Source organism: Melospiza melodia, chromosome 2, assembly GCF_035770615.1.
Source record: "Melospiza melodia melodia isolate bMelMel2 chromosome 2, bMelMel2.pri, whole genome shotgun sequence".
Taxonomy (NCBI): Eukaryota; Metazoa; Chordata; class Aves; order Passeriformes; family Passerellidae; genus Melospiza; species Melospiza melodia.
This window is the reverse complement of record NC_086195.1, coordinates 65214961-65319507: the sequence shown is the minus strand read 5'-3', so window position 1 is coordinate 65319507 and position 104547 is coordinate 65214961. Positions and strand designations below refer to the sequence as shown.

Genomic DNA, 104547 nt, shown 5'->3' with positions numbered 1-104547 from the left:
TGACTTGTTGTTACCTTTTCTTCCCCATGGGCTCTGTCTTTGCATTAGTGGAATAAATAGTCCCTGCTTTGCCTCCTTCTCAACCCAGCCTGAAAAACAGGATAGGGAGCAAAAGAAACACAGCGGGGCTCCACGTTGGTGATCCGACTGTGTCCTCTCACTTCATGGAATGGCTCTCCATCTTCCTTGTGAGTTCTTCCTGCACAGGAGGACTGGGCTGAGACTTTCTTCCAGAAACATGCAGGAGATGAGCCCTCATGGAGCCAGCTCTGGCCTGGCCTACCAGGCTGTCATTTCAAGAATGGGTAGTGGTGACAGCACATCCTCGTGGCCCTGCAGGTGAGGGCCTCTCCCTGTGCAGCCTAGAAACCATGCCCTGCCGTGCACAGCTTCTCCCAACACCTTCCTGGGCTGCTGGGCTTGGGTCTGCCCACAGGGGATCTCCTTATCCAGGTCTTGAGCACCATTCCCACACGTTTCTGGCTTTTGCTGTGCAGGATCCCCTTTAGGCCTCCCCTCTGCCATAACTCTTAGCACACAAGCAGGACAAGGAGCACATTTCCTGCCTGCCCTCCTGCACACAAGAGCCAGCCCTGCACAGGATTCTTAGGCCTGCTGTGGTGCAGCCAGTGAGGGTGCACAGTCCCTGAAGGACAGAGCTGACCAGCAGGTTCCTCTGCTGGCTGTCCACTCCTGGGCTCAGCCTGTGGTGAGCAGCAGCCCCTGCTGGATCTGGACACGGCCCCCTCCCCTTGGCTGTAGGAAGAAGGCAGGATTCCATTCATCATGGACTGGTGCCCATGGGAACAGGGCAGGAAGAGAACAAGGGTGATTGATCTGAGGAATTTGGGATGATTCAGAATCTGGAAGAGTCTGTCTCCATGTCCCTCTGAGACATATCCCTGAGCCCCCAGGTCCTGGAGCTCATCCTTCCCTGCAAGACGTGACAAGGCCATGGTGCAGGGTGACACCTCTCCACTTGTGGAGCCGTGGGGAGCTGACTAATGTGAAAGGTGCAGCTGTGTTGTAATCCTCCAGAAGGCAGCAGGACAGCAGGGCTGGAACAATCTCCCACAGCAATGAGAGCCATTGTCTCCTTTCCTGGTTTGAAAAGGAAGTGAGTTTTTTGGGATGCTTTGGTCAAACCAATAGGTGCTCAGCTTTGAATATTGGCACCTGGTGTGGCCTCTGAGGACATGGATACGCCTCTGAGAATACAGGGGGTTAAAAGCAGGGCACTCCCAGCGGTGAAGCTCTCTTGGGTTCTGGTGTGAAGGAGGTCAGAGCTTCCCTGCCCCGCTGCTGTGGGCTGGGCAAGGGAGGGGAAGCCATGTGGCCGGGTGAGGTGAGGTGGGGCCTTGGACAGAGAAGGGAGGTGAAGAGGCCCCTGAGGATAGGAGTGTGAAAAACGCCAATCACTTGTTTTTAAAATTTTTAAAAGTTTACTAGTAATAAAATAGTTAAAAAGAATAGTAACACAATTAGAGTAATAACAATACGGACAAATTGAATTAGGACAATATGAGACAATAAAAACAAAGAGTTACGGACGTCCGGGTACCTTTTTCTGTGCATCACGAGCCCGAAAAAGGACACCCGTTAACAAAGGATTAACCCTTAAGAACAATAGCCCATTGCATATTCATACACTTCATACATGATGCATAAATTCCATTCAAACACAGGATTCTGTCTGGTCAGTGTCAACTTCTTCCTTCTAATCCTAACAGCGCCTCCAAGGCAGGAAGAAGTTCGTTTCTTCTGATACGAAGGCAATAAATGCCCTTTCTCTGAAAGATTTAGGTGTCCTGTGGCTGCTATCTCGCTGCAAGCCCTCTCTGTTAAACAAAGCATCTTACATAGCATAGTTTCTATTTTAACAATTTTTATAACCTAAAACTATATTTAACACAGTATTTAAGAAAATTAATACAGCATTATTTTCTAACACAACACATATAATATTCATTTTAATATTTGCGAAAAGCCAATCATAAAATACATGCATTTTTCACAGAAGGGTGGAGGAACACTGAGAGGCATCAGGCAGCCACCCCCCAGAGAGAGAGTGAGCTGGTGCCTGGGCTTGTGCCACCTTGAAATTTGATAGCACGGCTAGCTGAGAAGGAGAAGGAGGGGTTGCGGCGAGAAGGTGCCCGGCAGGGCAACCGTGGGAGTTCTGAGGAGGCAGAGCCTGAGATTTTTAATCCTTTTCTTGGATGATGGAAACCTTACAAATGCTGATCCTCCTGGAGGTGAATGAGAAGAGAGATAGAGATAAGAGGAAATGGGCCACGAGAGAAGTTGAGAAGAATCTGAGGTGGGAGTAGGTGATGGAGTGGCCTTTGGCTGGACTTTTCTTCTATAGCTATGGACAGAACCATTTTTCCTGTGACACAGAGACTGCATTTAGGGGGAGGCAATGGCTTGGAGCCACGATAGTGCAGTGATGTTATGTGAAGGAGTGCATGAAAAGAGACAGCGGGTGAGGAGGGTGGTTGGTGCCCTCTGTCTTCAGTGAAGGAGAAGATCTCTGTTCTCGAGACCCCTCGGCCCCAGGGGGTGCATCTGGGGGGGACCTGGTGTCCTGAAAGTGAGACACTGTGGTTTTTTTTGGAACTGGGCAAAGCATCCTTAAAAGGGGAGCCCTAGAAGCAGCTCTGGTCCATGCACAGTGGTGAGAGCACTGGGCATGGAAGGAAGATGTCAGGATGGCAAATGATCTCCGGGTGGGGCCACGTGTGACATGGAAACACAAGAGGTCTCAGCTGTGTTTCCAGGAGAAGCCTGTGGTACAAGAGGGACTCCTCACTCATTGATGAACTGAGAATAGATTATCTTAAGGGTAGTGATGGACTGAGAGTTGGTGATATGATGGGTGGTAACTGAATTGAGAATCCAGGTTTTGTACTACTGTGATGTATTGGAAATTTGGTGGGGGGAGGAGAAATGTTTTTTAGAAGGTTTTCATTCTGAGTTCTGTGTGTGTTTCTTTTTATATATAGTTGTAGGTTAATAAAGGTTTTCTTCTTTATTCCTAAATTTGAGCCTCCTTTGCTGTATTCCTGATCACATCTCACATCAGACAGCAGGGAGCATATATTTCCATGGGGGCGCTGGCATTGTGCCAGCATCAAACCGTGACATCTCCCAATATCTGAAGCTGAAGCATAAAATGCCTGATGGAGGAAACCTCATCCTGAGGACAATGGGAGGCCAGCAGTTACACACAGAGGGTCTTTGAGGTGGGTGTAAATGCTGCAGCCTGCATCCTCACTTTGCTGAGATGGAATATTGTGTGGGAGACTGATGGTCAGGCAGTGGGTAGCATCCCTCCCTTCTCTGCTCTGAACACTTCTCACTCAGCCTCTCCTCATGTGCAGGAGGTCCATCCCAAAGATGCTCCATTTGCCTTGTCAGGGCCTAGGAAGCTGCTGTCAGTTACTCCTGCCTGGCAAAGACTGGCTTTGCAAGGAGATTGGCAATTTGCTGTCAGTCACTAGGACACATGGGCAGTGCTGTGCTCAGCTGCCTGAGGAGCAGCCTGCAGAGAACAATCCAGCCTTGTCCCCATGCCTCTGGGGACTCTCCAGATAAAAGAACACATTCCCTCTCTGTCTTGGGCACGTTCACTGTGTGTCCTGCTATTGCTACCCAGGTGAGACTGGAGGTGCTGCACAATGGGCTGGAGAGGCTCTCTTAAGTTGGTGCTTGCACATATTGGCTGAACAGATGTCTTGGAAAGCAAGGACACAGGCTCCCACAGGGTGGGGATCAATGCAAAAGCACATCATCAGAGTGGGAGTCTTCCGAGGGAGTCTTGCAAACAAATGCTCAAACTAGCCACTGTTTGCCCTCCTGAAGCCCCTGGTTGTCATCCAGCCCATCAGTCTTCCACACAATATTCCCTCTCAGCCAAGTGGGGATGCAGGCTGCAGCATTCATACCCACCTCAAAGACCCTCTGTGTGTAACTGCTGGCCTCACATTATCCTCAGGATGAGGTTTCCCCCATCAGGTATTTTATGCTTCAGCTTCAGATATTTGCAGACAATGGCTCTCACTGCTGTGGGAGATTGTTCCAGCCCTGCTGTCCTGCTGCCTTCTGGAGGATTACAACACAGGCTGCACCTTTCACATTAGTCAGCTCCCCACGGCTCCACAAGTGTAGAGGTGTCACCCTGCACCATGGCCTTGTCACGTCTTGCAGGGAAGGATGAGCTCCAGGACCTGGGCTCTCAGGGCTCAAAGTGACATGGAGACAGACTCTTCCAGATTCTGAATCATCCCAAATTCCCCAGATCAATCACCCTTGTTCTCTTCCTGCCCTGTTCCCATGGGCACCAGTCCATGATGATTGGAATCCTGCCTTCTTCCTACAGCCAAGGGGAGGGGGCCGTGTCCAGACCCAGCAGGGGCTGCTGCTCACCACAGGCTGAGCCCAGGAGTAGACAGCCAGCAGAGGAGCCTGCTGGTCAGCTCTGTCCTTCAGGGACTGTGCACCCTCACTGGCTGCGCCACAGCAGGCCTAAGCCTCCTGTGCAGGGCTGGCTCTTGTGTGCAGGAGGGCAGGCAGGAAATGTGCTCCTTGTCCTGCTTGTGTGCCAAGAGTTATGGCAGAGGGGAGGCCTAAAGGGGATCCTGCACGGCAAAAGCCAGAAACGTGTGGGAATGGTGCTCAAGACCTGGATAAGGAGATCCCCTCTGGGCAGACCCAAGCCCAGCAGCCCAGGCAGGTGTTGGGAGAAGCTGTGCACAGCAGGGCATGGTTTCTAGGCTGCACAGGGAGAGGCCCTCACCTGCAGGGCCACGAGGATGTGCTGTCACCACTACCCATTCTTGAAATGACAGCCTGGTAGGCCAGGCCAGAGCTGGCTCCATGAGGGCTCATCTCCTGCATGTTTCTGGAAGAAAGTCTCAGCCCAGTCCTCCTGTGCAGGAAGAGCTCACAAGGAAGATGGAGAGCCATTCCATGAAGTGAGAGGACACAGTCGGATCACCAACGTGGAGCCCCGCTGTGTTTCTTTTGCTCCCTATCCTGTTTTTCAGGCTGGGTTGAGAAGGAGGCAAAGCAGGGACTATTTCATTCCACTGATGCAAAGACAGAGCCCATGGGGAAGAAAAGGTAACAACAAGTCAAAGAGCAGAAATTTTTGTGAACACATGAGAAGGGACAAGCCAGGAGACAAGCTGGGAGGACAAGTGATGTGGGAAGTAGAGAAATGAACTCAAACCAGAGAAGAACACATGCCTGCAAGGCAGATGCATGCAAATACACAGTGGAGAAGAAAGTCAACATGCAAATAAACTCTGAGGCAAATGGATAAAATGCTGCTTTGAAGGGATGAGCTGGACCCCCATAAGAGTCCCAAAACCAGAAGGGCTGTCTGGCAGTGGGTCCCCAGGAGAGGCACACTGACTCTGGGTCTAGACGTGTGACCTAGGGGGGCTGAAGGGAGTTGTATTGTGCTCTCAGCCAGAGACCTGGGCTTAGGCAGAGCCAGCAGGGAATGAGAGTAGGCTGAGGCAAAGAGAGAGAAATGGCGTCAAGAAATAGCTTAAGTAGGAGTTGTGAGGAAAGGAAAGGCTTGGAACTGGGAAGAAAGCAATGGGAGCAGGGGAGAAGCATCTCAGGCCCAAAGAGGCCCTGAAGACATTGCTGATCATGTTCCTACCACAGGACACCAAGGGACATCAACTCAAGTGGCATCAGAGAAGGAGTTAGTTCTGCATAAAACACACATCTGCACTGGGAACCTGGAGAGGACACTGGGAAAGGGAAGGGAGGATATTTGCAGCACGGCGCTTCTCCAGTTCTCTGGTACCACCACAAGTTTCTGCTGACAACTGCTTTCTCACAGCTGCCTGTGACACTTCTCCACATTTGCTTGTGTTATTGACTGTATCCTGTGGAATGAAGTCCAATCCCTGCCAGTGTCCATACTACAGCAGTGGAAAAGGCCTTGCAGAGAGGGAATTTGTACACAAGAACATTGTTATAGGACAAAGGGGAATGGCTTTAAACTGACAGAGGGAAGGTTTGACTAAATATTAGGGAGGAGTAGTGGTTCCTTCGTAATATTTATGAAAGTGAGGTGGTGAGACAAGGGAACCAGTTTCCCATAGGAGATGTATCCCAACCGTAATATGTTCAAGGCCAGGCTGGATGGGGATATGAGCAATCTGGTCTAGAGGAAGGCGTCCCTGGCCATGATCCAGAGGACTTGTCTCTTCCACCTCAAACCATTCCATGGTTTGTGGATTATTTCCCCACAGTCTAGAGATGGAAAAGGAGAGACAGATATGCACACAGAGCACAGGGCCTTTCTTCATTGTTCTGATACTGTATTTTCTCTTGTCTAAGATTTCACAATTTGTTCAGCAAAACCAGTACAGTTACAGGACATTTTGTGTGTGACTCAACAAAAAGCAAACAGCTCTGCTCAAGGAGACAGAGGACATTGAATCTCGGGATGTCTGCCTTCCATTCCAGTGCCTTCCTCCTGGAGAAGTCCATCTCTTATCAGCCAGAGGCTGCTGGAACCACATAGAGAGAAGAGGACTCAAGAACACAGGAGCTGCTGCAAAGAGCCTGAGCCTCCCTGTGTTCCCTGAGCCACCACATGCACTGGGCATGCTGGACAAAGCTCATTTCATTTCCACACACATGGTCCCACTCCACACAGTGAAGATGTGTCAGAGCTCCCCACCCTTCCCAGCACAGCCAGAGCTGTTCCCAGCTCCCTGCTGAGCTCCCAGCTTTACTCAGGACAGGGGCATTTCCATCACACAGTTACTGCTGCAGCTTCACAAATTCGATGATAGTTCAAACATCTGACACTATTCCAGTTGTTGGGTAGTTCAGTATCCCTGTAGATTATAACGCAATTCTCATCATAGCCTTCACTTGGTTCTCCTTTTGGCCAGAACCTGGGACACAGACAGGCTTGTTACTCCCCAGTGCCCACTGTAAAGCCCTGCTGGAAAAGGCCCCAGTGGGACGCAAGACTTGAAGGCAAGAGACACAAATTCCCAATGGACTGAAGCAGTGCCCTTCCTCCCACTCCATATCCCACTGGCACCAGTGGCGCATGGATACCTGCCTCCTTCCTACTGCCTTCCAGCACAACAGAGCCCCCCTGCTCCATCCTGCTGGGGCCAACTGCTCACCACCACTCACCCCATGCACCTCACACACAATACAGTCCCGTGCTGGACTCCAGCGCAAGTTTGTGACATCTTCTGTTTCGCCCACAGGCACCTTCATGTCTACTCTACTTTCTTTCCCTACCAGGAGTCACACCAAACACTCTTCATGCAGAAATACTCACGCTGCTGTCACATTGTAGGGAGTCTTGTCCACCCACTGCCACTGGCCCCCCTGCATTGCAAACAGTCCAATGTATGAATTGTCTCGTTTAGGTTCTTTAGATTGCCTTATCTGCTCAGAGAGGAATTCCTGGCAATTAGAGAGAGAGAGACCAATGTCCATGTGTTGCAGGATTGACCACAGAGGGGCATCAGGAATCCCCATCATGTGGGGCTGGTGGCAGAGGGGGCTGGTGCTGCAGAGGTGCAGACAGGACCTTCCCCCTCCCCTGCAGGACAAGGAGGGGCTCTGAGTCCCCTCCAGGGCCCAGCACTGTGGCTCTGCCTGCTGGGTCCCTCTCTCTGGGGCCCTGTGCACTTACCTGCTCTGCCTTGCTGGTGATCACCACCAGCTGGGAGCCCATCCCAGTGCAGTTCTGTGCACTCTCATCCCATGACATCATGTCAGTGGACAGGAAATAGCAGCTTCCTTGAAACCTTCTCCAGCCCTTTGGGCAGCACATCCAGCCTCGGTCTGTGCAGGGAGAGGACAGACAGATGCAGGCTACTAACAAGAGATGGTGATTGCAGACATCCAGGTTTTCCAGGGACAGTGCTCATGTCCTCCTCAGTGACTTTTCCTGACAGAAAGTGCTTGAAGAAACAGGGATAGTACAGACATTCCTTGCCATTGCTTTGGGGTATGACCAGTGAGCCTTGTGTACCCAAAGCCAGGGTAATCCTTGTAAGGGGCATCTCATGGCTCTGCAAAGTTCCTTTGGGGATGTGCTTTGACCTGCCCTGGCACAGCCCCTTGAGGCCCTTGGCCCCAAGGAAGAGGGGACATTGGGCTACTGACCTGTGCCTTGTGGCACCGCTGAGCCGCACTCCCACTCCGAGAACTGCTGCTGCAGGGCTGAGGGCTGGTCACTGCTGTGGCAGAAGGGAACCACTGCAAAGGGACAGGAAAGGCAGCAGGATTAGCCCTTGCTCCCAGCTCCTCACACAGCATCTCTGGCCCCTGCACTCTCCTTCCACCATTTCCCCAGCAAGCACGCTCCCAGCTGTCACCTCTCCAGGCCCACCCCAGGGGCACAGCTCCTGCCCAGCCAGAAAGAGCCCTGTGCCTTCCAAGTGAGACAGCAGAGAGACCCCTGGGAGCACATCCCACTGGGGACATGCCACACACAGGGCAGGAGGGAGCCCTCCCAGCCACAGCCACTGTGCCATGCACACACCCACAGCCCAGCTGCCAGTCTACAAAGCAGCCTCTCCTTGTCACCCTCTGTCTCTTCCTCAGCTACACAGCAACAGGCCCCTGGGGGAGCCACCCTCAGCTGGGCCTGTTCCATCAGCAACAGCCAGTGCAGGTGAAGGGAATCACTTACAGCTGCAGCTCCTGAAACCAGGGTGCAGCACCATAAACCCCTAGGACTTACTGGCTCCACTCTGTGGGGAATAATGCACTCTTGGTGACAGGCCACGGCCACAATCCCAAGGACTTCCTAGGAACCCAGACACTCATCAGGAGTATGGAATAGGAGCTGATCAGTGTGTGCTCAACAATCCAGATGCCTATTTTCATTGATCTTTCAATTTAGAACTATTGTCACTGATGAGCAGAAGAATCCCAGTGGCTCCAGTGCCTGATGAGTGAATGGCTGTAATGGAGGAAGGCTCAGAGGAGATGGGCAATGCCTGGCTGAGCACCCCCATTGCCAATAAAGGTGACCTTGTCCCTACCCAAAGATAAAGGATGAGAAGAGAGATGACTTGTGGTTTAGTTCAGCTGAGGGATCTGACCTGCTGTGGAGCTGTTCAATCCTGTAGGGATCAAAAATGGTCATGTCTGCAGAGCTGTTTTCTACCTTATGCCACAGGCACTTTACCTGCTGGCAGAGGCACTCGGATGTGGGTTTCCCACCTGACCAAGGGCAGCCACCTGAGCCCTTCGTCCCAAGGGAATTAAGACACCCTGGAACTCACCAAGACAGAGGCACAAAGTCCCAATGGCAGCTTTGATTGCAAGGGCAAAAATAAGGAAGACCCAGATGTTCAGCCAGGAGCAGCCTCTCTCTTCTGCTGGGGCTGGAAAACACAAAGCAAGAGTGAGCATGTCCCAGCCCAGAGTTAGGAGCAGGATAACCCAGGGGGCTCTGTTCCCCAGCACCCTGCTGCTCCCTTCTTCCAAGCACTGGGAGCCCCTCAGGTGCTGGAAGCAGGTCCTGCTGCCTGTCCCTAGCAGGGGCTCAGAGCCACAGAGTACAGGAGCACAGGGGCTGCCCTGAGGCTGCTTTTCTATTTCCCTGTTTATCACAAGACCTGCCTGGATTCTGCCCAACCCTCACTCCCCCTTTGTCCTGTCAGACCTCCTTTCTCCTCAACACATCTTCCATCTTGCCTTCCATTACCCTGTCTGTCCCTGAATGCTCTTTGTGGAGCTCCCTCCTCTTCCTCTCTCTTTGGAGCTTCTTTCCCTCACTCCCTGCATTTTGCCTCTGTCCCATCAGCCCCTTTCTGCAGTGGCACAATCCCCCAAAGCAGTGAGTGCCCAGCTCAGGGTGTGCACAGCCAGACCCACAGAGGGATTGTTTGCACAGGGGGAAAAGGCACTTGGGAGCTCTTGGGGAGCCCTGGCTGGGGTGTCCTTGGAGACAGCAGAGATGGGAGCAGGCACTTGTGCTCAGAGTGATGCAGAGAGCTTTAGCAGGGCAATGACAGAAGGACAGCCCCCTTCAGCCCCATTGTTTACAGACACAGCACTGAGGGAATAGCAGGGCACGCTCTGCCTGCACTTCCATTCCCCCTGGCTCTAGGAAAAGCTCATTCTGCCAGCCTGGCCACTGCCCACTGCCCTCATCTCTTGCTTTGCTCTTGCCCTGAGCCCCATCTCCTGCTGCCCACTGCACCATGCCCAGGATCCATCCCAGCCCTGCCTTTCCCCCAACCCCTGTGGCAGGAGGAGAGAAAGGAAGGAAGGTTTGGGGGTTACCTGCACTTCCAGGACTGACCCTCCCTTGGCCATTCTTCATCTCTGCAGAAGGATCACTCTTCTCCAAGGGTCCCTGTTACCAGTGTGGGCACAAACAGCCTTCCTCCTGCACAGGGCACCTCCCACTCTCGTGAGGAGCTGGCAAAGGCCTTCATTTGGCGGCCTAAAAAAGCCATATCCTGGGTGTACCCACAGCACAGGAGATTGAGGAACTACCATCATTTCCCTGCCAGGGCATTTCACACAAGAATCATTGCAACACACAATCTCATGAAGGCAAGGGAAAGCAGATGAAGGGGTGCATCACTGCAGCTCACACAGTCTCCCTTTGCCCAGCCTCAGGCACTTGCACAGGTCATCCATGGCCTTCCCTCTCTGCTGCCTGCTCTCCCCTGCTGAGGCTCCATGTCTGTGACAATACACACACGGGCAGGTGTGTTTGGCATTGGCTAGCAAAGGGTTAAACCCACTGAGCACAGCCTCCAAAAGGGAACCAAAAATGAGAGGAAAGCAGATCTGTGACTGAGTCTGGGCTGTGCCCAGGTGCATCCTGAGAACAGAAGAGAATTTGCCAATACAGTTTTTAACTAATTCCTTTAGAAATATGGATGGAGCTTTGGCCAGTGGTGTTCAATATGCCATCTTTGTGGGGCTGGAGGACAGAATGGATGATTGGATGGTGCTGCCGTCCCTTTGCATGCCAGATCAGGAATTTTGCCTTGGTTATGACTACAAAAGCTGAAGCCCTACATGGTGTTTCTAGCAGTTCTCAAGGAGATTTGGATTCAAGTCCAGCAGCCTCATATTCCTAAGGATATCACTAAGGATAAAGGATCCCTACTGGATCCCAATTTCCTCTGAATGGACTGAGATGGAAACACAGCTTTTGCTCTTGTTCCATCAGCTGGTTTCTCCCTGTGGAGAGGAATGCATGGGGCAGAGACACAGGAATAGGAGAGCTCATAGCTTAACATCCCTCCTAAATTGAGGGGCCCAGAACTGGACACAATACTCAAGGTGTGGCCTCACCAGTGCCCATAGCTGCAACTATGCAACTTGGCCACCTCTGTGTGCAAGAAGCTCCGTGGCAGCTGAGTGCTGTGGGTGACCTCACTGATGGCACTGAGGGAGCAGCAGGCACACACCCACAGTTCTGCAGTGTGACAGTGTGACCCTGTGCTTTCACCTGTGCTTCACAGGCTGCTGGGAGAGCTGTGGATACTCAGGAACCCCACATCTCCAGCAGGAAGTGTGTGGGACCAGGGGAAGCCCTGCTCCCACAAAGGGGATGTGTGCTTGCAGCTGCCCTTCCTGCATGGCTGGTGGGAGGCTGGAGGTTGCACAAGTCTTGGGAATGTGTTTTGTTGTGGGGTGAGAGCTTGTGAACACTGCTTACATAGAGATGTTTAGAAATGTAGGCTCTGACCCTGCCTGCAGCCTGTTGTGCACAAAATAACAGAATCAGGGGATGTCTTCTACAGAGAGCTCAGGCTTGTCCTCCCTTGTAAGCAGTTCTGTACCCTGATCTTGTGATGCCTCAGCTGAAATGCCTGTGCTGCTGCTGTGAGCTCTCCTATTCCTGTGTCTCTGCCCCCATGCATTCCTCTCCACAGGGAGAAACCAGCTGATGGAACATCTCAGCCTGTTCCACGTATGTCTGCAGCATTTGCAGTCACAACCAAGTGAGACTTCATGATCTGTCATGCACATGGACTCTGGCAGTGCCAAGTGATCCTTCTGCCCCACAGTGCCAGGTCATGCTGAACCCCTTTGCTCAAAGCCCAGCTCCCTTCCAATGCAATGAGACCAAAACAGTGTCACAAGTTCTCTGTTGTGCTCAGGTTTTCTGGGTTCAGGATGCCAATGGTCACTGCCCAGACTCAGTCACAGATCTGCTTTCCTCTCATTTTTGGTTCCCTTTGGCAGGCTGTGCTCAACGGGTTTAACCCTTTGCTAGCCAATGCCAAACACACCTGCCCGTGTGTGTATTGTCACAGACATGGAGCCTCAGCAGGAGAGAGCAGGCAGCAGAGAGGGAAGGACATGGATCACCTGTGCAAGTGACTGAGGCTGGGCAAAGGGAGACTGTGTGAGCTGCAGTGATGCTCCCCTTCATCTGCTTTCCTTTGTCTTGGTGACTTGGTGTTTTGCAATGACCATCTTGTGAAATGTCCTGGCAGGGAAATTATGAAAATTTCCCAATGTCCATGTGCTGTGGGGTACACCAGAGTGGGAGGTGTCCTGTGCAGGGGAAGGGTGTTTGTGCCCACACTGGTAACAGGGACCCTTGGAGAAGAGTGATCCTCCTACAGAGATGATGAATGGCCAAGGGAGAGTCAGTCCTGGAAGTGCAGGTAAGCCCCAAACCTTCCTTCCTTTCTCTCCTCCTGCCACAGGGGTTGGGGAAAGGCAGGGCTGGGATGGATCCTGGGCATGGTGCAGTGGGCAGCAGGAGATGGGGCTCAGGGCAAGAGCAAAGCAAGAGATGAGGGCAGTGGGCAGTGGGCAGGCTGGCAGAATGAGCTTTTCCTAGAGCCTCAGGGCAGCCCCTGTGCTCCTGTACTCTGTGGCTCTGAGCCCCTGCTAGGGACAGGCAGCAGGACCTGCTTCCAGCACCTGAGGGGCTCCCAGTGCTTGGAAGAAGGGAGCAGCAGGGTGCTGGGGAACAGAGCCCCCTGGGTTATCCTGCTCCTAACTCTGGGCTGGGACATGCTCACTCTTGCTTTGTGTTTTCCAGCCCCAGCAGAAGAGAGAGGCTGCTCCTGGCTGAACATCTGGGTCTTCCTTATTTTTGCCCTTGCAATCAAAGCTGCCATTGTGACCATCTGTCTTGGTGAGTTCCAGGGTGTCTTAATTTCCTCAACATTAAGGGCTCAAGTGACTGCTTTTTTTCAGGTGAAAGCCCATATCCTAGTCCCTCTTCCAGGCAGGCAAACGCCTTTCACCGAAACAGGCCTGTCTAGTCTTATTGGCTTATCCCATGACTTCTGTGTCCCTTTCCTCATCCCTTCCTTAGAAGATTTCTAATCTGGGTTTGTCATCTGGGCTAGTGTGTCTCTCAGACAACCGAGATGAGTGAAGCTCTTCTGAGAGAAGTAATGACTGGTAGTGGGAGAAGTGGCCTGCTGTTCTCACCTTGTTGCTCAATCCAGATTTCATAGCTTGTTACTAAACAGTCTGTGTTGGGGCTCCAAAACAGAAGTTAGAGGATAGCACAGGTTGCTCATGCACAAGGTGAAAAGGATGACAATAGCACTTTGCTTTGCTTTCCTCTCTTCTCAGTGGCGTTACTTGATGGAAGCTCTGGCCATTACAAGATTCTCCTCCAGAACTCTACTGAGTGGTTCTGTGCCCCCAGCAGTTCTGCAGAGAAAGGTGAGTGATGCTGAGAGCCTCACAAGTAACAAAAGGACTTCACCAACATTTTGTTTGGTTTCCCCTCAACCTTCGATGTGGGGAATATTACTGCCAGTCACAAGTGGATTGTTTGAAGGAAGGAATCTGTGGAATTGAGGTAAGACACTGTTTTGTACATTTTTAGTAAGAATGCTATGAAAGCATGCTCCGGGTCAGTGAAAGAGGGTGGGTCATTCCATACCTGCCTTTGACCAACCTTCCTACTCTTCCCCTCACACAAACCCTCTATTGCAAGTCAAGTCGACTGATCTAGAGGCAAGTGCTTTTATACTGGCTGCTTCAATCCAGCTCCACTTCCTTTGCTGGCTCACTGCCTGTTCACACAAGCATGATGGTCAGTGTGGGGGACAGAGGAGGGAGGATGATTTTTAGCTCAGAATAGCTGGGGAGCTGAGCTGCAGTCCCACATGAAGTGATGGTAATACGGAGCGCTGGAATGCTGGTAGTGCAAGTTCTCAAACTCAGGTCAGAGATCCCTTCTCATGCAGCCATGCCCTTTGTGGGAACATATCTGTAGCTTTTAATCCACCATTTGAATCTCGGGGCATAAGGCAGGTCTCTTGGATAAGCTGGCTGTGTAAGGAACCGCCTGTGGTGGCAGCAAGGCTGTTGGAGCAGAATCTGAATCTGCATGAGCTGAGAGCTTGGACAGCTCTTCTCTGATGGAATTGTTTCTAGAAAAGCACAAACCAGCTACTTCTCATCTTGCTTCCTCAGGAAGGGTAAGGCAGAAACCATGTCTCTCACCAAAGAGAGGTTGCATGGACATGGCAGGACAGAGAGAGAAAAGGAAGAGACCCCTTCAGGCAGGGGTCTTGTGACAGGCTGCTGACAGCTTTACTTGTGGAGAGCAGAAAAGAGCATTTATCTCTGTCCAGGCTTTGGGATCAAACCACATTCCTAACACCTGGGACCCTACATTGAACTCACAGCCATGAAGGACAGCACTTCTTGTTCAAAAGCAGGAATTTTTTTCCCCATAGTGGATGGCTGGATGTGCTGCCCAAAGGGCTGGAGAAGGTTTCAAGGAAGCTGCTATTTCCTGTCCCCTGACATGATGTCATGGGATGAGAGTGCACGGAACTGCACTGGGATGGGCTCCCAGCTGGTGGTGATCACCAGCAAGGCAGAGCAGGTGAGTGCACAGGGCCCCAGAGAGAGGGACCCAGCAGGCAGAGCCGCAGTGCTGGGCCCTGGAGGGGACTCAGAGCCCCTCCTTGTCCTGCAGGGGAGGGGGAAGGTCCTGTCTGCACCTCTGCAGCACCAGCCCCCTCTGCCACCAGCCCCACATCATGGGGATTCCTGATGTCTCTCTCTGCTCCATCCTGCCACTCATGGACATTGTGCTTTTTTTTCCAGGAATTTCTCTTCAACTTGACAAAAGAAAAAGCTACTAGCCTCTATGAAACAAAATACTACATAGGCTTAGCTGCTTACAAAAATGGGAAGTGGCAGTGGGTGGATCAGACTCCATATGAGAGTACAGTGACGTGAGTATCCTGGTGGAGTGAGGAGAGCTCTAATATTGATGCCCTCAGTCCAAGCGACCAATATATTGTGTAAGGCAGGTATTTGTCAGAGTGGGATTTCTGTCTTCAGCTGCTCTGCAAGTCAGAAAACTTGCATAAATTTCTATTCAAACTATGGATCCTGATTTCTGTCACAGTGACTTTCCTTTCTCTTCCACAAGTGTTTGAGGTGACTCCACATCCACTGTCATGCTAGTGCATTTCCAATAAAGGAACTTTCTTTTACAGGTTCTGGAAGCCTGGGGAGCCCAATTTACTCTTTGCAGAAAAATGTGCTGCAATTCATGTCAAGGGAAAGACAGACCCCAACACTTACAGTAACTGGAATAATGTCCTTTGCATCACAAGTTGCTATCGAATTTGTGAACAGGCAGTCAAACTTCTCTGAGAAAGGACATAAAATCCAATCTTCAAAGTACCTCAGTTCCCAGCCTGTGCCCCTTCATCCCTCTACAAGCTGGAGATCAGTTCTGGATGAAATAGCTCAGGCTGATGTCAAGGACCTACTGTGAACCTTTCTACTCTCCTCCTTCAGAAACAAGGGTCCTAATTCTCTATCACTTTCCTTGACTCCTGGTCCAGACAATATCTCAATGATGTGGAAAAGGCCATCACTGTTTCATGGCAGGATACTTGTCCTTCAAATCACTGGAGCAGAATTTGAAAGAAGAGCATTCAGTGGAGTATCCTTGTTCCTCCTCTGATGGGGAAAATTTTTCATGGCTGTAGTGTTTCCTTCTCCTTCAGCACACTGTGTGTTGATTAGTTTAAAAAAAATTAATAAATGTTAATTTATTAAATGTTAATTCTGCTCTTTGCATGAGGATGTGTGACATGATTCCCACAGTCCAGCCTCCCAACACAGAGGTTTTAACTTTTCAGTGTGTACAGCACCTGTAGATGAGAATATTGCTGAGTGTGCTGGACCAGCTGGGAGCAGGAACAATGTAATGTTCATCTGTAGAGGGTGTGAGGAAGGTCCTGAGCACTTTGGAGAATCATTTGTGAAGACAGAAACAGAGCAGGCTGTGTATTATTCAGTGCCAGGCAGTTTGCCCAGGATGTAGCAGAAAAAACAAAGGATGTTGGAGATTCTGCCGAGATGTGGCAGGACGAGGCATAGCAATGAAGGGGAGGGAAAGCAATTAAATGTTACAAGAAGGAAAAAAGCCAGAGTCCCCTAAGGAGAAATTTCTAATCAGAGAGAAGGGTGGAAGACCTCTATCAGAGGCATCACTGCAAATCAGATACATAGAAGTCTTGAGCAATGTTCTGCTTCCCTAAAATTTCCCAAACTCCAGTCTGTATGTTCCTCCCTTTCATCAATGATATCTATATTCTTTGAGGAGCTGGGAGTTTCTAGTTTGGGATTAAAAATACAACCTGAAAAATCAGTTCTGGGTGATTTTTTTCCCCCATCAGAAATGTGAGTACAAATTTTTGTCATTTCTGCCTGAAGAAGTATATTTTCCAGGTTTCTGGTTTAGCCACTGGACCAAAAGCTTGGCTGTTGCAAAGTGTTTGCCTCCTAGTTTCTAAAGTTGCTGGATACTTTCACAATGGAGAAAACTTATTTTTTTGTCCAACATGACCACAAACCCAAACACTGCAATGGACTTCTCGATTTCCCCCAGCTCAGTTCTGCAACTTATGCAGCAACAGGGTTTTGAGGAAGAAAAAGAGGCAGATGAGACACGCAGAGCGTGACCAATGTTCTACAAGCGGTTTTAGGGGCACTGCAGTTCTGGTTCCTGGGAGGTTCATGGGGCAGAGCAAAACCCACACCAGGAGATCGGTTTGCAAGAAAATGCACGTACCTTGCTAGAAACAGTCTCTCTGCCCCAAATTTGGAAAACAAAGTTTTTCTTGAGATGTCATGACAAAAAAGGGATCTTGGGAGATGATGCTGGGTTTGCTTACAGAATTGTTGAAGGGATCTTCCTGATCCCCTCTTCAATATGTATTTGGCTGATGGAGGTGCCTATCTCCAACAGATAAAAATCAGTCTTTACCCCTCAAGTCTGTCTTGATTCAGGAGGCAGCAGATGGCAGAGGAAGAGGTAGAGATGACAACAGACAGTTAGGTACAGGACTTTCAGAAAGCTTCAGAAGGACATTCCTGCATACTGAACCCAGGGCTTGGGTGGGAAAGACAAAAAGTTTATCAGGATAGCATTCTTCATGATGACACCTGCAGTCCTTGCTTTCAGGTGGACATCTTGGCCACATCCCATCTGCCTCTCAGAACAAGACCTGGATGCTTACCACTCCCTGGCGCATTAACTTTTACTTTGGAAAGGAGCTTGGGTCTGAGGAAAGGAGCCACAGTGACATTCACTTCTGAGAATACACACACCATCGAGTGCAGGTACTCTGACTGCTGCAGCAAAATTCTCTCGTGATTCAAACCTGAGCTAGCTTCTGGTTTTCCTCCAGAAAGCTCATGATGCCCAGTCTTTGAGATGCAGTCTTCAGCTGGAAAAACATAATTAGAGCCATGTTAGAAGGACATCCAGTGTTGATTCTTATGGTCAGACTTATTAATTACATCTGTACACTGAGCATGCTTTATGTCTAGCTCTGACAGCTAAGGATAGGATACACCCGACTTTCTCTAATAAATCATTATCCTTGCCAAGCCAAGTGATGAAATAAAGGGAAATGTATGTGTTTTTCTTGGCAGACACTATCTTTTATAATGATTTAAATTTTCCTCCAAGGGTATCTGTTCTTTTTTTAGACAAAGCAGAGAATTACACCTCTACTCCTTCTCTTTTTCTGTTTTATCCCACCTCAGATTCTTTCATGTTCCTTTACAACATTTATTTCTCCACTTCTTTATTTTCTTTGCACTCCTGCTGTCTCTCATTTTCCCCCCTTTATTCCTTTTTTTTCCCCCTTTAAATATTGTTTATTGTTTCCTTTTACCTTTTCTTGCTAAGACTGCAGATGAAGAGCATACATTGTTGTTTGGGAGAAATAAAAGAGAGAAATGGCATTTAAAGAAGCTCTGGTACTGGACACATGTCTGTTCTGTCCTTTAAAATTTACTGTTTCTGAAATTATTTCCCAAGCAGTCTTGTGTAAGGTATTAGTGCTAATTCAGGTACTGCTGGCCTTGCAGAGTTCATGTTATCCAAGAGATCCACAACCCCCAGTTCTTCACTTGTCCAGTTCATGGTGGTTATCCTTTGTTTATCTCAAGTTGTCTAAGACAAATCCTATTATTTTAGCCTTTATGTCTCTACCTGATCACAAGGGAATAAAAACACTTTTTTATTTTATATGGAATCAGTTTATATACCTGAGCAAGCTTTTTCACATCCTGCTGCTTAATTATAAATCCTTTATCTTGAGAGGTTTTTGGACAATCTGCTGGTTTCCTGGAAATGCCTGAGCTGATCATGAGGTCCAGCACTCCAGCACCATCTCCTGCTCACAGCAAATCACCTGCACTCTCTCAGTGTCACTGTGATCTACCTTCATAAGATCAGGAGGAGACGCACAGTGCCTCTGACTCTGTCACTGCAGCCTCTTGTGGTGCATCAATGCCTCCACAGTAAGGTAAGAATTCTGTAACGTTCACTAGAAAGAGAAAACATAGCTGTAAGACAAGGAATTGCTTCACTCAGGATCTCAAAATGCACCAATAATTTGGCTTGTGCTATAGTCTATGTTTTAACATAGGGGAAATTCAATGTAGCATTTAAGAACTGGACATAGATCTGGATCTGGTTGTTTAGATTGGAGATCAAAACAGAACACTGTAAACACACTGCAGTGCTGTGTTCCTCCCATGACATTCAATCCTGCTAGGTGAGGCACCTGCTGTCTCAGATTCTTATGCAGACTGAGTTGCCACAATTTTACATGCATCAGATGTCTGCAAATTTACTCTAGCTAAGGATCAAGGAGCTAAGGATCACTGCCTGAACACTCTTTTGCTTCTGACATGAGCTAAAGCAGCTGTTTCTCACTACATAGTAGACAACTCTGAAAGCAGAGCATGAAGGCAACCTCCTTCAGAACAATTAAATACACATCAGGGCCTCTCCTGCGCGGTCCATCAAGGTTTTCCTCAAAAAGATCATCCTCATTTATCATCCTCATTTCTCATGGCTATAGCCATAATTTCACCTGAGTTCTTCCATTTATTTCCAGCTTTGTTATCTCCTAATGTGCCTCTGCTTTTAAAGTGACATTTTCCCCCATTCCAACTCTTCTTGTAATGATTATAATTAAGAAACTTTGCATACCTGAAATCAGAATAAGTCTGGAACAGAGAACATTTTGGGAATAAGGAAACAGAGAAAGTAAAAAGCAGAAAGGGGTTGATTGGTTTCATTGGTAATAAGAGAGCCAATGCTTCCCCTTCTGTGGTTAAAATTACTTCTGTTGGGGAAGGAAGTAGTGGGACCCACACAGAAAAAGGCAGATTTGGGAGGAAGCCAAGAACAAACTCTTCTATCACATATACAATGCAGAGACACTTCTCAGATTCATTAGAGCACCACCCCATTCAGACACCAGCTAAAACTACTGCACAGCACTGGCTTTAGGACAGAGAGTCACATTTTCATGAGTCAAAACCTGCTTAGGAGATATATTGCTTCATGGGATCATCTGACCAGATGGGGAAAGAAACAGCCAGCTGCTGGGAAGGGCTCACCCAGACTGGATATCCCCAGGCCTTAAAGAAACGAGTCAAAGTCCTCCTGACCAGACATGAAAAGGTTTCTGCCTGCAGATTCATTTTTGAGTCATCACCATCTGGGAGCTCAGTCATATTTTGGTGTTCAGAAAATATCTTGGTGAAGGCTTCCCATCCAAAGGCCTCTTGCAACTCTGAATCACAAGTGACACAGTACTAAATACATGCATGGAAGTTTAGAATTATTCTTCCTGCATTCTTAACAAAATCTTGTATTACATTCAGTTATTGGTCTTTTCACAGGGCATTTAAAATTTTAAAATGCCTACTGAAGAACCAAAGAAGCCCTTACACAACATGAGATTATTCAACAAACTCATCTGCCTACTATTCACACAAAACCAAAAATCAAGTACTTATTTAAGTGCTCTTCATCCTGAAGGGCAGGACTGTGCTCACAGGCTTGATCCCTACTTTGTTTTTCCCAACTGTTACAAGTGCTCAAAACAAGACTGATAAACAATATCAACCCACCTCTCCATGCTTATAAGTATGCATATTTTAAATGCCTCTTCATACTTACAATACATAAGACTCTTCTCAGAGCACAAAATGCAGTCTCCCTGCCTAGAGACTGCATAGTTGATGTTTGTAGCATCAATTAATCTTAGTTGCTACTGAGTATTGCATCACAACACTGAAAGACCAGCTCAGATGTAGTATTAGGGGAAAAAGGAAAAAGAGAAAGAAAAATAACAATTTCCAGCGATCAGAAGTCATCTTTGCTACTGCCCAAAGGCTGTGGTTCTCTATTATATCTCAAACCAATGCATTCCACAGACCAATGAGCCTTGCACTGTGCTGTCGTCACAAATGACTCAAAACAAGCACATTTTCTGAGGACTGATTCAAAAACTTTTCCCTGAAGCTCTGGTTCTCCTGCTGGAGTTTGCTACTCGCAGACAGATCGGGACTGACTCGTGTTGATTTGTGGAATCCTGTGAGCCGGCACAGGTACCCAGTGCTGGAGACTAAGAGTCAACAGACAAGATCATCTGGGGTAGGGATCAAATGCTTGCAGGAAGTGAGGAAAGGAAAGAAGCTTCCTTGGATTAAAAGAATAAATTTGTAAATGTGTCACAAGCTTATTTTACCTGCAGATCCATGGTCTGACTTCCTCACTTGATTTCAGACATGCCTCATCACAATGGGCCCGCCTGGCAACCACTGGAATATGTCTGACCTCGGTCACCATCACTGGACCCAAACTGACCTGAGGACTGATTTCCATTCTTGACCTCAGACCTTCCTCATCCCTGGACACTTGCCTAGCCATCTAGACCGTGGATACTGTGCCAGGTGTGCCCTGCTTGCCTCACTCAGGTGTTGTGGCTGGTCCCCAGCTGTCCTGCTGGCTGTGTTACTGCAGCTGGATCCTGGCCACTGACCCTTAGGGAGCTGCCACCTCCACTGTGCCCTCACAGTGTCTGTTGTACCACAAAGCAAATTGGGAACTGGGATTCAGTTTATTTTGTCGTTTTTTTTTTTTTTTGTGGGGGGAAGGCAGATTGTTGTCAGTTTGTTTTAGTAAAGTAGCTCTTTACTATTGAATATTATGGAAATATGGAATACTAATCCACAGCTCACTTGAGCTTTGGGTAGAATTTGCTGCTGATGGCCACCATTACTTCTTCACTGTATTTGTCATCACTTTGGTTCCAATTTTGCTGGTTTTCATGCTATTTGTAAAAAGCCTCTATTTTTCAGAAAAGACAAACTTACTGTACTCCTTAACATCTTCCATGAACTCCTCAGTATTGCTGACAACCACAACCAGCTTTAAAAGTCATGTTCCAGTAGCTCTCCATAGGATTTCGATATCTTTGGTTCTTTATCCTTCAAGGAAAATTCAGCAGGCTGAACTGGTCCTCACAGCTCCAAAGTAGTGCAGGAGGGATACAGAGCCATTCACATCTTTAAAGTGGTGCTCCACTCCCCTTGTTTTAGCAGGTCTGAGAGAAGCAGGAAGAGTTTTATATGTTGGGTTCCACCAGAGGCCAAGTAGTGCTGCCTGGATCTATGCACAGGATCTGCAGTGTCTGTGCAAATCTTTTTATTTTATGAGATTATAGGTTATCTTATAGGTTATAGGTTATATAGGTTATCTTATGAGAAGGAGCCACATAAATCAATCCAGAGGCATCTGATATGTAATCTCAACACAATTGTTGCAGAGCCACTGGCAGATTACAACTTTACTGTTGGATTCAGAGCCATATGAGGCCAGATGTAATGATTAATAAAATCCTTCTGACAGGAAGACATGCTTGGAGAAGTAAATGCAGTATGGAAACACAGCACCCACTTTTCATGGAATGGTTTGGGTTGAAAGGGACCTTCAGTGTCATCTAGTCCAACCCCCTGCACTAAGCAGGAACATCTTCTTCAGATCAGGTTGCTCAGAGTCCCATCCAAGCTGATCTTGAATGTTGCCAGGGATGGGGCATCAACCAGCTCTGGCTGGTGTGCCAGTGTTTACACTTGGGCCAGCCTCTCCTGAATCAGTTCTAATTGGCTGACAGCCGATATACCACATGAGTCAAGCTGCTGTGAATTATTGAGTAGTGGCCTGGGCAGCTGACGAATTTTTCAATTCAAGTGGCAGAAAACACCTCTAGTGCTGCATTCAAGTAGAGCTGAAAGAACCTGCCAATCCTACTGAGAAAAGTGCAGTACTTGAACAAAGATTAATTGAAAATAATGCTGAGATTTGGCCTTTAGGAGCCTCCTCATCACTCATAACAAACTTCAGTTTCACTGGCCTTGTGAATTGTCTTTAAACAGCAGATTTCCTCAATAACAGGCAGCAAAACACTGCTTACAACCAACTTTTCCCCCTTACTACTGCCCTCACTTCCCCACTAATGGAAGCAATCCTATCCCTGCTAACACCAGGGTCTCATTACACAGTAGGCTGCCTATGTGTAAAATCTCCTTTGTCCTGCCTAAACCAGCTACCTGTGCTTCCCTTCTTTCTGCTGCAATTAGCATAAATTCACTCCCACAGCAACAAGATCAATGTGACACAGTACACGTCATTTGGTGGCCAGCCTCCCTTCACTGGGTTTTACATGTCAAATTCAGCAGCAGAATATGCTACTTTTGCATACAAGCTCTAGACATTCACAGAAGATTGTTGCTCTCTCCAGTAATCTCTTCTTGGATGTGGTGGAATTGATCTGCTGATTTGAGGATCTGCATGGCCTCGTGATAGCGTTGCTGCCTTGCGTATTTCCCTTACAAATATCCATCACAGATACAGACAAAATGTCCTAGTTATTATACTTGCCATGAGATATCTGGACATCTGCCACCATCCTTTCTGGCCTTGGAAAAGTTGCTGGGATGGCTGCTGGCCTGGCAATTGCATCCTTCATCTTGATGCAGATGGGAAGCAGCCTCCCTGGGCTGCCCATGTGGTGTACACCAGCAGCTGGTACTGTCAGGATGACGTTCTAGTGGCCAGCTCAGCCCTGGGGTTCTGCTACTGACAGATGGCTCACAACCAGGCAGAGATGTCAGCTCCCCCTAATCCAGCATTCAGGTGAAAAAAGGCAGCCAATTTGAAAAGAACTTTTAAATGTGAAGAAGGAGGACAATCACCACAGGTAAACAAACCTCTTTGCATGGCCTCAGAAACAATAAATTAATCTGGATGTAACTGTGTTTCACTGAATCACAGGGAGACCCTGGGATGCTGGCAAGGGCTTCAGTCATCTTTGCTGATCCCAGGTCTGCTGCTGCTGCAAGCTGAAATTCAGTTTTTAATATCAAGCCACTTTAGAGGTGTCTCAGACATGCTTATACTGGGAACATGGAAAGAGATTAATCCCTAATTGGAGGTCTTATCAATATACTTTCTGGGCTAAGAAATTGGAAGCTTAACACAAAGACTTTGCTAGGACATTACATAATTTTGACATTTTCTACACACATGACCACAAAAAGAAAACCCCCAGAAAATCAAGAAAATATGGGTAAGCCATAAATGTAGAAATGCCTCTTTACTCCCCTGCTACAGTTAGGTTTTGGGACCACTTACCAAGCCTGAAGAAAGGAGGCTGCACAGTCTCTTTAATTGTGATTGGTATTTGACCTAATGTGCCCTCCTTTGGCACTATGATATATATGCGGCCACACCACAGAATAGAGACTTCCATGGTGGTTTTTTTCAACTTTGAACAACTTTACCACCAAGGCCACTTCTGTTTAGGTCATTTCTATTTAGGCCTTTTTTTTGCTGGGCATGGAGACATGAAAATAGGATCACATACCAAATGTGCATGTGTACGGTGATATTTTTTATTTTTTACTGATACATAAGGAATAGGCTGGGACTAGCAAGCTTTTAGGCTAAGCATTAACATGCTTGCCAAAACCCATAATAGCTGAGCAATTATGAAAGAGCTGGGAGTAACATGAACTTTTGTTGCACCTTGAAAAGGCTGGTCCTCTGTCTTGATGAACTGTTGTCTTCCTTCTCCCTGCTCCCTCAGGCTGTCAGGTCAGTGCCTGGATTTTAACCTTGGATAAGTCCACGAGCTAAACCTTTACTGACTACAATCAAGTCACCTCCCTGCTTCCACTCTCTCCTCTTCATTGGCATGTATCTTGCTGTCAGGCTATGGTTGAAGGACAGCTAAAACTTATAATTGACTTGTTCACATAAAGATGAATGCTGGGTCACACAGTCATAGAATGTAGGAAGGAATCTACAGCATTTCAGTATCAATTATGCATTATATAGCCTGTATATATGCATTATAAGGCCACTTTCACAACAGGTGCTGTTAACTTCTGCATAACAAGAGGAATTTAACATTAGGGATTTTAGGGTAACAAAAATAATTGTGAAAATCTCATGTTACTGAGATTATATTAAGAATACAATGTTGTGGAGGCTAATATTTGCTTTAAAGATATCTATTCCCATGGTCCAGGGACTGCTCCACCCAGAAAACTTCCACTTCATCTGAGAAAGTGAAGGAACTAAATCAACTCAGAATTACATTCTTCTTGAGGTGAAGCACCTGGAACAAAGCTCACTGATTATTTAACCCTTCAGAAGATATCTTAGGTGGTTGCTGATCTGCTGATCCTTGTTGAATTTCTGTTGGGGCTGGCCTCCACTGGCAGCAAGAAGCTGAAGAATCCAGCATAAATCCAAGCACATAGTGAGCTATCATGTAGATACACATGGAGATAAAGATAGGCCATAGCTAGTACAAGAACCAAGATTTAGGTAGTTTTCCTTTATGGTCTATAGGATCTCATTGGATCCTGTTCCCAGCTGGGTAGAGAGGACAGTTCCACAGACAGTTCTTTCTTGATAGGCCATCCCCAGGCTGTAAAGAATGGAGCCAAATTCTTATTCACCTGCTGAGAAAACTTCTGTGCCCACAGGTTCATCTTAGAAGTGTTGTCTTTTGGGATCTTGGAGATTTTCTGGTAGTCAGAGAAGAGGTGGGTGAAGGGGTCCCAACCAAACCCTTCCTGCAGCTGATGAAAAACAATACAGTGCACAAACAGTTAAGTTATCATTTCACTGGCATTATTCCTGTGTTACACACAGTAGAAAATTCCACGGGGTTTCTGCAGTGTCTTTTAAAATGAATGCAAATTTAGATGAAAGCATCTAGGCTTTTCAGGCTTCAGAGCATAACTAACAGCACTAAAGTACAGAAAAATACCTCCCCATTACACTGATCTCCCAAAACAAACAGAGATCAAAGATAGACGGGGAGTAGCCAGAAGTGTCAGTAATTTATTATATAAGCTGCTGCTTTGTGAGAACAGTATCAGAGGGGACACTGACAGAATAGCTGGAAAGAAGGGGCACAGGAGAACAAGGAGTATTGAGAAAAGGGGAGGGAGAGATTATGAACAGGGCATGCTTTGCCTAAGAATAAGAACAAAAGGAGTTCATACAGAAAAACTGCTGCTGCAGAATTAGAACTGTTCTTCCATGCACATTTATTCCAGCAGTCCTGTTAGTAATCAGGCAGGAGATGAGACATCACAGCCAACAAGTGTGGGTGAGGCAGCAAGGCAGTGGCCAAACTGGTAAGGTATTGTGGGAAAATTTCTCCCCTTAAAACTGTTCCCCACTGTATAAATATTTTGTTATTGTTTGCACCAAAAATCCTCAGAGGATGACTCTTCAGCTTGACCATGCAGATGCCTATTTGGGATGTGAAGAAGTCAGGATCAATACCCCTCCAGTAAATGTACTTCTCCTCATATGAAGTGTGAGAGCTCTCAGACAAGGGAGCTGAGGAACACTCATCTCACAACAGTCAGTAGCTTAAGCATCATAATGGACATCTGCTTTGCAGTTCCCAGTTAAAATCAGCTGAGTGCTCTCTCCATTAGGCTAATAGTTTCTAGGAGGATTAAGGGAAAGGGGGAATCTCTCTTGCATGCTTCCCAAGAGAATGCACTTTAATCTAGGATAGGGTTCGTGTTTTAGAGTCTCGACCACAGTGAGGGATCCAGTTCTGTGTGCAGGAGGATAGGCTGAGCCCAGCCTCTTGCCACTTGCTGGACTACACTGGCTCCACTCAGTGCACTGGATGATATGAACACCCTCCTCTCTGTAAGTTTTTTAAAAGGCCATGTAACTCACCAGGAGACTATTCAAAGCCTGGCTCTTCTAGATACTTTACAGTGCCAAGGTTTTTTGACAACTAGCCCACCATCCCACAGGAAATCTGCTGCAGATTAAAGAGCTGGGCCCAAGTTTGATCCTCCTTTTCCCATGTTGTATAACAAGCAGCAGTTCCTGTTTCTCTTCCAGGGAGAAAGATTAGTACATTGCACTGAGCTATCTCCCTGAGTGGCTAAGCCCAGATCTGACAAAGGAAGGTTTCCAGGAGACCTCAACTTTAGGCACTCTGCCTCTTTACCTCTCAGGTACGTTCTGGGCCCAAGATAAACCCTCTGACAGTAATCAAACACCTCAAGGCTCCACAGCTACAGTCAGCAGGCTGCAGACATCCCTCTAACAGAGGCCTCAGTGACTGCACTAAGAACACACACACATTTTCCCTGTTACCTGCAGGTATGTCTCCAGAGCAGTCCACACGTTCCAGTCCTTTAGCTGAGCACCTTTCTTCAGATAGTCTTTTATCCTTTCCTTGCGGCACTGTGGCCTGAGTGCCTGATGGGCCTCATGCCTAGGAATGCCCAGCACCTCCTCATGAACATAGACAGACCAGAGGTTGCATGTGGCCTCCGTGGTGTGAGGGGGGAACTCCCATGCCTGCTGCTGTTGATTGTGTCCCAGCTCATGGATGGGACCCCAAAGACCAGTAGTTTGCATGTGCTCCACGTCTAACATCTCCTTCACTGAATCCAGGTGGCCCATGATGGGGTAGCCAGCATGCATCCAGCCTGCAGGACAGACAGGGAGCAACACGTCATTATGTGCTCACCTCAGTGCTTCTCAGATGTAAATGATTATTGTATTTTTTTTCATTTCTCTAGAGCCTTTCCTCCATCTTACAAATAACACTTTTTTATTACCATGAATGACTAACTTTTCCCAGTGTGACATAAGGAAATACATGATGTTTCACCCTTACAGATAGTGACCCTTAAACAGTCTAACAAGCAAAGGCAGGACTGAACCATCAGTTAAGTGCAGTTCTGCCTGCTTTTCCTTTTTATATATAAATGTACACTCATGGTTGGACTCATGAGGTTGAGGGTGAGGAGAAAAGCCTGACTATTGCCCAGAACACCCCTGAACTCCCACAGGCTGAGCACAGTCAACACCAATGCAACCATGCAATGATGTGACTGAGCACCATGGCACTCCTTGAGCGCTCCTATGTAGACCTGCACTCCAGTGGTCACTGGTGAGGATGAGACACATGGAAAACACATGTGAGTCTGTCATGCTTAAGGACTACACAGCCTGTCATACTTAAGGCTGTTCTTAGCCCTGCAGGATAGCTATTCCATAAACAACCTCCCAGCAGGTTCCTAGGCAAGAAACATGCACTGCAAGGGATTTTACTTCTGCCTCTTTGGTGTCTTCTTCCCTAATTGGCCCTCCTGGAAGATTCCCAAAACTTCATGCAAGAGCAATGCCCCCACATTCAAATACCTGTTGTAGCAGGGTGTAAGCAGCCCTTTACACAGAGGGAGCCTGGTGAATGAACAGGAATGGCAATCCCCCTCCTGCAGGAACTAGGGATCATAGAATGTGAATGGTCTGGAACTAGTTTCTGCAGGAACTAGTGAAGATCTTGAGCTTTCTCTTTTTTAATAAGAGGGATATATGCAATTAGCCATCACCAGCACCCAAAACGTTCAGATCCAGAAATGTGAGTGAAACCATTTCGTCCACCCAAGCCAAAAGAAATTTTATGTCTGTAGACTATGATATTTTTAACTGGCATTTGCTCAGCACAGCAAAACCTAACACTCCCAAGATGTGCCACAAATTCTTTCCATTGTAGCTTAGCAAAAGTTTAGGGCATCAGGGTTCATGCCCAGCTGTGGTCTCATTGTGGGATGATGAATTTAACCAGGATGAATTTAAGCTTTTTTTTTAAAAAAAACAACGGAGCAAAATTTTTATTGCAAAGTTCCATGTTTACTATATAATTTGATTCTTGATTGAAGGCACACAGTTCATAACTGGAAAAGCTGGAGTGGGGTAACATCAGCTGCAAAAATACACACTCCTGGGCTTTGACAGCAACACTGGATCTGCTTCCAGATGTGTGCCATCATCTCAGGCACACATCTTTTCAGGCTAAGCTTTGCCCACAATAACCTTTGTGGAGCCCACCTCCAGCAAGTAGGCACACAGAGGTTTAAAATTGTCACTGAACACATGAGAACACTCCTGTGGCTGAGCCAGAGAGAAAATAGAAATCAGGTCACTGCTTCCCAGCTGTACTGGCTCTGCAGTGCATTCAGGAGGGAGAATGGATAGCTGCATGTGAGCTAAAGCCACTGCAGCCAGCAGCTCTGCATCGTAACACACCCCAACAGGAGAACAGCTGAGAAGACACCACCAGTTTTGAGAGCAGGAAGGCATCTGCAAAGGTCAGTATGTTTTTCAAGCCCTGCCTTACCACATTTCCACCCTGATGGAGCAGCTCACAATTATGCAAGGGTCACAGTCATTTAACACCTCACATATGTTCCCAGTCTGGTTTTAGCAAAATAACCTTGAAGGAACAGACACTGCTGCTAGAGGCCACTTGCCTCTTAGCCCTGGAGAAGGCCATATGGCATTGTACCCACCACATGAGATCTGGACATCTGTTACAATCCTCTCTGGCCTTGGGAACTTTGCTGGCACGGCTGCCAATGTGCTTATGGCCACCATGATCTTGTCCCACAGGGTCAGCAGCGGCCGTGGGCTCTCCATGTGGCGGACGCTGTCGGAAGGCACCGTCAGGATGAGATTCTCAACAGCCAGCTCTGCCCAGGGAGCAGGGTAGTGCCGGATACAGGCCTCCCACTGCCTTTCACAGGTCTCCCCTACAGAAACAACACAGAAAATCAGTTGAGCACAAGTCTGACTTTTGAGCATGCTCACAGAGGTCAAGCTCAGAGAAAGAGAGCAGGTCGTGAAAATTTCTTGGAAAACAGTATGTGGTAGTTGCATGACTGCGGGTGGTGGCTGTTACATAGCCAGTCCTCAATCTGTTCTCGGGAAGCCTCCTCAGGCTCTTTAATAGGTAGGGAACAGAAAAGGACTGGCATATAACAGAGTAGCATAGCAAGAACAGATCCCTGTTTTGTATCAGAAAACAAGAGGCATCAGGTTTCTCCAGTGTCTCACTTCTTTTTGTCCAGCAGAGTTGCTGTTTCACATAACAATGCTGGCTCTGTTCAGTTTGATGAAGAGAAGAGAAGAGAAGAGAAGAGAAGAGAAGAGAAGAGAAGAGAAGAGAAGAGAAGAGAAGAGAAGAGAAGAGAAGAGAAGAGAAGAGAAGAGAAGAGAAGAGAAGAGAAGAGAAGAGAAGAGAAGAGAAGAGAAGAGAAGAGAAGAGAAGAGAAGAGAAGAGAGAAGAGATGTGAAATTCACCAGAGATATCTTGCAGGATCTAGAGATGGCCATATGAGGACACAGTAAAGCAAGCAGAGCACAAAGCATGCTTTGCCGTGCTGCCTCTCCCCAGCACAACGGTTTCCATCAGAAATAACAACTCAGCTCCAAGAAATGTGGGTGTGGACAAACCCTGTCCATTTTGTGAAAGCTCTTTCACCTACTCCCAGCCACTTAGCAGGCTCAGAGTGACTAACCCAGAAGCAGAGATTCATAAATTGTAGAATAGTTTGGATGGAAGGGACCTTAAACGTCATCTGTTTCAACCCTCTTGCTATGACCAGGGGGGACATCTTCAACTAGATCAGGTTGCTCAGAGCCTTGCCCAATTTGACATTGAATGTTTCAAGGAAAGCATCTATCATCACTTCTTCGAACAAGTAGTTTCAGTATTCCACCATCCTCATAGTAAAAAATTTCTTCCTTATACATAATCTGAATCGAGCTTCTTTTAGTTAAAAACCATTGCACCATGGCCTACTGCAACAGATCCTGCTAAAGGGTCTGTCCCCATCTCTCTTGGTGAAACTGTGCTGGCTGTTCCAAATCAGTTCCCTGTCCTCCATGTGCCTTAGCATAGCATCTAGGAGGGTTTGTTCCATGAACTTTCCAGGCACAGAGCTGAGGCTGACAGGTTGGTGGTTCCTATCAGGGAAGGTGGAAGAGACCTCCCTTCCACCATTCTCAAAAATTAGTAGAAAAATAGGAATCCCAGAGGACAACACAGTAAGGAAAATAAATCTGGGTTTTCCTAAATCCAAGCATTTCTAAGACCTTCCTAAACACAGGACCACTTCTCCTTTCAGTCACTGGGACAACGACATCTGTGAGCAGCCCTCAGGCAAAAAGCACCAAGGTAAACAAGCCTACCCAGCTTGAAGAAAGGAGCTCTGACTGCCCCTTCCACCGTGATGGGCACGCTCCCCAGTGCACTCTTTGCTGGGACTATGATGTAAATGAGGCCACCCCAGAGGCAGGAAACGGATTGTTTCTGGCAGGAAACATCACAGGTGCGGATTACCACTGGGGCCCGTTTCAGCTCCTTGGCTCCAGAGAGGTCATCCGTGTGACACCCAACCTGCACCTGGCAAGAAGAAGAGTAGGAACAGCTGGTCAGAGGTGTGCCAGTGTGAGCTGGCAGACTGACCTCAGCACCCACTGAGCACTGTCCCTGCAGAGCACGCACACAGAAGCAGCCTTCTGACTCCAGCCTAGTCCCTAGCTCAGTCTTACAGCTCTTCTCCCAGTATTCCTGGCCCAACTGCATCCTTCACCAGCAGGTCAGAGTCCTGCAGTGACTTCTTCCACTGCACTGCACTTGCATTAATGATTCCTCCGCCCTTCCCCAGCGTCAGAGGCACTTCCTATAACATCATTTGGAGAGATGTGGTCATGACTGGCTTCCTTTACTGCGCCTCCTCCTTAGAGCTCTTATAATAAAATAGACAGCACGTGGCTGCAGGATCAGACAGAAGGACCTGAGTTAACTTTGCATTTCAGCTGCTTCAGGGAGGTCACTGCAAAGAATATCCAAGAAGGTAAGCTTTTGCTTCTGTTGTATTTTGCAGAGAACAGGATCCCAAGTAACAGTGCCTGTCTCATCTGGATACATCTACATGAGCAGCAGTGACAGCACTGTCAAAGGAATTTATGAGATCTGGAGAGATGGAATAAAGTTTGGTTCATAGAAGGGCCCAAGTACTTATCCTGGACCTGGAAATAATCTTGATCAGGTTTTTTTGCACCATAACAGAACAAAAACCAACAGCCCTCAAGCAGCAGCCACACTCAATTATCCCGCCAGCACACAGAGAGGGAGGAATGCAAAAGAAAAGAGAAAGGACACAAAGTGAAGAAATTATGACAAAGCATTTTAAGTGCCACAGGGTGGCAGCAGTAGGAAAGGGCGGGAAAGGTTAGAAAATGCCATTAAGGAGAAAACCCCTCCCCGTGCTATTTTTGAGTTCTAACCCGACAATTACACAGGTGTAAACAAACGCCAAGCAGAGAGAGTTCACCTTCAGGCCCGCACCGACCACCAGGCAAGGGCACGTTATCACTGCTGTGTGCCCTTCGGGGAGGTAGAGTCCTGTGCTCCTCCAGGCTGTCTTTCCTAAAAGATAACAGAACACAGTCCTGAACAGTCAAGCCTTCTTTGTCTGGACCATTACAGATCCTGGAGATTTCAAGTTGCAACAGGAGAGTAATCTTCCATCCTTTCCTTTTCCCTTGCTCTACTCTCACAGAACCATCTTGCATTTACCACTCTCATCAGAAATACAGTTTCAAAGAAATGAACAAAATCATCACACCATTAGCAAGCAAGCCCATCCGGATTTACACTTCTGGAAATGCCAAGTTTAAATGTGCTTAGTAGTATCTTCTAAAAATGAGAAGGGAAAAAAAGAAGAGAAAGTAAGCCAAAACCCCAACACTTCCTACACCCAGACCCTCTTATCCTCAAGACCTCGTAAGAGGTGCCAGCTATGGTGGGATTACACAATTGAAGTTGTAATGATCATAAAACATTTCCCAAATAACAGACTGACGGTAGCATCGCATTTTTCCTTAGTGACTGGTCCAGCACAAACTGGAGCCACAGGAATTGTCATTTCTAGCTGACTGAAGTGATGAGAAAGCCTCAAGAGATCATTCTGTGCTAGGTGTACCTGTAAGAAGGGTACCACTACAATTCAGCATGTTTCTAGACAGCCTTCCCATGGAAATGCAAGTCTCCTCAGCATAAATCTCTTTAAACACTTGCAATTTACAGAATTTACAGTGCAAAACTGATCCATCTCTACTGTACTGATCAGGCAGGTTCCACTCCCTAGTTCTGACATAAAGTTTACTTAGGTATATTTCAATCCAAATACCAGAAGTCCTAAAACCAGCTGAACTGTCATTGCCCAACTTACAACCTTTCCCATCATCCATGAAAGCAGAACCAGTTTTGTCAAGCAAAACCTAATCCAATGAAAAATGCAAATTAGACTATATCACAGTGTGTTACCAGTTTGTCTCGGTTTTGCTGAATTTGTACGAAAGGCAGTTTTGAAATGGTGCTCAGGGTTTCCTAGCTTTTCTTTCTTTTTCATTTATGTGAAATGACACAAATTCTGAGTATTTTCTGCTTCTGTCCTGACTCATTATTAAAACCAGTGAGAAGTTATTCTACAACTTTTCTCTCTGCACAGCCACTGCACTCACACATTGCCGTTCCAGAACAGCCTCTTTTATCTCATTGTAATGATTTGGAAACTCCTCTAAATCATATTCTAATTTAAAAAAGTCTGTCTAGGGGACAAAAGTTACTAGTGGAATTTAACCCAGAGTTTCAACATATCAGTTGTAAGCAGGAATCTCAGCAAGCTGGTACAGATACAAGGCCTAAGCTTAGACAAGTCATTTATGGTGTATTTACTCAACACTTTGGCTTCAATGTGGTGTCAGCCCAAGAAGTTCGTACCATATTTCCAGCCTGTTTCACCCCCAAAACCAGATCTTTTCTCCATTGTGCTGATACACCAAGCTGTGGGACTGTGCTATAACTCAGGCTGAAATTAACTAGATAACAAATAAACTTTTTGTTTCTAACTCCCACCTCTGCGTAGGATGGATCCATAGATGGCTATGTCAGCACGACTATGGGAACAGCAACCTGCAGTGTGGAGTCCAGGGCTTCTCAGGGCTTTCTTGCCAAAACCATTGTGCCATGCAAGTGCCCTGCAGTACCACTTGTTGGGAGTTCTTCTCCTGTCAGTGCCTGTGCACCAACAGGGAGGAAGCAGGACTTCCATGGGTTGCTTCAGGTGCTAAAATCAGGGCTGGCCACAAAAGGAGCCTGTCTGCCACTGCACTGAGCTCAGTCTCCTCTGAAGGCCAAGGTGAAATTGCACATCTGTGCCCATGTTCAGGCATACACAGACACAGGCACACTGAGGGCAGGCGCCCCAGTGATCCCAGCAACAGGATGCCTTGAGAGGAAGAGAGGTAACTCCTCACCTGGGTTTGTGCCATCGATTTCCACAGTGACAGGGCAGGCACAGACCCCAGCAGCAGATTTCTGCACCAGGGCAGCGCTGTCTGTCATGGTGAGGGACAGCTCAGTCGCCATGCACAGAAGCACTGCCTCTTTGGAGTTGCTCTTGACGGGGCAGTGCCTGCCGACCTGCGGGATCCCAGTCCTCTTGAGCACTTTGGTCAGGATGCGGTGCAACGAGGCGTACGCCGGGCAGTCGCGGGCTGGGATGTGCAGGAAGGCAGCGCAGTCCTTTGCCAGGGGGTGCAGCCAGCCCTTCAGGGGCTCCGTGAGCTCCTGATGTCCCTGCAGCTGCGTGCTGAAGAGCAGGAGCGCCCTGCGGAAGTGGTAGTGCTCCCCCGGCCCCAGGGCTGGGTACTTGGCTGCCCGGCCGCACTGCCCCAGGATGCTCAGCCCAAAGCGGTTCAGGATCCTGTTGCCAGGATATTTTGCCACAGCAGCTTTGCCAGAGTTCTGGGAAGCCCAGTACCAGGCCTGGCCCCCCACCAGCAGGCCACCTCCCTCTGCCACGAAAGCGTGGATCCTCTCGGCTTCTTTGTCACCGTAAGAAGTGCAGCAGTACACGCTGATGTCACCTGCCAGCTGTGACACCTGCGACTTCACCTCTGCCTGAGACAGCAGGCCACACAGCTTCTCCAGCCTGGGATCCACCCCCACCAGCCCCTTCCTGCCGGCATCCAGCCAGGAGACAGCATTGAGCAGGAATCTGGCCAGCTTTGGGGAGAACAGTTGGCCCTCATGGGTGGCCACCACCACGCGGCCGCGGCCGTAGCGTGCGGCAGCCAAGAGGCAGCGCTGGGAGCTGTCCAGGCACAGCGGGAAGGACAGGGCTCCGTGCACCAGCAAGGTGGAGGGGATGCCCCCCGTCACCAAATCCAGCTCTGGCACACCGCGCAGGAGAAACTCAGCGTCACAGCTCAGGTTGGCCTGGTGCCTGCAGAACCAAGAGAGCTCCAGGTTAGCCCCCAGCCCAGAACCCTTGGCACAAAATGACTGGAGGCATAGCTGAAAATTAAGGAGTTCTCTTCTTGATTTCACAGTGGCCTAGGTTGACTATATGATGCTTTTATCCCCAGTAGTCTTGTTCTGTTTATGCTGAATAATAAGTTCTGCACCTTTAGGGCTTGTTGCAGAGAGTGAAGGGGGCAGAGAAGAAGCAGCAGTTTGTTTTCAGACACTGCACTCACTCCTCCACATTCCTGCTCCTGGGCTGTGTTGTCTGTGGATGGACAGACAGTGGGACAGAGCTCTCCTTTGTTTTAGCTAGTTTAGCTAGCTGAGGCAAAGAAGTTCCCTGGCCTGTGGGGTTTTTTCCCTTTCTCTGGACCTGTTCAAAGCTGCTCTGGCCTGAACACCAGCAGGGCACCGGCAGCTCACACCTGGGGCCCACCGGGCCGGGCCTGGGCCGCGGCATTTCCAGTGCCTGAGGAGATGATCAGAGACTGAATGAGCTGAGCTGCAACCCGGGGAGGGGACTTTCTCAGTTTGTCATCTCTTTTGGAGCGGCAAGGGGTTTTATTGTTTAACATTGTTTAGGCTTTATTGTTTAATGAACAGGTGTTTTTCCACTTTTCTCCAAGGCCGTATTTCCTCCCAAACCAGTTGGAGAGAGGGACCAATTGAATCTGCTGTCCTAGAGGAGCCCCTCTGGGGGTTCTCTCCCATATTTGTCCTGAACCAAGACACAGAGAATATTCTGAGTTGGAAAGATCATTGAGTCCAACTCTTAAGTGAGTGGTCCATATAGGGATCAAACCCCCCTCCTTGACACTATTAGTAGCACCATGTTCTAACCAACTGAGCTATTCTCAGTGGCCATCCTTGCCTCTCCTTTCTCCTTCATCCCAGGACAACAATCTGTCAGTTCTTCCGTTAAAAAAAAAAAAAAATCCATCAATGCCTCATTTTTTGCCTTTTAAAGCCTCAGTTGTTACAGCCAAGCAAATTTGTAGGAATCTCAGCCCTCATTTAAAAATTGGAATAAATAGGTCAAAAGGAAGCTTCTAGACCTCTGCCTTTGAAGAGGCACTTGAAAATCTAAATACATTGCAGAAATTAAAAAATCAGACCCCTCATAGTTTTTTAAACTGCACATTTAAACTGCACATAATGTGGGAATCAGTATATCTCCTCTAAGAGAAACTTCCTCTATTTGCCCCACCCTAGGCTTAATGAACTAGGCGAGCCCAAAAAATTTCTGTACTTTTCCCAAGCTCTGCCGCCGCTGAGAACTGAAGAAAGGGGTGCCGGGACAGATGGGCTACACAGACAGGCAGACATACAGCTAGACAAATCATGAATGACTGGAAATTGAATTAGAGCCTTAACATATACACCTCACATTACACCTCCCATTGTCAGTGTCCACAATAAAAAGAGATTAGGCTGTGCAAGGCTCTCTTATCTCTGCTATTTTCATATAACTCCTATGTGTCACTGTGGAGAAAGACACGCTGAATTACTCTCATTTGCTTTGTGTACACTTTCCCCTGGTTCTGCCAAAGAGTTTTCCCCCAACACCTGTGAAGGATCTGTTGCTACATGGCCATTGCTGCCAACTCAGTGAGAATAAATGATGCTGCCCTTCCTCATGCCCGTAGGACAGGAATTAAATCTGCAGCTCTTCTTTGGTTATTACTTTACTGAGACCCTTTGTCACACAGAGCATGTGTCCAGACATATGGCACAGCTCTTGTCTCAGACTGAAGCCTGATTCTCTGCACACAAATCTGGCAAGACCCAGATGTACAGAGCTGTTGCGTTACACAGAAATTGGAGATCAAAATTTCTCTGTGGCTCTAAATTCAAACAAAACCCCCACAAAAACAACCTCAACAAGGTGTAATTCACCCTTAGTTATCATTTGAAGTCTTGTTAATTGTGATGTAATTTTTCTCCTGAAATCTCCACCCCTTTCCCTCTTCCATGCCTTGTGCATGAAGCAGTGGGAATGTGCTTTTGCAGTGCAGGTGGTAACATGAAGCAAGCAGCAAATTTTAATTAAGAAACCTGATTTGTTAGCTGCGCCCTAAGCATTTCACGGAATTAAACAGCAGAGCTCTCTACTACCTTTACCAGAAAACAACAGAAAGTATCAGATCCCATTAATTGTTTGAAAATATTAGACATTTAGCATTCTACATCCACAAGGAAAAGGCTGTGAAGGAAAGGCTTGCAGGGAGTTTTACTGTAATTGCTGCGGCTGTCACTACAGTGAAATGAAGCTGCCACACAGAGGAAGTGCAGGAGCACTAATGCTCCTTGGAGAACCTGCTGTGCCTTATGTAACTTAGCAGAAAGTGGAACGAGAAAGAGCCTGGCACAGCCACTGGCAAGGGGAGGAAGAGAGCAGGGCAACATCCAGGTCTCCAATGCCTGGTCAGTTGTGCAATATGAGCCCTGAGTTTTACACCTGATAATCCAGAACCCAAAGAGCCAAACTGAGATTTCTTGCCCACAGCCTGTTTCAGAAGCTGAGAAGGGAGGCGGCACCCAGCCTCAGCTCTGGCCAGCTCCAGGGGCTTACCTGCAGAAGCAAATTCCTGCAAGGAACAGGCTAAACAGGTTTGGCAGATGTCAGCCAGAGCCTGGCCCAGAGAGCTGTCCTGCTGCTTCATCTCCAGCATAGTTTACAGCTGTGGGAAAGTTGCCCTGAATGTAGGGATGTGTGGGGAGAGGGAGAAGAGTTCCTTCTCCTGTCCCTGTTTTGCTGCATTTTACTCAGGTACACTTGATCAAGCAGGCTGTTCTAAAAGATGCCTCCTCTCATTTCCTTCTCTGAGCATGGATTCTCTGGGCCTGGTCCTGCTGCCCTGGAAGCAGTTGAAGCCAGCATTCTTTCCAATTGCAAAGAATGGTCCTCTTTAAATCGGAAGGCAACAATTCCATGCTGGTTATTAAAGAACCAGCATTTACCATTACCCTCACCTCTCACCTCCCAAATCTTCTACAAACTCACCCACATAACCTAACTGCTGCTTTAAAGAGAGGGCAACTCAGATACTCACGGGACAACTAATGGGATCTTGGGAATCTTCTTGGCCACTTTGAAGACGCCTTTTTCCACGGTGTTTCCTGTGAAGTACACGCCAGCCACGCTGGTCACCTTGTTCCCAGGGAATTCGAACAGCACCTTCTCCTTGCCGTGTTGACTCGCCCAGTACCAGGCTTGGCCTCCAACAAGCAGCCCTCCACCCCCTTTGACAAAGTCCACGATGCCTCTGGCCTGGGAGCTGTCATAGGCATCCATACAGAACACCCCCATGGACGGGCCGGGCTTTGCCTCCACCTGCACTCGGGTGCCAGCCTCGAGCAGCACCTGGGACAGGGAATCCAGCTGAGGATGAACCCCAACCACGGCCTCCGGGCAAGGCTTGAGCCACCCCATGGCATTCCTGAGGAACTGGGAGAACTTGGGGCTCTTCAGGATTCCTTCATGGGAAACAACCACCATCCGGCCCTTGCCATACTGTGAGACCGCAATCAGGACCTGCTTCTTGGCGCTCAGGAGCACAGGGAAGGCGTCCTCTCCAACAAGGAGCAGCTCACAGGGAACAAAACCTCCAGTGAAGTCCCACGGCCCGACACCATCCACTAACTGCTCGTAGGTGGCACAGGGTTTCATCTCCAGGACACTCCTGTCTGGTGGAGAGAAGAACAACCTCCATTACAGTGAAGTTCAGAAATAAGGAACAGCTGTAACAACCCCCGGAGCGATTTTTTTGTCAGCTAGTAGGAACTTCAAACAAAGAGGAGTCAGATTTGTGAATACAACTTTTTGGGGGATTTAGTTTGTTTGTCATTTTGTTTGGTTTTTTGCTTGTTTTAGCTTTGTTATCACACTATTTACATATTTAAATAGAAGTGACAAGTATACCATGATTAGGGAGACAAAATGTCTGTTTCAACAAATTCTGCTATGCACCAGGGAGGAAAACAGGGAAATAAAGGTATTCACTGTCCCATTAACAATTTATTTGAAGAGAGAGAGTGCCAGAAGCTCCAGGAAGTCTACTAGGAACTTGTATGGTAGAGGTGGTTTACACAGGAACAGCCAGAAAATGAAAAAGCTGTATCAACACAATGCACAATATAATTCAAACATGCCATTCACATTTTAGCTCCTAACTGGATAGGTACAGAGCTACATGCTGCTGCTGCAACATGTTGTACTTTTCTACCTCCATTTTAGCACTATAAGCCTGTGCTTAGTGTTAGGAGGTGCTGTGACGGAGAGGAAAGTCAGCAAAAATGCTGGAGATGACCAGCTTCACTGCAATAACTGTCAGTTTAAAGCACATAGTACCCATGAGAGCATGTCTGGGCACAGGAGATTAATGACCTAGTTCCCTGATCCAAACTGTTTTAAATCTCAGTAAAATAACTTCTCTTTCCCATAGCTTTGTTTCATCTGTTTTCCCACCTGTGAAGTAAGGAGAGTGTACTGACCTCAATTGCCAAGCCCTTTGAGGTCTGTGAGTGACACTGCTCTGTTAAGGCTCCCCCAGTTTCAAAGTTTGGCTCAGCTTTGTCCTGAAGTTGTCTTCTGCTGATCTGGGGCAGCTGTGGCTGTGCAAACAGGAAGGCTTTGAGGTATGAGACTCTGACCCAGTCCCACCCAGCTTGTGTCATTCAGGATTCAGAAGAGTGACTGAGCACAACACCTACAGCAAGGGAAGGAGCTGCTCTGAAGGGGCGTGGACCTTTCCCTGGCAGCATCCCTTGCCAACACCAGGCTTCACACACACTTCACATTTGGCTACCCTGAAAGCAAACCCTTGTCATCCAAACACAGGAAAATGGCAAGTCCTGGAGAAGCTGCATCCTTGATCTGGATTTGTCAGAAGCCCCAGGGTGCTTAGAAACAGCAACCTGATCTAGAATGACAGTATCACTTATCCTCTGTGGTCATGCCTGGAAGTGCTGTTTTTCACCAAAATTATCATAGGACTCCTCTATTGTCTTGCATATGATTCATGAGTCAAAGCTGATTCATGAGTCAATTTACATGGGATTAACATGGGGATAAAAACCACAATGCCCAGTAACAAAGTGCTTGATTGCTGCCTTAGTCTGAATCTCAGCTTTTTGTTGCTGGGTTTGAAGAAGCCCTACATGTAAAGGCAAATACAAGGTCTAAGTGCTTTAGGGTATTTTACTACAAAGCATGCAGCAAAGCAGTAACGCAGCCTTGCAAAATACTGAGGGGTGTTTTGGTGATTTCTGTGGATTTGATACTAAAGTACCTATACTGACACACTGACCATGGTGCAAGGGAGAGGAAAAGTGGTTGGATAGTTTCAGCAACTCATATGAAGCTATAGAATCACAACTACTGAATGGTTTGGGTTGGAAAAGTACTTAAAAGAACATCTAGTTTCAAACCTTTTGCCATGGGCAGGGACACCTTTCACTAGACCAGATGCTCAAAGCCCCATTCAATCTGGCATTGAACTTCCAGGCATGGGGCATCCACAGCTTCTCTGGGCAACCTGTGCCAGTGTCCTACCATCCTCGGTAGAGAATTTCTTCCTAATGTCCAATCTAAACCTGCCCTTTTTCAAGGCCTTCCCCCTTGTCCTGTCACTGCATGCCCTTGTAAAAAGTCCCTCTCTAGCTCTCTTGTAGCCCCTTTTAGGTGCCGGAAGGGGCTCTAAGATGCTCCTGGAGCCTTCTCCAGTCTGAACAACTCCAACTCTCTCAGCCTGTCCCCACAGGAGAGGTGCTCCAGCCCTCTGATCATCTTGGTGGCCTCCTCTGGACTTGTTCCAAGAGGTCTGTGTTTTCCTTCTACTAGGAACCCCAGAGCTGGATGCATCACCCCAGGTAGGATCTCTCAAGAGCAGAGGGGCAGAATTCCCTCCCTTGCCCTGCTGTTCATGCTGCTCTGGATGCAGCCCAGGGCACGGTTGGTTTTCTAGGCTGTGAATGTACATTGCTAGGTCATGGACTCCTGGTCAAACCAACACCCTCAAGTCCTCCTTGGCAGGGCTGCTCTCAATTAATTCTCCATCCAGGCTGCACTTGTGCTTGGGATTGTCCCTCAGTTATTCTACATGGGGACAAACCACAGGACTAGGTTTGATATAAGATCAGCAAACTTCTTAGTCCCCACCTTTCTTATCACAGGATCTGAAAGCTAACATCCTACGCTCTCAACCTAGGAACACTCCTGGTCCCTGGCATTTACCCAGAACAAGGAGTGGTTTTGGAAAGGATGTTAATTCTCTTGACTGAAAGCAATTGAGACCATATAACAGAATTCCCAATTCCTATGTAATCACAATTTTTCCATTTAAATTGTGTGAAGCATTTCAGAGTGGAGGGAAGAAGTGCACATATTAGACCCCGAGCAGACACAACTACAGATGATCACCTCTATCTAGAGAGAGGAGGGAGAAAACTCAGCAGGAACAGAGAACATACATGTCTAACAAGAATTGAAGGAAGCTGCAGAAGACTGAGCTGGCTGTCTCTCACATCAATTAGGAGGAAACAACCATGAGACCTGGGCTCATACCGAAGGAAGATCTTGGCTCCTAGCTGTGTCCCCTCCTAATGTGGAAGCAAAAATTCTCCATGACAGTGTCTCAAAACAGATTCTGAATTCCTTGTCTTCCCTCCTGCACCTTCCACCTCTCACCTCAAGAGAGATCCTCCTCCCTGCAGAGCTGAGAATACTGTGAGAGTAGGTATTGAAGCAAACATTTATAAACCCTGCCAGAGGACTAAATCTATCCCAGTCTTTTTTCTGTCTCTGGAAAAGGGACAAAAATGTGATGGGAAGTTAATGGGATTTCATTAAATGCAAACTTAGGATTCCATCATCTGCTGTCCAAAAGCCACCACACACAGGCAAAAGAGATATGATTCAAAGGAAGGAATACCCCTTGGTCCACTCAGGAAGAGTATCTGTGAGACAGAGGACCTAGGCAAGTTCTGAGGGTGAATATGGGAATATATTTTGTGTGTTAAGTGGTCAGTCACTTTTGCGCAAGTCTTCAAGGTCCCCACAAAATACGGGAGGACTTCCATGAGTAAAAATTATGGGACTGTGCACTATCTGTGAAGTATAGGACAAAAGAGGCAAGACAGGCACTGAGATGTCTCTCCTGTTAACAACACAGGTAAGCCTAAGCGAGTGGGACACTCCATTTCTAGGGATTTGGCTGTTCTTCCTCATTAGGGTGAGCCCATGTGTTTTCCAGTCTTTCCTCTCTTTCAGATTTGCAATCTAGCTGTCTGCACAGTAACTAAGAATCAGCAATACTGAAAAGTCTGTAAGCAGTAAGGAATTGGTGGACTCTTGCTTCTTCTCATCTTTATCAACAAATTGTTCAAGGAGAGGAATTATGATGTTCAGCATTTGCTGAAGACACAAAAATACTTATTTTCATTATCTGTTCATCAGCAACAAGGTGTTAAACTGAAAGAGGGTAGATTTGGATTTCCCAGATTTGGCTGTAAGGAAGAAATTTTTTATGGTAACAGTAATGAGACACTGTAACAGTCCAAACATCCAATCTGACCTTCTTCTGACACAGCCAGAGAAAAGGGATGGAGAAGTGGGAGGAAGCCAAGCAAGAAAACTTGCATGGGAAACACAAAATTAGGAAAAAATACATTAAGAAAACCTTTCTAGAGTTACATAATAAAAGTAGAAAAAACAAAGTTAAATACGTCTAAAGGAAGGAGAGACAAAGAAAAAGTAGATTAGGTTGCAAATTAAGGAGAACTCTAAAATTAGATCAAGATAGCAATCACCAAAGGAAGCTACTGCAGGTATTTATTTTTAACAATGACAGGCCTAAGAATTATTAGGAAACATACTGAAAATTGATGAAGTCTAAAAAAAAAATATTTTTTTAGTAAAAATGCTGCAGAATCAATTAGGCAATTACCATGTGTTATTGGTATTATTTTCATGTGGGCACTTCAGAGCAATAGATTATAAAACATTACAATTTCCAAGCCTAGTACAATGTTGCAGTGGTTTGAGGAAAAAAACAACATGAATTACCCATCCTTTCTGGTGGTGTTACTATGCACACCAGTGTTAGGGTACACTCACTGGCTAATGAGATGCAAAGAAATAGAAAATCTGAATGTCTAAACATACATTTGTCCAGTAATCTTAAGTACTTTCAAGGCAAGGAAAGAACAAAAGGAAACCAACTGATTAAACATGATCAGTGCATTTGGAAAGGTATATAACATCTTAATTATAATTCATTCTACTAAATTTCTGTGAGTTGGAAGTTAGCTAATGAGCTATAATTGGTGAAGACAGGAATACACTGAATCAGAAGAAATGCCTATAGAAACAAGTGCTGTTTATTCTTTTTGAAAATATTTACCTGGGATCTAAAAAGGACAGCATATATCACATACATGAAATCACCAAATAATAGAAATCAAGGTACAGAAGCACAGAAGAAATAACCTTACTAGAGAACAATTTTTTAAAAATGAGACCTTGCCTAGTTGTAAGTCCTACAGTCTGTAATTTTAGAAAAGCATTGACATCTGTTTGTGAACAGGGAGCCGAGCAGTGCAGAAATCCCTGGGAAATGCAGACACAGAGCCCTTTCCAGCCTGGCGCTGGAAGGGTTGAGTCTCATTTGCATGCCTACTGTGTAACAGCTCAGATCCCTCCCCTGTAAATGTAGCTCGGTTGTAAAGCAGAGGATGAGTGAACACCACCCCTTTCAGTTGAGAAGGAGCAGAAAGGAGAGAGGTCTGATGGTCTTTGTGTGCGGGCCGTGTCAATCCACTGCAGTCTGCAGTGACGCGGTCATGAACATGGAAAAACAACAACTTTAGCCCTCCCAAACCAAAAGGATGGCACGGAACTTGATGTGCTATATCCTGTTGGAGAGCAAGGGAAAGCAGGGATACCGGGACAGCTCAGTGAAGCTGAGACTGAGGAACAGGCAGGGCATAACTCAGGTGATAGGCAGCTTAATAATCTATCACTGACATGTCACACAAAATTCAAGTGTAGGGTCAGACTGATGAAGATTTGTGCTCTATTGTGGACTTCAATGGCAGCACTGCTTATTGCAACAAAAAAATGTGCAATTCCATAAACTGAGCATTGCTTCCTCCTTATCACCACTATTTTTTATAATGCAGCAAGCAGAAATAATTAAAGCTGACCCTGATCTATTAAGTCACATTCTTTTCCAGCTCAGTATAAGTGTGACACACCAACTGATGAGCATCTGGGGTTTCCTTGGATTTCGACAGCAACCAAACAATTCCTCTGAAGAAATGTATGCCAATAAAAAAAAAAAAAAAAGAACAAGTTTACTTAATCCTTTGTAACAATCAATCAATGTTTTAAAGCCTTCCTTCAAATAACATGGGTGCACAAATTATTGCTTTTGCCCATGGTGTATGAGCTATCATATCCATACTAGCTTCCCCAGGAAGGTCTTCACCACACTCAAGCCATGCTGGGCTGGATTTTGTGTTCCCTGGCAGGTGGCATCAGGGTGTCCCTGCTGATGTCTGGCTGTCTGTCCACCTGCCAGCTGGTGGCCAGTGCCAGTCAACACAGAGTGTGTGGCTTCTGCCTTTATTCCTTTCTTACACCCTGTGCTCAGCCCCTTCAAGCCGATCAAGCATGAACCCAGCGCTCTTCATGGGTGTGGTTTCAGTTCCTGTTCCAATCACAAAGTAATAGGGTCATTCCTTTTTTGGTTACTGTGTTTGCCATTATCTCGAAATGTCATCTTGGAGCTTGAACAGACACGCATTCCTCACTTCTTTTCCCGGTTCCAGGAGTCTGCCATGCCAGCATCATCAACAGAGCTGGGCAAGTGAACTTGCAGGCCACAGCGTGTCATGGTGGGGCTTTGATCAACCCACACAGCGCAGTGACTCCAGCCATGGCACGCCTGGGAAGCCAACCCCGTGACAGGTCCTCCCTTCCCGATGGGCTTTAGGCCACCTTGAGGCCCACCCTTGCCTGTGCAGGACCTGTTGATAAAGCTATGTCTGAGCTGTGGTGCAAGCCTTGTTACCTTCAGCAAGTCTTTACATAAACCTATTCCTAAATCTAGCATGTTGCTGACCAGCTTTAGGTTGGCTTCATGTCCTGGGAGGTTGTTCCAGACTCTTGCTGGAATTTGTTGTTTTTTCAGGACACATTACTGCTTGGAATGTTCTCGGATGCCTTAGGCAATCACCTCACTTGTCTTCCGCTCTGCCTGAAAGCTATAGCCAAAATTTTCACTTTCCCTTCCCCTAAGCGTACCCATCAAGTTCTGAAATCTTTCCTTTGTGTCTTCTGAGAGCAGGCCTGACATGAGGTGCCTTTACAATGCTGTGGTACTATAAGCAAGCAATTAGAAGAAGCTTGACAAGAGACTGATCTGACGTGCCTTCCCTCCATGTACACCCTACTGGAAGCATTATGGCATTGACATCATCCCACTGTTGTTTTGCTGCTGTCTCTGTCCCCTTTTCCATAAAGCCCTCCACACACAGCCTGTCAGGGAGGCCCTCAAACAGTATCTAAACAGTCTTTGGAAAGTTACTAAGGAACATAACTTGCAGTACTTGGTTTAAATTACTTATGTAAGGGCTTGCACTGCTATGTTGAAAACTAGGGGATGGCTGGAAATATGAGCTGTATAACATCTGTAAATGATCTCCACTAAAAGATCTCCTTTCCTTTCTACTACTTATCACTTTATCAAACTTGGTTCTAGCATGTTTGGCAGTTGTAGATAATTTGGCACCAATTACACATACTGCAATTTCCAAATGCTGGATTATGAAGTAGAAAACATGCAGCTGAAAAAGTACCAGTACCAAACAGAAACTTCATTGCCAGGCGTAAGACAGAATGACCTGCAAAGATTTATTTTAAACCAACACATAGCTGGTTTATTATTAGAAGTAGATGAAAAAAAGATGTCAGATGGATTGAGAGCGTAGGAGAACTTGTGTGCTAATGCTGACTGGAGATTGTAAATTTAGCACCCTACAGACTCATTAGAGGAAGAATTATCTCCTGTGTTTTTGCTGTGCCTCCTGCAACAAGACCTGCTAGACCTGCTGGACTAGAACCAACTTAGATGCTTCTCTCCGTGTTCCTCAGTGTATCAAGGTCCAGAGTCTATGCACAGAACCAGCTTTGTACCTCCTACAGATCTAATCTGCAATCACTCATCCATGTTAAATTGCAAATTGTGAGCAGCTAGAAATTTCTAGACCAAATGCACGCAGAAACCACAATCCTCTCCTCCTCTGCCTTCTCCCTTCTTACTCAGATTGAAAGCCAACTAAAGTGTAGGTTTGTGAGGGGTTGAAAAGCATGTTCTTTCTCAGGGGAAACCTGTAGATTTTGCAGTTTACACCCAGCTGCCAGAGTAACTACAGGTTCTTTTAGTCTCTTGTGCTACTCCTTTTCTTTGGAACCAGCAGAGCCCACCTCAGGGTGCTGGAGCTGCCGTGTACCAGGCACAGACGCAGCTTTACGTTGGCCCAGAGCAGCCCCCCTCAGGTCAGACGCAGCCTGTACCCTCCTCACAGAGCAAGCTCCCACTCCAGGGATTTGCACTGCAAGCGCCTGGGGACGGCACTGCGGCTTGGAAAGGCAGCTCGGGGACACTGCGCGCCCGCCTCCGAGCCTCCTTTCCCCTTCAGTCGCCGCTTTAACAAAAGCTCAAGGAAGCTCAAGCATCACAGCGAGCATGCACAGGCTCAAGGAGGCTCAAGCATCACACTGCACAGCGAGCACCGAGCGCGGCGGGCGCAGCAGAGGCGGCGGCTCCGCACGGCTCCCGCTGCCCGGGAGCGGCCTCGGGAGAGGCCCCGGCGCTGCCCGGGAGCGGCGGGCGGAGCTGCACTGAGCTGAGCTGAGCCGAGCCGCGCCGGCCCCCCGCCCAGCACCCACCGGGAAAGCCGAGGGAGCGGGCGGGAAGGAAAGTTCAAGAACAGCCGGGAAAGGTGCCGCCCTATGCGAGGAGTGGGCAATGCTGCAGCTGCGCGGCCAGGGGGCGGGTGTTCAAGGCTTGCAGTGGAAGGCTGAGCCCATTTAACACTTTTGCTTTCCTTATTTATGGCGAAGGTGATGGATACGATTCTAGTTCGATTTTGAAAACTGGATTTTGCAAATAATTTGGCCGAATGTATCATACCATCCGGGAGGGATGTACAGATGCTGAGTAACCCAGAATTAGACTGGTCTGCTAATTCCTGTATATTTGTACTAATGTTCTTCATATTAAGAGGGGGCACCTATTTCTATTTATGCATCCCTAAATACTCCAACAGCAGGCTGACGCGCAAATCGGTGCTATTTTATCTGGATAGATACAGACAGGCAAGCCACAGAGCTTACACTCTGTGTCCTAAGCATGTCCTTACCTTTCCTGGTCCTGGGTAACAAATGGCTTTCAAACACACGGCTCCTAATGGGACTCCAATCAAGGGATGCCCGAGCTCCCCGGGATGCACGCTCGCTGTCGGCTCGGTGTTTCTGTGCCCAAAGATACTACCTTTCCGGGGACCACCTAGTACTGCGTGGTGGGCAAAAAGAGTATAAGCCATGCATCTGCACAGGGTTGCCAAAACTGAGGGGTCAGACGGGTTACTTTTATTGTAAGTGCAGCTTACAGTAAAGCTTCCCCAGGGCAGGACGCAGCAGCTCCTCCTCGCTGCCGGGCGGGCTCCCCTGCATCACCAGCGAGAGGCGGGCGCACCTGCCCTGCAAGCCCGGCGCTGTAAAAACGCGCCCTCCCTCCTCTCATCAATAAGCTGCTCTTCTTCGTCCTCCTCCTCCTCTTCTTCTCCTTCGCCCCCGCCACCCCGGAGTATAACGCGGCCAGGCGCCTGCCTTACCCCCGCCGTCCTCTCCGCCCCCGGGGGCGACGCACACTTTTACCCCGGCCCCTGGCACGGCCGGGCGCTTTGCGGCAGCAGCTCTAGAAACTTCTCGGTCCCTCCCTCTCCCCTCCCCTTCCTCCTCCTCGCCGGGCAGGGGCCGGCGCTGCGGCGAGAGCAGCAGGGAAGGAGGCGTGCGGCGCCCGCCCCCACCCGCGCTGCCCGGAGCCGGAGGCGCAGCCAGGCGCTATCGCAGCCTCATCCCGGCGCTCAGCGCAGCACCGAGCCCGCCAGGTGGCCCTTCCCTGCGCAGAGGTGGCAGCGGCAGGCGGCATGACGGCGGAGGAGATGAAAGCGGACGGGGCTCCCCTGGAAGGGGTGGACATCACTCCCAAGCAGGATGAGGGCGTCCTCAAGGTACAGGGCGGCTGTTCCCCATCCCCACCCTCCGCACGAGCTCGGAGGGGACCCTGTGCCGGCGGGGAGCGGGGGCATTCCTCGTAGCCTGCGAGCGGGTGCTCCCCGGACGCCCTGGCCCTAGCGGGCCCATTGTGTGGCCCGCGGGGAAGGGGCCGAGGCGGTCCCCGGGTATCCAGGCAGGGCTGGCGCAGCGCGGGCGATTAAACAACAGCGGCGGAGGGCGGGAGCGCGCCCCGGCTGCGCAAGCGCTGCCCGGCTGGCTGCGGGGGTTCCCCGCTCCTCCCGGCGGCTCCCCGCTCCTCCCGGGGCCAGCCAGGGCCCGGGCTGCCCGCCGGGAGAGCTCGGGGTCACGGGGGGGCTGTGCAGCGAAAAGGCGCTTCCCTTGCCTTTGGGCTTTCCATCGCCGTTTAGGGGGAGATGCGGGAGGGGCGGCGGGCCGGGCTCTATGTCCGGCTCGCAGCGTGGCTTGTGGGGGCCCGGGTCCATCCCCGCCCCCCCAGCACGTGTCCGGGGCCGGGAAATAAAGATGGAGCCCCGGCAGGGCACGTGCGCTCGGTGCCCGTCCCCGCCATGCCCGGCCCGGCTCCCCTCAGGCCGCGGGCTCCGGGCCCCCCCCAGGCCCGCGGTGCGCGGTCCGGCGCTCGGAGCGGCCTGGCCGCCCCTCGGTGCCGCCGGGCCGGCGGCCGGGCAGGGCTCCGGGTGGCCGGGCAGGTCCCCAGCAGGTCCCCGGCGCGGCCGAGGCGGAGCGGCTGCTCTCCTTTGTACTGGGAAGGCAGGCGATAAGGGCAGCGGGATTTATACCGTGAGGGGGAGTTGTGCGAACTTCCTCTGTCAGACGTTGCCTATTTCCATATCTCTAGAAACTTCCTTAGGCTCTGCTAAAAACTTCAGCGATTATTTAGAAGCGTTATTCAGCCGCAGTAAAATTTCGAAGTTACGCTGTTCAGGAGAAAGGGGCGCCACAGCAAAGGCAAAATTCTGGGTTTAACCTTTAGAGCCTTCTGAATTCTGGGTTCATTACGGAGGCGCTGTCTCCCGTTCAGGAGAGTATTAAGGGAACAGATTGAAGATGTTGGCTGCTATATTTCTGCTTTTCCGTGTTTCCTGCTAGCATGTTTAGGTGAGAATTTTTGGGTTTTGCACGTAGTACAGTATTAGGTCAGGGTTCTCATCTGCATGGCTGCCCAGGTCTCCCGCAGCCCAGATACCTTGAGCGTGGCAGAAGGGCAGTGGGGTCTGCCCGATTGATGCAGTACCTGCTTTTTAATGATGGAGAAGCAGCAGGTGTTTTTTGGGTTGGTTTTTCTGTCGTTTTTTGTTTGTTTGTTTGTTTGTTTGTTTTGAGGAGGGGAGTAGAAAACACTAGCAAACGAAGTGAGGTTGTGAAAATCACAAAAATTGAGATTGTGACATGGTAAGTAAAATACTGTAGAGGTCACAAAGTCCAGCCTTCATAGATTTTATTTTTACGTAATTGCTGGAGTGCAAAATGCATGTGCTGAAATCAGGCATCTAGCTCTGAACTAACCTACACCAATTTTGTACTGGTATTGTTGCAGGGATTCCAGGAGTGTGTTTATTTGCTCATTAGCTGTATATCAGAATAGAATCCACAGTTTTTTACCTGATATTGCTGAATATACTTGGACAATTCCTAGAATAAGTAATTAAGTTTGGAAATAAACCATTTGAAATGCCATATGAGCTGAAAAATCCTGTTTCTTCATCTGAAAAGGAAATGCAAACCTTACAGAAAATAGTATTTCCATATTCACAAGTGAAACTTCAGTCTTTTCAAAATGGAACAAATGCAAAAGAATAAATTGTATCAGTAATGAAAATGAGATATTTGTTACTGTAGAGTACCTTGATATGGCACTACAAGAATATAGCATTTGATGAAGTTTAGTAAATTTCCATTAAACACGTTTTTTCAAAATTACATCAGACTGGCTGCTTTCAAGTGCTAGTTTGCATCTACTTTATGCAGATTTGCAAATTGCATCTGCTAAGCATGATGTAGGTCAGGTTGCTTACCTGATTCATGTGCTTTTCTTATACTTCTCTGTTTCCTTATTTCTGTGAGAGTGGTTGCTTGAACTTTTGCCTTCCTTGGGGAGACATCACAGATTGGTTTTGTAATACTAATAAAGGCCGTGGTGCTGGTGCAGGGTTAAAGGGATGGTGTTCTGTATGAGGTCAGGCATCCCTTTTCAGGTTGAGCATCCTTTCCTTAAAAAACAAGCAGCCAGGATTTTTTCTAGGTTATGTTTGTTTGTGGGGGTATTTTTTGTTTTAGGCTTTCAGTGAGGTGCTCTCAGTCGAACAGAAGCTGTCGGTGGTGAAGCTTTGGTTTTGGATGGAGGGCCCTGGCATTTCAGCTGGATAGTCAGTCACAGGGATGGTGGGAGGCTAGGTGGGAGATTGACTGTGGTGGGTTGCAGGAAACTGAAATTTGTGAAGGAGACTCCCAAAGGTCTGCCTCATTCAGTGAAAAACATGATGGATATAGAAGCATGACATTTAAAGGAGGGATGCCCTGTAACTGCCCTTGGATAGATATTTATCTTCTATAACAGAATGTTTTCCAGGTCTCCATGATACAAGCAAATATGGTCCTCCATTGGTCCCCTTTTGCCTGGCTAAGATAATGCAGAATTTTGGCTTAGGGCTAGCTGGTTTCAATCTATATTGGGAAAAATTCAAAATTCTAATCTGAACTTCGGGAATCCTGTTATGGGCAAGGCCTCATATCCTTGCATGTGAGATATGTCACTATTATTCTCTGATTTTTTATATGCTTCAAATGAACACCAGAGAGATTGTCCCCACTTTCTGGATAGTATAGATTCTTTTAATACTTGTCTTGCTGGGCAGGCTGGGGATTTTCTTCTCCCTAAGAAGAAAAGCAAACCCTTGTAGCTGTATGTGAGACGAGGGTGCTGATGATCCGTGTCAGAATTGTGGGGAGACAAAATTCTTGCAATAAATAATTTTTAAGTGTTACTCTGTAGGCTGATGGAACTAACCTGCATGAGGTGAGACACTGCTAACTGTTAAACTGCCTGGTTGAACTCGAATAATTTCAGATTACATGTTGGAAAAGACTTTGCAAGGAAAGAACCACCTTGTTCTCTTGTTTAAGTGCTTTGCCTAGAACACTGAACTGGGGCGTGATGATACAGAGGTGATGAGGCAAATGCTTGAGTAAAGAAGAAAAAGCCCTGCCTAATGCAGAGATCTGTAAGCTGATCACAACTGTTGCCTGTTAAATTCTTGTATCACAGCACAGCCATCTTGAGGTTCTGCATTTGCAGCGCCGCTAATCTGCAGAAAGAACAGCCAGTCCATTTCCAGGTGACTGAAAAAAACCTGCAAATCCTTTGTCTGCCAAGGATGATAACACACACATCTAGGTATTTGTGATTCGTGTCCAGTGGGCAGGCAGGCTTGATTTCTGTGATGTTAATGCTGGTTGCTGTTTTCCCCAGGTTGTCAAGAGAGAAGGCAGTGGGACAGAGTCTCCGATGATAGGTGATAAGGTGACCGTCCATTACACGGGGTGGCTTCTCGATGGCACAAAATTTGACTCCAGTCTGGACAGAAAAGACAAATTCTCATTTGACTTGGGGAAAGGTAATATTTTGTGTTTGGTACTGATCAGTTTTGGTAATAATCGAGACGGGATTTCCTTGTGTGGCTCCTTTGCTTTTCAAAACTGCCACTTAAACTTGTTTTCTCTTAAACTTGTATTCTCTTAGAATGACCCCATCAGAATGTGAGATTTTTGTGAATGAGAGAACTGTGTAGCCCCTTAAAAGAAGAATTCACAGGCCTCAGACAAAGTACTCCAGGAGAACAAATCTGACCTGAAATGTAGATATAAGGGGCAGTTAAATAGCCAGAATATGCATTTTTTTGGTTGGGTTTTTTGGGGGGCAGACCTCAGTTCAGGAGTGCTTAATTGTGACAGGGTACACAGAGGCAGCTGTCTTATGATGAAACACACTCTCTTCTCCACAAAATTCTCAAGTTAACCCAAATATGAGTCTTTGAGCAGTGCATCTCTTCATTATCAAAATATTTCATTTTTTGAAAATCTGAGCATCGTTATTTCTGCAAATCTTATTACTCAATCTTGTATTCTTCCCTGGAAGTTTCTTACCTTCTTCTTTTTAAAAAAATAGATAATACCTCCTTTTTAAAAAGAGGTAAGTTAATTGTACTTCAATTTGAGATGATATTAAGTGTACCTATTAACACAAGACTAATAGAAAGTCTGCTTGATGAGTCAAGAGGAGCAGCAATTAGGACAGCTTGAGTAAGAGAGGGGAGTTTGTTACAGCTTTTCTTCCTTTCAAAGGAATGCTACTATTTTCTTCCCCCTTTCTGTTACAAATGTGTGCAACTTTTAGTTACCACTGGTGCTGTTCTTTGCCAGCTGATAAAAGTATGAACAGAAAAGGCTGTTGGTTTGGATTGTTTTCAAAACAGGAGCAGGCAATCTCTCACCCTAAGGCCTTCCTCTCGGAAGAGTTTATTGTTACTTCCTCACACTTGGGACTGTGCCAAGCACTTCAGCTGGTGTCTCTGTTCTGTTATTCTGTGAAAAGAGTTGTTACACCTGGAATGAAAAAATGTTTAGGCTAAATTTGGGTCCCTGGGAAACTTTAGAACTTTATTAGGCTTAAAACTGATGTACATAAATGAGAGTGAGCACAAATTCTTCAGTATTTCTGCTGCCTTAGCTTTTGTATACTAAAACTGATAATGCTCAGTTTCACCTGATCATGCCTTTCATGTGTGATTGGCATTTGACTTGTACAGGTGAGGTGATCAAAGCATGGGACATTGCTGTGGCCACTATGAAGATTGGTGAAATCTGTCGGATTACGTGTAAACCAGAATATGCCTATGGCTCAGCTGGGAGCCCTCCAAAGATACCTCCCAATGCTACGCTGATTTTTGAGGTAAGTGAGAGATGGTCACTAGAACTGTATGCTTGAAAATATGTGTGAGGCAGTATCCTTTCAAAACAGGATTGTTACATTTTCTAGGGAAAGTAACATTGTCCATTTTGGGTAGCATGGACAAAATTTTAGTCTGGCTGCCACTGCTCTGTAATGGCTCAGGTTTCCCTTCTCTTTTTATAACACTTGAATGATCTTCAGTGGTGAGTTGTAATTTTGCAGTTACTGGGTGATTTGCAGCAGTAAAGTGCAGGCTGGGAGGGCAGACTATTTCAGTGATAGACTGAATGGTTAAAATCTTTAATAACTTCATAACACTCAGAGTAATGATATATTAAATGTTTTCAACTACCAGAAGAGCAATTAATGCCCTCAATAATATATTTTTATACTAACTTGTGTTTTCTTTACATTAACATTACCTCTTATGAGCTATTTCAGGGAGAAAAGAGGTAATTGCCCCATGTAAACTGCTGGAATACAATATTTGAACAGCCCTGCAATTATGAACTCTTTCTGTAGAACTGAGCATTTCAGTCTGCCTTAAAGCACCATAAAACCAGTTTGTATTTAGGTTGCTGGTTCATTGCCAAAGTCTCTCTGTGCATCCATGCTACACTGATCAGTCTTGCCCCCATAGATGAAATCCTGTGCACTCACTCAGTGCCTGTGACAGACTTGGCAGTCTTGAGTTTGGCAGCTGGGTAACCCAGTTTGACAACTCACATGGCCAGCTGCTCTCCTGGAGCAGAGCTGCATGTCTTGGTGAGCATGGAGCCACTTATCCTTGGTGTCTCTCAGCCTCACCAGGAGAGGAGAGATTTTATTTCCTACTGACCTTAAAAACAATTTTCCCCCACATCTTCCTCCTCCTTCCCCAAAGGGGGGTGGAAACAGCAGCTGTCTCTTGTGTGTTATTTCAGAAGTGAGAATGGTTGCTCAGAATGCTGAGACTTGTATTTGATTTTTCCATGTAGGATGACATTAAAGCTGTTCTGAAGCATACCCTGACAGTCTCAACAGGGTTTAAAGAGGATGGATTTTTCTTACTGTTGAAACAGATCAATTTGCCAACAATTGTTTCAAAATAAATTCTGCCTGAGAGAAGGCAGACTCTTAAGTGTAATTTTTAAAGTTACTTTGCTCTAAAGCACTTAATGAATGGAATAGAATCCTACAATTGGGGGCATAAGGAAAGCTTTAAAATTGATGATTGCTCTGAGATTGAATGTTTTATCTACTATCTGAGAAAGGTGAAAATAGCTCACGGAGTTATTCAAAGACTGAAAGTCCGTTTAGATTTTATTGGAAGCAATGAGCATCTGTTAAGAAGGGTAAATTATACATAGAGTCATTTAGGGTGGAAAATACCTTCAAGACCATTGAGTCCAGTCATAAATCTGACACTGCCAAGTCCATCACTAAACCATTAACCCAACCTCTACACCTAAATACCTCCGGGGAGGGTGACTCACCCACTTCCCTGGGCAGCCTGTTCTAATGCTAATATCCATTCTAAACCTCCCCTGGTGCACCTTGAGGCCATTTCTTCTTGTTCTGTGACTTGTTACTAGGAAGAAGGGACTGACCCCATCTGGCAACAGCCTCCGTTCAGGGAGTTGTAGAAAGTGAGAAGGCTCCCCCCAAGACCCCTCTTTCTCTCCAGGCTAAACACCCCCAGCTCTCTCAAGCAGCTCCTCGTGGGACTTGGGCTCCAGACCCTTCACCAACTCTGTTGCCCTCTGGACACACTCCAGCACCTCAGTGTTCTTCCTGAACTGAAAGGCCCAAAACTGAACACAGGATTTGAGGTGTGGCCTCACCAGTGCCTAGTACAGGGTGACAATCACTGCCCTGGTCCTGCTGGCCACACCATTGCTGATACAGGCCAGGTACCATTGGCCTTCATATAATTGGATATTGAGTTTGCTTTGCATTTGGGTAGTGTATTTGCATTTCTTTTTTTTTTTTTTTTTTTTTTTTCATGGACCTGTGAGTAATAGGATTAAAGATATATTCTGTGTGAAGGATTAAAAAAATATTGCTAGCAGGTAGTGTCCACTAAGGGATGACATTTACTCACTTTGAGTGCATCAAAATTGAGACCATTATTTCTGAAAAGTAGTGTCATGTAGAGCTGTTCATAAAGAGCATTTTCTTACCTAGAAATCTGGTGTTATTCATGGCTTAGTTGTATTGGATCAAACTACCCATGGTGGAGTGCTGTGTGCTTCTATGCAAGTGATACCAGCTGTAATCAGGGCTGAGCTGATGATTGAAATGCAAGCTAAAAGCTCAAGGCCTTCTACCTAGGCAGCACAGTGGGGCATTCTTAAGGGCTTAGCACTACTACGCAGGATGCACGTGGACAGCAGAAAGCAGAGAAATTTGTATTGTCCTTCAACAAGAGGTAATACCTGACATTGGGGTAAATAAAAGTATTTTATTTATCTGCAAGATGGGATTTGGTCCATCAGGCTGCTCCTGAGTCCATCCCCCACAGTCACCCAGGTTATTCACTTCCCACTGGGTTTTTCTTGGTGCTGCCAGTCTGGTCCTCCATTTTCTGGGTGTGCTTTTAGGTAAAAGTAGTGTTTCACTCATGAGTCTTGATATCCCCTCATGCCTGCCTGGGCAGTTAGGTTGAAGGGAATAGGGGAGGAAGGAAAGGACCAAAGCTGCCTGTGATAGTTTTGTGCTTTCCTAACAAAATAGCCTGAGGCTCACTGGCTGCAACAAGTAAGTGGTGCTGGGTGTGTCCTGACTGGGGGTGTGGGTTGGAAATTAGATCCAGGAAATTTTCCCAAGTTCTACTAGGTTGCAATAGTTTCTGGCTAGTATGACTCTCAAGCAGCTAAAGTCTCTAAGTTTCCACTCTTTTATTTTTACCTAGGTTTACTTTTTATTACTTCACACAGTATCAGCAGGGTTCTTTTGCAAGTGCCTATCCCCATACCAAATTTTTGCACAAGTTGCATTACAAAAGACCCTCTAGAACTTACATCTCTTAAATCTTAAAGAGATTTTTGTACCTGTGTCGTCACACCAGCATTTTATATGATAAGAAGTAATGCATGTCCTCTGATTTGGAAGTTCTTTTCTTTTTTGATCTGGTAGTGGTTTTGTTTTTTCTTTCTCATGATTACTGTTGCTGAGCAATATTATTAGATTGCTAGATTATTCCATAGAATAGTATTGTTCAGGCTGGGAAAAAAAAAGGGGGGGAGGTACACACACCTGTATGGTCATCAGTAGGATGTTCAGGAATTACTTTTTTAAGACTGACTGAAGAGAAAGACCAGAATATTATTTGTTACTAGGTATCAATTAAAATAAAAAGTGGAAGTACTGGTGGATATTCAGTGCCTTTTGCATTCCACTTATCTCAAGTCCAGTGTCAGAAACCTTCACAGCATTAGCTCTGAACTTTTTTTTTTAATGAGGTAGTCTAAACAATGCTGATTATAATGACTTGCTTTTTTGTGCTTGGGAGTAGTTTTCACTATTGTTTTACTCAAAAATAGGATATGATTTTTTTTTCCTTCACTTCATAGCAGCCAGGAAAGTACCTTTTGTAACTTTTTCTGTGTTGTTGTGTTACTCCCACTTGAAACTATGGTTTACATTTACTTGGGAGGACATGTGAAGATTCAGACTGGATACTTGTCTCCTACTTGAGCACTAGTTCTTAAAAATCTAAAACAATTTGTTGCAGCAGAGGGTTATAAGTTTCAAAGATCTCTGGAGAATAAATCCTGTGAGTTACTAAATTGGTCTAATAAGAATAAATGCAAGGCTATTCTTCCCTCAACAGATAGAACTTTTTGAGTTCAAGGGGGAGGACCTCACTGATGAAGAAGATGGTGGCATCATCCGAAGAATCCGTAAAAAAGGAGAGGGCTACTCCAGGCCCAATGAGGATGCACTTGTAGAGAGTAAGTGTGTTGTTACAAAAATAGTGAATGGATTTGCAGTGAGGGATGACAGAACCTTTTCACAGCCTACAACTGCATGTCCTGAGGGACAGGAATACATGGCTTCTCTTTTCTGTACCAAGTAACTTAACAACCTAGAGTAAGCTTTCCTTCTCCTGTTTCTAGCAAGGTTTACATTTTCCAGCAGCAACTGTGTTTTCTGGTGATACTGAATCTGTTGAAGTGCTTATCTGATGACAGAAGGTGATTGAGTCTCATAAAGTATTTCCATGTGCTAAGGAACAAAAGGGGAAGTCATTCTGGCACTTTTTGTCAGAGTGGAAAAAACAAACACTTAAATGAACAACAAAAAAAGAGGGGTTGTTAAATTGAACAGCAGAAGTTCTGTTTGCTGCCAGTAGCTGCCACGCCATAGGTAGCTGCTAAAAGAGAAAAGACTGTTCAGGAGGAGGCTTTGGCACTTGTGTGTGTGCTGCCTGCCTGTGTGGAACTCCCTGTGCACTCCGGGGTACTGCCCACTGCCATACACTGCATTCTGATTTCTCTCTGCTGTTCTGGTTTTTGTTACCAGTCCAGTTTGAAGGCCGACACGGAGATCGTGTTTTTGACAAGCGGGAATTGCGGTTTGAGATTGGAGAAGGTGAAAACTTTGATATTCCTCATGGGCTGGAGAAAGCAATTCAAAAAATGGAGAAATCAGAGGAATCTGTGTTCTATCTCAAGCCCAGGTATGCTGTTTCTGGTGTTTGATACAAGAAAGGGCTTATACTAATCATCTGGCAAGAAGGAACTATTTCATTATAATACCTTTAAGTATTTTTTCAGCGCTGTGGTAAAAACCTGGATCAGCCCCAAAATTTGATGTATGAGAAGTATCATGCTTTGCCACTTCATAGTGAAGCAGTAGCAGTCCAGACGAAATTAACTAAAGTCTCTGTAACATTGACCTCTAAATATTTTTGAAAAACATTGCTCTCAAACTTGGATTTTTGTGATCCCTCTTCATGACTGATTACTGTAAAACAGTCCATATGTAGACTTGGATATAGGCAGAATTTTCTCTTTTCAATGAGAACACATCTGAAAGAAGTGGAGTTGCACAGATTGTTTTCATTAACCTTTAATTTATTTCAGTTTTTATTTAATTTTTTTTAAACTGTAACTAAGCCTGATGGGAGCAGAAAAGGAAAGCAATCTGATCTAGAGGGTTTTCCTGCTAATATGCAGCTCTTTCTAGAATTGCATAGCAGTACCTTTCTGGAAGCATTTCCTGTTTACCAGCTGGTTAGCAGTGTCTTAAGTGTACAGCTGCTCACCCAATCTTGGTCTTTATTCTCTTTGCTTTTCTAAGAATAGAACTAAAATACAGGTGCTCTGAATGCAACATTCAGTTTCAGACCATAAATATTAAATATGGTAGTTGCAATTTGAAAGTTGGTTGTTTTGATTTGGCTTTTTTTTTTTATGAAGGGATTACTTGCTTTTCCTTAAAGTTAACTAAAAAACTAATAAAATAATACGAGTTGCTAAAAGATTAATGAAGTGAATACTAGCTTTCTCTTACTTTCTTCTACCTTGTCCCCTTGTCCTTGCTAAGTTTAGAATTGTATCTAGAATTCTTCAAGCCTTTGTCTTGTAATAATAATTTATGTGCATCCCAAATTTGCATGGGGTTTTTGTCTCCCTCTTCCTATGTAGCAAATGTAGCTCGATGGATAGTTTTGAACTCTTCTCTTATTTATAACTTTTGCTTCTCCCTCCCCACCCCCATTTTACAGCTATGGTTTTGGAAGTGCTGGGAATGAGAAATTTAAGATCCCTCCAGATGCAGAGCTGCAGTATGAAGTGAAACTCAAAAGCTTTGAAAAGGTGAGAGCAAGAGATGAAATCCCAAAGAGATCCGGGGCTGGGGGAAGAAGTGGGAGTGCGGCTTAAACGATGACAATGGAATCCCTGAATGGTGATGTGAAACAAGGAGGCCACTGTTGCCAGAGATGATGCTGACATGCTGGGAGCTCTTGGCTGAAATGGTCCTTATTCTTTCTGTATCCCTGTCTGTTGCCATCTCTCGTGCTCTGGGCTGGTTTCCATGAGCAGTGCAAAGCTCTGCTTTGCCAGGCTTATCTCAACTGTACTGTTAGTGGGAAGCACAATAGCTACTTGATTTCCCTAGAAGTTGTGTTGAAGTTGACTGGAAGTGTTCCTATTTGGGTAGGCTAAGGAGTCCTGGGAAATGAACACAGATGAGAAGTTGGAACAGAGCTCTATCGTGAAGGAGAGAGGCACTCAGTACTTCAAGGTAAGTTACAGTACCCAAGTAATAATAGCATTTCTTGGTCTGTGTCATGATAATAAACATATTTGATAATAATAAACATCATTGGTAATGATGTTTACAGCTTCTGTAATTTCTGAGTGGTGTTCATTGTATTCTGTGAGATTCTACAGGGAGAGCTGAAGGGGAATGTGTCTTAAAAAAAAGAAACTCGGTTGGATTATTCAAAGAACTAACTGCAGGGAGCTGTCTGTTAGAGCTGTTTGCTCTGTCTACAGATAACACTGTAGGGTGTGCAGTATTTCAGTTCCTGCTGTGGGCCAGTGCTATGAGTGAACAACATTCATTTGGGTAGAGATGTGTGGAGAAGCTGTTGAAAACAATTTCAGTAGCTAAAGGAAGAGTTTCCTATTATCTTGGTATTGCATGTTGAGAATTCCCCATCTTCCCTTATTTTTGCATCATAAGTTGAATATAAAGGTAGGAGTTCAGTGAAGTATCAATGCTGGCATATATCCCTAGCTCTAGTGGGGAACCTGTTAAGTATTCCTAAAGATTTTCTGATCCTGTGCAGGAATGGCTCCCAGAAGTAGTGTATTTTGGATGATAGATGTTACTTTTTGATGAAATGGGGTTTTTTAGATGTATTGCTCAAGGCAGGCAAAAGGGTCAAGAGGGAGATAAAAGTTCCTATGATGAGCTTTGTGATAATTGAGCTGCCTTGTTTACAGGAGGGGAAATACAAGCGGGCAGCATTACAGTATAAGAAGATTGTGTCGTGGCTGGAGCACGAGTCGGGACTCTCCGAGGAGGAGGAATCAAAAGCCAAAAGCCTGAGGCTTGCTGCCCACCTTAACTTAGCTATGTGCCATCTCAAGCTAAAGGAATACTCCCAGGCTTTGGAGAACTGCAACAAGGTAGTAGGAGTTGATTTATTCTTAAACTGCACAAGCAGTCTGACAGTTTGTCTTGCTTTAAACATTTTAGGGACAACAGGCCAATGTGGTGTTTTCGTCTTTCTTACCAGCTGTCATTTGGGTAGTACGGAATTTTTAGTGCACTCAAAATATCCAGCTGATTATTTTCATAATTAGTGCCCTTTCAACATCTTTTACTAACTTGCTGCTACATTGAGAATATTCAAGTATTTAGGAATAAGGAACACTTGAAATGTGGTGAAGGTTAATAGTGTTGGCAGAGGTCTGTCAAAGAGCAGGATTACTCCCTGACTAAATCTTAGACTTGCTGGTTCTCTTGTCAAATAGCCTATATTAATTCTCTTTGTATTTCTACTGTACTCCACTGACTTTATTAGTAAGCCCTGACAAGACTCATAAGCCTACATCAGAAGGTACAGTTCCTAGCAGTCACTGATGTTCTGACTGCATATAATTTTTATAAAAGAATAAAAATTACTGAACATGACTTTGGTTTTTGTGAATGCAGGCACTAGAACTGGATAGCAACAATGAAAAAGGCCTTTTCCGGCGAGGAGAAGCTCACTTGGCTGTCAATGACTTTGAGTTGGCCCGAGCAGATTTCCAGAAGGTGATACAACTTTATCCAAGTAACAAAGCTGCCAAAGTGCAGCTGGTGACTTGTCAGCAGAAAATCCGGGAGCAGCATGAGAAGGAGAAGAAGATGTACGCCAACATGTTCCAAAGGCTCGCAGACAAAGACATAAAGGTAAGCAACACTACTCTGAACATGACAGGAGGTGGTGTCATGTGTTAGACAAGGAACAGTGGTTTAAGTACTCACCTTGCTTCTTATTACAGATAATTATAGCAGGAGAACACTCAAGTAGAGCACTGCTTTGGGGAGCAGGGATGGAACTCAGAGTGCCAACAGTCAAAATTATTAGGCCATCTTGTTTGAACAGGAAAACCAGGAGTACCAACCATTGCACAGAAAGCTCTTATCTATTTCAACTGGATTTGCCACAGACCAGTGTTAATCAGAAGGCAGTTGAACTGATGAGGTGCAAACAAGACAATGTTCTAGAAGTGGAAAAAGCACCTGTTCCTCTAGAATCTGTTGCAAAGAATGGACTTTTCTGGTGCCTGGGGTGCCCATCTAGTGAGAGCTTGTGTCTGTCCTACAGAGGGTGCTGAGCACCATCTTGCTTCTCACAGACACATTAGGATGTGGTTGATGGTCTCCATTACAAATGTCACAGATTATGGATTGTCAGAAGATTGATTATTCTGCTGTATGGATGGTTTTCTTCATAAGCTTTCACTAGAATTTTAGTAAATGCTAGTTCAGTTAATAATGGCAGGATGTGAGTACAGGTTCTAACAAGATTGTATTAGGTACCAAGAAACATTTCAGGTTACTGGTGAGAATCACATATCCTAAGACAACCTTCTGGGTTTTTTTTACTTAAATCTGATGATCTGGAAGGACAAGATGAACCTGTAACTTCTCTGACAAATCTGAGGTTTATGTCAGACTCAAATTTCGTCAGTAACAGTGGGGAGTAGAGAAGTTTGTATTTTATGAGGTTATTTTCACCTTTCCAGAATATGCATGGAGAACATACAAAATTGCCTGATACTGGTACATTAATTTCCTTTGGTTAACTGTGTCATTGAGTCTTTCCAGAAGCATGATATCCTCAGATGAGTGTATCCTGACAGTTCAGCCATTTCAGACTGTCAGCTGACAATTTCCTACATGAAACGCTTCACTTTCTTCTCTTTTTGGCTAAAGCAGCCTGATGTCAACAATCTTTGTGTATTGAAGCATAAAAGAAGGTATTCTGTCTGTCCTTCTAGACAGTGATGTAAAGTCACAGAGTGTCTTAATTTTTAATAAAAAAATCTCAGAAATATTTTTCTAAAAAGTAGAATTATTTCACTGTTGGACATCTTCATTTCTGAAATTGCAGGATTTAATTGCCAGCTGCCAGGTTCTGTTGTGAAGGGTCCTTTAGGTTAGCACAGCTGCTGGGAATTTAGCTTCCTCCACTAGGTGTGGGATACAGCAGGATCTGTTGAAATAGGAAGAGTGGATTGCTGAAACAAGCTATACCCACTAAAACTTCAAAAGCCTTAAGCTTTCTTCAACTCCTAAGACAAATAGTTGGAGTAATAGAGTAACATTCTTGGCAAAAGGCAGACTTATAATCTTTGCACTATAGACTGTTTGGGATATTGGAAAAACATTGCACTTAGTTCCAATTTCCCTATCTGCTTTGGATAACATCAGTTTGAAGTTGTAGAATGCTTTAGGTTGGACTCCAACCAAATTTAAATGGAACATTATTGTTTGGCATCTAACACTGGACACAGGATTTGAGGTGTGGCCTCACCATTGCTAAGTACAGGAGGACAATCCCTGTCCTGATCCTGCTGGACACAGTATTGCTGATACAGGCCTGGATGCCACTGGCCTGGTGAATTCTTCCCAACCAGTTAGATGATCTTGGGAATGTGCAACGTGCTGGTTTTGGGGTTTTTTTCCTCTGAGCCATCTGGCTTGCTTTAAACGGATATGGTTTTATATAAAATGGGAGTGATGGAACTATAAACTGTAAAGGATCTTACTCCCTGTGCCAGTCTTGAGGTGGTTTCCTTGCAAGAAAAGCTTGTTTTCCTGTTACTGCATTTATAGTGTTGCTTTTCTCCAGCTCCAACAGTGTCAGTTTAGTGGTGGTGTAGTAGAAGTTCAAAGTTCTGGAGAAGAGAGTTTGTTTACTAAAAGTCTTCTGATTTGTAAGAAGATCGCTTGGACTGCAGTTCTGATGCTCCTGACACAGTCTGTTAAATTCAACAGCCACTCTTGCATCAGTAGTTCCTTTCATTAATTTGAAAAGTTCACATATGTAAAGTGTGAATTTTTGAAGGTCAGGGTGTTTATCACCTTATCTTAAGCCTAGGATTGGTAGCTAACAGATTTTCTGTGGAGAGAAGACTTAACTCTTGTGTGCTTTGTGGAATGCTTCTAAGGATGAAAAACTGACCTTTGATGCATGAATGTTCTTTTAAATGTGGTTTTGTGTTGTAGCCAAATTGATGTAAGATTTTAAGGATTCTGCCCATTTCCCCTTTTCCCCATTCTGCTCTCCCAGCATTGTATGCTTAAGATTTTGCTTGTTTTTGTTTGGTTCTCATCTAAGATTATCATAAAACAGATGGCTCAAGATGCTGGGCTGACAGGTGGAATAGCAATTCCATTGCACTAGATTTTGAGATGAGCTAGCCAAGACATTTTTACGTCCCCTTACTGTGCTTGAAAATTACTGTAAGGTCAGGATGTGCTGGTTATGTCCTATTGTAAAAGCTGGCCTTGGAGCTCTGACCTCATGGCTCTGCCTTCCACACCTTTTTATGCGGAAGATGCACAAGGAGAGGGCTTTAGAGCAGCCACACTGTCAGATCATATCTTCTTCCAGTTTAGCTCTTGCACAGGACATCCAAATCACTGTTGTTGAGTTTGAAGTGTCTCTTCACAAAACCTAGTTGTCCAACAAAGATGATTCTTACGCTGAGTGCTAGTGTGCCTCATACAAGTTGGGTCAGGGTAGGCCATGGCAATGGCTGAAAATTAATGACATTAATATTGAAGCAGGGCAAAAGCAGTTCCTGCAGAAGCTTCATAAGTGAATTTCATTTAAAGGACTTCTAAGAAAGTGTTGTGTGGCAAGTGGGTGCAGGCTACATTAAGAATCATAACCACCTAACACCAGAACACCTGAACATTTTTGGTTTCTTCTGGCTGAAGATAATATCTTAATTCAGTCTGGCAGGGTAGATGAGCTTTCCAAGGAATAAGAATAAAACAATGTTTTTGCTACATATTTTTGTGTAATAATAATTTTTGTAAATTTTGTATAATGTATTAATATTTTTCTTTGTCTCTCTATTTAGTCATCTGCTACTCTTCAGACAAGCCACACTGAAGATGCAGAAATGAAAGATGCGCAGAATGGAGTTGAAGATAAATCAGAAGTTGAAGCAGAAGCATAAGAAAACCCCTATTCCATTAGTTTTGTAAATGAAATAATTTCCAGTGAATTAGACCTTTATTTTTCTACCTGGTTGGATAGTGGCTTCAAGGGAGCAGAGGCTGAAGCCACCATGCCACAGTCAGTTGCAGCTTTATGTGGCTGTTCAAGAAGCTGAGTGGCAGCATAAATCTGGCTTAATCCTAGTGACTTTATTTATTCATTCAGCCTCTGTTACTGTTTGGGTTCTGTCTGGATTTACTCTGCTTGGTTTATTTGCATTTTCATAGAATCATAGAATGGCTTGAGTTGGAAGGGACCTCAAAGATCTAGTTCTAACTCCCCCTGCCATGGACAGGGACACCCTTCACTAGACCAGGTTGTTCAGAGCTCCATCCAGCCTGGTCTTAGACACTTCCAGGGATGGAGCATCTACAGCTTCTCTGGGCAGCCTGTTCCAGTGCCTCACCACCCTCAGAGTAAAGAATTTCATCCTAATACCTAATCTTAACATGCCCTCTTTCAGTTTGAAGCCATTGCCCTTTGTGCTGTCACTACTTGCCCTTGTAAATAGTCTCTCTCCATGTTTCTTGTAGGCTCCCTTTAAGGTACTGGAACGCCACAGTTTGGTCACCCCAAAGCCTTCTTTTTTCCAGGCTGAACAATTCCAGTTCTCTCAGCCTTGTCTCTTAAGGAGAGGTGCTTCATCCCTCTGATCATCTTGGTGGGCCTCCTCTGGACTTGCTCCAAAAGGTCCATGTCCTTCCTGTGCTGGGGACCCCAGGGCTGGATGCAGTGTTCCAGCTGGGGTCCCACCAGAGTACAGGGTGAAAATCCGCTCCCTCCCCTGCTGCCCACGCTGCTTTGGTTGCAGCCCAGGTTACAATTGGCTTCTGGGCTGTGAGTGCACATTGCCAGTTCATGTCCAGCCTCTCATCCAACAGCACCCCCAGATCTTCCTTGGCAGAGCTGCTCTGGATCTGTTCATCCCCCAGCCATTATTGATACCAGGGGTTACCCCAGCCCAGGTGCAGCACCTTACACTTGGCCTTCTTGAAGCCTCATGAGTATCACATGGGCCCACTTCTCAGGCTTGTCCAGGTCGCTCTGGGTGGCATCCTGTCCTCCAGGTGCGTCAAGGGGACTGCTCAGCTGGGTGTCACCTGCACATTTGCTGAGGGTGCACTCTACTCCTTCATCCATGTCATTAGCGAAGGTAATAGTAACACTGGTCCCAGTATGGGCCCCTGAGGGACACCACTTGTCACTGGTGTCCATTGGGGCACGGAGCCCTTGACCACTAGCCTGTAGATGTGACCATGCAAGCAGTTTCTTACCCATCAAACAGTCCCCCCACTGCATCCACCTCTGTCCAATTTAGAGAGAAGGAAAATTACAGAAATGAAGGTAAATGACACCTGTAGCCCTTCCCTTGCCCACTCGTGGAGTCACTACATCATTGAAGGCCACTAGGCTGCTCAGATGGTCCTTGCCCATGGTGAAGCTGTGCTGGCTGTCCCTGGTCACCTCCCTGTCCTCCATGTGCCTTAGCATAGCATCCAGGAGGATCTGTTCCCTGATCTTCCCAGGCACAGAGCTGAGGCTGACAGGTCGGTAGTCCCCGATTTGTCATCGGTGTTTTTCTTTCTGGTTCCAGCTTACTTTAATCCCAGGTTCTGCTTTCTAAATTTATTTCCTTGATTTGCTTCAAGTAATCAGCTTTTTTCAGGAGTCCTCATGCGAGACTTAAGAACAAATTGGCTCTCCCAATTCTTCTGCCTTGGGATCGCCCTCTTTCCCCTTGTTCAGTAGGGAGTCCCTTCCATTAAGTTTTGTAGCCTTTCTTGTATGCCTCCTCTTTGCAAATTGCTGAAGGTGAAGACTGTGAAGTCACAGCTTAAGTAATAAAGCTCCAATTAAACTCAAGAAAACAGAACTTTTCGTGGGTTTTTATTGGAATTTGCACAGAATTGAGAGAATATACTGTTCTTTGGTTCTGTTTTCTTGTCTGCATAGCCAGTGTCCTGATTATTTTTCTCTGTTGTTTGTTCATTACCATAAAATAGTCCCATGATATTTGATACAGTATTTACCCATATATTTGCAAAAAGGAAAAATTATGTTGCTGGAAACTCTGCATAAAGCAAGTCTGTAACCTGTGCATAGAGATTGTTCTATGTTCATATTGCTACCTTCCTCTTCACCCCACTGCATTGTAAAACTGGACCAGAGGGGGAAAAAAAAAACAACAAACCAATACATCTAAAAGTGACTGGCTTTGAAGTGAAAGTAAAGGGATAATGGCTTACATATTACAAATACTTTTAATGAACTACAAACTCCTGAGTGATTCTAATGTCTGCTTACCCAGATCTCACAAGAAAGCTATTACTCAGTATTCTGCTTCTTTCTGCAGTTTGTGTGTCTTGTTTGGGGGTGGGTGTGCTTTTGAATTTTGTGGGGGCTTCTGGTTGGGGTGGGCTTTTTTTGTCTGAAGGCATGGAACATAGTACTCAGCTGTTGTTTATCCTATCATGTGGTGTTAAATTCAGCATCTCCAGTGTCCTGTTAAGAGACAGGGGCAGAAGGGGCATTTTTTTTTTGCCTGCTCTGCAGAAGAAAGGTAGAAAATCTGTTTCTCTCAGATTAAAATAAATCGACTTTTTAATGGTGAGAAAGATGTCTTTGCATGGCATGCCATGGGCTGGAATTTGTGTGTATATTGCAGAGAGTATCCCTGTTCTAACATGTAATAGAATGTGAATTCCTGGTCTCCTTTGCTGAAAGAGAAGTACTGTGTAAGCACTTGAACTCGTGGGGCCTGGGGGAGTTCCACTATCTGTCCTGCAGCAGTGCGAGCCCAGCTTGGGCCCTGGAACTGTCACCAAGCAAGGGCTGCTTGGAGTGCTGCCCTGCCCCAGACACCAAATTCAGCACCTGCTGCTGGGTTGGAGCGTGGTTAGAGAGCTGGGAGCTGCAGTGCTCTGGGTCTCATGGGGTGGGTGGGAGAGGACAGAGGCAAGAGAGATGCTTGGGAGGTCACTTCACTTAAGGAAATGCTGATTTCATTTGCCTGATAAAGCCTTGGGGTTGCCAGGTAATGGGGGTGATTTTCATGAGCTCTGACTGTAGTAACAGCCACTTGTATGTATACAAATTTATACCAAAGCACTACCCCCTCTTGTGGGAAACAACACTGTGAATGTCAGCTGGGGTTAGAAGAAGGGATTTATAGACCTAGAAAAACAGTTAAAGGGGACAGGAATGCCAAGCCAGAGTACTTATTAATCACATAAATACCTTGATTTGTTGCTAATTATTCCTGGAAATACAAGCCTCTGTGGCTTAAACTGGTTTTGCTGCTAAAGCATAGAGCCAAGTCCTAATGAGAACTTTATAATTGTTGAACAGCAGTTTTCAAAAATCTACAGGCATGATAGTTGTACATGTTTCTGAAAGCAAAAAGTGATTTCTGTGGCACATTATAAAAAAATCTAGTCAATGGTGCATCTGTTGTTAAGTGTGAGCAGTCTTGAAAGTACCACTGTGCCCTTGTTGTTACTACATAAACTATGAAGTGTTTGAGAATGTAAATCTGTTAAGGACACTAAACATGCCCTGTTCAGGCAGCTGAACGGATGTTCTGTGCTGTCTTTAAAAGTGGGTCTGGTTGCCGGCAGAAGGTGGCAATACTGGTATTTGTGAGTGAGGTCATGCATGTAAACTTCAACTATAAACTTCGTTATGTATGTCCTTATAGAGGAAAAAAAAAAAAAAAAAGAAAACAATGCTTGAAATAAACAGTTACAGTCCTGACTTTGTAACCCACACCCGTGTGTGTCTGCGTGTGTAAATCCTTTCCGGAGCGCGGTGCTGTGGGCGGCGGGCGGGCCCTGCGGCCGCCCCGCCCCGCGCTCCCGCCGTGCCCGGGCCCGCGCAGCCTCGGCCCGGCCCGCCCGCCATGCGCTCCGTCAGCTACGTGCAGTGCGTGGCGCTGGACTTCGCCGGCAGCCTCTTCCCGCACGCCATCTGCCTGGGGGACGCCGACAACGACACGGTCCGAGCCCGGAGACCGGGGTGGGGCCGGCTGGGGGTGCCCGCGGGGCCGCCTCGGTGGTGGGGACAGCCCGGGGCTGTGGGAAGCGCCGAGCGGCCTGTGCGGCCCCGGGGCGGGTGCCGGGAGGAGCTTCCAGCCCCGGGGACGCACACGGGCCTTGGCGGGTGCCCGGTCAGAGCCCCCAGGAGTGCCTCTGCAAAGGGAGTATTTGCTGGGCTGCAGCGGGTCAGGGCTTCCCTCGCCATTACCCGTGCCCTGGGCGGTGCACAGCCTGAGGGGAGCTTCGCTTCTGTGTCATAGACACTCCCCTGTCGCGGCGGTGGGGATGCCGTGGTGCTCTGCTGGGCACAGCCGGTCACAAACAGGGCAGAGCCAAGTCTCGGTGTCTCTTGACCCGTGTGATGGATTGGGAATGTTGTTGCCAGTCCCTGAAATGATTGGTGTGCATTTAGAGCGTGCATTGGGAGTGTTTGGTGTGCACCCGTGTTCATTGGGAGGGTTGCTGTCAGCCCCTGAAATGGTTTTGATTTGTCTGCAGCCAGGAAGAGGTTAGCTTAGCCAGCTACATGTCTGCTGTTTCTCCTCAACAGTCAAGGTGTTTTACAGCCTTATCCTGGAAAATGTCATGGCTAGCAATGCAGTGGATGATTAAAGAGATTTCCCCATAAAAAGTTGTTCTGTAGGGTTCTGTAGGTGTGCAGGGGATTATGAAATGCACACAATTTAAATACAAAGAAGCATGATGCAGGAAATGGGATAATGGGAGTAGGCTCATCAGTATGGATGGTTGGTGATTTTAGAAATCTTTAAAGAAATAATCACCATTCTGAAATCCCTTTACCCCTTCAGCAGTGAGATTGAACATCCTGTGTAGGTCTGTTGTGTTCTTGCACTCTTTTCCTGGATGGTTGTGTTTTTGTCATTGCCATCATCTTCCTTAGGTGATGATTCCTTAGATTCAAGTCAATCTAAATTGAAGGATGGAAGATGGAGTAATGATGATTGTTTTAACATCCAAGCATAATGTTAAAACAGTCAGTGACACAGCTGTGAAACAATGAGTGGAGAAGCAGTGGGTAATAGGATGATGCTCTTAGGAGCCATTCTCCATCTCTTTTATCTGCAAGAATAAAATTAGGGCTTTTATATTTTCCCAGACCTTCCATTTTGATTCAAGATTGTCTCTTTAACTCATTTAGTTTTGCTGCTTCTTCCTACAGAATGATTTTTAGATATGAATTCTGAAAATTTTACTGTTAATGTAATTGTGGATTTCTCCCTACTAACCCAATTTTCTTGTACAGCTGAATGAACTCGTGGTGGGAGACACCAATGGAAAGCTCTATGTTTACAAGAATGACGACAGCAAGCCCTGGGCTGTGCGATCTTGCCAAGGAATGGTCAGTTCTTGACAAATTTTCTAAATGGTTGGGCCTTTTGGTGTATGTGCAGCCAGCTATAATTGTCCTTTGCCTAGGAATAAGTAGGCTGGAGAGAAATGGTAGCCAGAACTGATTCTGATGTCTTCCATGTAATTATTCAAGACTCCACTTTTGCCTACAGCCCCTTGGACTGGAAGTGATGAGCAAATTAATGGACAAACATACAAACTGGGCTTCTGTCCCAGCTTTGCCCTGCTCTGTGCACTGTGGGGTTTGCCCCAGGCTCTGGCCAGTTGTGTTTCTGTCCCTTGACTCTGCTGTCCCTGTCCTTCAGAAGGCTGTTAGGAGTTCAGGAGATTCTTTCTGGGAGAGGAGGGGGTAGGGCAGAGATGTATCCCAGGGTGCTGGGTTGGGTTGCCTTTTCTCATGGATGGCCTTGTTTTCTTTTGCAGCTCACATGTGTCCGTGTGGGAGATGTGTGCAATAAAGGAAAGGTGAGAGGAGCCAAACTCTTGCCAGCTGTGTCTGTAGGGCATGTGGGAGGTGTTCAGGAGATTAGGGTCATGTCATGTGCTGAGTGTGACAGAGGAGGACAGATTGCAGGTGCTGTCTCTCCAGGGTCTGCCTTTGCTCACAAAGTTTTAGCACCGCTGTTTTTAAACTGTTCCTCTGTTTATATGTAACTGGTATTTTTCTGTGAGTCTTGTGTGGCTTTTAGAGAGCAAGGAAATCCATCCTCAGAGAGCACTTTTGATTTCTGTGTGCCCTTGTGAGAGCACCACAAGGCTTTGGTGGTTTGAGGGTTGCTCCTTTTGCTCAGTGGCTTTTGCCTTTCTTGGGCTGATGTCTGCTGTGGGCCATGGTCCTTCTGCCACTTGGCTGTGTGCATTTAAGGTCGTCTAAACAAGACTGAGACATGGAATAGTCTGGACTCCCAGGCAAATTCCACTGGGTCTATAATGACTCCTTTTGTTGGATTGCTGTTTCTGGGGGTTAAGCCAGGACCAGTGAGTCCAAAGGTCTCAGTTCAGGCACCCTGCCCGAAATACTGTAGCTGTGTTTCCTCTAGTGGGGAGCAGAGCTGACGTGGGCACTGAGAGAGCCACACATTGTTTGAGGATTGCACACATATCCACTTGATACTGTAGTCTGACAAAGATGAGCAGGAAGTTTGGACCCTGCCAGTAGCAGAGAAGTTCATGTGCTGGCCAAAAACCTCCTGTTCTGTAGCGGTCATTGATCTTGATCGATCTGTTCTTGTGTCTTCCTTTGCCCTGCTGTGGGACAGCTTCTGCAGCTTCTAAAAGAGGAAGAATTAAAAGGTTTTTCTTTTCCCTCACAGAATTTCGTGGTGGCAGTGAGTGCAGAAGGCTGGTTTCATCTTTTTGACCTGACTTCTCTGAATTCAAAACACCCAGATGCTTCAGGCCACCATGAGCTGGCAGGGGCAGAAGAGCAGAAGCCAGTGTTCAAGCAGCACATTCCTGCCAACACCAAAGTCATGCTCATCAACGACATTGGTGAGCCACAGAGCTGGGGTGGGAATGCAGGGTGAAGGGGTTTGTGTGTGAGGCAGTGGGGAGAGAAGGTGGAGGGGACTTGCAGAAGGAAAACTGACACTCCAACAAACCACAGCCAAGTCATGGAAGGGAGAAACAAGAACTTCAGAATTTTTCTGAGGTGCAAGCTTTCATGACATGGTTGGGGTCCTCAGGGATGCTGACTATAGAAACCAGCAGAGTGGTTTCTGCATTTTTGGGCTCTTAGGGCTTGAGAGAGTCCAGCTGTCTTTTGCTTTTCCCTGCAGATGGAGATGGGAAGTGTGAGTTGGTTGTGGGTTACACTGACAGGGTGGTCCGTGCCTTCCGCTGGGAGGACTCGTCAGAGAACCCAGACCATGTCTCTGGGCAGCTGATCCTGTTGAAGAAATGGCTTCTAGAAGGTCAGGTAAGGAAAAAGGATGTTCAGAGCAGTACTTGTCATACAGTCTTCAAGAGGTGGTACTTTCAAGAGAAGAAGCACAGAATCTCAGTCCTATGAACAAAACAATTGTCATGTTAGTGGCTTGAGAGGAGATTTGCCCAGTGATTTTTTTGTACAGCTGGGAGTTGGTCTGAGAAGCAGTTGCTTTTGCCTGATGGGAGAGCAGGAGTGGGAAGTACTTGTGTTGTTTTAAAGTGGCTTTAGGTAGGGAACCAACCTTTTACTGAACTTGGATGTTTTGCTTCCAGCTGAATCTGTTCAGCTGCCGCTCAGCTCTATCAGAAGATTTGCCACATTCCAATTTAGTTGCAAGGAGCACTGTAAACCTTTTGGAGTTCTTGACTCTATCCGTGTTTTCCCTCTGCTGCTGTAGGTGGACAGCCTGTCAGTGAACCCAGGCCCTGGTGGCTCACCAGAGCTGATGGTGTCCCAGCCAGGCTGTGGCTATGCCATCCTGCTGTGCACCTGGGACACGGAGCAGCGGGACGCAGCCGCGGGAAGGGACGGGTCTGCCCCGAGCAGGTGAGGGTGTTCCTGCAGGGGTGCATGGGCACATGCCACTGGGGATGCCTGTTACAAGGGGTGCCACCACATCACTGTTGCAAAGCAGGGGCTGCTGTCACTGTCCTTGCTTCAGTGGCCTGCTGTGCTCCTGGCACCTCATCACTTAAACCCGTCTACACCCAAGCTTCCATGAACACTCTTCATGTCTCTCTCACAAAGATGAATACTGCTGCTTTCCTTGTATCCCACTCTCTTCTTGAATTGGGCAAGGAGAGTGGCAAAACCAGCTCCCTGAGGATTCCTCACTACTGGGAGCTAAGGAAGGGAAGTGAGTGACCTAGATTTCCAGAGAAGGTCACCAGATTACAGGATAACAGTTGAGACACTGGGCCAAACCAAATACACCTGAAGCCCAGGATAAAACTGGGCTCATTCACTTGTTTTCTGCAGATGAGGCAATTGGAAGTTTTCCTAATGAGACCCCTGGCAGCCAGTGCTGTAAATCACAACCACAGCAACCAGGATGAGCAGTGAGGTGCTTGTTACTGTCTTGGTGCTGGAAGGACCCTGGTGGGGAATTGGGTGCTTCTGTGCTGTTCTGTGAGACTTCAAGGCAGACACAAAAAACTGCAGCAGGAGGGGACCTAGGCAATTCTCCTTGATGTCTTAGAGAACTCAGTGAAATGTTCTGTTAGCCAGAAGCCAGGCCTAGATGTAGTCTGTCACCAAACTGTTCAGTCTGGGCAGAGAGAAAAGCAGACAGGCTTTGTGAGAGAAAAGCAGACAGGCTTTTCTAAGAGTAATGACAAAAACTGTCCTTTTCTTCCTTCATTGGAATACAGGGCTTACTGATTTTCTTTTTCCTTTTTTGAGCTTTTTTTTTTTTTTTTTTTTTTTTTTTTAATGCTTGAAATCATTCTGAGTTTGTGTTTATAAAAATTGGTATATTTCTTTAATACCTGGGGTGGTATGCATTTTCTTCTTTTACCATTAAAGGGCTCAACCATTTCACAAACTATGGCACTGTCTGTATTTGTAGAACTGCTCCTGAAATTGTTCTGAGACAGTCTCAGGTGTGGTTCTGTAACTCTTCCCTGTTGTCTTTCTCTTTTCCCCAGTGAGGCCCCTGTTCGAGATGTGATTCTACACCAAACATCTGGGCGGATTCACAACAAGAATGTCTCCACTCATCTCATTGGCAGCATTGCCCGAGGTGAGAGATCAGCAGCTTGGGGTCTCCAGCCCAGCAGTTGCCCCTGATGGTTTTTCAGTACAGAATGAAATAAATTTTGTGTGGTAGGGAAACAAACTGTGAGAGGGTGCTGCAAGAACACAGGGATCTCAGCCTCTTTTAGCCAACTCCCAAAGAAAGACAGTTGGATATTTGCATGTGAGCTTTTTATAGCCTTTGTCCTTCCCTAGGTAGCCCTTATCCTTCACTCAGCACAAGAGTTTTTTGCAGCCTCTGCTGACCTGCATTTAGTCAGTTTGAATGGCTGCCATGTCATGCTCCTACAGATGTCCTTGATCCTTGCTTCTGCATGGCTGCAGCTTATGACTCCTTATTCCCTGGATGCATCTCTTCCTTCCCACAGCCTCATCTTCATTCTTGCTTTTCAGCATTTGAATCTCAATTCCTATGGCTCTTTGCTGCTCCTCCTTCTCCTGTGCAGCTCCAACCTCTCCATAGCTGCTTTCATATTTCATCTATATCATTGTCCTCTGGTTTTTTCCACTGTGTTGTGTTCAGGTCTTGTATCTAAGATCTGCACAGCTGCCAGCTTCTCTCAGCCCTGACACACTGCTCTTGTGTCCAGACTTTTCTTGCGTGCTGGCTCTGCTTCCCTCCTGTAACTCCTGAACCCTCCGTTGGTACCTATGGAGAACAAGCTTTCACTCCCCCTTGGGCATAATAGAAGGCAGAAAACTCCCAGCAGAGATCACTTGCTCTTGTGTTGCTCTGCCCAAGTATTGCCTGCTGCAGTGCTGTCTGAGAATGATTCAGCCTGTCCAGTGTAATTAGAGGTTGTGGACAAGAGCAATGCACTGGACCCGCCTTCTTGGTGTTCCTCAGAGGACCTTTCCTGCCCAGTTCCTAAGCCTGTCATGTTTTCAGCATCTCTGATGCTGCTGTGAGCAACATGGTCAACAGAGCATGAAATCAATTATTTCACTGCATATGAAGCCTTGCATCTATTGAGAGATGTCTGTGAAAAACGAAGGCACACAGAATAAGGGATGAAGAGCCGGCTGTGAAAAAGCCCACTGATGCTGGACCATCAATAAAGGAACAGCTGAAGAGTGCCATGCTGACCAGTTTCCAAGGGGGACACAGCACATCTCTTGGATCAGAGCCTGTCTGGGTGCTTATCACTAGGGGCAGCTAAGCACCCAACCAGCTGCTTTTGCTTTAGGCTGATCTGCAGAAAGGGGGTGGTTTGCAGCCTGGGACTGTGCGGGGGGCTGTAGTTTGGAGCTGTCTGTGGGCACTGGAGGTAGGCTCGTGTTGTTAACCTACTCTGAGGAAACTGCCTGCTTGCTTTCAGCTCTGCTGGCTTGCCCCTGACTGCCAGCTTTCCTGGGTTCCTCCTCAGGGAGCCAGTGCCTCTCCTGCATTGTCACTGAAAGGGTTAAATGCAGCTTCCATTGAGTACTGCTCCATTCCTCTCTCTGAGCATGTCATATTTTTAAAACTTGACCTTGTATGTCTTTTCTTTTTTTAGTAGCTAGGTAGAGAGTTTACTGAAGGGCTGAAACAGCCCAATGGTCAGAGAACTCTCCTCTTCAGATTTAATTAGTGACATTTGTCACTGCTGTCCTGCACACAACTGGGCAAGGAAGGGAGGCAGCATGCATCAGCTTGGTTTGGATCTTTTTTGTTGTTTTCAGGAGAGGGAGGGGCACGATGTTTACAAAATGGCATCAATGGCAGTAATTTTCTTTTGCACTTACAGGCTCCAGTGAGAATAGTGGCTCAGGTCTCTTTGCCCTCTGTACTCTGGATGGTAAGTCCTGCCAGTGTCCTGGAAGAAGACCTGGGGGGCAGCTAAGGCCTGTCACTAATTGAAAGCAGGGATCCAGGGGCTCAGTGCTTTTGATTTTTAAAAGAATGAGAAGCTGGGCTTCAGAAACCCTTCAAGGGTCAGGCAAGAGAATTTGATTCCAAGACCCCTTCTGCTGACATATTTTATATGAAGGCACAGAGGGCACTGTGAGGATAGATGCTTGTATAAGTTCCACTCTGTCATGGCCAGTGCCCCCTGCCCAGTACTGCTGCAGTATATCTGCATGATGGGAGCCTGGTAGGTGGGGTCAAGTGTCCCCTGTGGATTCAGCAGCCAAGTCCATCCTTGTGCTATTAGCAGCTAACTCTCTGCAGCCCTGAGTGTTGAAAGAGTAGGGCCTAGCATTAGCAAGCATCTTGCTCTCTTTTATTGTTTTCAAGACAGTTGTTTTTTTTCTTTCTTCAGGAACGCTGAAACTGATGGAGGGAGCAGACAAGCTGCTCTGGTCTGTTCAGGTTGATCACCAGCTCTTTGCTCTGGAGAAGCTGGATGTTACAGTGAGTATCTGAGTAAGGCTGGGAGAGATGCAGACAAAAAACTCAGCATGGCTTTGTGCATATGAACTTAGAAAGGGCAGGAGGAGTATGACTCAGTTGGAAAAGGCTGGGATTATCTCAGGATGACACAGAGTGTTCTGGCTGTAGTAGTACATTCTGCACTCAGGTCAATCTGCCCAGCTGCAAGAAGTTGAGCTGTGTCTGCCTGTTAGACCCAGCATCCATTTATCCATTCATAAACTTTTGTGTCCCAGCTGTTTTTCAGTCTTACTGCAAAGCTGAATGGTTTTGCTTACTGCTAATACCCTGATTGTCTAAAATCTCTTACAGTATGTAAGGATTGGCTCTTACAGTATGTAAGGATTGCCATATAGAATAGAGATGAGCTCCAAGTGCAAAATATCTGGATGAGATGTCCAGAAGTGACATCTAGACATGAGTGTTGTGTCTCTGAACCAGCCAGAAAGATTCTTGGCTGTCCCTGGGAGTAGGTGGCACCTGTGTAATGCTCCGTGCTGTGGTTCCTGCAGGGCAATGGGCACGAGGAGGTGGTTGCGTGTGCGTGGGACGGGCAGACGTACATCATCGACCACAACCGCACGGTGGCCAGATTCCAAGCAGATGAGAATGTCAGTGCCTTCTGTGCAGGTGGGAAGCCTGACTGCAAAGCCAGCCCTCACAGTGTTTTCCCCTCAAAGCTACTGCTCCTATCTAGGAGACCCACAATCCTTTGTCTGCCTGCAGTGGGGAATAATTTCCCTGTGTGCATGTTGCAGAAGGCCCAGCTAGTCTTTCCTCTGGTGGCAGCTGGGAAAAGTAACTGTGAGAGAAAGTGATGCTGAGACTTGTCTATGGTGGCTTGGGATTTTTTCCTTGTCCTTTTTTGGAGGTGCTACAGTGGTCTCTTGTCCTCCACACTGCTTTTTTAATTTGAAGACTTCTAAGCTGTTCTTAAGTGGAGATAAGGAGCCCATGAAATCAGCCTGAGTTTTGGCTCTGCTCAATCCTGTCTCTCAGACCTTCAGGAAGCAGCTTGCACATTCCCAAGCTTCATGCAGTTCAGAGATGGCTTCTTGGATTGTCTCAAAGGGACTTTGTATACCCAGGCCCATATCTCTGCCCAGGTGCTTGCTGTTTTCTGGTAACAGCTTTGGTACCTCATCATGAAATGTCAATTGTTTGCTTTCTCTTTCCTTCTGGAAGTAGTCAGATCTCCACACTTCTGCTTTCTGCAGGCCTCTATGCATGCAAAGAAGGGAGCAACAGTCCCTGCCTTGTTTATGTCAGCTTCAGCCAGAAGATCTACATCTACTGGGATGTGCAGCTGGAGAGAATGGAGTCCACCAACCTGCTGAAAATTCTGGATGGTGACCCAGAGTTTGAAAGTCTCCTGCAGCAGCTGGATGTAGGTGAGTGCAGAAAGAGCAGAGGGCATACAGAAAGAAAGAGGATGATGTGCTGGAAACCAGAGTATTTCTTGAGGAAGAGGCTTTCACACTGCCTGGTGAGAATGCCTAACAACTGGTTTTCTCTCTTCTCCTTAGACAAAAACGATGTTGATGCTGTCAGAAACCTGATTCACAAAACACTCTATTTTCCTGAGAAATACCATCTCAGCAGCCCCTCGCAGGATCCTGCTGGAACAGATTCTTCTGCCCACTGCAGTGGCATCCAGGACCCCTTATAACAAGAAGGCTGACATCTTTAATGCCAGCACAAGCTCACCTGCAGCTGGACTTGGGCATCTGATGAAGACGACTGTTCCTTCCCTATCTTGTGAAAACTTCCAAACAGGAAAGGGTCTACAGGCTGTGAAGGGATGTTCTTGGCTGTAGGCTTGCCTGTATGTGGTGGGTTGGTTTGCCTTCAGATGAGGCAGCTACAGGAACAGAAAGGGCCAAGGATCTTGCATGTAAGCCTTCTGTTGCCAGTTTCCATAATCCTCACTGACTAGAGTACTCCACTGGTCACTGTGAAGGAGCAGGGAGGTCACAGATTGAGAGAACAGCTGAGCCAAGTCCCCATTTTGACCTATTCTTGGAAGTACTTCAGTGAATACTTCTGAGTTCTTAGCAGGATCACAGTGCAGGAAGTGGAGATGGAGGGACTGAGTTAGGGTGCAGGCATGGGCCTTCTCTCCCACGAAGGTGTATTTAAAGTAGAGCCATGCATTGTTTGTCTTTGCTTTGCTGCTGCTCTTCTGCCAAGCAAGAAGCAGTTTCTTGCAAATCACGTGTTCTGAGTAGCTGGAGACATGCACAACTTGCACTAATGAGGTGTGGAGAGAGAGCAGCTCCAGCAAACCCAGCTCTGGTCAAGAGTCATTGCTTGTCTCCATCTTCTTGGGCAGGGTGATCCCAGAGAGGGCTGTGACTTAAAGCAGCTGTGAAGCAATCAGTAAGACCAGTCTGACTGAAGTGTGGATCTGTGGTGCTATGAGAGCTTGGCCATCAACAATAAGCAGGGAAAGTGGAAATGCCACTCCTGCCTCTTGTTGTGGAGAGCATCATGCTTTGAGTCCTGCACAGCTGAAAGAGGTGGGCTGGAGGTGATGTCCCACTGGCTGGCATGAGGAGTCTGGTAAAGGGGAGCTCATTTGCAAAAGCCCAAGCATGAGCCTTTCCACATGCTGTTGTTGCTGTGCTTTTCCCTCCTTAGCTTGTCTCTTGCCTAACTCAGCTTGTTAGGAAAGGGGCAGCAGGCCTACCTGCTGGCTTGCATCAATTATCCCCTCTCACTTGTGTGATGTTTTATTGGACATGTGTGATGGATGGAGCTGTCCCTTCGCCCTTAGAGCAGCCTGAGTCACAGCAAATACAATTCAGTGATCTGGAGCAAGTGGCAGCATTTAAAGATCCTGCAGGCAGTTGAAAACCTGCTGTGCTTTATTCTGCAAAATATCCAAGGGCAGCCCTAACTGGGAGAAAGTGCTTTGTATAGAGAAAAGGAGTGTCTTGCCCTTGGGTGAAAGTGACTATTGCTGAAGCAGCCCTGTGTGGTAGAAGGGCAGGATCTTTACATAACAAGCCCTAGCTGTTCTTTGCAGTTTCCCTCTGTAGATTTATATAAGCTTTTCGGAGGACAGTGCTGTCCTCTGCATTTGGTGGCAATGGAAGTTGGAGCATGGAGCAGTGAAATGGTGTGACCTGCTCTGTACCTGCCAGCTTGCTTCTCAGGCCACTGTATCTTCTGACTCTCTAACTGCAGTGCAAGTTTCTCTCCATTGTAATAGCCTTGCTGAGAAGCATTTTTAAATGTTCCCCTGTCTACTAAGTGCTTGTGTAAAACTGAACTCTTCAGGCAGGACCTTTCAAGTAATAATAAAGCTTATTAACAGTGGTGTTTAGAGCAGCAAGGCTGGAGTCTGTGAGCTGTGGAGAGCTGATACTACAGGGACCATCTACTCATGGGCTAAAGCGAGGAGTTTGTCGTGAAGCTTGTCAGACCTAGACTGTAACCTCAACAAATTGTCAGCTCTTGTGACACTGAGATGTGCAGCCACCCATCCCAGCAAGAATTATCACCTTTGCTTCTGGCAAATAGGGCCTGGCAGGGAAACAGGGTGGCTTACACTCATAACAGAACAACTGAGTGCTGTCTGTCCATGCCAAATATAAACCTTTATTAGCAACACCAAATATAAACCTTTATTAGCAACACAAGCGCAAGGGGTGTACAGATGGGTGCACATGGCTGGAACTGTTTTATGCAAAACAAACTTTGCTGTACAGGTTGAATGATTTCCAAGAAAGGAAGGTCAAACTGATCCACTGTTGGACTATTCATTGTTGAGAAAGAATGAGAAATGGTTGCTGAAGAAGAGATGACATTTTTCTAAGAACCATCTTTAAAAGAAAATGGGGCAAAAGCCTTGCAAATATTGTGCACCCTAACCCTCTTTTGCCGGCCTGAGGATAAAATTGCTGTGCAAGCCCAGGCAATGCACACTATCAAAAGCTGAGGTGAGAAAATACAGACACTACAAAAACATCTGTTCCCCAAAACTTTTCAGCTCTTAAAAACCATTGGAGAGGAAAAATACTAACATTTGAGGGCTTCCCCTGACAGTTTTGTATTGCATGCAGCACATAATAACTTGCAGATGCATTTTGCTCCTGTGCCCCTTGTGCACAAGAGAAAATGAAAAGTGTCTACAGAAGAATAAAGTGAACCTCTGTACTGTTCCTTGGCCAAAAGATGGCTTTCCTTATTTTTTCCTGCCTTGAACTCCTAAGTGCCAAATACTTCCTGAAGTCTGTTATTCAGGCTACTTCTGCTGGTAACAATTTTTCTGAAGTGTCCATCTTCTCAGGGAAGGAGCCCCTTAAGGCCCTGTCTCTGGAGTGATGGAGTTACATTATACTTTCTTTGTAACTAATTGCCTCTTTGTCCTTGCCAGCCGACACAAGCCACAGAGTTGGAATTAGAAGTGGTTCCTTCCCACACAGCAGAAAATGTTTGCTGTATCCTTCTCTAGCAGATTGGCATAACCTGCTGGTGCTGGGAAACTTTTCAACAGGGCAGCATTTGCAGGACAGCTTTGTATGTCCCAGTGCCAGCACACAGCAAGTGAGGAGTCTGACAGTATTCTCAGGCACTGGGGGTATTTGCAGATAAATGATTCATGGCTTTGGTTCTGATGCTCAATTTACTAGCAAAAAAATAAAGGGAGGGGGTTGCCTTATTTTCCTGAGACGTAATAAACCTGCTCTCCATCCCTGCCTTTGTTTTTATTATCTTTCTGCTATAATTTAGTTACTTCTATAACTCTTTAGGTGTATCCTGGCATGTGCCAGTGGAATCTCTTGAAAGGAGGATTGAATGCAAATGTAGGTATTTGGCTCAATGGTCTTCAATGCCAGAGCTCACCTGGTGGTGGTGAAAGGAGCAAGCCTCTGGGAATATGGATGGCTGCAGCTCCCATTCTGTTCAAAAGCAAGTGACCCCAAGCTCCTGGAAGTGGTCCTGATTATGCTTTGGCAGAGTGCCTGTTCTCAGGAAGGACACAAGTCCTTCTCCCCACCCCAGTTGTATTGCACACTGTTCTAGAGATTTGCCATGGCAGATCTTTCCCTGCAGACTGTTTCACAGCTGCCATGCCCACTCTATTAGAAAGCAGCCCTGATAGGAACTGACCACCAAGGTGGTTCAAAGAGATTATCCCTAAAATAATAACATTCCGGTTTTTATATTGGAGGGACAGATCTCATCACAAGGAAGCCAGTGTTGGACACATACAGGATGTACCTATGTCCTGCTCTGAGCTGGCACTTTGTACTGAACTTCTGCTTTCTGTATGAAAGTGTTGGCATTTTTGATTTTCAGTGAGAAAGACCTTTAGATTATTCCTTTGTTCCCTTTATCTCCCAAAAGCAATAGAGATGACTGGAATTGGGAGTAGGGAAGTATATCTGTATAATAGACTTCCAAGAGAAACTACAATTAAGACAGTCTTCAGCCTTGCCAGCCCCCTCAAAAATTACTTACTGTGCTTCCCAGTGTTGGAAGACTTAAAAATTACCATGTTTGTAGATGGGAGTTGAGTTGGCTTTTTTGAGATGTTGTAAGTCCTATTTTACAATCACATTTTAAAGCCAAGACTTCCTTCTTTCACAATGGAGATTGTGCTTCAGATGTAATGACACAAAAATGCTTTGGAGAAAGAAAAATATCTGTGGGCTAGAATTCAGAGTACAGATGTCAAATGTAGTAGCTGTGTGTCATTTTGTGCCAAGTAACTTGGGGAGATGAAAACCCACTAGGAGCTGTGTGGGTGGGGAAAGCAGGTACTGACCCTGTAGGGTTAGACTGTGATTTAGTGAATGGGTTGAAGTGAGGTGTCTGCCATGGCATCATGACCTGCAATTCTCATTTAGTCATATAAATATTTTTTTCTGGAAGTTCTGCCCACAGCAAAGCTGGATGGGGAGGTTCCAAGATAACTGTTGGCAACAGATTCCTTAATGTCTGGACAAAAGAGACTTCTACTGAGTGGATCTCTGTTCAACTGACATGGACAGGAGGAAGGTGAAGAGTATGTCTTCTGCCCTGGAGCTGATTTCAGGGCAGAGAAATTTATTAATTTATTGCTTTCTTGGAAACATCCTCTCTGTGACTGAGAATTTATACATGCAGTTGTTAACAAAGAGGAAAGGCTGGCAAGATTGTGGCACAATGTGGGAGTGTATTAGCAGCCAGGGTACAAGGCAAGTGTTAAAAGGATTCTCTAAAAAGGAAAGAATTCCTTTTTGAAGAAAATTTGCCACTTACCAGTGTGAAAAGAAGGAAAGGAGGATGCAAAGGAGTCACTGAGCAGAGAAGAGAAAAATAGATAGGGCTGGAGATTTTCACCTCCTGTAGCACATCAATTCAAAAATGAGCCTGAACTGTTAATGGTTTTGGATATGAGGCATATGATCCACAGAAAGGCTTCAAAAAGGCTGGAGGATGTTCTGGATGTGAGCAAAAGCAGTTATTCCAAGACAGACATGTAGGAACAGCACCTGGTGAATTCCAGCAGCAGCTAGAGTGCAGTATCTGCAGGGCTGCAAGTGACAGGCAGTAGTCAAAACAGAATTGTCAGCTCAAAGTTGTGGCAGTTTTCTGTAGGATCCCATCCAACACTCCTTTTAAATCATTGGAAAGATTCCTGCTGGCTTCAGTTTGAAGGCTCCTGCTTACCTACACCCTGCCCTAGCCAGGACCCAGCTGCCAAACTGACACGGGGCACTGCTCTCGTGAGGAAGTGGCTGTTGGTGGCCCTCCCCTTCCCATGCACTTGTGGGCACCAGCAAAGCCCAGCAAAAGCTGTCAGACACTCTGGAAGGCAGCAGAGACCTGCCTGGGCATCAGCAAAGCCCAACAAAAGCCCTGTGCTCCTCCACAGGGAAGCTGGGCCCCATATGGGCTTGGCAAAGCCTGGCAAAGCCCTGGGACACTCTGAAAGGCAGCAGGGCCCCTTGCAGGACAAAGCAAAACTTAGCAGAAGCTCCAGGGTGCTCTGGAGGGAAGCAGGGCCCCTTGTGGGAATGACAAAAGCCATCAGATAGGGTTAGGTGGTGGTGGTTAGGTGCAGGGTTAGGGATATGGGTTAGGTGGTGGTGGGTAGGTGTAGGGATATGTTTAGAGTTGGGGTTAGGTTTTGTTACATGGTTTGCAGTTTAGAGATAGGGGTGAGGTTTAGGCCTTGGAGTTTAGGTTCAGGGGTTGGGATTAGCTTCATGGTTAGCATTAGGGTGGGGGATTATGGTTAGGTTTTGGGATTAGGGTTTATAGTTAATGTCTTTATGATTAGGTTTCTGTTTTGGGTTTAAAGTCCCACTGTAAATGTTGGGGTTACAGTTTAAATTTAGGGCGTTATTTTTAATGTTTCGTTTTATAGTTAGGAGGTGGAGATTTGATTTGGGTGTTAAAATTAGCATTAAATTTTAGAGTTTGTTTTAGGAGTTAAATTTAGAATTAGGATTTAGGGCCTTACATCTTAGATTTAGTGTCATTGTTAGGGTTTATTGTTTGGGTTAGGGCTGAAGTCAGCTTTTGGGTTGTGATTTAGAGGGTTTTTTAAATAGATCATAGAAATTAATAAGATATGTAGTGGACATGGTATCTGTATGTATGGACTATTTGCCCTTGTTCTACATGCTGTTTTTAGAGGGCAGTGGGATTTGGAAACTGGGTGAGTTGATGCATATAGCAACAGGTGTTTTGCCTATCACAAGCAAGATTTTGTCAGCAGAATTGGCCCAGGCACCACATAGACTGCAGCTGGAATACAAGATGGTTTAGTACAAGTGTGAGCTGTCTAGACCCCTTGATAGGGATTTGAGAAGCCAGTCAGGCATGCAAGTGATACAAATCCAGGAGGAATTACTGCTGCTTTGGAAGACAGGCTCATGGAGCAGGCATGCTTTCCTGACTAAATGAAAGAACCATTGGTGTCACTCGAGAGATTCATGGAAAGCAGTTCATGCAGCCAGAAATAGTCAGATGCACAAGTAGAAGAGTGGCAGAGATGTCAAGGAATGTATCAGAAGCTGCAAGATATGATGACTAACAGTAAAAGTCTGCTGCTCCTTGTGGGAGCAGCAGATGCCAGTCACACCAACCATCACTGGTAAGTGAATCCCAAATCATATCAGCCAGGCTTTACTCTAATGTCCTTAGCATGTGTTAAACTAGTGGAGAAAAGAACTAACAAAAAAAAAAAAAGGCAAAAATGCATACAGACGTTTTTTGAGAAGCACAACAGGGACAATGACCAGTTTGATAAAAAAGGAAGAGAGTCAGTAGTGTTTAATCCAGGAAAATAGGCCAAATGGGCTTGTCATTGCCTTTTAAAGGTGGATAAAGGTATAGTTTGCAGTTTGGACAGTGAATCAGTAGCCATGAGGCATGGAACAAGCCCTGATCTGGTGCATTTTTCCTAGAACTAGTTAAGAATAGATTATGTATTTTTAATATAGCTATGATTTAGTATGAAAATTAAAAAGGAATTAAAGAAATCAAATAAACCCAATTGTTAAGTGACTTAATAATCACCTTTAACATTCCAGATGAGTTCACAGCTTACTAACCAGAGCTGATGCTACAAATTCTCATTTGGTGCAAGAGAAGCAAAGTTGATGGACTGTGTGATGCCAGGACTCAAGGCTGATGATGTGTCTGTGTTTAATCACTGGATTTCAAGTTGGAAGAAGGGAGCTGACAGAGCAGAAGACTTGGTGCTGTAATTCATCTCAGCATTTAAACTGAGTGGCAGGATCTCTGATGAAGCAGCAGAGGGAACAGGGACGCAGCTCTAGCAGCTGGAGTGCAGAGAGGAGTGGCCTGGCCAGAAGAACAGGGTGTGCACCAAGAGATGGTAAGCATTGCCATTCATATAATATAGCTTAGTGCCCAGAGATGCAATGGCAAAGCCCAAGCCCCTGTCAGTCCTTTAGGTGTCTGCACTCAACATTTCTGTGAAGGTTTCTTAGAACTGAGAGCTCTAAAACTGTTTTTGCCACAGTTTTCCCAAGAAAATACTTCTGTTCTGCTCTGAGCCAGCAAAAAGCAGCAAAATCCAGCTTCCCAGAGTACAAACAAAGGGAACAGAGCCCTTCTGACAAAGAAACAGGACTGGTGTACGCTGGCATTGAGGCAACGAGAAGGGAAACATTTGTGGTAATCTTTGGAGGTCTTTGAAGAAAATGCTGTTCTCCTGTCAACAGAACAACTGGAGATAGATTGTTCACAGAGACTCTCTTGTGAACAGAGTGTGTTGTAAAGTCATTAAAGGGGTAGCATAAATTTATTACAGAACCAGAAATTTGAGTGACTAGGGCCAAATAGCAGAACAAGAACAAAATGCCCGCTTGGCACATCAGGACAAGCAAGAGGGTCCACTGAAAGGAGGGATATCTCAAGTTGAGGCACTCCCAGTGACAGCTTCCAGCACCCACTTGCCTTTTTCTCACTCCCCATTGAATGCCTCAGCCTAGAACTCAGCAAGGTTTGGGGCATGGGAGCCTCACCCTCATCTCTCTCTCTCTCTCATGGCAGCAAGTCTCCAGACATGGGGAATGCAGCCAGTCACTGACCAGGCTCTTCAGAGGCATGTAGAAAAGGCAGCTCCTCACTCAGTGCTTTAAATCTCAGCACTCCTTCCTCCAAGTCGATGCAACACTAAAGAAGGAGAGAGGCAGTTATTTTCTGGACATTTCAGATAGCAAATCTCATGATATCTATGACTGGGGAGAACCTGTAACACCTCTCTGGGTTTGTAGAGACCTTACAGTTTTCCTTCCCTGCCCCACGTGCTACCTCCTTGCTCCAGCTCCCTGTAGAGGGGTTCATCTCCAATCCCTTCACAGGGCCATTTCCCTCCCTTCTTCCTATAACCCTCTCTGAGTTGATGTCCTCACATCCCTCAGCCATTCAACCCATTGTTTTTCCTGTTTTATGAGCCTGGCACGTGGCCACAAGTGTGTGACAGGCAGGAGCCAGCTTGCTGCAGCCATATCCTGAGCCACCCAGGAGCCAGGCTCAGCAGAGCACTGACCCTGAGCCAAGCTGACAAAAGGACTCTTCCCACTCATGGCCAGCAAGGGTTGGACACCGAATGTGATCACACAGCTGCACTTGGCTCAAAGCAAGGGCACAGCTTGTTCTCATCTGCCTTCCAAGGGCAACACGGGTCTGATTCGTGCCTTTTCTTGTCTCCTCTTCAGTTTCCTCTTGCTGCTTGCACGTTGTATGGTCAGGAATGCAGAGAATGGGAGATGTGGTAGTATCCTACTGAGTGTTTTCTTTCTTAAAACCTTTAAGAAGGGCTGGGAATGAGTCAGTGACTCAGAGCATACTGCACCCAGTCAGGCAGCTGTGTGACAAGCATTGTCCTGAGACCTGGACATTAAGTAATTTTGATGCTTACAACAACCAGATCTTGGGGAGCTTCCTGAGAGGAGCCCTGCAATAAGCAAGGAGCTGTTCCTTACCTTAAGAGACAACAGAGTCTGGAGGCCAATGCAAAACTCCAGCATTTCATCATCTGAGAAGAGAGAAGAGACTGATCAGGCTTTAGGTTATGTAATACTGCCTCATTAAAGAAAGCGTGTCTCTCCTGTAAAAGGATATGAAATACAAGAACATCTGATTCATGAATTTTTTATGAATCAATGTAAAGCAGATAAAAAATAACAAGGAAAAGGATGAGTTAAACACACCAACATTAACAAGCAGGTGGTAGCAGTGACAATAATAAATCTCTCTTCTGTCACTCACTGATGAGCCTTTAAACGAGCTATTTAAGCACAGTCCTGTAGATGGTCAAAATGAACTTTGCAGCTGATAAGAGAAGGAAATCATGATTATCATGACTACTGTGAGATAAATTTGAAGGTGTTTGTGTGATTGTTTGAAACTTAATATGATATATCAGAAGGGGCTTGAGAGATCCCATGAAACTTACTGTGAGCTGTGTAAGGGAAGGACAAAAGGCAGAAGGCAAGCAGCAGGGTGAATCAGGGGAGAACAAGCATGGGGAAATGGAAAGGAGAGGGGATAAGGGTCACATGCAAGCAGGCTCTTGGTTCAGTTTTCTGACCAAAGCCTGCACTTAATGGCTGCGATCTATCCTATCTTATTTAATAAATTTTATTAAGGGTTTTTTTTTTTTCAAGTTACATTTTACAAATGTGACTTGTCTGTCCTACTCGTAACTGCTGCAAGTCTTCAGTGTCAGCAAACATAGAAGATGCCAGGGGTTAAAGTGGTAGCTAAGGGGAATTCCCAGGTCCTGGAGTCTGCAGTAATCAGCAGCCACTTGTAATTTCATTAGCACTTCACACATCTCCTGGAGGACTGCTTGCCCTGTAACCAGTGGCTGTAATTTATAATTTATTTCTAACCACATAAGTGAGAGCACTGTGTGCACAGGGAAATGTAAGACACAGGTGTGGCAATTCTGCTCCTTCCAGACAGCCATTTCCATGTTCCAACAAAATGGATAGTAGGTAGCAGCTCTGGGGTAAATTTACCTGTTATGGTGCTAATACAGATTCCCTATGAAGGGCAAGAACAAGCAGAGTGGAAACCAGGAAAGAAGAGCAAGCTGGAGGGTGTAAGAGGAGGAAGCTTTTTATGAATAACTTAGGAATGTGGGAAGAATGCACATGAAAAGAGGGAGCAAGAGAAGCCTTGGAAGATGAACAGCATTCACTGAGGATGGGGAAACATATTAAAGCAAGAAGGTAAAGGTGGAAGACTAATAGGGAAAAAGATCAGGGGGGAAAGAAGACAATCCCGTTATTTTCAGCATATGCACAGCTTGATGAAAAAGCAAACATGCACCCTTTCTGCTGTTTCTGGGCCTGCCTCAGTGCCCCTGGCCTGACCTTGTCTCCTATGGCTCCTTCCTTCACAGGGTCCTGATTCAGGACACTGAAGGAGACAGCACTCTGGGACTTCCAGGTTCTTTCAGGGTGCTCCTGCAGCAGAGGCACAGGAGCACACAGAGAAGCACTCTAGGAAATAAGCTGTACCCTCTGTTACTTTCTCTGATGACTTCCAGACAGCCAGAGATATAAGTTCCCATTCCATAGCAGAACATAAGGCACCAGAGTATTAATCAAAGCATCTGCAGAATTTTATGAAAGGTCCATTTTAGAATTGAAATGAGAATTTTTCACATCCTTAGTTAAGGCTGAAAAAGAACCTAATTTCTCCTTACTTTCAATGTCTTCTCTGTACTCTTCCTATGCCCTTTGCCTTTGGTTACATTGAGGGTATTCACTTGTATGGTGATGTTGGCCTGCAGTGGAGGTGGCCACATCACCAACCTTCCACCATGTCATGCTTTTTCCAAAGGTCCATTAAATGCCCTTGGCAGGGCAAGAGGGACACAGGAGAAACAAGGGAGAGGAGGGACTGGCACTCTCACCTACAACCAGTGCTGAACACAGCACTGTCTCATGGCCAAACTGCAACTCCAGATGTTCTACTCGGCCAACAACGCTGGGGATGGGAGGAGAGAGGTCTCCACAGTCCATGGCAGACACTTCTTCCAGCCTGTGGAAGAAGACACAAGAGGTGTTATTGCCTCAGGCAGAGGGAAAGGGGGAAAACCAGGAGTTCTCACTGATGGCAGTTCTGGGTCTCACTGGGAGCAGGCCCACAGGAGGGGGAATCTCTTTCATACCATATGCCTGGAGGCAGATTCAACCAGCAAAACCTCAGCACCAGCCACCAGCTGGGCAACTTTGCCTTGCAGCACATGCAGGCAGAATTGCACAGCTCTGCCTCAGAGCCTGGGGTCTGCACACACCTTTGCCCGTGCTCTAATGCCTTTCCCTGTAGCCCACCCTCTGCATCTTCTCCTCAAAAGCCATGCCAGCCATTATCCCTGGGGATGGGAATCCAGAGTGCCTGGGTTCTTGCCATGGTTTTTCCTTTAGCCATCCCTCCTTTTATAGTGTGCAAAGACTTACCCCAGCTGGTTTAAACACCTCTTGGAGATGAGGTTTGGTAGACACCCAGTGTTAACAGTTGCTTTCAATACCTGACCTTGGCACTAGAAAAAACAAAAACAGATAATTACTGTAGGCTCAAAATTGGCATATTCACTCCTCCAACAGTGTGACTTGGATTTTCTGAGCAACATAGCCAAGTTATGGTGTTTTAGGCAGTAGTCAGAAGGCAAGAATTTCATCCAAGACAATGGTGCTTTCCTCAGTGCTCTGCAAATCACTCTCAAACACTTCTCTTTGAATTTCATTTGTATTTGATTGCCCAGACACTTACCTTAGTGTGACTTTAACTTCACAGTGTTCCAGTCAAGAGATGCACAGTTAGAGAGTTTGTTCATAAAACCAACATGGACTTTGTTAACAGAGCAGTAAGTAATATGCAAAAGTTTCTGAAGGAATACAAGCATGTGCTAGTTTTTCTGGGTTTCATCTCTCCATTTTTTCTGGTATTGTAGGCAACAATGTCTCAGAGCTAAACGTTTATTCTCAGTAGAAAAGCTGCCAGAGGGAGAAGTCTGAAGGAGAAGCAGGAGCACCCAGGACAAACACATCTGAAATGAGCTTGAATTTAAGGCAGTTCCCAAGATAACTGGCAAATCCATGTGACTCCTGAATCCAAGACACAACTTATTCAAGAGATTACTATTTTGTGTAGGGCTTACATCATATTCCTGTATAGCTCTTTAAGTTTATAAGACATGATATTACGATAGTCACAGCTGGTGTCATTTGACAAAGGGGCCTGCGCCTTGCCCTGCACCCAAATAACCTGTGCATGATTTTACTGGAATAGTTCCCAGTGCTTTGCTCATTTGATTTCTTTACCCCTTTGTACATGAAAGGGAAGAGAAGATAAGGTTGCCATCTATTTCCTGTCCCCTCTGCAGAGAGGTCCTTAATGGCAGGCCTGAGGTGATGAAGTAACAGCAGGTCACATTTATTTTAGGGGTCTGAAAACACAGGGTCATCAAGAATATCAATAAGAATTAGGTTTAGGGAAAAAAAAAAAAAGAAGGCACAGGACTTAGTAAAGGAACTGGAAAAGATGGAGTAACTGTCATCTACGAAATGCATCTTTACCTATGGTGCCTGATCATACCTATGGCCTACTTCTTCAAGGCTCTGTCTTACACCACTGTCCAAAAAAAAACTAACAAAAAACCCACCAAAAAAAAAACCTCACCCACAAAATTATACTTTTCAGGGGCTCATTGTACTCCTACTATCATTTGTGTTTTTCCTGTGATTCCTTCTCTTCCATCCACTATGGCGCTCTGTGACATGAACCACTCAGAAGATGCAGCAACAGACCTGCCACTTCTTCTCTACTCTTTTGCTCAGTCCCAACAAGTTTAAATGCTTGAACACCTTAAGCAGACCAGCATGCCTATGAGGGACTCTGTGCAGCACCAGCAGGGTCAAGGAAAATGTCTCAATTTGCTGATTTCTTATCTAAGCCTGTGTATGATTATTAATCATCACCGAGAGCTGCATCCAGTATTTCCAAGATTTCATTTTCCAAAATGTGCTATCTGTGAGTAGTTATAAAGAGAAAGAAGAAAACAACTCCTGTGAGAAATACTGGAATGTTGCAAACAGACAATACCAACAGGGTCCCTTTCAGCCCAAACCATTGTGTGATTCTATGGCAAATCTCCCTTCTGATTTTAGAGCTCTGCAATATCGTTGCTGCCTGGTCCTCCCTAACACATCAGCCCTGCCTGTAAAGGCTGTGGCCAGACTAAGCAGAGAGGCAAGATAATGCACAGAGTGCAGGTGCATGCCAAACATCTGCCTCCACATCCTCTCTTCTCAGAAACAAGACCTGGAGCATGGATAGCAATTGCTGAGGAATCACCTGGGAGCAGCAGACTTGAGATGCATGAGCTGCTGCTGTTATAATAAGCCTAAACTGTATCACTAGGCAGATTACTGAGTTTTGTTTCAGAGCAGGCTGGGAAATCTGCAAGTTAGAGACTCGACAGGATATAATAGGACAGTGATTATTCTGTAGAAAACAACATTTAATCTCATTGAGTGTAAACAGCTCTTCACCACTAACCATTTTCCTAGAGAACTCACCAGGAGTCCTTGGTCCAGTGTACCAAAACTACAATGCAGGCAGCTCATAAGCACTGCAAGGCTTCTTGGAATAGAAGGACTTTTTATCACTTTACCCACTCTCATGTCTACTCCAGAATTTTCAGTCTGTTATTACCAGTCATGTTTATTTGTTATCTAAATGTCAATTATGGGAATTTCCAAGAAAGTGGGGAAGGGGAATCAGTAAGGATCACTATAATGAGCTGTGTTTTCTGAAATGATGTGAGTTCTAAAGTCAAGAAGCTGCTTTAGCAAAAAAAAGGCTGATCAATCCCAGGTTGCTTTGGCATAGAGGAAAACTGGCCTTCTACAGCAGTGATGTTTTTCAACATCTATTTCCAAGTCAACAAGAGACAAGCCCCACCACAAAAAATAATAGCTTGATTTTATTTGCAGAGGCCAGTCATGACTAGTTTTCCAAAGTACTTTTCAAAAACTGTCACAAAAAGGGGCAATTCTCCTAAAGTACCACCTGGGCAACCCACCTAAGCAAATAGGAGGGTGAGTGACTGTAGTACAACTATTATAGACTAGGTCTGTCTGTGATCTCTGGGACTTAAAAGGCCTTAGACATAGGGCAACTAAAGCCTGTTAGGAGTGAAACCACTTACTGCCTGAAACTCCATGTACCACTGAAGTCTACATATATTTGGGTTTATTCCCTAGTCAAATTCACAAGTCAGGTGATGCATTTGTTACCCCTTTGAGATTTTCTTGCCTGTGTGTAAATGGTAGATAACCTTTTCTCAGGAGTCAGGAGAAAAAAAGACTTCTCTGGGGCTGTGCTCCATTTCTAATAAAAACTGCACTATAATCAAGCAGATCTCCAAAAGGTACCAGCTCACCTCTCTGGTTCAAATGAACTGGCAGCCTGAATCCTATTTCCTGCCACAGCTCAGTTACTGACAGCAGAGGCTTTTTGAAGTTCACAAATGTGAACATCAAAAGCAGCAAGACAAAAGGAAGGGGAGGAGAGCTTCCCTTCCTTCAGTGTAAGATCAAGTGTGACAAACAGTGACTGGCTCCTAAGAAGGGCAGAATACGAGAGAAATGCCTGTGCAGAATTCAGGGAGCGTTACCTGCAGTGTTAGGTCTATTTCCTTGCTTGTGATACTCATTAACCTTCCTCTTTGAGGGAAAATATAATGTGGGTGACAGCTGGGGTTCTGTGCATTAGAAACACAAAAGGGAATGCCTGGTGGACTGTAGCTCTGACTTAGCTACTGCCCCTGGGATACAACACCTGTACATGCCTGTCCTTGTTCAGTGTACATGCCTGGCAAAAACCCCACCCTTTATTACTAAACTTCCTCCTGCAGAACAATAAGGAGAGGCTATTAAAGAAAAAGAAACACCTTTATTTGCTCAAAACCAGGCTCCAAGTAATTGGAGAAATTACCCTGAGAGCCGTTCATCCTACTAGTCTGTCCCCAGGTGTGGTTATGTTAAACCAGCTATATTAAAGTCTAAAATGCAGGGTAAGCAATGCCTAATTGCAGCAGTGAAGGCTGCAAAACAAACCAGACAATGTCTTTGCTTGGTACGGAGATGTCTGATCTAAGCCTTTCAGAAACTTCCTACCAGGCTGTGTTTCTATTATAATTTATTGTGCTAAATGAATTTTCAAAGGTATATATGCTTTTCTTGGAAGTGTAGCCTTTACACTCACATATGGGAGACGTTCTTTCAGACAGGTAACTGAACTAAAACCAGCTTTAAAATGGGTTTTGTGCAACAGGTCTGTATCTTGGTGAGTCTCATATCTGCATGTTACTGTGCAGCTCTAATCATCCAGCCCTCTTCCATGGGCCACAGCTTTTGGATGTGCTTTCTCTAACTGCAGGGGCCAGGGAGTAGTGTGCTCTGTGGTATAGGAGGATATAAGAAGAAAAGGAACCTAAAAATACTGCTCCCATCAAGAGATGCAACTGTGCTAATTTGGAGCACAGTCAGCCACTTTCTGAGGAGCTCCTTTGACATCTGAGAGAATCAGACTAGACTGGAATTAGTTAAATGTAAATCAGCTAGAGGCACCTGTCTTCAAGTGATAAGGAGACATTCCTTGCTTCTACATGCAGTTATAAAATACCTCATATCATGGGAAAGCTGGCCTTCAAAGGAAGGAGATGAGATTATGGTAATTTATGTTCAAATACGGGCAACTAGAAGAAGGCATGTAGCAGAAAGGCTTTCCTCTGGCTTTTGGAAAACCTGCATCCAGATTCTAGGAGAAGCCATGCATGAATTCTCTTCTTTTTGGCTGCAGCTGGCTTTGCAATTTATAACTCAGCATGGCCCTTGGGAGGGGGGCAGCTGGAACTCAGTGATGCTGATTTCACAGTGATGGCAAATGCTCAGTGTTGTTGCCTTACCTGGCACTGTATTAGCAGGGGTGAAGCCTCTTTTCTCCTGTCCTCTCCCTTTTCCATCTTTTCATCCTGGTCCTTGGCCAGCGGAGATTGAACCCGTGCAGACAGACCCCTGGCCTCGCCCCGCAGCTTGTTCAGGTTGCCTTCCAAGAGGCGCCGCTGGACCACGCTGTGAGGCTGCTGTCTCCATCACAAAGAAAGAGAAATCCCAGCTAAGTATGGAGCTAAAGACAAGATATTTGCTAGCCCAGGCATGCAGGTTGGAAATGCTTAACCCAAATGGTCATCCTGGTGAAAAACATGCTTATCCAAAAAATCTTTCTTTAAATCCCAAGGAGTTTTTTGGTAGCTGCTAATTTGGTGTTAAAGTGTTGGAATGTCTGCAACAGGCAGGTCTCTGGGATGCAATTATTGGAGGAGAAGAATATGCCTGATGAATGCTCTCCCCACACATATCTGTTCCTTCAGCTAAACATGCACTGGAGAGTCTAATTTCTAATTAGAAATTTTGAATTAGCACACTGCACAATTCTAATTTCAAATTAGTGCACTGCCTGCTGGGTGTGTGCTGACATCCCACCAGGCACATTCACACCTTCCAGTGTGGGAGGGCACGAGGAGCACAGCGTGTGTGGTGCACATGTGGGCAAGAAGGCAGGACTGTAGATATTTTAGGTGTACCAGCTATTATTTGTAGTGAAGCAGGAAGCTCCCTTAGGAGGAAACTAAAATGAGCTTCTAATGTTCCTTGGAGTCTGTCTCTGCTCCCCACCATCAGATGCTCTAGATTTTGCCCAGTATTGATCCATCCAGTCCCTGCACAGCTACTGAATCAACAGTGGGCAACACCAATGGAACAGGTGCCTGTTGGAGGTAGCTTTGTCCTTTATCCATGTACTCAGCCCCATGGCCCTTCTGCAGGAGTGCAGCTGCTCTGGGCTGGCCATGGCATTCCCAGTAACAGCAGCCTGTTAGAAGAAAGGCCAACAGTCTAAAGGGGTTAATGTGCTACAGCTTAAATTGTTGCTTTTATCTCTCTAAAGAAAAAGAAAAAATTAAATCATGTCCCAGGTGGTACAGCAGTTTGATGCAGGATCTTGACAATGAGTAGGCCAAAAACCTGAACTAGACCAGATCTGCCAATGAGCTGGGCTGCATTAACCCCACAGCTTCCTTGTGTTTCAGACTAGCCTCATGCAGGGCCAGAGAGGTGTGCAAGCTGCAATTTGAAGCACCCCGATTTGTCAGATTTGCCCAGTGGTTGGTGCAGGATGGCTGCCACTGGCTCTTTGGTCACACTCAGCATTCCTCTTTGCAAGATGCCAAGTCCCTCTTACCCCTGCCTCCCTGCCACTCAAGGGGTGACAGTCAGGTCATTCACTTGCTGCATCAGAAACACTGCAGCAGTTGAAAAAATGGGGCAAAAATATCCCTCTGTTCCTGGTCTTTTCCCAGCCTACTGTGCCGGCCCACAGCACAGCTGGCCCTTGTGCTTAGCTCCCTAAATACTCTGAGCAAAGTGCCAGTTTGGCTGCCAGCTAACATCTGGGCCATGGGAAAAGGGCAGGGAACAAACAGCAGGTCCCCAAATTCCCATCCTCCCTCCTGCCTCTCACAATCTGCCATGCAAAGACCTTTCCCCCTTCCTGCAACCTTTCCCACAGAACGAGCAAGCTCTTTGCAGCGGCCACCTCTGTCCCCTTCTTGTCACTCAGGCTGGGAAGGGGCCAAGTGCTGGTGGGGATTAGCTGAGCTTTGGGATTTTGGAGGCAGCTGGTTCAAGAGCAGACTCCCAGGGCCCTGCCTATCTTCTCTCTCATCAGTGACATGGATGGAGAAGTGGAGAGAGCATTGTAGCTCCTGGACTGGTCAGAAACAATTAGATTTAGAGGATGGTAAGGGAGGATGTTGTGAGTGTTGTGGCCAGGAGCTGGAAATGATGCCCTCTCAGGCACTTAGAGGGACCAGAGAAGATTCCCAGTGCAACTTAGGGAAGGTTGAGGTTCTCCAATGTGAAACCTCCAGGCCTTGCTATGATTAGTGACATTGTATGAGCTGAGGATCTTGATTTTTGGGAGGCCAGATCTTCAGGCCTTCTTGGTACTTCCAGAATATTTTAGCTCATGTAGCTACTTTTTTTTTTTCCATTAAAAAAAACCCCAAAACTGATCATGCTTTTTGTTGCAAAGGTGGAAACATGAGATCTCCACGGCAATATGTAAATACTCATTATTGGAGACATGATGGGCCCATCAAAATACAGGCACTTCTGGATGCGTTGCATAAGCTGAGTGCACATCCGGAATACACAGAAAAGAGTGGCAAAAAGTAACAGCTTGTGACTGCAAAAGAAAGTAGCTATTTTATTTTAAATTACATGAGGCCTTGCTCTAGTTTTAGGACATGGAGCTGCCACAGCTGGAGCCTCTGGCACTGTCAATGGAGACCTGTTTTGGGGAATTAATTAAACTTTCCTCCCAGTGTCAGTGCTGTAGGAGTCAGGGGTGTTTTACTGTCTCTATCCAAATCAAACTCTCCAGCACATCCTACCACTGCTTCATTTTCAGTACATTCCTTTTTTGTATTCCTGTCGTCCAGGAGGGAGCCAGATCAATTTAGGAAAAAGAGATGGGGTTTTCATAGTGCTGGAGAAATGTCTAGAAAAATAAGCCAAAAGCATATTTGGGACTCTGATTTGCAGTGCCCAAAACATCACAGCAATATCTCAGTGTCCCACTGAGTTGCAGGAACCTCTGAATCCCACTTGGAAATTTAAGACCTGGTTCTTCTTTTGCTCCAAGTTAAAGCAGAAATGGAGGTACCACGTTGACCCCAGGTAATGGCACTGTGTGTGTGAACTTGGCACAGTGGCCACACTTTGTTTTGTGCCCTCTAGCATCAGAGAAAAATGTCCATGTGGGAAAAACTCATGTCATGCTTTCTTCACTGCTCCTTAGTTCCATGGTAAAAATGTTTCAGCTGTTCTGTTGTGGACCAAACATGAAGCTGCAGTGGGTTGCAGTGACTGAACATTGTCAGCATACAGCAAGTTCTCCTGCCTGGAATGGTTATTTCCAGCAGGAGGGCTGCTTGTGGCAAGTGATTTAGACAAGAACTGTCTCGCTCAAGGAACCCCTTAGGGCTTCAGGGCGCCAGTTGTCACTTTGAGGCATGGTGTGACAGGAGTCAATCCCAAAGCAAAGCTGGCACATGTGTTTCTGCCTGCCTTTGTGGCTGGGGTCAGCAAACACGCACCACAAGTCTCACCAGTGGCTCATCCCCACACCCTGCCCAGGGACAGGCCAGGGCCAGGCCCGGCTGTGCTCCAGAGGGGATGTTGGAGCTGCAGCGCTGCAGGGCCAGCACTGGCTCTCCAGGCTCCAGCGTGGCCAGAGCTCCTTCCCCACGGGGAGGAGAATCCCTGCTCCTCGCTAGGACAGCACTGATGTGACACAGCTCTCACCCTCCAGCTGTGATTGCGCTCAGGGCTGGAGGGACACTCCACACCGTCCCTGCTGACAGCCATGAGCGCGGCTGCAGAACGGGAGCAGCAGCTCAGGGGGACTTGGAGGAGCCAGCCAGTCCCTGCTATGCCAGGGACTCCCAGCAGCTGCAGGGAGGGTGGTGGGAGCGGCAGGACATGCCAGCACGGGAACGTGGCGCTGACCCCTCGTCTGCAAGCCACTGCACCCCGAGATTTCTGCAGGGAGGATCAGCTCCCGTTAGTGGCAGGTCCCACACGTGTGTGGCCCTGTGCCACTGCATGCCTCGGGAGCTGGGAAATTACTGGAAGCACACACACAAGAGCATCTGTGGTGCTGCTGCCATTGTCTGAGGATACAGAGGGGAGCACAGACTGCAGGCAGGGACAAGATCTTTTATGACACCCACTGCCACAGATGGAACAAGTGATTGTGCCCCCATCACAACCAGACATGAGCCCTCTTTTGGGAAAATGGTTTAGACCTCCACATCCTTGAGCAGTTTAACTCTACAGTGGAGAGAAGCTGGACAGCAAAACTGCCTGAGCAAGGAGAGTGTGTGTGCAGTTGAGCCAGTAATAGATCCTGTGGGAATCTGCTTCCAGCCTCGGGGAAACCCTTCCAGAGCACAGACTGCCAAGGCTGCTGGAACAGACCTCCCTCCCTGATGCTCCCTGATCCACGTCACCACAAGGAGATGCCCACAGGCCTCGCTCCGGTGCCTCCTCCCCAAAGGAGTCATCCAGAGTGCCAGGTGCTGCATCTGCCTGCCTGCCTGGTTTGCAGTCCTGCCCTTTGCTTGCCCCTCCATAAATCCAGAGAGTGGGGGAAAAGAAGAAAATGCGAAAAGGTGACAAGGTCAAACATAAGTCTCTCAGAATTTCATTAATTGTACTTCCCTCCCTTCTGAGTCCAGGAAGCATTCTGCTTTTGAGCTGGATCATGCAGGGATACACGGGGGCTTTCAGAGATGTCCCACATAGAAATATATGTGTCACATGAACATACATAGGTATTGGGTGAATGGAAATTTGGATTCTGGAGAGTCCTTCCAGTCCATGTCTGCCTGAGGAGTTTGGTTCCTATGCGGAGGCACAAGAAGATGGATGCAAACAAATGAGTGATTAATTCTTTCCCCTCACCCTGACCTGCTTCGAGATGATCCTAAAGGGAAGTTTCATTTTTGCTGAACCTATGATCCTTTCACAAAACCTGACAGCAGCTCCCAGCTGGAATGAAGGCTATCAGGAGAACCCCCTCCCAAACGGGATCCCACTGGACTCACCAGATCCTTGGAGGTGCCAAGCCTTGTCAAGCCATCCAGGGGCAGCAGATCAGCAGAGTCCTTGTGCACGAACTGGGTGGCCTGTTTGAGGCGCCTCTTCTGTTGCAGAATAGCTTTGTTCCTCAGCTCCATCTCACACTCCTGTCGCTCCAGGTCGGGAGCACCCTCGCTCTGCTTCTCCTCCTGGTCTCCTTGCCCCAGTGCCGGGGGGCAACTCTTCCTTGTGCTCATGGTGAAGATTCAGACAGAACAGGTCCTTCTTGGTGTGCTGGGGTGTTCCCTGAACTCGTCTCCTGGTGTTTGCCCTCTGGAGGCTGACTCAGTCTCTGATCTCCTTTCCCTTTCTTTTCCTCACGGCTCTCCTTCTCTGCCTTTCTCTGCCTTTCCTCCTGCTCTCTCAGTTATAACTCACCCATCTCTGAAGTGTCTCGGTGCCTGTTTCTCCCTCTGTCCTCTCCACTCCGTGTCCCTGTGCTCCCGCCTCTTCCCCTCCCTCACTTCTGCCCTGACTGCAGCTTTGCCTTCTCCAGTCCGTGGGTCCGTGTCGTAATAGAAAAAGCCCCGCGTCAGAAACCGCTTTCCATAAATCACGGCAGAGCCGGCAGGATGCTCCGGCTGGAAAAATCCAGCAGCAGAAGGATGGCCCCGCTGGATGCTGGGGGCTGGACTTACCTCGGCGGGCTGCGCGCACGCACCGCGCGTGTCCGTGTCCGTGTGTGTGTCCGTGTGTTCCTGTGTGTGTCCGTGTGCGTGTGCGTGTCCGTGTGCGTGTCCGTGTGTGTGTCCGTGTGTGTGTGTCCGTGTCCGTGTGTGTGTCCGTATCTGTGTCCGTGTGCGTGTCCGTGTGTGCGTGTCCGTATCTGTGTCCGTATCTGTGTCCGTGTCCGTGTGCGTGCCCGCCTGTCCCCGGCTCCCGGGGACACGCTACAGCAGCCGGCGGCAGCCTGCGCGCTCCGCTGCCTCTGCCCGGGGGATTTGATGCTTCCCCGTGTCTCTGTAAATCCTGGCAGCAGCTCGGGTCAGCCTGGAAGATGATGCGGTGCCTTGGTAAATGGGAGAGTATCCTCCTCAAGGCTGCTGGCAGGCATGCCCAGTCTCATTTCTGCAGAGAGTGCCGTGCCTTTGCAATAGGCTGCGCTGAAGGGTTGTTCTGTGCAGCCTGAATGAAGTGCTGAAGGTCTGCTTTCTGCTTCCAGCCAAGGCAGGCTCTGTGTTGTGCCCGACTCTGCCCTCATTTCCACCCCACTCTACCAAAGGCAGTTCCCTCTGATGTTGCAGGAGCCTAAAATCACTGGCTTGTTGCTACCAGCAGACTTGGCTCCCTGTTTATACCAAAAGAGTGCTGACACTGCTGCAGTGTGGGATGCCTGGACCAGAACAAACATCCCTTCTCTCAGGGCAGACAGGACATGGTAGAGCTCCGATTTTCAACTTTCTGTCTCCATATTGTCCTGCTTGAAACTATGAATTTTAACTTGAAGTGATGCTGTCTCATTTTGATCCCTTTTCTCTGGTTTATGCACTGCCCTGCCAAGCACCAGCTCTGATATCAGGTGCAGGGGAGGAACCAAAACTTTACTCAGCTGTGAAGCTAAGGACAGCATTACATTTCCAGGAAAGCCAGCAAGGGGTGAAACAGCTTTCATGTGCATCACAGAAGGAATAGCAGCAACTGACTACAAAACTTACAGCAAAAGGACACTTTCTGTTGCTCCTTTTGTTTGTTTTCTTAGTAGTATGTAACATTCCAGTATTACTGAGACCAATTATTTCTGTGTTCTAGACTGTGTATAAAAAAGTGAGTATTAAATATTAAGAAGCAAATCCAATACAAGGTATTATGGTTTCCACCAAATCACAGCACTAGATTTTTCAGGAGTAGGAGTGGAAATGCATTCTAACTGCTTTATACTTCAATACCATGATGCAGGCAGAGTCTCAACAACAGCTCAGAGGTGTTTTGAACTGTCCTTATCTCTCTGTGAGTCAAATTAAGAGAATTTAAGTAATGAATATTTCCAGGGAACCTGTGTTCCCAGAGTCTTGTTTTCTCGCCTGTGGGTTGCTCTGATTGCTGATTTACACACACTTTTACCTCCTGTGGCCCCACTGAGTATCCTCTGAGTCTTGTCATCAGGCCCTTTAACCATCCATGTAAACCAGTGCAGAATCATGCATCTCTACTCTCACACAGGGCCAGGAGGTGCTTCCCCTCCTGCTGACTGTGGATACCTCAGCCACAACAAGGCAGATGATGGTAACAAGGGGCACTGCCAATTTTCTTAAGGCCTCAGAATGCACCCTAGGACTGTAAAGTGCTACAGAACATCCTAGGAGCAGATCACCTACAGTCCCTGCCTTGAAGTCTATGGGCAGAGTTACACAATTTCTGATGAGATCACCTCCCACCCTGGATGTGTATGTGGGAATGAAGAGGAGGGAGCTCTCCTAGTTCCCAGTTCCAGCACCTCCTTGCAGCTAGCCACCCTTTATTAGTTTATTTTGCACAGCAAAGCCTGATCAGAATTGGTTTGCCTTGCAGCTGGGCTGGAGCCATTGCTTGAGCAGCTCTGCTTTTGGGTTTCACCAGTTAGTCCTGGTCCCTAACCCATCAAGTATTTCTCTCTTTGTGCCTCAAAGGGGAGGAATCTTCAAGACTTGTTTGAAGCTTTCTCTCTTCCTTCATCACTTCTGCTTCTACATTTAGGTCACTTAACTCTTTATATGCTGTGATGCGTTAGTTCCTAGATCTGGCAAAAAATCCCAGCATTTTTATGGGGGTGAAATCTGCTAAGGTACTACATTCTCCCATCAAAGACATAACAGGTTCTAGGTCACTGCTTATTTTCTATTCAGCTATTACTTTTTCCATCCTGTTCTTCCTAAACAGAACTCATTTACTAAGTAGGTTAGGTGATTTCTAGCTTTGTGGTTTTTTAAATTTTTTTTCAGAATGGACACTTCTATAGGTTTTCTAATGAGAAATCAGACCACAGTGCAGTAAATTTAAGGGGAATTTGCAGCAGTTATACCTTTCCCAAGTCATCTTTTGCAGACCCTGAAAAATAATGTATGACTCACCAGCAACCTGTATTAGAAAAATAAAAATCATTTTGATGCAAATATTCATACACCAATAAACTATTTTCTGATGCAGTCACATCAAATAATCATAACCCATTATAGCTCGATATTCTGCACCCTTCATACAGAAATCTTTACAGGGTGTGTAAGAGTGCTATTTAGACAATAGAAGAAACACTCTGCCTCCACAGAATATAAAAGCCCTTCTCCCTGCTCCAGCTGCCAGCTTGGTCTTCCAGCTCAAGCAGTTACAAGTCAGTGGGAGCTCTGGTGCAAAAGGTTCCAGGTTCTAAGCACTTTAGCTGTGTTCATGGGTATTGGTCCCTAGACCTGATCACCTCCATGCCTGAGAAGCCCTGAGGAAATCAGAAGTAGTGCCCATACTTCTAAGGAAAGGCCCTGAAGAGCAGCATTTCCCAGAAGCCAGTTTGCCCAGCCAAGAAGCAAGAGAGGATCAATATATTCCAGTCAGCTACTCATCTGTTGGAAGAAATTGATTAATAGCACCTGGAGTAGTACAGGGGAATTGAAGGAAGCAACTGGCAGATTAAAGAATGTGAGACCAAGGTTTTACTTTCCTCTGTCAGGAGCAGTAGAGAGTATCCCAGCAGTTTGAGAAGCTGCTCTGTTGAGGCCTTTCACTGGTTTGGCTTTAAATTTCACTGACTGAGGTCCTTCTGCCCCAGATTTTCCCTATATCTCACTTTACCTAGCCTAATAATTCCTCTTATAAATATTCTCCTGCTGCTTTTGCAACTTCTAATGGTTGCTTCTCTTTCTTAGACATTTCTTTTCAGCTTTGAATTTATCTCTTTCAACAGTTTGGAAACTATTATTTTGTCCCCCTGAGATTTGACACAGTGCAGGTGGGAGGGTGGATTGTAGATGGAGAACTTCAAATTTCTGTTGTGACAATCTGGGTGCTTACAGAGCTCAGCAATAGCTCCCACATAATGTAACCAGCACAGAGGTTGTTTTTACACTACACCAGTTTCCAGTGCACCATCTCAGTAGTAGTGTAAGCTTCACGTGGGTGTAAAAGTGACCCTGGGTATAGCAGCTATGTCAGAGCCAGGAGATTCCTTGTGGTGGATACTGCAGGGTAACAATGAGGCAACTTTCTGCTCATTCTCCTGCATTCTCACATCCTGTGCAGTCTGTGCATGCACAGATGGTGCAGAGGAGGAATGAGAGGACAAACCTTACTCAGGCAAACCATGCATGCTTCTCTCTCCCTTCCATCTCTGAAAAAGATTCTTTGAAAAAGAAAAGGCTCCTCTGCTTTGAATTCCCTCCAGTTTGTCTATTTGTATAATAAAATACCTTTGTATTCTTGAAATAATAAGGAAAAGGTTGCAGTATTTATATCTGTGAGTATGTCTGGCAAGTTTCCTTGAGGTAAATGTCATCTCAGATGTACATAATGTTTAGCTCAGCTGCTGGACAGTAAAGTGTGTCCTGCCAGCAAGGTCAGTCATAAAGTAGAATAGTTAGCTTAGTCAGGTAATTTAGGGTCAAGTCTCTGTAGTTGTCTGCCCTATGGGATAGATTTATGGTTGCACCATGGCAAACTTGGAATAATGTTGTCTAATATGAAATTCTTCTGCTGTATAAATATTTCTTGATCATTATAAATACAGTTATGAATATAATATCATTATAAATATAATGATTTGTGTCCTCTCTGTATTGATTTTCTTCTTTGGGTTAAACTGTGTTTAAAAAGGGCCTTTTCTGTTTGGTTGGAATTATCATTGCCACAGAACTGACAGCTGATTGTGCAGCAGGCAATACAAAATTTCCTCTTCCATTACACAGATCACACTGGAAGACTTTGCCTTTGCTTTCAGGAGGGGAAAGAATCTCCACTGGTGTGCATCTCCACTGATGCACATAGCAATGGCAACTGTCTTACCCATGCTAGAGCTTCTCTGTGGTCAGCATGAGGTTTAAAGTAGAGAATAATTCCTGGTAGGAATTTGCTTACCCATAAAAGTGTGCAAGAGCCTGAGATGAGGGATAGTTACTCATTTAAGGTCAATAGCACAGTGTTTGGAAATGTGTAGTCTCAAAGCTGTCTCTCCTCTATGTGTCTCTCTGTAGTTGTTTCATTTTGCTGTCCCTCCACTTCCCACCCGTATGGACAACAATATTTCCATTATCCACTTAGCTTGAGGCTAAGAATGCACTTAGCAGGCAATTTTTTCCAAGTCTCTACATAATGCCATAAAAATAATGATGAAAACTTTACACCATTAAGGCTCCTTCCAGAGGATGTCCCTAGAGCTGAATACTTGAGCGGTAAAAGCCAGCACAGTTAGAGTTGCCTGGTAAAGCTTAATTTGGTATGCATATGTGTGGGCTTATTACTAAAACCACCTACAGAATCTTGGCAAGGTGCTTTGAGTGGCTGTTTATGGGCTGCTATAATAACTTTTTTTTTCCCATGTGAAACAGCAAGAAGAATGAAAAAAAGACAATGACCTGTTCACTTTTTACCTGTGCTCAGCTAACCGTAGAATCAGAGCAGATCTCATCTTGCTAAAAATGAAGCCCAGATATAATCCTTGGAAGGTAAGGATCTCTCTGATGGCTGTTTTTGCCCCCAGTGTCATTTCCTTTGGGGACAAGTTTTACTTTCACAGTCCCCCATCAAATACTGTGGAAAGCTTCCCTGTCAGCAGTTGCCAGGTGTACTGTGATGTTTGCTGTTTTATTTGTTTGCAAAGGGCTCCTTTTGCACCTTAAAGCAGTTGAGATCAATCAAGTTCTTCATCAGCAGCATAACTTGCTGAAATTAACTTCAGCAGTGGGGGAGTCAGCCACTCCAAAGGGTGTTGCAGCCCACCTCCTGTTCTCTTGTTGAGGCAGACTTGTATTTAGAAATGCAATAATTCAAGCATCAGTATTCACAGAGTATATCTTTAAAGTCATGCTCCCATTGTGGATGGCTTTTCAGGGACAATACCTCAGTCCTGCTCAGCGAATTGGCACCTTTTCCACAGTGTATTCTCTCCTTGCTGCTACATGCAAGGCACTGGGCCCACCCCTCATAAAAGAGTCATACCCAAGACCAGAAATAAGTATTTCACATCTCTAATGCTTTTCTGTGGTAGCTGATCATTTTGCCCCAGTCTTAAACCTGAGGACTGTTGGATCTGTGGTGCTTATCCAACCTTTGACTCTTTATGCTCTCAAGCAACCTCTAGTTGTGCCAGCGCAGGTTTGAAAGGAATATTAGGAAAAATTTCTTCATTCAAAGGTTTATGAAGCAT

General features: G+C 46.3%; 6 protein-coding genes across 13 annotated transcripts; 3 read left to right on the top strand and 3 right to left on the bottom strand.

Annotated features, from left to right (window-relative positions):
- Nucleotides 1-6323: 6323 nt before the first annotated feature.
- Nucleotides 6324-9879, bottom strand: LOC134414284 (C-type lectin domain family 4 member E-like). Its single transcript, XM_063148636.1, has 5 exons — nucleotides 9294-9879; nucleotides 8167-8259; nucleotides 7691-7842; nucleotides 7331-7458; nucleotides 6324-6929 (listed from the first exon to the last, which is right to left on the bottom strand). The coding sequence occupies exons 1-5, from the start codon at nucleotides 9421-9423 to the stop codon at nucleotides 6785-6787; spliced, it is 648 nt and encodes a 215-aa protein (XP_063004706.1). The 5' UTR covers nucleotides 9424-9879; the 3' UTR covers nucleotides 6324-6784.
- A 2642-nt stretch (nucleotides 9880-12521) lies between these two features.
- LOC134414990 (C-type lectin domain family 4 member E-like) lies at nucleotides 12522-16005 on the top strand. Its single transcript, XM_063150314.1, has 6 exons — nucleotides 12522-12653; nucleotides 13037-13132; nucleotides 13582-13674; nucleotides 14700-14851; nucleotides 15076-15206; nucleotides 15474-16005. Exons 1-6 carry the CDS (start codon nucleotides 12614-12616, stop codon nucleotides 15631-15633), a joined length of 672 nt encoding a protein of 223 aa, XP_063006384.1. The 5' UTR covers nucleotides 12522-12613; the 3' UTR covers nucleotides 15634-16005.
- A 219-nt stretch (nucleotides 16006-16224) lies between these two features.
- Nucleotides 16225-48021, bottom strand: TCAF2 (TRPM8 channel associated factor 2). 8 transcript variants are annotated; one of them, XM_063148632.1, is made up of 11 exons: nucleotides 47700-47879; nucleotides 47451-47602; nucleotides 39519-39638; nucleotides 38078-38711; nucleotides 34034-35004; nucleotides 32047-32141; nucleotides 30899-31112; nucleotides 29218-29457; nucleotides 27011-27348; nucleotides 25333-25455; nucleotides 16225-17720 (listed from the first exon to the last, which is right to left on the bottom strand). In XM_063148632.1, exons 4-11 carry the CDS (start codon nucleotides 38692-38694, stop codon nucleotides 17649-17651), a joined length of 2670 nt encoding a protein of 889 aa, XP_063004702.1. In that variant the 5' UTR covers nucleotides 38695-38711; nucleotides 39519-39638; nucleotides 47451-47602; nucleotides 47700-47879; the 3' UTR covers nucleotides 16225-17648. The 8 variants fall into 8 exon arrangements, with proteins under 8 accessions (XP_063004702.1, XP_063004703.1, XP_063004697.1 ...); XM_063148633.1 differs by lacking the exon at nucleotides 16225-17720 and adding an exon at nucleotides 18564-18830 and having other exon boundaries at nucleotides 47700-47877; XM_063148627.1 differs by lacking the exons at nucleotides 16225-17720; nucleotides 47700-47879 and adding an exon at nucleotides 47925-48016 and having other exon boundaries at nucleotides 24237-25455.
- A 100-nt stretch (nucleotides 48022-48121) lies between these two features.
- FKBP4 (FKBP prolyl isomerase 4) lies at nucleotides 48122-68287 on the top strand. The gene is made up of 10 exons (XM_063148634.1): nucleotides 48122-48323; nucleotides 51818-51962; nucleotides 53154-53296; nucleotides 57111-57231; nucleotides 57803-57959; nucleotides 59010-59100; nucleotides 59447-59530; nucleotides 60238-60423; nucleotides 60953-61192; nucleotides 64381-68287. The coding sequence occupies exons 1-10, from the start codon at nucleotides 48240-48242 to the stop codon at nucleotides 64477-64479; spliced, it is 1350 nt and encodes a 449-aa protein (XP_063004704.1). The 5' UTR covers nucleotides 48122-48239; the 3' UTR covers nucleotides 64480-68287.
- Nucleotides 68288-68397: 110 nt separating this feature from the next.
- ITFG2 (integrin alpha FG-GAP repeat containing 2) lies at nucleotides 68398-80666 on the top strand. The gene is made up of 12 exons (XM_063148623.1): nucleotides 68398-68514; nucleotides 69819-69914; nucleotides 70349-70390; nucleotides 71239-71416; nucleotides 71704-71843; nucleotides 72253-72401; nucleotides 73502-73596; nucleotides 75338-75388; nucleotides 75854-75945; nucleotides 76476-76593; nucleotides 77181-77354; nucleotides 77490-80666. Exons 1-12 carry the CDS (start codon nucleotides 68419-68421, stop codon nucleotides 77630-77632), a joined length of 1374 nt encoding a protein of 457 aa, XP_063004693.1. The 5' UTR covers nucleotides 68398-68418; the 3' UTR covers nucleotides 77633-80666.
- Nucleotides 79538-99338, bottom strand: NRIP2 (nuclear receptor interacting protein 2). Its single transcript, XM_063148624.1, has 6 exons — nucleotides 98189-99338; nucleotides 93425-93601; nucleotides 88911-88993; nucleotides 88364-88491; nucleotides 86421-86473; nucleotides 79538-85608 (listed from the first exon to the last, which is right to left on the bottom strand). Exons 1-6 carry the CDS (start codon nucleotides 98417-98419, stop codon nucleotides 85516-85518), a joined length of 765 nt encoding a protein of 254 aa, XP_063004694.1. The 5' UTR covers nucleotides 98420-99338; the 3' UTR covers nucleotides 79538-85515.
- Between the last annotated feature and the right edge of the window lie 5209 nt (nucleotides 99339-104547).

Coding starts and splice junctions, on each gene's coding strand:
- LOC134414284 (XM_063148636.1), bottom strand. CDS start 9,423: ATGCTCACTCTTGCTTTGTGTTTTCCAGCCCCAGCAGAAGAGAGAGGC. Junction 8,260..9,293: donor GACTTTGTGCCTCTGTCTTG/GTGAGTTCCAGG, acceptor GTCCCTTTGCAG/TGGTTCCCTTCTGCCACAGC. Junction 7,459..7,690: donor TCACCAGCAAGGCAGAGCAG/GTAAGTGCACAG, acceptor TCTAATTGCCAG/GAATTCCTCTCTGAGCAGAT.
- TCAF2 (XM_063148628.1), bottom strand. CDS start 38,694: ATGAAACCCTGTGCCACCTACGAGCAGTTAGTGGATGGTGTCGGGCCG. Junction 31,113..32,046: donor TGGTCGGTGCGGGCCTGAAG/GTGAACTCTCTC, acceptor TCTTCTTGCCAG/GTGCAGGTTGGGTGTCACAC. Junction 29,458..30,898: donor AGCTCCTTTCTTCAAGCTGG/GTAGGCTTGTTT, acceptor TTGTTTCTGTAG/GGGAGACCTGTGAAAGGCAG.
- LOC134414990 (XM_063150314.1), top strand. CDS start 12,614: ATGATGAATGGCCAAGGGAGAGTCAGTCCTGGAAGTGCAG. Junction 12,654..13,036: donor AGTCAGTCCTGGAAGTGCAG/GTAAGCCCCAAA, acceptor TGTGTTTTCCAG/CCCCAGCAGAAGAGAGAGGC. Junction 13,675..14,699: donor CAGCAGTTCTGCAGAGAAAG/GTGAGTGATGCT, acceptor TTTTCCCCATAG/TGGATGGCTGGATGTGCTGC.
- FKBP4 (XM_063148634.1), top strand. CDS start 48,240: ATGACGGCGGAGGAGATGAAAGCGGACGGGGCTCCCCTGGAAGGGGTG. Junction 48,324..51,817: donor AGGATGAGGGCGTCCTCAAG/GTACAGGGCGGC, acceptor TGTTTTCCCCAG/GTTGTCAAGAGAGAAGGCAG. Junction 61,193..64,380: donor TCGCAGACAAAGACATAAAG/GTAAGCAACACT, acceptor CTCTCTATTTAG/TCATCTGCTACTCTTCAGAC.
- NRIP2 (XM_063148624.1), bottom strand. CDS start 98,419: ATGAGCACAAGGAAGAGTTGCCCCCCGGCACTGGGGCAAGGAGACCAG. Junction 88,492..88,910: donor AGGTGTTTAAACCAGCTGGG/GTAAGTCTTTGC, acceptor CTTCTTCCACAG/GCTGGAAGAAGTGTCTGCCA. Junction 86,474..88,363: donor GTGTTCAGCACTGGTTGTAG/GTGAGAGTGCCA, acceptor CTCTCTTCTCAG/ATGATGAAATGCTGGAGTTT.
- ITFG2 (XM_063148623.1), top strand. CDS start 68,419: ATGCGCTCCGTCAGCTACGTGCAGTGCGTGGCGCTGGACTTCGCCGGC. Junction 71,417..71,703: donor CATGCTCATCAACGACATTG/GTGAGCCACAGA, acceptor TTTTCCCTGCAG/ATGGAGATGGGAAGTGTGAG. Junction 72,402..73,501: donor GACGGGTCTGCCCCGAGCAG/GTGAGGGTGTTC, acceptor TCTTTTCCCCAG/TGAGGCCCCTGTTCGAGATG.